Source organism: Nelumbo nucifera, chromosome 2, assembly GCF_055504915.1.
Source record: "Nelumbo nucifera cultivar China Antique chromosome 2, China Antique-T2T, whole genome shotgun sequence".
Lineage (NCBI taxonomy): Eukaryota > Viridiplantae > Streptophyta > Magnoliopsida > Proteales > Nelumbonaceae > Nelumbo > Nelumbo nucifera.
In genome coordinates, this window is record NC_142650.1 from 10,963,611 (window position 1) to 11,096,080 (window position 132,470).

The window sequence follows — 132,470 nt, forward strand, 5'->3', positions numbered from 1 at the left end:
TTCTTGTTTCTCCATGTGCACAAGTAAACTCATCTAATCTACTTGAAAATATGTTGGGGAAAATGGGTGGCCTGGTCTCTTTGATCATCTAAAAAAAGGTGGACTTGTCCGACTTGTAGGGGTTGAAAAATGCACTGCCCGACTTGACTAAATTCAAACTGAGATCAGTTCAGTTGTTGTCATGCATAAAAAGATCAAAAAGACAAAGGAAGGAGGGTGTGATTGAATCATTGAATATTGATGGGTTGGCTGCTGAAATACTCAATTATTGTCATTGACACCCTCGACATTAATATTAGATATTAGATCTGTATTAACGGGACGACGATTGCTTTGGTTGTCCATGTGATAAAATATGAATTATTCCAATTAACAAATTGAACCACTCTTCAGAATATCCATCTACAGGCAAGATCGACATGGTGTCTAAAAAGCTAATATATGATTAATTGCTGTATGTGTAAAAGCTGCATGCATGCCATCTCTCTCCTCTCCTCTAGAACTAGAAAGATCAAGATTCAAGACTTGCCATTAATTGCAAGGTTGTCGAGCCAAGAATTGAAACATAGCATGATATATATATATAAGTAGTTCTTATTCTCTGAATTGGACGGTTCAAGTGATTTCTTTTTTCTTTTTTGTTAATAGTTTATGTAGAGCTAGGCATTCAGCATTCTCCTGGGTGGGTGTCTCATCCCTCATGGGGGGTCCTAACACTAAAAAGTATATAGTGTTTGGGTTGCTGGGTCCTGTGTGGTCCAGACTCCAGAGCCAAGACGCCCTCCCCCTTTCCTTTTTTTTTTTTATTTCTAGTTTTGACCAACCAATAATGTTGTAGCTAGATAGCTAGCTAGCTAGCGTCAATTATATATATCGACTATGGAGCACGCATGCATGCGGTATATATGATGAATGGTATGTAATATGGCATGGCATATGGCATAGGATGATGATGATGATAATGAAACATTTAAAAAGGACAAACATGCTCATTCTCGAATAATGCTTTGATCCGCATTAATAGGTTTCACGTATTCTCATACAATAAATAAAACCAAGGAACTGTTAGCAGTTGACTTATAACAGCTGAGGGCTCTAAACTTTTAAATTAAATATGGAGTGTTGGATATATCTTTCTATCACCCGGCCAATAAAAGAAAATCATTTTCACTTGCTCACATGCACCAGAAGACAATATTATACAATTTTAATTTACAATGTAAAAAAAAAAAATAGACAGAGAGAGAGAGAAGCCCATCTCGCAGAAACTGGACATATTATTAATTATTTATGTTGATTCAAGTACAGTGCTGCTTACGCCTGTCGCCTTATAGCATCGGTTTGATACTGATGCTTTGTTTTCGATTGTTAATTGCTTAACCTTTTTTTTTTCTTCAGTAAAATTTTGTAAAACTTTGGCTTCAGACATTCATATATCTACTTAATTAAAATATGAACATGGGGTAATTAAATCTATTTAGGTATTTCGTCCAAAAACTTTATTAATATATATATATATATATATATATATATATATATGAATCCAGCACTATAAATGTAAAATTATATAACATGTTAATAAGATAAATAAAATAAATTTAAAAAAAATCGAAATGTCTAACTTTTCATTATGGATCAAGTCGTCAAGCGTCTAAAGTGACCAAATTTAAAACCATGTTTAGAGAAGAGAAGATGAGTCAGGAAGAGTTGATATGCATAGATCGATGCCCCTTAGCTCCTTTACCTTAAAACCACTTGCGTATGGCTGCCATTTTCTATTGAAATTTGGTTTTAGAAGTTATATATACAATGCTTTGTTTCTACTTTTTGCTTATATTGGATTGCCTTTTACCAGAAATTATTGTACTGTGTTGCATCCCATGGTTTTGATATAAACTGATCCTGCATCTGTGGTGTGCAAACCACTACTAGTTACATTATCGATTGAGTTCTGACATCACAACCTAATTAACATATAGAACATTATTCAACACTTGCAGCTGAAGTCATTCATCCTTACGGCGCCTGTCGTTAATGCATCAGCACAAGAACTTCGATCGATCGGGTAATTGAAATTCGGTCTTCTCTTTTCTTTTTCTTTCGGTTTGATCTTACTTGGTGACTGGTGAGTTAGAAATTTCAACTTTGTTTGCAGTGTAATGCTTAAATCCAGCAGCGGCCTAATACCTAGAGTAGCATTGTCCATTAATAACTCGTGTTATAGATTCTGATCCATCACCCCTGCCGCAACAGCATGTCAGGAACGTAGGAATTGAAAATTCTCTCCGAAAATGGTTCTCTACAGCTTTTCCGATGGTCCAATAATTTATCAAATTAATAAGTTGAACAGATTGTGCATCCTCCCACTCACTCACTGCTATCTCCAGGTCCTACTCGCAGTCTGTCTGTGTCTCCTTGATCTTATAGACTGACTAGCATAAAATATATATATATATATATATATATATATACATATCTTAAACAAATGACACTGATATATGATACTATACTTCGTGGGAACAACAAGGCTACTGCTCCCTTTTAATTACATCATTTACAGCCCAAATTAGAATAAATTGAAATTTAGTATGCATGGGTAAACCGTAAACCTATAATATATAGCAATATAAAAGCACTTGGCAATCTGGATGCCATCCGGCCCAGAACGATGTTTTGATCCAAACCCAATCTTAACCCGTTTAGCTAGACAAATACCAAATACCAAAGAAGGGTGGGGCCGATTACCAGAGATTAACACGACACACTGGCATCTAAACAACCCTGGGATCTCAACCATTAGATCAAGCATTCGTCAGCAATTAGGTTTATCTAATTCCAATATTGTTACAAACTTACAACAACCCACCACCATTATTCTGACCAACAACAATGGCGGGCTAAGTTCTTGGGAAAATACAAAACAAAAGAGAGTATCGTTGCTGAGCTTGATTTTAAAAGCTAGGTACCTCATGGAAACAACCAGAACATCTGTGTTGTCTCGATGTTCGTCGTTTGTCGCGAGGGCAAACAAAAGCAATGATCAGAGGGACCGTCCTATATTTGTAATTTACAATTCTCTACGTACAGGTTTACCATCCCCATTTATCTTACGTAAGCATCAAATTCAAATGGCAGTGCAAATTAAGGTTTGTATATACTTCTCGGTATTAAATACATCTCGTTATCTAGACGGGCGGTGTAGTAAACTCTAAATGGAAACGTGGCAATCCTCACGTAATTCTAGCAAACTCGAAAAAAAAAAAAGGAAAAGTCCGTACAGAGCTGCAAAGCAGAGGGGAAGCCAATTCAGAGGGAGGGAAGCAAGCGGATCCAAGGCATATGAATAGGCCACATCATCTCTTACGTGTGAGAATAAGGAGAAGCAAAGCAAGAGTCTACACCGTGTAGATCCGTCTAGAAATCAGAAAGTACACATGACCATTGCAACAACCCTATCAGAAAACCGTTAAGCTGAGTCATAAGAATCTTTTAGACACTTGGATGGATTAGAAACGCAAAAGAAAATAGAAGAGTTTTTGTTTTATTTTGGTGCAGTCGTCGTAAACAAATCCGTGATCACCGACAGCAAGCATCAAAGCGTCAGCAAACGTGATTCCCAAGTCCTTCACCCAGTCCAGTCCAGTTCATTGGTTTACCCATGCACGTTTTTACTCTCTACGACCCTACCCATTTATACTTCATCATTCATGCCTATGCACATCCATGCCAACATGCATGCATGCATGCATGCAAACGTTTTACTAATACATATACATACTGACTACTCTGAGAGGGAGAGAGAGAGAGTCTATGTTGAGACTTTTAGGAGTTGGGTCTTCATTCTCATCATCTGCTCTAGTTGATGTTGTAGTCGTAGAGGAAATTCTCTGCAAGATCGACATCTGATCTTTTAGAATTTAGATGGAACCCACCTAGGTTATTTAGGCACCTAACAATAAGAAGGGAAGAATCAAAACAAGTCTACATCTAATTTTCCTTCTTCCTTTTCTTATTTGGTATCAAACCCTAATTAATAATGTCTCTTCCTTTTTCTCATCGTCTGTAATAAGCTACAAAGCTAGAGCCAGAGAGGGAAGTAGGAACGATGCAAGGAGAGGGATGTGAGAATAATGATGGTTTGAAGGAAAACCCCTCCAACAAGAGCGAGGACGAGGAGGGTGATGATGAGGTTATGCCTAAAACCAGTGCGAGCTCAAGCAACAGCACCGTTGAGGAGAGTGAGAAGAAGCCGAGCTCTGGTGAAGGTAAGATGAGACAGTATATAAGGTCCAAGATGCCGAGGCTACGTTGGACGCCGGAGCTCCATCTTTGTTTTGTTCAGGCTGTAGAAAGACTTGGAGGCCAAGATAGTAAGTGCTCATTTATTATTATTATTTTTTCTCTTCACTGTTAGATGATCTCCATAACAATCTTAACGATGATCATCTTCTTATTCCTTGGGTGCAGGAGCAACGCCTAAACTAGTTCTTCAACTGATGAACATAAAAGGCCTTAGTATTTCACATGTCAAGAGCCATTTACAGGTAATTTTGGTAGGCCGTGTCTAAATTCGAGGTTCTTCAACTCATCAATTTTACAGCTCGTTTGATCTGTTTTCTTTTCTCGGCTTTGTTGTGTTGTGTGGCAACAGATGTACAGGAGCAAGAAGACGGATGACCCAGGCCAAGGTACAAACAGATTTGTCCAACTTCGTCCTTGACACAAGAAAGAAAAATGAAATTTAGGGTTTTTTTTTTTTTGTTTTTTTCTAGATCGATTCCCCAGACATCTTTGTAATGTTGTGCCATTGTTGTTGTTCCACCACAGTGCTAAACGACAATGAATACCTTTTGGAGAATTGGAATCACCACATTTATAACAACCCTTGTCGACTTCCCATGCTGCCAAGTCTGAATCCAAGGTTTAGCTCCAATATCAGGTAATGAAGGAATCCATACATTTTTCTGCAAAATCGTCATCAGTCATCATAAAATAGCTATTTGGCAGAGAATAACATGTTAACATATTTTAGATATCCTGATGTTCTTCGGACGACTGGACATGGGAACTGGTTCCCTAGCTCCTACATGGGCGGTGAAGCAATTGCTAGAGGCAGACCAGGATTCTATGGTTCAGTAACTGAAAGGGTATTCGGCGGCAGCGGCTGTAAGACGTCCAACAGTGATTTCTACATGGACAAAGTTAATTTCACTGAACAAAGTAGGAGAAGAGCACATGAGTACCCAGACGATTACAAAATTCCATATGATCGTGAATCATATCAGACCCAGACTAGACCAAGTTTAGTGTTAGAAGAGAGAAGCGCGATAAAAAGGAAGGCTGCAGATTGTGACGTTGATTTGAATCTTTCGCTGGATCTGCCATCAAGACAACGGAAAAAGTGGGTAAAGGGTTGGGACGAAGAGGAAAAAGTAGATGACAACCTATGTCTTTCTTTGCTTTCTCCATCTGCAGAGATGGAAAAAAATTCTAGTAGTGTAGACCAAGAACCGGCCACCAAGGTTTTCTGGTTGAAGGGAGGTGATAGTAACAAGGAATCAGAAAGGCCAAGTACCCTGGATCTGACTTTATGAATAAAATGCATTCTAGTGAGATCCTGAAGGTACTTGTCCGAGAGATCAATTTGAGATATATATATATATATATATATATCATTGCTGTGTACTATCCAGAGACAGATGCAATTAATAACCAAACTTGTTTTTAGTTTTAAATCTTCACTGGAGTGGAGTCTATGTCCTCCCTATTGTCTTATATTCTTCTGGCAAGCAAGAGTGTTGATTAACTGGTAATTAAGGAGCATAGATTTGCTTTAGCTTAGGCATCCGAACAGTGATATATATATATATACAATAGCTAGATCGATCTCCCAGCATGTATTAGGTTTTCAGGGTTCATCGTCCAGAAGCGGGTATATATCGCCTTATTGAATAAACAAAGCTTCAGTGGCCGCGTATGACCTATATATGGAGATACCCCCGTAGGATCGATGCTTCATTTTAGTGTTGGTTAAAATCATTACAACATAACAGGGATTTTAAAAGGTATATATATACACAGTACTAAGCTCTGTTTGATCTACAATGCTACATTCTCGTAGTCATGCACTGTGTAGCATTGCACAACATGAATCTGAATCCCTCGTTACTAAACTCGCCAGAAGCCAATCTATTATTATATAAGTAGATGCCTTGTATTAATTCCAGTAAGGCAACTAATGGAGTATACAAGCATGCATGCACGGCTACAACATGGGCTACTTAATTTGTTTCCCGTAACTGAAGGAGAAAGAGATATAATTAATTTTGCGAAATAAAAAGGGTCATGAGTGGTCTATATAGTTACCTATATTTGATAAAACACACAAGGAAGTTGCTTAATTTCCAAACAAGGGCTTATGCTATAATTTGCTGTTAGTCGTGATTTATTTTAAGTGCAAATTAACAGAGTCTAATTGCCAAACCTTGTTCATGGTGGTAGAGGAAGGATACAGTACGTATATAGATTGCGAAGTATAGAGGATGCTAATTCTGTGAGCATTTTTATCTTCTAAACAAAACTCTCCCGAACATCTACTGTACTGGTAATAGATGAAATTAAGTGTGTAAGTCATAAAAATTATTTAATATTTGTTTGCATATATATATAAAGCCGGGAATTAATATTACTAGGTAAGGCACTCTTCAGAGTTCAGACTGGTTATTTTGTTAAACGTCATTCACATCTATCTTCTTGGGCAGAGCATCCATCACATGATAAGTTAAAAATTGGGTTTTGATGCGGGGATTGTCTGTCATAACTCACAAGCAGGGGGCAACTCTTTCGGGCTGGGAAAGTGCTTTTCTCTGAGCGCTTTAATTTCTATATGCTAGCGGATAACACGTGCATTGCAGTTGGAGAGAGAGAGAGAGAGAGAGAGAGGCTTGAGCATGTCATGTTTAAAGTCTATTTCAAAGCAAACCCCATGCCTTACATTACATACATTTGGATTGGGTAGGATTCGGAGTTAGAATTTGGAAATGCATTAATTGCTATATACATCATCAGATCAGAGTTTTTTTTTTTTTTTTCCTCATTAGATAATTCAGGGATGCATGCATGCAGTGGATTCTGAAGCAATACCTCACTAATTAGCTTGGGAATGATTTAAAAAATGTAAAGAGTTCATTCCCATTTACGAAGCTCGATTATTAAAAGACAACAACCTTCCTAATTCATAATTCATATACATCAAGACTGTAGCTAGCAGGAAAATATGGAAACAAGTTTTTGTTTATGTCCCAGCTAGTCTGCAAATTTCACATGACTTGCAACCCAGGAATTTTCAGATCCCTCAAATTAAAAGATCTCGTTTGGAGTTTGGACTTTGGAGGCCTAAAACCTGTTTGGCCGTGTCTGGATTAAAGAAGTAGCGGAAAGTCGATAAATTAAAAATGCGGCTAATTAAAAAAGAAAAAATCTATTGCTCTCCATATTTCCCTTGCTAGCTAGCTCCTTTTACGGAGTGGAGAATAGCCAAGAGGAACCAACGTACCCTTTATTTATCGACAGCATCCCCCATCCAAATACTGTTTTGCTTTTGTTTTTTAATTCTTGCTGTATCTCCCAAACTGGACAGTAATAGTATTCTTCATTCAACATTGGCAACATATCTCCCAAATCCATTTTCATTTCCGTCTAATCCAAACACTGCCAATGATTAGTAAAAGGGAAGAAGATAGCATAACGAACATTTCGGAAAAGCAGCCTCTGAACCAAATTAAAGCAACGACTTGTAGACATCTACAAAAGCTCATTGAATCAATTTTCACGTTTCACAACATATATTTATCACAAGGCTTTGACAATGACAAAAATGTCAGATGTGCTGTATCATTTTATACGGATTCACGTTTTTCGCTTTATGATGCAGTTATCATGCACCATAGGTTTTGCTTATTATTAAAAATACAAATTTATTTTTACAGTTCGTTACAAATTCGAGTGGATCAACATCATGTAAGTAGACCTGTTCATCCGCTGGGCCACGCCGGGTTTGGGTCGGGATTTATTTTTGGGTAAAATACAAAAATCTTCCCTAAATTTTCTGACAATCTTATAAATCTCCCCTGTGTTTTGATATGAACAGAATCCTCCCTTATACTTTTGAAAAATATACCTCCGTCTTATTAGTTTTCCTGGCCGAAAACCCTAACGTAATATATTAATTTTCTTAAAATACCACATTTACCCTTAAAGTGGTAATTGAAGCAAACCAATCTCCTACTCCTGTTTTTTCCACTTCTCTGTCTCAATTGAGCTAACCAATCGTAACTCATTTTTTTATCATTTTGCTCTATTTTATTTATTTTTCACATTTTCTTAATTTTCCATCTCTTTTATTCTTCTTCTCACTCTTTCTTCTTCATTCTATTTCTTTCATATTTTTTTCTTTTCATTTTCTGTTTTTTTTTTCAAGTGATAGGCAAATAGGAACCACAGTCTAGAGACTTCGTGGAGATGCTTGTTAAATGGTTCTAAGCGATTCTTTTTACTATTTAAGTAATTTAACAGCCATTTTTCAAAACTATTTAATCTACCCAAAAGGCTACAATCGTATTGAACTCATCGAACTCATCTTTATAATGCGTTCATATGATGTGTGTGACAATACTCCAAGTGTTCAAAGAAATTCCTAACATGATCTCAAATCATAAAACAGAAAAAAAAAATCAAAGTTCTATTAAGTATTAAGCGCCAACCTATTTCTCTCAATCTTACCTGGATTATTTTATTAAATTTAACATGAACAAAGCCAAAGAGGAGAATGATACTTGGTAGTATTTAAGGGTATTTTAGTAAATTCTTCTTATAAGTTAACGGAACTTTAATGGAAGGGAGGTATTTATAGCTTTTTTCAAAACTATAGGGGAGGATTCTGTTAAAATCAAAACATATGGGAGGTTTATAAGATTGTCAAAAAACTCAGGGGAGGTTTTTTATATTTTACCCTTTACTTTATTATAAACAGAAAATTATTAGGCCTGAGCCCAAGCCCGACCCAACCATCGGGCCTAGATCTTCAGTCAGAACCCAGCCTTATATAAGGCCCAAAGCCCTATTTTGATAGGCATTTTTAACATATTAATTATATATTATTATAATATATTATATATTATACAATATTTTATACATTTGAAATATGTAATACTTTTTTGCTATTAATTTTATTATTATATTATATTATGTATTATTAACATATATATTATATTTTTGTTATGTATTCAATATTACCGGGCCAAGCTTATTTGGGAAAGCCCGAGCCTGGCCCGACAAATAGTTGGACTCGATTTTTGGAACCCAAACCCGAACCGACAAGCTTAAAATTTTGTCCAAAACAGTTTTAAGACGGGCCAAATCGGGCCAGCCCATTGCACTACCCAACCAATGAACATGTCTAATTGTAAGAGTGTAAACCAGATATATAAGACTTCAAAGAAGAAAATTAAGAATTTAAGATGGCTATCAGAAATAAGCCCACCTACAAGAGGCAATGGTCCACTTGTGTCTCTATAGATGTAATGTAGTGTAGTTGCAACCAGGGGTGGAGCTAAGTATATTAGTGGGGGGTCCTTGGCCCAAACTTTTTGTTAAAACCATTATTCATATAGTTACTAAGTGAAAACAAGGTCATAAAGGTAATAAAGTGGGTCTTTGTCCCCCCCCCCCCTCCAAAAAAAGAAAAGAACTTGAAGTCCTAATAAAATTTTAGGGATCACTGTCTAAGCTCCTTCAACTCCCAAAATTAAAAAAAAAAAATGTGTTCATTTTTTCTTTAAAAAATCAGTAATAGGCCCAAATTAGGGGTGCATGTCAGGCGGGTTGGGTTGGGTTTATGGTCAACTCGGGCCTGACCCTAAAAATTTGTGCTTAAGGCCCAAGCCCGTGGTCAAGCCTAATCATTCCAACCGGAGCCCAGCACACACTATAATTTGATGCATTCGAATTGGGCTTCGACCCGGGCTGGGCTCAGGTTGGTCAATGAACTCACTCTAAAATTATACATATAGTTATGTATATATGTAAATATGTATGCAAAATTTACATATATATATATATATATATATATGAATATGTATTAGTTAGGCCGGGTTTGGGTTACCTATGCGTTAGGACCAATCCTAGTTCGAAAAATAAAAAAAAAACTCGATTTCTTGAGCCTGAGGGCCAAAAATCAAAGCCCAACCTATGTAAAATTTCAAGATGGGACGATTCAAGCTCATGCTAGTTCTACCAAAATTGCACCCCTAACCCAAACCTTCCCACCCCATTTCCCTCCAAACCCTACATTTTCTACTCCCTATCTCATTTAATTTTCTTCTTTAACATGCCCCCCTCAAAAGAAAATACCTGGCTCAACGGTCCAGCCTAAAAGAAGCTTTACATAGGGCCTCCTTGATGAATTTGCTGATGAGATGGCTTGGAAGATGGGTTAGAAATAAGGTGGGTTAAGCAACTTATCAAGGGTGAATACATCAGTGTTTCATATACATGGCCCACATGGGACCCACACCTTATTTATATGAAACAAATAAGTTACCTAACATCTGGAGTTAGGGTTGTAAATAAGTCGGACCTAATCTGATTCAAATATGAATTCGATCCAGTTTTTTCTTTAGTTATGAATTCGAATATGATATTATCAAAGTTTTTTCACTACAATCCAAATCAAATTGGATATTAAATAAGAATATAAGACAATTAAGTTCAAATTTGAATCATAATTTTGAAAAGGGTAAAATATAAAAACTTCCCCTAAGGTTTCTGACAATTATAAAAGGCTCCCATGGTATTTCATTTTAACCTGTAGTTTTGAAAAAACCTGCAATTACCTCCCTTCCTTTATTGCCTCAATTCATTACCAAGGAAAAAAAACATTATTGTCTCCATAGTACAGACTTTAAAGTTACAATATCGCCCTTACTATTTGTTAGTGAATCTTTTAATATAATCAAAATGCCAAATTTTCCCTTTTAGACTTCACTCAATCATAATGAATTTACAAAATGAAATTACTTTACTCCTTTTAATTTGATCTGGGGATTATTTTTAGTTAAAAAAATAGAAGTTTTTTTAAAGTATTTTAGTAAATCTCCACCTGAATTGCTAAATATAAGAATAAAATGGATATTTTCAAAAAAAACTAATGCATTAGACCAATATTTTCTGGATGGGACAATAATGAAAGGGAGGTAATTACAGGATTTTTCAAAACTATAGGAGAGATTTTTGTTAAAATGAAAAAATTTTTATGATTGTCAGAAACGTCAAGAGATACTTTTATATTTTACTCTTTTAAAAATCGAAAAAGTACGAATAAATCCAATGCAGATTTCTGATTTCCACTGCAGAACTATAAACATTCAAAATGTCAAAAAATCCCCATTCTATACACAAATGCCCCCCATAAATTGGCATCAATTCCGAACTGGCACCCACCCCAACTGTACTTTCGGCCTAAAAATTCTGCCCCTGAACAGTAATGCCGACGTGTTATGCACCGCCCAAATAAGAGACCGGATCTGCTCATCACACCGGGCGCCTCACAGACGCCTCATGCGCACATCCTATCATGCACCGGGAACATCTATTGTAATTATTAGTTATTATTCACAGAAAATGTTTCCAATGCATGGTGAATGTGCTGTGAGACGCCCATTTGTGAGGAGCAGATCCCGTCACCCCGAATAGCTAGGCGAGTAGAAAGCTTGAATCTAGTTAGCTGATGATTAGTTATTACTTTGTCGATGTAACAAGGCCTTCGGACACCTTGCATTTTTATACTTTTCTTTCACACTTCGTAGCACAAATTCGACGTCAATTGAAAAGGGCTCCGTCGCACGAAGCTCAATTTCTTGAATACGAACTCAATAGCATTTTTTTTTTGTGTGTGTGTTTTGTTGAACTCAATAGTTTCTTTAACAACCTAAATGGTATGGTTCTGTTTCACGCTACATCTGAAAGGGCCTAAATTAAAAAATAAATAAATAAAAAAAAATTGAATGTAACCAAATCAACCCAATCAAATATTTAGGGCGGTTCATGATTTGGGCCTAAATTAAAACTTGGATCCTGATTTGGTTTGGGCGACGTGTGGATAGTTTACTGGTATAGTAAGTTCCCTGAGGCTGTGGTTTGAAGGAATAAGTAGAGAAAAGAAGGAAAAGGCAAGAAAACCCTTACAAACTTTGTATAGGTTTTCATACCTTTCCTAATTCACCACCCAAGACTCTTCAATGTGTGGATAGTTTATTGGTTCATTGGGTTTAGTTTAATTGGTCTCCATCCTCCACTCAACAGGCTAAACCCAATAAACCAAGCCCGTTCTTGAAGCTGATCATGGATGAAAGTTTTGGGCTGAGTTCAGCACTTCAGCTTATAAGCTCCATATTACTTTGACAAAGAATAATGGTAATCCAACTGTGGCTAATAAAACTGTAGAATTAAAGATGACATTCTTTTATAGAAACATAAATCAAGCTACAGATTGATTGACGCGTGAAGTTTTTATCTCATAGATGGGAAATTCTTCCTCTCAATCCCCTTGTCTTGCTTAGTGATCTTGCTCAATTTTGTTTGTGTAATGTTTGGGGCTGAACTGCCCCTGGTCTTATATAGCCCTTCCTGATTTTTACCCAAAAAAAAAAAAATGAAAAAACTGTAAAATTAACTATCAACATTGTTTTTTACATATGTCAATATAAGATGGTGTAATTACCAAACCACCCTAGAATGTATACCCTTGACATGGACACATTGGTGAGAGTGGATTTTCTAATTTGTATGATTCCTCTTTTGACAAATAAAAAGCTCCCTCATTAGCCCATATATAGTACATATCCTGTTCGGGTAGGGTTTTGTCCTACTACCATAAAACAAGTTGTTGTTTTTAAACTAATTATTAATCTGGTTTTAGGTGTCGTACACCCAATTAAATAAATATGTCTAAAGACCCTTGTAATACAAGTTCCTATTCTCTAATTCTTTTACTAGTGGAATAATTGACCAATTTTGTATATTATAAACAAGCTAGACAGATGCCCTAAAGTTTAGAATATCCCAAAATTACTCAAAGGAGATGGGGACGTATTGGGAGTTGCTAAGAGGTCTCCATATAATACACAAATGAATCAATTTAATATTAACCAATGTGACATCAATACCAAAATACGGAATCTCCATTGCATGCAGATGACCGCTTTGTCAAACCAAGGAAGAAACACTCAAAACATTTTCAGTGATTCATGGCCGGATATATACAAGAATATCTGCCTTGAAACATTAGTCTTAGATCTGGCTTCCTTTGTTCCTTTCGTGTGCATTCATGTAAATCTTAAGGCTAATAAATCTTACTTCATTACCCTTAGAAAAAAAAAATGTCATATATAATTTATTAGTTAGCTGTCTTGAAACATTTGAGAAAATTTCGGGTGATTATTTGCCCTTCTATTTGGGTTGTCTTCCTCAATTAAGGGTGTAACTCGGGTTGGTTCAAGTTAATATTTTACATTATTTTGGGCTCGGGCTTTGGATCGGGTCCATTTAAATTATGACAAAATCTCAATTCTAGCTTGCTCAAGGTGCACCCTTATTCTTATTCGTTTTAATTGTTTTATTAAACCGGTCTAACCCATTCTGATCTGGTCCGACTTGATATATAAGACCACATCAAAGTTTATAATAAAATAGTGTTAATAATGAGAATATATATGCTAGAGAATTTGAGATGTGTAAGCTATCGATGAATATCCATTCTGGGCTGGGTCCACATTCTAAGCAGGGACGGGTGAGATGTAACAGATGTGGGGGCGCATAGAAATCTAAATTCTGGTAGAAGGAGACAGTTGATATCTTTGACGTTAATATAAAATGGTATATGTTGATTCCCTTCTAAGCGTGCATTCGTTTTGATGTGAATGACTACTCAACAAGAAGTTGATACTTAATTTAAATTCTGTACTACTATTCCATCACCACCCAACCCATTTGTTTTTAACTTTTAGTTGGGGAAATGGCCATCTGATCTTCCCACCGGTTTCCCAACCTTTACTTTCTATGGTAATGGTTTTTTAAGCTAGTAGGTCCTTCTCTGCATGCCATGGTCAAGATTTGATGTGTGTTTCATTCGATTTCAAAGATGAAACGTCTCTAATATTTGTATGTTATCATTCATGGGAAGATATTCTCAATGCACAACAATAATATGTTCTGAGGTTAGTGTGAGGAGCATTAAATCTGTAGAAGCAGATCCAGATTCGGTACGGTTGCACAGAAATCGATCCTACTGCCCAGTTCAGTCCGGTTTTTTCAAAGCATAATGATCCATATTATTATTATTATTATTATTATTATTATTATTATTATTATTATTATTATTATTATTATTATTATTATTATTATTATTATTATTATTGTAATTACTTTCTTTTATCAACTTAAAAAAATTAGAAATGCGTTCACCGATGACCTACTTGATGTAGCAGTTGTGATTCTAAGAAACTTCGTCATTAGAAGAAGGGGAGTAAAAATGACAAAGCATGACATGGCATGCATGCATGCACATGGATGGGCATAAGGTCATCAAATTAATGCATACAAAAAGACAGACATGCTTATTATTCTCAAACGATGGTAGATCCGTATTAATAGGTTCACGTACTCTCATGCAACGAATAAGTAACAAGAAAGAAAATTAAGAAGGAAAAAAAAAAGTAGAGAAGTACTGTTGTGGGTTGACTTTACAGGTTGGGGGGTTGGGTTGGAAGTGAATCTTGATCTTGTCACACAACCTGGGCTTTTATATTCTTCACAGGCAAGACCAGCCCACCAATATAAAAAAAGCCCAACTTTATCAACTGGTAGAATTTATTATTATTACTACACTTGGCATTATTATTTTCTTGTTTATTAGTTTTAATCAGAAAACCAGACACAAATTCTCTGCAACTGGTGTTAGATTAAGTTCGTTAAGTCTGGATATAATAAAAAGGTCTCCATTTAATAGACCATTAAATGTGGGTAGGTTCGAAGGTATTAGATTTAGCTGTTCATGTTCTTTTAATTTACTGGGTTTGAGAATAAACCAGAGATGGATCTAAAATATAAAACTTTCCTTTTCTTGTGGACTGCTACTGGCCTCTTTACTCGGGAAATCCGTGAAAGAAAAGAGTGAAACGATGTGAAAGTTAGAAAATCTTTGGGGGAGAGTCTTTAATTAATGGGTTGTTATGGCTCACGAATGCGTTATAGTCCATACGCGTGGAAGGAATGTTGTCCGTCCTCTGGGGATACCTCTTCAATGGGTCATCAAAAGATCCATTCAACTGGATGATAATGACCATGGATGAAGATTTTCTCGAGTCTTTGAGTCTTGACCATCCCAATTTTGGTAAATGTAATCAGATGTAAAGGGCAGCCTTGCAATTTCAGCATATTATATATTATTTGATAATTAATGGCTGAAGGGACTGAAGTAGTGATCTGATTTGTCTTTTAGTGAATAAGCCATTAAGTATGAATTGGCTCGGGTGGCCGAGCCTGACCAGTGACCACCAGTGGGATATTGTCAGTTCGATCAAGAAAGGTGGATGCTTTAAATATTTATTTATTTTTATGATTTGAGCAGGCCAACCATGATCAGCATTTGCTATTTGCTATTGGTGATATGTGTATATATATATATATAATCCGTAGAGAAGTGGGCCCATTGATTCCTATGATCATCATTCATCCAGTAGTTTAGTTGACTTTTAATAAGATGGAAACCATGGCATCCATAGAGCTGAGGGGGGCCGTGGCCAGCTTCTTGTTTGTTGTCTTAAACCCTTATCTCTTTAAAGAGATAAAATGTCAGTATTCATAGGGATTAGATTATTATATACTAAATGTCTGATCAATGTCGGGTTATGAGACCAGTAAGCATGGCTAGAAAAATAGGTGGGCCTTGTTGGACGCCTGAAGCTGTGCCTATTGATGCCCATACCTGCCAAATTTGATTGACAGATTGTTGACATTAACAAATGAGAAAGTGTACGTTAGTATTCACTCTTCACTCTCACCTCTTTGACACCTCAAGCCTAAGCAAGCAAGTGGGGGAGTGACTGTGGATCCTATTAATCAATTTACACCATTATTTAATTTTAAACAGATCTTTATCATCATTCATCGCCTAGGCAATAGGGGTGCCCAATTCAAAAATGGGATGTGCCCCAATCACTGTCTTAAGCAAGACAGCAGAACTTATATATAGTTAAGAGTATTAAGAAACCAAGTTATACTTCCTGTCATGTACTTGTGGACACTATTACTAGTCATCTCCTCCAACTCCAATCAATACTGATTAAAGTATTTTCTTTTTTTTTTTTCAACTTAGACGTGTGTGTATTGAAAATACCAAGAAAAAAGAATAAAGAATAATTGGTGGATTCCTTTCAAGCCTTCAATAATTTTATACCTCGGATTCTCTTAATAATTTTTTTTTAACTTTCAATTTTCGTTTTGATAATTTTGGATCTAAGATACTCTCTGTATAGAGTATAGACTACTAAAGCTCTTTAGTTTCCAACTTTGCAACCCTGAGCCTTGGGTTGATTTCAGAGAGAGAGAGGCTGCTGATGAGTCATAAATGTTGGGTGGGTGTCTGTGATTTTGTGAGAGTAAGAACTCTACCATTAATAATGATTCACTGGAAACTTGGAAAGTCCAACCTTTTCAGGCATAATTCCAAGTAGTTAGGTTAAAGACTGAGAAAATTGACAGTTTGGCATCTACTTAATATAATGACCAGTGACCCATCAAACAGTTGATCAGAACCCTTCATTGAAACGACACTTTATTGCTGATGTGGGGTCCCTTAGCTTAAAAAGCATATGAAAACGGTTTATCTTATGCATGGGGGGCCACCATTTGAACTCTTAGAAGCCGGGATTAATTACGATTGAATTGGGAGCTTAAGCCACATTATAACTTGACATACATTAAGCACAAAAACATCTGAGAGGACGTCCACGGCCCACCATTGATCATGTGGAGATGGAGCTTGGGAATAGTTACTGACTTCTGAGGATCGAGAAGGGACAAATCCGTGATTTTCCCTGGAAAAGGCAGTGGCACTTCTCTGAGTTTTGGGTCCCAGCAGGCATCAATGCGCCAGCAACGTGATCAATCACTCATTCACTCCCCAGCCAACACATGCTCTCTCTCTCTATGCATTTCAACTTTCTCTCCTTCCACGAACCAATCTTTAGTTCCACACCCCCAAGCAGTACGTACATCCATTAATCATGCATACATGTATACAATTAACTATACATATATAATTAAATATTTACTAGAGAGAGAAAGGGAGGGTACTTTTTCGTCTCAAAATCTCAACTTTCAGGGCTAGGGTTTTAATTTCCAAGTCATCATTCAACAATAGCTGGTGGTTCTGAGGCAGCAGGTCCTTTTATGTCCAATTCTTCTCAAGGATTAAGGTTTCAATTCCCATATTCAATAGCTGGTTTTTCTGGGCTATGCCCGTGCTATTCTGTTGGTATCTACTTTTATATGTTAGAAGAAAGAGAATAGCTGGAGAGATCGATCTGGGGACGACTAAATAGGACGATTCCTGGCAAAGAAAAAGAAAGAGAGAGATGAAGGAAACTAGTAATAGCAGTGAAGGTTCCAAGACTAATCATTCTGACAAGCATGAGGACGAGGAGGAAGACGAAGAGGTAGACTGCAATGACAAGCCTAAAAACGGAGGGAGCTCCAGCAACAGTACAGTTGAGGAGAATGAGAAGAAGGCCGGAACTGGGTCCGTCCGACAGTATGTCCGTTCCAAGATGCCAAGACTCCGTTGGACGCCTGATCTCCATCTTTGCTTTGTTCACGCTGTTGAAAGACTTGGTGGACAAGATCGTAAGTGGCCAGCCACCCTCTTAAGTCTTAACTTCGATCTCCTCCAACGATTAATTACTAAATATACATAAGAATTTCCCCGTCTGATATCTCTAATTAATAGCTTTCATTTGGTGCAGGAGCCACGCCTAAGCTAGTACTTAATCTGATGAACATCAAAGGTCTTACCATCGCTCATGTCAAGAGTCATCTACAAGTAATTTTATAATCAAATTTCATAAAACACAAATATATATACTCATTTATTGCCTTAAAATTCATCAATTAAATAACCTTAATTTCCTTTTCTCCTTCGTCAGATGTACCGGAGCAAGAAGATAGATGACGCCGGTCAAGGTAAGAATTTTATACATGTCCAAATGGGTATTCTGGAAAATCTTGAAATTGTAATTTTCGGTTTGGTTCCTGAATTGCATCTTTCCGGTGTTCTACAGCCTTGCTGACTATGGAGAGTAATAAACGTTGTTTTTTTTTTTCTTTCTTTATTTGGATTAATTGGACAGTGATAACCGATCAGCAAAGGCATTATGTGGAAGCTGCAGATCGCCACATATACAACCTAAGCCAACTACCCATGCTGCAAGGGTTTAATCAAAGACCTGCGTCCAGTTTCAGGTATGGAATTTGACACCCTGAACACCCTTTTAGTACTGTTGTGTTAGTAATATGTAATAAGCTTGACCCCATAATAAATATATCCATCTTATATTTATCCAGATATGAAGAGGCTTCATGGAATAACCATGGCAATTGGATGAGTAATCCTTATATAGGAGAAGCTACAAATCGACCATCTGGGTTTTACAGTTCAGTGGCCACGAGGAACTTCAGCCTCAACAGCAGCAAGGCACCAAATCGTGATGATTTTCAAATGGGTAGTTCTCCTTTTGGACATTCTATCAAGATGACCCATGAAACTCGGGGGGATTTCTCATTGTTTAGGCAACATGAATCATGGCAAACTCCAACATTCAGACCAAGTCCAATTACTAAGCCCAACCCCACGACACAGTTCCGAGGAAGCGGGTTGGAGCAAGCGGTTCGTTTGAACAATAGCATTACCCCAGAGACAAACTGGAGGATAGCTGTTGAAGAGAAAAACCCAGGAAAGAGAAAGGCTTCAGATTGTGACCTTGACTTGAATCTCTCTCTAAAGATAGCTTCAAGGCATGATGAGTGCCCCAGAAGTTCAGAAGATGTTGGAGTTGGTAGTAGTTTATCTCTTTCTTTGTTCCCATCACCACCTTCATCCTCAAGGCTTAGCAGGTTGAAAGAAGGAGATGATAGTAGGAATAAGCATGCAAGAACGGCAAGTACTCTGGATCTGACTATATGAATGCTGTGTATTCTTAGTGAGATGTTGAGGTACTTGTCAACGAGAATATATTATATAGAGATCACTGGCCTGGACCATACAAGGTAATAGATACCAATATTGTTCCTTTTTTTTCGTGTAATTTGTTCATCGTTTTTGTATGCATGCATTATCTAGATTTATCAAAATTTAAATGGTGAAAATCTAGCAACAGCCGAAGCTCTAAAAGAGTCCTGATGGAACTTAACTATCTTTGTTAGTTTAGCTCTAGTTATATTATTTATTACTAAATGCATATTGAAGCAGATTGCTAGTTAATAATTAATGTCTAGCTATTTCTAAGAACTAGTTACAGTGTTATATACTTGGGTTGTCTGAGAAATATATATATAAAGAAGAGAAAACGCTTGCATAATTAATTAAGACATCATTTACTTCATTCTAGTGTTTTCTTTGCATACCTATTATAAATTGAATCTAAATGACAATTTATGTTTATCATCAACAAACTTGGTGGATTATTGACAAACATTTAAGCAGCAGAAGATCTAATTAAAGTGGACAAGAAAGATAGATATGATTAGGCCTGCAGTGACTAAGATTTCATGTCTCAACTCCAAGAAACCTCCTATATATCAACTATAAAAGTTTTAAGAAGAACAATACTTATAATTCATATAAAAGGATTAATTAATACCGAGTACTTGTTTTAATTTATCCTTCTTGATTTTATTACCAAGCTTAATTATAGTTGGAATTAATGCTTCTTGATTATTTGGTTCTTTTTTCTAAGCCAGAAAGGCGTATTCATACATTAATGCTAATGCTCAGATTACACACCAAGCAAATACAATCAGTAGAAAAGTGAAACAAAGAGGACTGAAGCACAGGCCAAGCTGCTGAAACAAAAGAAGACCACAGGAAGAGAGACTCATGAAGGTTTTGGACCTTCTGTTTTGGTCTTTAAGCTAGTTTACTACTGATACTTTTGATCATTTTTAATTAATTAGGTTGGTGCAATTAGCAGAACTATTGGAATGGAATCATCATGAGTTATGAGTTATGAGACAACCTTTTCATGAAGTCACGAGTTGAAGGAATAGAGCTACACATTTAAAGTCTTAAACAGTTTATTAATTAGAAAACAGTTCATTAGCACGATCTGTTTTTTTGTTAATAAGAACTGTGTCATATAAGAATGGCAACTGGGTTTGGGATGGAGCATCCACTCTCATCAGGGACGGGGAATCATCTAAAAATACACCTAATTTAGAGGTATTTTAAAAATAGAATTATAAAAATTTGAGATAATTTAGAAATTGGATTATGGAAATTTAGAAGTATTATAAAAATGGAATTATGGGATATTAGGGTTTTAGGAAATTAAGAAAAAATTAGAGGTATTTTAAAAATTAATATTAAACATAGGAATATTTTATTACTTTATCATCGGATTCAGGAAATTATATGCAAACCCTGTCCCGCCCTATCCCCGGTTTGGAAAAAAAATGTTTTCCCCATTCCCCACCCCAATTCAGGGCGGGGCAGGGTGGAACCCTGGATTTATAGTGAAATTTGCCATCCCTAATGTCAAATAAGTTCTAGCGCACAACGTATCGAATCATAGGAAAAACTTATTAATATTGCAGGTTAATTTGCAAGAGAAAATTTTCATCTTGTTTTCTAGCTAATGTTTGGTACCATTCATCAGCAATGTGCTGATACCGCATGAGTTGTCTTCTTAAATTTGTTTTATTCAAAAACCGTAGCCAAACGGCATTAAATATCTTTAATGTAGTTTAAAATTCTTGAGTAAACATAACCACTCTCTCATTAAGGCCGATCTAATTCTCGTAAATTTTGAAACCTCAGAAAAAAATAAGTAAAAATAAATATATATTTGAAAGAGAAAAGCTCAATTATAAACAGTAGTGTCCTACCCATTCTATGCTCCCGGCGAAATACCAACTTGTCACGGCTACTGGAGTTCGCATCAGCTGTTGCAGGACATGCTGGAGACGGCCCAAACCCGATGGAACTGGGACACCACGCTGCCCGTTTGTTTTAAATCCAGATCACTTTGTGATTATCTTTGTTTTATTGGGCTTGGTTAAATGCTGCGTTTGGTAGGAGTGTAAAAGAATCGAAATAAAGTTGTATTCTCTTTCAGTTTTATAGGCATCTGATAAGAATAAATTTTTATATTGAGAAGGATATTAAATATTTACATCAATAAAATCAATGTAGTATTTACATAGATTATCGATGTAAAAGTTTATGCTTGATGAGGTTTTACATCAATTTATGATGTAAAACTCCACTCTATCCAAACACCAATAAATCTAAACCGGAGTGGAGTTTACATCGATCTTCACTTACACTCCTCCCAAATGCCAACAAAACCTATCTTGTATAAACTTTTACATCATTCTTGGTTTACACTGATTCTAAACGCAGCCTAAAGGACCGCATTGTCCATAACTATTGATTAAATTTTCAAAACATGTCATTTTCTCACATCTTTTTCTTCTACCTCTCTATCTTTTTATTCTCCTCTGCCCTGCCAAAGCTCGAATGTCTTCTTCTTCTTTCTTTTTTCCTCTCTTCTCTACCTTGCAAAAGATGGAATGTCTTCTTTTTTCTTCTTCTCTCTTCTCTGCCCCAAAACACCACCACTAGCAAATTTTAAAGGGGTATAAGGTGGAGCAATAGTAATGCCAATGAGTTTGATTTTACTTGAATGGATAGATTCCACAAACACCTGCTCCATGTATTTCTTCTTCCTCCTTGAGCATTCTCCAATGATAAATGTGAGCCAATGACCGACACCGATGGCGGTGATTTGCAATTAGATGGTAAAATCGCTTGTAGATCTGAACAAGCTCCTAGGTTTCACTTCCTTTCCTCTTCTTCCTGGAACTCCATTATGATTAGGTAAAATTACTTAGAATTAAAATTATAAGCAATCCAATGACGTGGGCATTTATTGATGAGGTGTTTATCAGATAAACATTTATTTGAAAAGCGTTGCTTTAAATGTTTATTACTTTTGTTGTTTGGTTGAGTGTTTTATGAGTGTTTCAAGTAACACCCCATAAAGTTACTCTCCACCTCAGCTTAAAATGTGCCACATAAGCAGTGTGTTTCAATTCTTGTTCCCCCCAACTCTTCATGCACATAAATCAAAATATTTCTGTTTTTAAGTATTTATTTGATAAACATTAAAACCAAACAGTGATTTTATACACAATAAAGGCCAACACCTATATGGGGTTGATGTGGATACGTTTTTCCAAAAAACACCTATGGAACTAAACATAGCCTTTTAGCTGATAGAGACGGATTGGATGGGGCAGCAGAAATGCCAAAACCAACCTAGCTACTTGAAGAACTTAATTTGCTGATCATTTCAATAGTTTTTGACTTTTTTCTCGTTCATCTCATATCATCATTTTTTGGGGGGGTTTCTTGTTCATCTGAAATCGAAATTGAACAGTTTTGGTTTACAAACCACTGAGTTTCCCTCTCATGACTTGGCCGTTACAGTAGCTCAGGAAGTCAATTGGTTCTGGGTTTTAGGTTTTGGTTTTTTTGTCAAAGAATCAGGGGTAATAATGGTATTATGAAAGTATTTGGAGTAAGATATTAAAGACTCTAAATGGTGCAGTAACAGTGATATTTTTGTATGTTATGTGGGGCTGGCCAACAAAGCATGTACAAGTTGTTTTTGAAAATTCAGGGCAATATATGTATAGCATAAATACATACGAAATATAAGGTTTTGTACTCTACATGTTTGCATTTGTACTCTTTCCGAACTCAGCCTAATGCAATTACGAAAATGCAAAGCCTTGTATTTTGTATGTATTTGCACTGTACATATTATTACTTATACTCTTTCCAAACTGAGCCTTTGCTTCAAAATAATTGGCTCCCACTTTGTTTTCTCATGCATGGTTGATTTGCCTTGATCCTATATCTTGATATCATCAATACACAGTCTTCATTTTGAATTAATACATACGTTGCAGATTCTTTTTGAACCTTATACATACAAGCTCCATCAAGTGTAAAGTGAAAACTGAATAATGTGACTGATTTGCAACATGTTGTGAGTTGAACCAGGCATAGGCATAGGCATACATGGGAGATTAGATATAGGTGTTAACTGATTTCACTACCCCGGACCCATATAGAAAACTGGTATAATATTATCAAATATATCTTAACTTCGATTTCTATAGTAGAGTTCCATAGGACCCATAGAATCCTAATTAAGAGCAACTTTTCCAAACAAGAGTCACTGCTCACTTTTTGAAAGTCCATTTGACAAGCTACTTAACCAGTTCTGATAAAGCATAGTCATGTTCAAAAAGAGTCTTTAGGAGTCAACCTCCTCATTTTGCATGTGTATTCCTCCTATATAAATAGCGCCTATCATAGACTGGTGTGTAGAAAAAGAAAAAGTGTAGGAGATCCGGAATAATTGACCCCTCCTTTTTGTTTGATTCTATAAGTTGGAATACTAGCAATTGTCAGTTAGTTTGGCTAGCACCAATAAGGACAAAACCTAAATGTCTAACACCTCTAATATTTATTTTAGATAGAAACAGAGACATATTTAATTAGGTGTCATGTTGAATGGAGTTATCTTTCTCCTTCTCTTGCCAAAGTTTTCGCTTTCTGACTTCTGAGGTGCAGCTCCCCTTTGACCCTTCAATTTCTAAACTACCTTTGACCAAAGTTAATTAGGAGCTATTGTAATTCCAAGGGCCACCGGCTGTCGGCCATACTCAGAGTCAGTGGGCTTTCACGCACCGGCTTATGGCTTTGCGGGATGGGGCCCATCCAACAACAGACAGAAACATGATTTCTCTTTCACTGAAGCTTCTTTTACAGATTTGTCTAAAAGCAGCTCAGTGAAAGTAACTGAAGCAATGCTTCAGCCTCCAAACTGCCGGTGCGTGGCTTATGCCTTGTTATGCTATCAGAAGTACGACTGCTCTCACTGCTGTGAAAGACGGTTAGTTGTTGATTTCCTTTCCACATTGTTCTTATATAGGATGGTATACATGGACCGGGACCCTTGAGTCCCTAAGCCTAAACGAGGGCCCATGGGCCATTGCGGATGGTGACACAACCATTTGACCATGTTCTGCTTGCTGTGACGTCCAGTAAAATGATTTTCTTTAGGTTCATGTAAAATTTGAAATTCTACCACTTTGAATGATTGATTTCCTAGGCAAACGCCCATTTAACCAATCGAGATGGGCTGGGCTTGAATATTGGACCTACTATACTGTGCTGCCAAGATCATCTCGCTCCTTTAGGCCTATCAACTTCTTACTAGGTTGGGCCCAATACGTTGTCACTTATGGGAGCAACTGAGTCCAGGTTGGCCCCCCACAGGCCACAGCACATCATGGGGAAAATGTTCACTATTCACAGTTCAGATGTACTGTGGGGTGCATGTGAAGCTTACTTTGTGGGGAGCCATTACCATGCGACTGTAGTGTGATTAGCACTAAAAAGTAAAAATAACCAACATCTTGTGCATAGCAGAAATTAAAAGCTTAATAAGTAAACTAGTTAGTATTAGCATTTGGAAAAGGCAATATATAAGGCTTCAACGCAATCGTATTTGTCTGAATTCGAATTTGATTCCAGTTGGGCAAAGATTGATCTGAATTTGGTCTATTTAAAATTGGATCGAATATGGATCTACCCCTATCTAATCTAATATGATACGATCTAATAATATTTAAATACGTTTATATACGTATAAAGTTTATAATGAATCTACTAAAAAAAGGTAAGTTTGAATATCATGCATGTCTACTGAGGAGTTAAGTTATAAGTTGAAGTCTCAAAAGCTGTTTTACTTTGAATACCATCCCCCGCACTGCTAATACTTTGGGAAGGAGTACAAATACAAATATATAGAGTGCAAAACCTTATATTTTGTATTAGCTTGTATGTATTTATATTTGTATTTATATTTGTATTTGTATTTGTACTCTTTCCAAATACAAAGCTGTTTTGAATGCACACCTCACTTCTCATTTTGCAGTCTGGATTCGACCTTTCTTATATGTAAACTTTGATGTTTTATTCCCGGTGAAATTTTGAGTTGATGGCTCTAATTACAAAAAAAAAGGTTGAAGTCTCATAGATGTTATTTCCAATTCATTTTATTCATGGCATGCATTATTAAAGTCTTATTTTTAGTTCATTACATTAATAATGTATAATATGTTTATCATTTTATTTTAATTAATTAATGGCATTCAATATTCGAGTATAAATGTATAATTCAGCAAAATCATGTTTTTTTTTTCTGATGTGGTAATTGTTTTTTGTTTCAAAAGCAAAACTAATCATATTGCCACCATCCCCCTAATTTTAATTACTAGCAAAAGTCTCTTTTAGGAAGTGTTCGATAACATGATTGATTTTGTTTTCAAAAAGAAAAGAAATTACCATGTCAGCAAAATCATGTTTTTTTTTTTCTGATGTGGTAATTGTTTTTTGTTTCAAAAGCAAAACTAATCATATTGCCACCATCCCCCTAATTTTAATTACTAGCAAAAGTCTCTTTTAGGGAGTGTTCGATAACATGATTGATTTTGTTTTCAAAAAGAAAAGAAATTACCATGTCAGCAAAATCATGTTTTTTTTTTCTGATGTGGTAATTGTTTTTTGTTTCAAAAGCAAAACTAATCATATTGCCACCATCCCCCTAATTTTAATTACTAGCAAAAGTCTCTTTTAGGGAGTGTTCGATAACATGATTGATTTTGTTTTCAAAAAGAAAAGAAATTACCATGTCAGCAAAATCATGTTTTTTTTTTCTGATGTGGTAATTGTTTTTTGTTTCAAAAGCAAAACTAATCATATTGCCACCATCCCCCTAATTTTACAACACAATAACCTCCCTTAAGGTTTCTGATAAATACTAAAACATCTCTTGACTTTCCAAACAGACACTCCTGAATTGACTGGCATGGCAAAACAAAAACTACCCTTCACTCATTAGTTCCACCATTTGTTGCTATCAACATCTGATCACAAGTGATGTCAAAGTTCTGCTAAAATTCCAATAGTGCCCCGTATTTTACTTTAAATCAAATAGATTACAATGCCCAATGTTGCTTTCTTTTAAAACATGCAAATACTAAAGGGGTGTTCTTTTTCTGGATTGTGAGAGAGGAAAAGTTGGTCAATGGATTTTGGTTCTCATTGATCAAAAATCATAGGTTCATTTTTCAGATTTATGTGGGGATCAAGGAAAGTTTATTTTCCTGGGTACTCCTAGGTGGGTAAATAACTTTCCCACATAGGGGGAAAGTTGTTAACACTTGAATGAGACAAAAATGCCCCTTTTAATAATGGATTTTTAAGGATAAAATGATCATTACCTTATTTACCTAGGAAATAAAAGAACATGGATAAATACACTTACCTAGGTGTGTTTCCCAGGAAAAACTTACCCAAGTAATTGCATTTACCCAGGTAAATAACTTACCGAAAAGCAAATGGGGCCTAATTGAAAGATCAACATTCTCAAGTCAAAAGAAAACGAAAATATCTTGCAAGTACATCACCTCTTTTTTTTTTTGTTGATATAAGAAAGGGGGTTGAGATCTTCTTCCACGAAAACGCGTTCCAACCCTCTACCAACTTGATCTAACACTGTACATCTCACTACGAGACTAACACCCATCATAAAAGTGAGACCCATCATGTATGAGATATTGAGATGTGTGGTGTGAGATTATATTGATAGACGGTTGGAACGTTATTTGTTGGTGGGTGATCACTCCTACACAAGAACAAGACGAAGGATAGCGCATCCCTTGGAATTACATCAACAAATACATTTAAAAGACAACATGTTTACATGTAACTCAATAATACCACATAGACCATTTTTAGCCAGCCACTTAGTTTCTTGATTGGCCTCTCTATAAACGTGATTATATGAAACCTCTAACCTTTTCTTGAACAGATCAATCTACACTCTTGGATCAAATCTTTTAAGTCCCCACATCAGCTCTATAGACCCCTCCAAGCAATTGAGTAGGGCTGTTCACGGGTCGGGTTGGGTCGGTTTACTGGCGTTTTTCCAACCGACCCGACCTGGTCGGTTTGAATCAGTTTGGGTCGGTTTTGTGAATGATTCTTTCGGTGCGAATGATAAATAATTCAAGTCTAAGAAAGCAAAGACTAGATGCCTGGAAATTAAAAATGATTTGATGGATTAAAACTGATATTTTATATATCAGAAATTTTATATATAATATGTATATTTTTGAAATATATATATATATATATATATATCCACAAATATATATCTGAAATATATATTAAAACTGAAATATATCAGACATATATATATATATATATATATATATCTGAAATATTATATATATATATAACATATATCTAAGTCAGTTCGGTTTCGGTTTTCATGTGTGAAAACCGAAACCAAACCGAACCATCAATTTATTTTTTTTTTGTAACCTGAAACCGACCGGTGTTGAAGAAGAACCAATCAACTCGGGTTGGATCGCACCGGGTTGGTCGGTTTGGGTCTTATTATGAATGGCCCTACAATTGAGGACAAGTTTAAATCTCCTTCAATTACATATAGAAATAGCAATTTGATGAACTTCCCAAACAGCCCAAGCTTCTGTCGCATTAACGGACACTATACCCATTGGCTTAACAATGCAACTAACACCATTTCCTCTATAATTCATGGCAATGCAACCAATACTTCTCTTAGTCACTAAATTTTTTAACCTAGAAGACCGGTCACCAAATATCCCCTCGAAGAATTAGTATTGTTAGATAGTCACATTTCATCCCATAATGTTTGTCTATTAAAACTTTGTAAAAATAAACAACAAACTTTGGATTATATGCCAACATCTAATTAGACCCAAATTTTACATGTTATTTAGAGAATGAGTTTCATTATAAATGATTTTGATCTATCATAGAGCCATTGACTTTGGGGTTTGGATACGTTACCCACTACTTGTTCCCACATCTCAATTCAGGGGATATAACAGCTGTGCATTGGGAATATTTCACTTTTCATTCATAGGAGAAGTTAATTTTGTAATATGTTATAAACCAACATTTTAAAAAACGACCCAGAAACATAACTTTTCTAGCCACCAGTTTTCGAGTCGACGATCCGACCATCCATTCGAACGGATGGCCCGTTATGACAGTATAATTAAAAAATAAAATAACGATAAAAAATCATTGAACGGGTCGACGAATGGACAATTCGATTGTTCGGGTCGGTTTGTTCACTTTTTCAAAGGTTTTTTACCAGATTCCATGTTGGAGGTAAAACGGAACCGGTTGCCTGGATGGTTCCCAAGCCGAACGATTCGACCATCCGGGTCAACGACGATTCGAAAACATTGCTAAAAATAAGTTGACTTACCCAGAGGTAGGAAACTTTTGGTATTGAATTCAAATATCTAAAACTCTACAAGAATATTCTTCATATTTCTCTCATTATATTCAAGTTAACAGTAGAACTATTCAACCAATAATGTTTAAGGGTTAGAATAAAATCAAGCGTCGATTTTAGTATTTATTAAAAACCTCCGAGATAGGGGTGATCATTTCTAACCTAACCCAGCTTAGCTCAAAAATTTTCAAGCTTAATCCTAGGTTTTGTGTGTAAATCAGCTCAAACTAGGCTTGAAAATTTTTGGGATGAGACATAGATACATACATATACACATAATTCAAATTAAAATATTTTAATAGTATTATATGATGTCAATGTTTATAAATGGTAGCTGTCCAAATATTTTAAATTTGGGTTGGACTATGATATGGAAAAGATATGATATCTGAAAAACTACTGTTGTAATAATAGTAAAGAGAGCAGATGGAACTTATCGGCAACTGCTTTCCAAACTAAAGTTGCAGTGGTGTGAAGTTGTTGTAGGAACTCGAAACTGGGAATTACAAGAAGATGCAGGGTTGAGTCGTGACACTTTGCCACTCTCATTAAAACTATATCTACCCCCTATGGTGCATCCGGGTGATCACAAACCGGTCGCTAAGACAAAACAGCCCACAGGCCACTGGTAGGCATGCACTCGCTTACCAGACCTCTGCAAACCACAAAAGATTGATGCTCAGATTTCTCAGAGAAAACAGGAAAGTCGAAAATGGTGTGTAGACCGGGTCGGCCAGCACTCTTCTTATAGAGTGTTCTTAGACCTAAATGGACACAAATGTGTCCTTTCAGACAGGAGACTCTTCAAAATAGTGCACTTGTTCGAAGAGACACAAGGAGGAAGAAGAGACACAAAATAAAACGTTTTAATTTGAAATTAAATTCAAAATTTAAAAGACTCAATTTAAAAAAGAAAAGGTGCAATTCGATTAGACCAAAAAGATTTGGTGCATCACGCGTACACGTACACGCACCCACACCCACGCCCACGCCCTGACCCGACTCAGCTTGGCTCAGCTCAGCGTACTCGTTTTTACCCATTCAACCTAATTCCAATGATCTCATTTCACATAGGTTGGGTGTCCATCACTAATGACTTTGTAATGGGCATCAGCCCCATTCCTACCGATGCCTCATAAACCACCTTAGAAGTTTGTGGTTTGGTTAACGAATTTGCAAAGTTCTTTTCAAACCTTACAAAATCCAGAGCGATTGTGCCTTCGCTGAGGTATTGTCTTAGCAGGTTATACCTTAAGTGGATGTGCCTTCTTTTACCATTGAACGTCTGATTCTTGGCTCTGGCTATTGCTGCTTGGCTATCACAATGGAGAGATATGGACAGAACCGGCCGCGGCCAAAGTGGCATATCTGCCAACAAGTTCCTTAGCCACTCTACCTCAAACCCCGCCAATTCTAGTGCATTGAACTTGGCCTTCATTGTTGAACTTATAATGCATGACTACTTTTCTAATTTCCACGATACTGCTCCTCCACCCAGAGTAAACGCATATCCACTGGTGGAAGTACTATCCTTTGAATCTGAAATTCAATTCGCATCAGTAAAGCCTTCTAAAACAGGAGGAAAACCTGAGAAATGTAAACCATAGTTTATAGTTCCTTTCAAATATTTTAATAATCTTACTAAAACTTCCCAATGTTCATTTCCGAAACTATGAGTATGCTAGCTTAATTTTTCCATAGCTATAGCTATGTCTAGTCTTGTACAGTTCATTAAGTAAGATATAGATCCAATTATATTTGCATACTCCTTTTGTGAAACAGGTTCCCCTACATATTTCTTTAAGTGAATACTATAGTCAATAAGTGTTTTAACCGGTTTACAATCATAGTGTTCAAATTTCCTAAGAATACTCTCTACATAATGTGATTGGGAGAGAATAAAGCTTTCTTGTTCTTTATGGACTTTAATCCCCAAGATTACATCAGCCCCACCCAAGTCCTTGGTATCAAATTTGGACATTAGAAATTGTTTTATTTCTTTTACTATTTCTAGACTAGTTCTCATTATTAGCATATCATCAACACATAGACAAATCATGACTCCTGTATTATTTTCAAATTTGCTATAAACACATCTATCAAAATTATTTTTGCTATATCCATTAATTACTAACACATTATCAAATTTTTCATGCCATTATTTGGGAGCTTGTTTTAAGTCATACAGAGACTTAATTAATTTACATACTTTACTTCCTTGTCCTGGCATTATGAAGCCTTTAGGTTGCCTAATGTAAATTTCTTCCTCTAACTCCCCATTTAAAAAAGTTGTTTTCACATCCATTTGATGAATTACCAGTTTGTAAATGGATGTTATAACAAACAAAACCTTAGATGTCATTAATCTTGCAACCAGAGAGTAGGTGTCAAAGAAGTCTACATCTTTCTTTTGTCTAAACCCTTTAGCAACTAATCTGGCCTTGAATTTATCTATTGTGCCATCTGGCTTTAGTTTTTCTTAAAAAACCATTTACAATCTAGTGTCTTAGTTCCAGGTGGGAGATCTACAAGTTCCCAAGTGTGATTAGTGACTAGGGAGTCTATTTCACTTTTTATGGCTTCTTTCTAAAATACTGCATCAGGTAAAGTTACAGCTCTCTGATAGGTTACTAGGTCCTTGTCCACCAGAAATGTGAACATTCTGTCACCCAAGTTTGTTTCTCTTCTTTGTCTTTTACTTCTCCTTAAGTTTGGTTCTTGCCTAGGTGAAAAACTAACTCCTTAAACACACAGCATGGTCTGATTTACACTATTACTGAGCGAGATTTATTTTTAAAGATTTTCCCTAATTTTTATTGGGTGATCACCCGGATTTATTTGCATCATCTCCCCTCCATTAAAAATTAAAACAAAAACAAATGCAATAACAAAATAAAAAGGCAATTTTCACGATGCCAGAAAGGTTGAAGTTATGGTATCAGAAATAAAAAAAAAAAAAAAAAAAAAAAACTTTAACCAATAACAAATTTACTAATAAATTACAGCTGGCTTACTACCACTTTTATGATAGGATGATATGAATTGATTGATTATCAGTTTTTTCGGATTTTTTATCTTTTTGAATATAGTGAGAAAGAAACAAATTAACTAATCCGAAAATCAAGGCCAACAAATTGAGAAACTCCTTCATTGATTGCCAGTGAGATTATTTAATAATGGCGTGTAAGGGTTAGTTTCGTGTGACTTAGCGGTTTTATATATTCTTTTCCCTTTTTGTTTTATTGTGTACCCTATATTTTTTTCATGGATAGGGGGGGGGGGGGGGGGGGGAGAACATACAAATTAATAAGAAAAAAGTAGGTTTAGGCCTTTAGGGGATAGTCGGATAGAGGAAGTAATATTCAGAGATAGAGATGATGGGGGTTGGATTGGTGGATCATGACTCCTTTCATTTCCAAAGGAAAAAGGAAAATGGAAAGATGTTGATGTGGTTTGGTCATTGGTGTGTGGTGTGATGTGGTGCAATGTAGTGTAGTGCGTGGAAGGAGGGACCCTATCTACCACAATCAGTCAATCACCGATAGCAACAAGCAAGGTTTGACTTGCTAGCTGCTGGGCGAGAGTGAGAACAGCGAATGCTATAGCCTATGGCCTATATAACCCGCTCAATCCCTTCAGTAATCAGTCTCAGCCTCAGTGCTTTAGAAAAGATGTGTATAGGCTATATATAATATAACCCATCCCATCGCCACCTATTATATGTACAGATGCGTCATTGCGGCTCTGGTTCTCGGTCCGGTGCCGGCCCACTCACCAGTGGAGACAGACGGTGCCGATTATTAAAGAGTCCGGATCACCTATCAACAAAACACCTTTCTTTCTTCCAACCCTCCACCAACATAGTTCCAATCTCGTGAAATATACGGTGTTAGATCAACTTGGTAGAGGGTTGTAAGATGTTTTGTTGTTGGGAATTAGGACTTTGAAAATTTGGAAAAGTTTCCAGGCGTGTCTAAAAATATTATCTTTAAAACATTATTTACCCCAAATCAGATTTATTATTAATTTCATGGTTTTTAAAAGCGAACCGGTGACTAAACCGGTTAGGGGTTCGGTTATCGGTTCAACCGTTCAACCTGAATGGCCAGCCCATTCTAACAAAAAAATAAAAAAAAAATTAAAATTTGCAAAATGGTCAAAACCATTTGAATGGTTAACTGGCCAGTTCATCGGTTTGCTGATCAAAATCAACAGTTAAGAAGGAAAAAAAAAAGCGGTTTTGGAGGAAAACGGAACCGGTCAGGTGACCGATTCCTGGTTTTTCTGGTCCAATCCGGTTTTGAAAACAGTGGTTATTTTTTAAGAAACCGTCCAACAAAATATTATGTGAGAGACAATAAGGTAGTTAATAGTTAATGATTGTTAACTTTAAATAGTGCTTTTTGATCACATCCAATCAATCGTGACCAATTAAAACATCAACGATCAATCTCATACTAAAAGTCAAAATTGCTTTTCATGAACCATATGGGTGCGAGCAAATTATACCTCTAAAGCGTCTCATTGCACTATGCACACACACGCATGCACTCAAGTTGCATAATAACAAACCTTCATATTCTTCTCTCAAACTCATAAATTTTGTTAAATAACACCTAATTGGCTACTAAGTTTATGGTTCCAGTTAACTAGTCAGAAGTTAAACTTCAGATATCATATATTTTCCATATAAAATTTCAAAACAAATTTAATAATTTCTAATGTGAGAGAAATTAAAAATTGATTTTAATAAGTGAAAAAACTATATAAACAGGTATGCAGACATGTAACTATCAATCAAACTTGGTTAAATTTAATATATAATGAGATTAAAATCCAACACGGTTGGCAGAAGATCTTAACTCATTATTAAGCACTATACGACCATTCTCCTCTTTCTTTTCTTTTTTCTACGGCGTATGCAGCATTATGAACTGGACTCTGCCGATATGTGCGGTGGAGATAGACTCACTCAACCATATCAATCTTACCTGCCCGACGACCGAGACCTTTATTTGTCGGTATATACAGTGTATAATATCAAGCCTCTTAACTGGGTGATAGATGCTAGCTACTTGTTTTGTTCCTTTCATTTCAACCTTTATATATTTCATGTCAAGATGGTAATATTTTATTTTTATAATAAATAAAAATGAATTAGGTCGGCCCCGACGCCCCGTCAAATTATTGCAACTACCTTACTCCTCGTGTCGGGCAATTAATTAATTATTGTAAGGAGTTGATGTTTGGTTGGAGATATGGATTTACCATTTTGCCTTTATGAAATAATTGTCACATCAGTTGATTCCTTGAATCGTGAAAATCCCCATTTGGCAAGATCAATTCAATTGTAGAGGAGGAGTAAGCTAATTGATGATTTGTGATGATGCCATTGCATGGGGCTTTGGGAGATGGATTTCTACGCTAATTTGGGGTGGTTTTCAAAGTGACTTTTAATATGGCAGTGACATGGCCATGCCAATAATAATGTGCAAACTTTATGATAAATTGACGGTTTCCTAATTTTTCGTAGAATTTTGTTTTACGGGGGACACTGATTTATTTCTCAACGTTACTGATTCTTGATTCTTGAACAACTGATTTTAAAAAGTTTTTAAGAAATAGACTGCTCTAACTACTAGTGGATCGATTTGAACCTCATCTACTAAATGCTTTTGTTTTCATTTGTCTTTAATATCATTATATCACCAAAAACTGTAGGAGGTGTTCAATAATATGACTGCTTTTGCTTCTAGAACAAAACAACTGTTACATCATTCAAATTATATTATTGCCTTTTGTTTTGTTTTCAAAAATAAAATCAATTAATCATCAAAATCATGGTTTTTAAAATAAAAAATAAAATATGTAGTGTAGAAATTATATAACGTGATATTAAATAACTAGATGAATAACAAAAAATAAAGATTTGTATAATTATAGGAATTATACAAATTTGTTGCTATCAGTTTTGAAAGCACAAAACATAGATATAAGTATATAACCAATAACATGTTTTATATGGTTTTATTTGAATTTTTGAAAAAAAAAATCATAAAAAATGAGTGTTTAGTATCATTCATGCCATGTAAGCTTATTTTTAGAAATTGGCTTTGAATCTATTTAGTACTAATTTTCTAGGGCAAATTATTTTTGTATTAGAGTTATTATTCAAAGCCCTATAATCCTCAAAAAATCAAAATTAGTAAAAAATCAAAAAATCACTAAATAAAAGGGATTCCTGAAAATGACTGATTTCAATAATCGATTTTTGGTTGATTTCCCAAAAATTAGCATAATCGATTAATCAAAAAAAAAAAATACATTGATTCTTGTAATTCTAACATGAATCCTACATGACGCCAATTTCTGAGAAAGCATCATCGATGTCACTTAATTTGTGTTTGAAACTAGCTGGTTTTATTTTGCTTTTGGATCTGCCAATAAGAAATTAAAAAAGAATCGCATTAGAAAGAAAGGCCCCTCTTAATTTGATGGAGCAAGTGGGAAGGCCTAACTGGGGCATCGATATCTCCTGTATAATGCCATGATCAAAACAGATCAACAGACGAACCGTGAAAAGATTAATACCAAGGTTTTTAAAATCGAATCAGACAACGAACTGGCTAGGGGTCTAGTTTTCAGGTCAAATGATCCGATTGTTCGAACCAAATATATGACCTGTTCTGATAAAAAAATAAAAAATGCCAAAATTGTTGAACAGTTTGATCGTCTGGGTCAACGGTTTGTTGACCAAATCAATAGTTTTGACGAAATAACGGTTCTAGGGTAAAATGGAATCGGACCAGTTTTTTGTTTTTCTGGTCCGACCATCCAGTCTGATCCGGTTTTAAAAACCATGATTAATACTTTTGGTGGGTCGGGGCAAAGCTAGACTGGGCTCCCTTGGATGCCGTTATACCTGTTCATGGGCCAAGTAGGCTCGGGCCGGGCTTTCACTTGTCATTAAGGGAAATATGCTAGGCCCGAAGCCCGAGCCCGAGCCCGGCCCTGATAAAAAGCCCGAAGCCCGACCTAATAAAAAAAAAAAAACAATTTCCCTATTCAAATTAGAATTAAAAATTCAAATAGTTTTTTTACCTATTTAAATGAACAGTGAGCCTACAAGATGGTTTTTTCCCCTTTCTTTTATATTTTAAAACACAGTTTTACATTATTAAATCAAAAAAATTATTCAAATGGATATAATCACATTACTCACTTTAAGTCTAATATTAGGTCGGGCCAGGCTTTTTGGCTCGAATTTAAGCCCGCGAGCCTATAACCACGTTCAAGCCCATCCGGGGGCCGGGCCGGGCCGGGCCACCCGGCCCATGAATAGGTCTGGATGCGGTGTCCACCTATCCTCAACTGGCTTTCTCCATAATCACATCTCTCCTGCTTCTCCAATTATGCCCCGTTTGGAAAGAGTGCAATACACGGTTCGGTACATTTATGCACCCCGGTTCAACTTTTCCTATGTTTGGTAAGAAGACAAAAATGACCCGACAATCGAAGGAAATCTGCATTATTATTGTCAAAGTTTCCCTCGATTATGCAAACAAAATTTATTTTGAAAAAAAAATTGAAGTAAATTTTGCTTTCTCATTCTATCGAGAGAAATAGATTGCTTTTGGAAACGATACAAATAAGTGTGAATGCAAATCTATAGAGTGTAAAAAGGTTCATATAAATTGCAAAATTGAATAAGTTTTGCATTAACAAATTTACTATCTTACCAAACAGATTTTTAGCTATAATGAATGCAAACATGAATTTCAATAAAGCATATGCTTTTTTTTTCTATCAAAAGCCAACTTGAATGCAAACACAGACAAAAGTAAACCAGAGTACAAATTAATTTAACTTAAACTGGGATTTACACTCCATTTGCATCGTTTCCAAACGCAGCCCCTATATTGACATATTTGTACTACTATCTACTCTTGATTATTCCACATCCACATCACAACGTAACAAAAATCTCCCCCTACATATGTGTATACGATTTGGGATTTCCCTTTCATGTGCATGCACCCCAATTCCCAACTGTGAACTGTCAACATTGTCCAAAAATAATAGTAAAGCGGGGCATCATCAACTAGGTAGAGAAGATACTCCAGTCCAGACATATAGAGTGCTCACATGGAGTTCTTAAAACAGGATGAAAGCACATGATCAGTAGACTCTTGGCTCTTTCCTCTTCTTTTATCATTTAATAGTTTCTCCCCTTTTGTCCTTTCCTAATTAATTTGAGGTTCCTGCCTGTGTTCTATTTCTATAGCATAGCTAGATACAAGGATTTTTCTTATTCGCTCACATGATCAGAACGTCAGTTTCAGGTCCTTAGGATTCACCCTCGACCCTACCCGACTCATATCCAAAAGCTGGGAATTGGCAATGGGCATCATTCATTTCAATTGGGGATGGAGCTGTCAGATGATCCAAAATAGTGTGGAATCAGAATTTACACTCTTTTCATTCACACTTGCATGCATTTGTATTGGTGCAAAGTTGCAAACAAACAAATGGACTAGCCTTGTGTTTATCCATCTTTATCAACCTTATTGTAGAAAAAGGTTGGGATATATGTCTATGGCTGCCGATTCCATACATTGTATTGTCCCATCCAAGGGTTTGGATTTTTAAGACCCACCTCGTAGTATGGGGTGCCATTTTATATAGAAAATTTCTGCCCAGATCAAATCAAACAAAGTATCACGGATTCATCACAAGATTAACCCAAATGATTTATAACTAAAAAGAAAAATAAATTAAAAAAAAAATCGTTTTATAATTGGTTGTTTGGCTGTAATTTATGTTGACAAATAGATCTGAATGGTTGTAAAATGTGGGATCTATGTTATTATGATATTATCCTAGGGTTTTATATATATAAAAGAAGGAATTCTATAACTACTACACCCATTTTATGAAAATGAAACCTTTTGTTTCCATGGAAATTGGTTGTGTTTTCTCCCATGTTAGGTGCAAATTTTCAATTCCAACGTTCTATGTTTTGATTGCCTTCTCAAGTTTCTATGGACCATTATATCTAGGGTTTATAAGTCCTAAGTTAATTCCCCAAATCAATGTATTTGACTTTGAACCCAAGCGTCTGAGAGCCAATCCGAATAGGGCAGCTCAAAAAGTAATGTTGAGACTGCAAACTTCGCTTGAATATGAATCCCACTCAAACTCTCAAAGTAAGATGAGTTACTTAAAGGTAAAATCCAAATCCCCAGATTAACTAGCGTACGTCCAAGGAAGAGACAGTGTTTCTCGTTGCCATTACGCGACATGTATACTATCATCCCTGCTGCGATTGCCCGACAACAGGAGGGAGAATCTCTTAATCACATGTTAGTCGCTAAAGGTTAAACACTTGCATATAATAATGTATACAAAAATGTTGGTTGCCTTGCTAATCGGAATACCGGATCAGCTAGAGATGATACAATAATTCCTTGACCCACCCAGTTGCCGTTGCCCCAGCGATGCACTAGTCGTAAAAATTGCATGCAATACATGGGATTAAATTAAATAGAAGTTTATTGGTAAATTTGGGTTGCTAATTTTATACTGATGCATCTTCTCTGAATAATAGCATGTGAAACAGGCTATGTCACGATCAATTAAAATGAACTAACGTGTTCACTCTTGATAGGTCACATTGCCCATTTTACACACTTTTGTTCACAGCAAATCTCCATTCATCTAGTTTATATCCTCACTTTATTAAAAATAGTCAAAATCAGGGATCTAATGAGAAAAGGAGATAATTATGTCACAACTATTGACCATTGAGGGAGATTTTTAATTTTCAATTAAGAATGATTTTATTAGAAAGAGTAATGATATGTATTCTTTTAGAGAAAATTAAAACTTAAGATTTTTTTTTTTATTTTTGAATAATTTAATCTAAAAATAAACAACAATATGTGTGAAAAATGAGAGGAGGGTAACGAAAAACCTGTGAGCATTGAAGTGGGAACATTCTTGATCTCCTTCCTCTTTTAGGTTTGTAGCACCCAGATTTAACCACAACTAGAAGAGACCCATGCAATTCACGTGCTGAAGTTAGAAAGGTGACTATGTTACATTTAATTTCTTAATTGTTTTGGTTGTGGGTGAGCTTAAATACCTCCATATTTTAATTTTCTTTTATTTTAAATTTTCAAAGAAACAAAAAAAACTATAAAGTGTCTGATATGGGCAACTGCATTTTATTAGAATATAGTAGAGATAAATAAGCTGAACAAACTGGTGAGGTTATCTCTCAGGAATCAAAAAGTAAAAACCATGTTCACCGGCCGAATTGAATCACTTATAATCAACCCGAATTGGTCTGTCCGTCCGCTTTTGTGGTTTGACGGTCTGATAATTGGTCAAAATTAAGCTAGGACAAAAGTGGGGTGAATGTGAATTGCTCAGACTCTCTCTCTCCCCCTGTAAAGACCAGGAATCGGAGAAGAATGAATTACTACACTCCATCTTTATGGCTGGCTCACAAGGACAGAAAGAGAGAAAGAGAGGGACATTAAGGAGACAATATCCAGTGCCAGGTATTCATTGCACTTAAAATTATTAACATGTAATAATAGAATATAATATCACTTAAGACACATTCATATTCATCGACATCACTCATAGCTGTAAATTTTAAAATAATATCGCAAGTCGCAACCCTATTAATATTAAATAACACCTTTTTTTTTTCATATTTTATTGATTAATCCCAGTTTATAATGGCTATTATTGTAATTATGTTTAATTTGCTAATCCGCCCGATCCCTCCCTAGTCCGGAGACTATTACAACACTGATCTTCTCACCCTCACGTATTGGCGGGAAATTATCGCTAGTTTGCTACTGCACAAGAAATTTCTAAATCCAGACATTGCCCTTCATCTTTAAATCCAGTACAAACATTATACATTGAAACTGGAGCGTGGAATCAATCTGCACCATTCAATGGACGCGTATCTCCCTCGGATGTCGTAAACAATTCTTGATTAAAGTGAGTGGCGACATCAGAGGAGCGTCCTGGAATCATGAAACAAAGCGTGAAATTTAGGCCGTCTTCTGCGGCGCTCATCTCATCCGTTAACCGAAATAACGCAATTATAGATAGTATCATAGTAGATAGAGATGCAGAGAGAGAGAAAGCATTGCCGTTCCAACGGACACCGGCACGGCAACATCTGGTTGGCGGCAAACGAGGGACGAAGAAACATCGCTCAAAAATCTCCAGGTTACTATTTTATTAATTAAAAATAACAAAAAATCAGAGCAAAAATCGAAAATCTCCGTTTCCCCCCCCCCTTTTTTTTTCCCGAAAAACAAGATAGAGAAGCAAAAAAGAAACAAGGAAATAAAGAACGAAAATTCTTTGAAGCCTGCTGCCTGCATCACCATCGTCCCTCCCTTCTCGTGTCTCTGTTTCTCTCGATTCTTCGGCGGTGGTGTTTGCAGGCCAAAGGTACTCAGTCTTCTGTTTTCTTTAATCTCGTGCAAAATTCATTTACGTTGATGTTTATTTCTTGCTGATGAAGCAGTCCTTCGTAGAGAAGGGCAACGAGAAGGAGAAGAATCGAGAAGAAGAGAATGCAGCACAATATAATCACTACGATTCGTGCTTTGAAACTTGCAGATGTTTGCAAGGGCGCCCAAGTTTATGCCCTAAATCCGCCTATGACTACAGCTAGTGGATGTGGAGGTGGAGGTGGAGGTGGCGGTGGCGGTGGGGGAGATAAGCTTCAAAATCATGACCGTTTCAGAGCCAACCCAATTCGGTCTAAATCGGTTAAAACCAACACAGTAAATGAAATTCTCATGCCTTACGGCCTCCCTGTCTCTGATTCTCTTGAACCCGCCATCGATCCTTACCTAAAACCCGTTGATTTCGTCGAAACCCTAGCTGATATCTACCGGCGCCTCGAGGCCTCTTCTCCGCCAGAAAAATCGGCTCTCTATCTCGAGCAGTCCTCGCTTTTTCGAGGTCTCGCCGATCCGAAGCTTCTCCGCCGGAGCCTCCGCTCTGCCCGTCAACATGCCGCTGACGTCCATTCCAAGGTTGTGCTATCTGCATGGCTACGGTTTGAGAGGAGGGAGGATGAGCTTGAAGGATCCTCGTCGCTGGACTGTGGCGGACGCAATCTTGAATGTCCCAAGGCCGCTCTAGTACCTGGGTACGATCCGTACTCGATCTACCACCCTTGTCCGTGTCTCCGCTCCCGTCCGGAGGCGGCTGGTTTGGGGATTTCAACTGGAGAAGAGGAGTGTTCCACCTCTAATGAGGATGGGGATATTTCATTCTTCATTGACGACGAGGAGGTCAGATGTGTTCGGTATAACATTGCCACTCTCTCGAGGTCCTTGAATGCTATGCTATATGGTGGCTTTACAGAGTCACGGAGGGAGAGAATAAATTTTTCCCATAATGGGGTATCGGTGAGAGGGATGAAAGCGGTTGAGGTTTTTAGCAGGACAAGGAAACTAGACTCTTTTCCTCCGGATGTCATATTGGAGCTCCTGTCTTTCGCAGACAAGTTCTGTTGTGAGGAGATGAAGTCTTTATGTGATGCTCATCTAGCATCTCTGGTTTGTAATCTCGATGATGCATTGCTATTTATTGAATATGGGTTGGAGGAGAGTGCTCATCTTCTGGTGGCAGCTTGTCTTCAAGTTTTCCTGAGAGAGCTGCCGAGATCTTTAATCAACCCGAATGTGCTGAGATTTTTATGTAGTCCTGAGTGTAAAGAGAGATTGACCATGGTAGGCCACAATTCCTTCGTGCTATATTACTTCTTGAGCCAGGTGGCAATGGAGGAAGATATGAAATCAAACACCACGGTTATGCTGTTGGAGAGGTTGGGAGATTGTGCGACGGAGGGGTGGCAGAAACAGCTTGCCTTCCACCAGTTGGGTTGTGTGATGCTTGAGAGAAAAGAGTACAAAGATGCTCAGAATTGCTTCGAGGCAGCAGCCATGGCGGGACATGTATATTCGCTCGCTGGCGCTGCAAGGACCAAGTATAAACGTGGACACAAGTACTCGGCGTACAAGCAGATGAACTCCCTTATCTCTGAGCATACACCAGTTGGGTGGATGTACCAAGAGCGATCCCTGTATTGTATTGGGAAAGAGAAGACGATGGATTTAAACACAGCGACCGAGTTGGATCCCACTCTTTCGTATCCGTACAAGTACAGGGCTGTTGTAATGTCAGAGGAGAAGAAGATTGGAGCAGCCATCTCAGAGCTCAATAAGATTATCGGGTTCAAGGTCTCTGCGGACTGCCTTGAACTGCGTGCTTGGTTCTCCATTGCCGTCGAGGATTATGCAGGAGCTCTGAGAGATGTCAGGGCACTGTTGACTTTGGATCCAAATTATATGATTTACCATGGCAAGATGAATGGAGGTCGCTTGATTGAGCTCCTCCGCCAGCGTGTTCACCAGTGGAGTCAGGCTGATTGCTGGATGCAACTTTACGATCGATGGTCATCTGTTGACGATATTGGCTCTCTGGCTGTTGTGCATCAAATGCTGGAAAATGACCCGGGGAAGAGCCTCCTACGATTTCGACAATCTCTTCTCCTTCTTCGGTAAGTTTGATTATTTTGTACAAAGTTATGTTAATTGTCTAATTATTTGTTCAACGGTCATCTCTCCATATTTCTTCAGAATCATCATGAACATTCTCATAAGCTCATACCTTTCTGGAGAAATCTTTGTAGTAGAGATCATGGCATCCCAAGCTCATACCTTGCGTAAATACCATATGGAAGCATTAATTGTTCATCGCAAGGGCAATGAACATTTCTTTTCCATTACCAGTTGATCTCCCACCTTGAATTTTCAAGCTAGCATAGAGGCACAATTCAAAAGAGCATCTTAGTGTCCAAATGAATTCATTTAGGCTCAGCTTAGGAAGAGTACAAATACAATTATGTAAGTGCAAATACAAGGTTTAGAAATATCATTTACAAAGTTTTGCATTGAACATATTTGTATTTGCACTCTTCCCAAACTGAGCCTTATGTTTTCTTTTCTTTTACTTATAAATTGGTGCAATTGACTCATTGTGCTATCTCCAGGCTGAAGCTTTAAAGTGGAAACCAACCAATATGTTAGCTTCTAAAGTGAGGCCCAATAATAACCAATAATCATGTTAGATAAATAGAACATTCTTTTATCATCAAATTCAATAAAGTATCTCATTTCATTATTTTACAAATCTTTGTACAGACAAATAGAAATACTTTACAATTTCCATTTGTAAATATATATCTATTGAACTCCTAAAAGGAGGAAAAAGGGCAGCCCAGTGCACGAGACTCCTGCGAAAAGGAGGGAAAACATAAAGATAAAAAATAAAGAAAGAGAGTAGGTCACTAAACAGGTATAATTCAACTTAGTTACCATGTTAATCTGTTAATGGCAACAATAATGTTACCCTGCCCTACAATAAGTCTTCATGTCAACACAAGTCCTTTTGAGTGAATAGCAATTGATCTGGTCAAGGTTTCACATTTACTTATACAATCGAATCATCACCATCATCATCCATACCTTATCCCAACTATATAGGGTCGGCTACATGAATCCTGATTTGCCAATCCGTTCTATTTAAAGCCATATCCACTGTTAAACTATTAGTGTTTAAATCATTGCTTATTACTTCTACCCGTGTCCTTTTTGGTTTACCCCGAGTTCTTCTAGCCCCTTCAATGTGTAACAAATCACTTCTTCTAACTGGCATAGTTGGTGGTCTTCTATTCTATGCACATGCCCAAACCATCTTAGTCTACTCTCTCATTTTATCACCTATTGGAACTATTCCTAGGTTCCTACAGATAACTTCATTCCTAATACTATCCTTTCTAGTTTTTCTACTCGTCCATTTTGCATAATTTCTAACTTTATTTTTTTAATTCATATTGATTGTTTGGGATGTATCAAATGCATTCTTCTTGTAGCTTCTAATTGTAGATCTTCATCGTTACATTCTCAACTCTCATTTTCATTTCCAATTACCAGTGGATCTTCATCTACATAAATATCTTTTCATATTGTGTGAACAGACATTTTGGCAAACTCCAATACTAATTAAGGAGTGATTTAGACAGATTGACACATTTCTAATCATTAATCAAAAAATACATGTAAAGGATAAACACTTTATTTGCTGTTCTTTATCATTATAAGAGGGAACTGCTTTGTCTTCTTACTAAAAATGTGCCTGGTTTATCAAAAATGGCATATACCCATGGAACACTTAAAACAGTAAGGCTTGCTAATTCTTGTTGGACATATTTGTTCTTCTTGGTCAGTGCGATGAAATTTATTTTGTTTCCTTTGGTTCCTTTTGCATTCAATTATTGAACCATGGATTAGATATTTTTTTATTTTTTTTGCCATATGGAACCATATTTGTCCTTTTTAAAAAGAATAGATAAAAGCACCAGAATTCATATTTGGGGGAAAACTGTTCATCTATTACAACATTATCTCTTTTGGTCATCATTTGCAAGTAAACAATCAGTGTTCTTAGTATAAAATTGTTAGAATTGTTGTTAGGTGTACTTGGTAATAGAAACTGTTATTCGAAGAGGATGTTATCCAGGTAGAAACTGATATTTCTGAATGTTTAGGTTAAATTGTCAAAAGGCTGCAATGCGCAGTTTGCGATTGGCTCGAAATCATTCCAACTCAGAACATGAGAAGCTTGTCTATGAAGGATGGATTTTATATGACACTGGCCATCGTGAGGAAGCATTAGCAAAAGCTGAGGAATCCATTTCTGTTCAGAGGTCATTTGAAGCTTTTTTCCTTAAAGCATATGTTTTAGCAGATACAAGCCTTGATCCTGAATCTTCATCTTATGTTATCCATCTTTTGGAAGAAGCCCTTAAATGCCCTTCCGATGGCCTTCGGAAAGGACAAGTATGTGTTATCTCTGTATTTTAAAAAAATTGATGAAACATCTTGTTATTTTAGTCATACCATAAATTAATTGTTTTGATTTGTCTGATTTTATGTATTGCAGGCATTAAATAATCTAGGCAGTGTGTATGTGGACTGTGATAAACTGGATCTTGCTGCTGACTGCTATGTCAGTGCTATTAATATCAGGCACACACGAGCACATCAGGGTCTGGCACGTGTTTATCATCTCAAGAATCAAAGGAAACCTGCTTATGATGAGATGACAAAGCTGATAGAGAAGGCTCGAAATAATGCGTCAGCTTATGAGAAACGCTCAGAGTATTGTGATCGTGACATGGCAAGGAATGATCTTAGTATGGCAACAGAATTAGATCCACTGAGAACGTATCCATATAGATACAGGGCTGCAGGTAAGCTCCACAACTTTTAATTTTCAGACTAGTTTATGAAATTTGATTCTTTGAGAGGTAAACTAATAATGATCAAAATTTTATGCTACATCATTCACCTATGCCTTTCCCATTGGACATATTCATTAACATTTCCTTGTAGAATCCAGCAGTTTCTACTGTTATAAAACCATTATGCAGGATGAAGTCATTAAATGAATCCTTTTAACTACTTGATGATTTTCTGCTCATATTTCGTATGCAAAAATTTCAGGTATCAATTAAAGTCCATTCTGAGTTCCCTTCTCTGGGAGCTAGAGTGACGCAACACTCAGATACCCAGAGTTGTTAATCTAGTAGCCCATCTTTGAGGAATCTAGGATCTCCAAGCTTACATGATGCTAGGTTACTCTGTATCCTCCATGTCAAATTTCTCTCTCTAGTAAAATTCCTTCTTGCAGTTATAGTTTATTTTCTTGTTAGTTCAAGTGGGGTTCAGAAAAAAAAGTTTTATTACAACTGTCAACCTTCCATCCATGCTCGGTGTAAGCATTGTAGCATAAAAGATCAAAACTGCCAAGTTACTCTTGCTTATATACCTGTAGATTCTGTTCCTATGCAGTCCTTGATCCATATCAAAATCCTTACCAGGGTCCAATTCTAAGTAAACCAAATATTGTTGAGGATTTAGATTGGTGCTAATTCCTTAATTTGATCGTAAATTCCTTTTTTTCTCTTCTTTAAATCGTCCTTGCTCCTATCATCAAGATCTTATTGTCACTTTTGTAATCTTTTTACCTTCTAAAAAAAACATCAAGAACTTATTGTTTTTTTTTAAGGATAAAGTTTAAAAAAAAAATTATTAAAGAGAAAAGAAAAGAAAAGAAATGCATCAGAAAGGTGATAAGGCATCACCAGGAAACTACCTAATTTAGCTCTTCTATTGTGTTTTCTCAATTCCCATATCAATTCATAAGCCTATTGTTTTCCACGTGTTTGTAGTTCTAAGCTTTTATGAGCTATATTTCATGCCTTCCAATGTTTTTGCTAAATTGAGAGGGGATCTATTTGGGATTGGGCCAAACAAGAAGATGAAATCAAAGAAAGTCTTTTAGAAGAGAGAGCTTCCTTTAATTAGGTTCTGGTCTTCCTGTAAGTTCAGTTTTTTCGGGTTTGGTTTTTTCTTTCGAGTTTGGCAAGGTTGGTGGTTTTTTTCACAATTGGAGCACATGTTTGTGGAACAAGGCTAATACATGGCTCCATAGACAAGAAATTTCACTTATCTGATTATTCTAATCCATTTTCCTGTCATGCTATGGGGCTGTCAGATGTAAATAAGTTTAGCTGTTTCAAATTAGGATACTCCAATTGTTGTTATCATTTCAAGGGCTTGTTTATTGTTTTGATGCCTACATTGTTTGTTCAACTAAGGAACTTAGAATTTTTCACATTAGCCATGTTCTCCAGTTTGAACAGTTTAAGATGATTAGTTGTTAACCATTAGGTAAAAGCAATTATCAAAAAAAAGGACAATTAAAAGCTGTTATCTGCTACGTTATAAGGAGATGAAAGCTCCTTTTTCCCTTAGCCCTTGTTAACTCCTTTTTCGAACTGGAGTACTTTGTAACTTAACTTTAATGAAATTCATAAAATACCTATTACACCCTCCAAACACAGTCTAAATTTAACTCTCTACACTGTTAGCCCCTCATAGTTTATCTTAAAACACCTGGACTACACTTAAAACGACCAGAGTATCCATTTTTACCTTTTGAGAACCTGATTTTACTCAGAATTTATCAACTGTCAGTCCATCTTTTATCCATAAGGTTCAAAACCTCCTTACCAATAAGGAGATTATTTATGGATAAGCAATGCCAAATGCAGATTGCAGCCTTGGAGTATTTATAAAAAAAATATGTCAAAAAATTTAGAAGAATTTATAAATTATGAGTTGATTGAGTGAGAATTAGGTAAAAACCATTAGCTAAGTTGATTGAGATGTTACTAAAACGTTTGTGATAGAAATAGGTAATGTGATATGTTCCCATTTTCGGTACATTGAATGCATTTGAAGACAACTAGTGGCTGGACTGAGACAAGATTGAGTGCAGTAGTAACTGATAGTTTAATTTTTTTATGAATATAACTGACAGATTTAATTGATTTACGGGAGGAATCATACACCCTGTGGAGAGGTTAGCCCCGGCTAACACCCACCAGAAACCATAAAAGAAAAACAGAAATAGTACATGTTTGACCCCAGTAGGCCAGTACAGAAACAGAGATAGTAATAACTTCACTTGACCCTGAAACATGCCTTCCCTTGTGGCCCCTTGTTTTGCCAAGTCATCTGCCAACCCATTTGCAGATCTTGGTATCCAGGATATATTTGCTCTCAATTCAGATATGATAATTCTAATATCTTGTACAGCATATTTATTACTTCCATGGAAGTGATGGAACCTCCTAACTTCCATTTATCCAACCAATTACCACTTTAGAATCCCCTTCAACGGTCAGCCTGCTGATGTTCGTGGTTTTTGCCTGTCTGACCCCATAAAGGATGGACCGCATTTCTGCCTTGAGAGTAGTGTTTTAAGACTTGTACCAGACACAAAACCAAAATGCTTACTGGGTCATGGGGCAAACAGTTTGACTGTAAGTCACATAAAAAACAAGTATTTTGAAAATAAAAATACTTGTTGTGGTATACCTCCCAACAAAAAGCCCTGATTTTGGGAGGAATAGGACTTTTTCATATGGCTTCAGGGGAAATTCAGATTTTGGTTTGGATCACTAGAGAGGGCTTTGAGGAATGAAGCACAAGAGAAAGATCCCAAAGAGTTTAGGGTCCAAATTCTAGTATCAGGTAAATGAGGATCAATAGGAACAGACTCAAGTAGTTCAAGCAAGGGCATAGTCTCTGCGACCCTATTGCACATTCAAATACCACAAATCTTTCTTGTTAAATTATAAGATATGATAGGGACAGAGATTCTGACTAGAGTGGATTTTTCTCCATTTTGTAGCTCAGATGTTGAAAACCTTTAACTTGGACAAGATATCCTGACATAGTAAGTAGAAGCTTAGATAGGGTTACTACATTAGAAAAAGTGGAACTCTCACCTACTATTGGTGAGCATGTGCAACTGAAATATGCCCTGCCCCAACTATTTGGGATTTGGCTTCATAAATAATAAATCCTTTCCCACCACTCCATTCTATCTAAGGCTTATATCCCCTGTTAGACTTGTGTTAAGACTAGCTTAATGCTACAGTCAATACTCAATTATTGGCTTCCCATTCCTCTGTTTGATCCTTCAATTTGCACTGATTTACTCACCTGTTTGGCTCCTCTTGAGTTCCCACAAATTCGCTCATAACTAGTTTTATTATCTTTAGACATAAATGGAGCTAAGGAATCTCTTTGCTCTAGGGTTACTGGACCTTCATAACTTGACATGGAATGGATATTTGAATGATTGGGGTCCACTCATTGTCAGTGGGTCCTACATAAAAGATTGGCACCCAGAAAGTTGTCCTGATGTGTATCACCCTTCACTTCACCATTGATAGACTGACCTGTTGTTCTAAATAAGGTAAAAGGCATAAATCTATAAAAAAGATTTAAAAGGCATAAAGTTGCAGAGTTGCAGAGATTTTGTTCATTGGTGATATTAGGTGGTTTTATGTTTCATATAGAGGGTAGTTAATTATAAAGCTTTTTTTTGGTCTGTTGGGCTCTTTTGTATCTTACACACTCTATATTATTAATAGATCTTTTGGTTACTTGTTAATAATGGGGAAAAAAACTCTTGGCAGTTGGCACAATGGGTCCTGCTCTTTGGCGGGGCATCACGTGGACAAAAATCTGTTGACTATGTTGGCCCTTTCTGTGCTTTTACAACTTCTATAAAAATTAATTAAATACATTAGGGTAGCATTTTTGAAACCGATCCTTGGTACAGCTAATCTCTTCATTGATTAGTTGGTAATCCACCATGTTGCAATTCATCAGGTTGCCTTGCAGACCCTTAATATTGGAGTTAACCTTCCCGTTTTTGTAGGTTTGTTCTTGGTCTATTGACTAGAACTCTCGTTTTCTACTATCTTGTTATTATGAAGTTAATCTTGGTTTTCATTTAAAAAATTGTTTATTGTCCATTAGTTGTAATCCTCGATATCTGCCATCCTGTTGCATATATTTTTCTTTCCTCGTGGTTGATTCCGAGAATGAGAGTAATATTCTGATGTGCTTCCTAATCCTACCAGTTCTGATGGATGACCACAAAGAAATTGAAGCAATATTAGAGCTTACAAAGGCCATACTTTTCAAACCGGACCTGCAGTTGCTCCATCTTCGGGCAGCATTCCATGATTCAATGGGTGACATCACTTCCACTCTCCGGGATTGCGAAGCAGCTCTTTGCCTTGACCCCAACCACATCGACACTCTTGAATTGTATAAAAAGGCACGAGTTGCTGGTAAACAGCAGAAGAAATGAGAGACCCATATTTATGCTGCTCAACAAAATCTCTATGGGCATCCAATTACTGCCAATTTTTCGCCTACCATCAAATCCAAAACTCATCTTCTTACACATTTTTTTCCGGTTTTTTTCCGGACTTGGTTTCTGAAAGCAGTTGAGTGCTGATATTGGTCACAGCCATGAGAAGAGGATAAAGAGTGAGGAGCTAATGAGGAGGGGCATGGTAGTATGTATATACTTACACCTTCGTTATGAAATTGATATGATCTTACTGCAGAATATTGCTGCTGCCCACCAGACTACTGTGGTATAGACGGTGCTGTAAACAGGAAAAAAAAAAGATTGATTGTTTACATGATGAAAATGAACAACTCGTGTTGTTGATGCCCAGTTGAATTGTTAGCCTACTGTGACACAAACCAAGACCACCAAAAGGTAGTTTGCAATAACCATCAAAGACAACAATTGCATTTCTTTTCCCTTTTTTCCAGTCCTGTGCTATAATTGTTGTTGTTGGCAAATGGTAAGAAACAGCTAATAGTAGGAAGCGTGGACATCTCAAGACCCTGACCCCATAACTTGCTGCCTATCATGTTTTAAGAATGGACCCCCTAAATAATGGTTATGCCAAAAGAAATAGCCTAATCAGATTATTCTTAACCATCTAACTTGTAATTTTTCTGTGCATAATTTTTTTGGCACAGATGATACAATCGATTTTCCTGATGGTACGAAAAACAAAAAGAAAAAGGGATGCATATACATTGCCAACCAGGGGGCCCAGCCAAGATAACATTAGCAAATTACACATTGTTACAGTACCCAAAGGCCAAAACCGCAGCAAAGCATGCAACTTTGCAGAAACACCGCGCATGCTGCTAGCCAAACGACATGATGGTACTAAACCCAAAAATAAATAAATAAATATAGTAAGCTTGGAAATAGATCTACTGTGACACACTCGATATGCATGGATATTGTTGAAAAATCAAGTAATATAAAAAATATATTAGACTCGTGAGAATGTAAAAGATCTAAGACATACATATGCAGCTATTATATTAACAAAAAAAAATAAGGCCCCATTTGGCACGTCTTTTCCTGCAGTCTTTCGGCTATTTACAAGTCAAGTAGACCGCGCCGTGGTCTTTTTTTGTTAGGTTCGTAACAGATTTAACTATTAAAAGTCAGTGTGTCGAAAAGATGCAAGAAGCCCATTTTGGACTGATTTTGGGAAACTCCAAATGGAGCTTTTTGTGTTTTTCTCACACGAAAAAAAAACATGAAAAGATAAACGGAAAGACGCATAGTAGCCAAACTAGCTTCGGGCTGTTCAGATCATGCAAAAGCTCAATGCATCTTTTGACTGTTAGAGCTACCATAAGATTTTCCCAAAAAGACTTGTCAAATGGCCCCCAAGTTTATTTTAAATTGGGAAAATTCTTGATTAGTACCATGTACTTTGGGTCTAGTGCCACTTTGGTCCCCAAACTTTAAAATGCAACAATTCAGTACATGAACTTTCGAAACATGACAATCCAGTACATGATGTTAATTAGTTGTTAACCATCCGTTAAGTGGCATTTGAAAGAGACACAAATGCCCTTTGAATGTCATCTAATTTTCTTTATCAACCATCCAAACATTGACAAAAAATTAACAGGCTCAAATCCTTGCCTCTTCTATTCAAGAAAGTTGGGGTCATCAGAATGCCCACTCAAACGTGATCCCAACTTTCTTGAATGGAAAAGGCAAGGATTTGAGACCGTTAATTTTTTGTCAATGTTTGGATGGTTGATAAAGAAAATTAGATGACACTCAAAGGGCATTTGTGTTTTTTTCAAATGCCACTTAACGGTTAGTTAACGCTAGGTACTGAATTGTCATGTTTTAAAAATTTGAGTATTGAATTGTCATATTTTAAAGTTCGGGGACCAAAGTGGCACTAGACCCAAAATACAAGATACTAATCGAGATTTTTCGCTTTTAAATTCATTGTTATTTACTGTAAATTAAAGTATTAATTAATAATTTATAGAAATGAACAATCTTAGTTTAAAAAATATCAAAATCACTAGAATTTCAAAGATAGTTATTTTATGCAAATTATTAAATACTAAGGTTATTATTCTGTTTTTAGTATTTTTATTTCTAAGTTACAAATCATTTTTCTATATAACTATGGATTAATGACTTCGGTAGATCATTCAATTAGTTAATATTTATAAAATACTGATTTTAATGGTCATTTTTTAGATTTTTTGTTCAAAAAGTCATATATAACATTATTTATTTAAATTCATATACAACGTTATCCGGCATCACCCTATATGGTACGAGGCATGATTTCTACAAAAACTTATAACCAATCAACGGTTGGGGTCTGATTTGTAGATATAGGCATACAGCACATAACGCACAGAGCCTCAGGCAAAGATGTTGCCCGGTAACAGTCACTTTGAAGTTTGAAGCAAGCCATGTGTGACCCATTACTCTGTGGTGACCACCAAGTAGTGGTGGCAAATGAATGGGTTTGGGTTGGGTGAGGGTTCAGTATCAGCCCACTCATATTGGCCTGCTGACCCATTTGCCACCGGGTGGTAAAGTGGGTCACAACCCACCCATACGACCCACTAAATCAATGCAAATATTATAAAAATATAAATATTTTAATCAAATAAAAACACAAATATTAAGAAAATTACTGAAAAATAGCAGTGCTAACAAAAAACACAATTGAAAAAAATAATAAAAACACATTGATATACGTTTGCAGAAAAAACAAATTAATAAAAATTGCAGAAAAACATAGAAAATGACAAATTCTTTTTAAAAAATATATATTTAAAAAAAAGTAGAAATTGCCTAAAATACATCAATTAACAAAAATTCAAAATAATTATATAATTCAACCCAGAAATTGTAGACATGGGTCGGGTCATCTCATGTGTCAGATTTGGGTCCCGGACAATCCATATACCCAAAAATACATTTTTAAGGGTGAACCCATAGACCCCAAAAGTCCATTTTAAGAGAAAAGTGTAAATAATCCAGAAAATGCAGAGTTTGCACAAAAGTTGCAAATTTTCAAAACGTTGTAATAACTGGACATAAAATTGTAGAAAATTTCAAAAACGTTGTAAAAACTGGTAGACAAAAGCAGAAATTTGTAATATATATTGCCAACGAACACCAGAAATCAATATCAATATAAATAACAAATTTTTAAAATCCAGAACCTATCAATAACTTACTCAAAGATCCAAGTTTCCTTATCAGTGTCTTGCAATGATCGGCTATCAGACCACCATTTTCACTTGTTTTATATTGCCTTTTAAAGCCAATATCATCATCCTTGTCTTCATATTCGTCTTTGTTAACGGATTCTTCTCCGTATAGGCGTATACAACCTAAATCTTTTGCTTCGGAGGGGCTCGGCATTTGAATGTTCTCTGAACATTGGAAATTAAGAAACGAAGACAAAGCGGAAGAAGAAATTATCATCGGAGGTGATTTCCTCTGCTCTCCACCTCTTGGGGTTTCCACTCCAATGCGTCAATGCTATATTCATGGACAACGTTGACAAAGCCAGCGACCTCCTTTAAATCTCATTATCTCAGAACTTGCCTCTGGTTCATCACCATTCACCAGAATGAGTCGCAGCATACTTTGCCGAAGATCTACAAGCTCGAATCATCAGCTCTGGTCTCAGTATCTACTCTCCTCTCAATATCAAAACCCAAACCTTATCTCGAATCATCAGCTCAAATCACCAATATTGTGGGTCATCGATCGAGCTTGAGGCCACCGGACAGCAACTCTCTAACTTCACTCTCTGGGTCTACCATTTGATTTATACGCATTGCTTCAATGCAACTGGCAAGGTGAAGTCAGGATTCAGGAACTATGGATAGAAATTAGAAATGAAGAAAAAAAATTCAAATAGATCATAGCAGCACCCCACACGGTGTGCCCCACATGCACATCTCAGCGTGCATTAGTAACATCTCCTGTACTTGTCTTTGGGAGATGCTTCCAATACATGATTGGACGTGCTGTGGGGCATCAATGTGAACTCATTTTCAAATCCCAAAGGATTCACCCTTGTGATCCAATGGGTACTCTCGACTCAACTCACCTTGACCCTTTTCCTTTGACCTTAATGGGTAAAATAGGTTGGGGTTAAAATTGCCAGCCCATTGCCAAGTGGATCCACTTGTGTCATGCCATAAGGGATTTGATAATCTGGTGAATGATTAGCTATTTTTATAACAAATTAACCATAAATATATAAAAGATGCAGCCATACAGGCTAGCAAAAACTATTTCCATTCAAAACTAGCAACGATTGTGGACATTAGACCCGTGACTCCTCCATCCATCCACTTTTCAAACAGGATACATGCCCTGTATCTTATGTATTTTGTATTATTGCATCTTTGTGTTCGCCTCCTAAAAAAACATCTGAAGAACTTCAAACTTTGTCTCAAGTAGAATTGCCATCAGGGTATTGAAAGCCCCAGTGATGATAGAGCAAAATGCTAGATGGTCTAAAAGTAGGGCAATCGGCAATTAGACAGCAGTCACCAAATTGAGAAAAAGATCTGTTTGCCTAGAATAAGAATCTGTATAGCAAACATAAGAAAGGCTGCTCTGCAAACATGAAACTTTAGAAGTACAGCTTCTACAATGGAGAGGAAAAGCTAAACTGCACTCCTGTCTTCCCATGGTCATGCTCTAGTTGTCTCAGTATGTAGCAGTAGTTTATCTGAAAACAAAATTAAGTACTGTCAGAATATTTCAGGAGTTTAATAAGAAGAAAAGAATAGTTCAAAACTTTATTCTTTCTTATTTTATTCCTTTTTTGGAAAATCGAAAAGAACACAAATTGTTTAGAATGGTTCAAGATATTGCGGGTCAGGTCCATCACAATAAGGGCCCAACCGCCGGAATCCATACTTCAAAAGCAGCAAGGTACTTTGGAGTGCATGAAGATGGCATGTTCATATCATCAGCTTTACTAAATTGAATAGAAAGATCTGAAGGCAAATACATACCTCCATGCGGAACAACTTGGTGGGGACAATAATGCCAACTCCTGCAGAGCTTCGGAAAGACTCTCCAAACTTACGAAATGAAAAAGTTCGGAACTCATTCTCTGTTAATTTAGTGAGATTTCCGGCACATGCAAATAGGTGTCCATGGATGCCAGCTTCTCTGAACACCCTCAATGGAAGATTGAAAGAAAGGTCTGCAAAGGCCGTAATGGCAAGGTCACCTCCTAGGGCGTCCCTTCTAGGGGAGGTAGCCGAACTCTCACTGTCAGACTTGTCAACAACTGACCTTCTTGGTTCAGTTGGACCAAGTCCCCTACACTTGAATCCCAACAATGTTGTTGGCCCTCCCAAGGTGCATATTGGAGAAGAATGACCACCTAAGAAAAATCTCTCAGGTAGAGGAGAAGGCATGTCAAGGAATCCACTTCCCCATGGAAAAATAACACCCGCAGAGATTCCAAAGTTAAGTGCTGCATTGTAAAAGCCCAATGGGAAAGCATAACGAAGGTCAACCTCCTGTTCAGAATATGCAAAGGAAGCAAGATTATTGAATAATATTTTGTTGAACAAAAAAGAAAAATATATGCCCAAGGGACATGGATCAAGCTCACAGAATAACAAAACAGACTAATTCATTATCAAAGAAAAAAAAAAGCTAATGAATTATGTCAAGTTACCCAAAAAACAGAATTACAAGAAGTAATAATATTATAGAACAAAATATATATTTTTAGTAACAACTTTAGCAGATGTCAACAGCCAGAATAGATCTGATAGAAGAAGCATGGAGAAAATGGGACCAAAGTTATGGAAAGCTCTCGCAACAGCAAGGTTGTCACCTCATGATACATTGGAACCAGGAAAATAATTGAGTTTTTAAGACTTCTAACCAATGCTGGAATTATAAATTATTCAGCATCCACAAAAAAAATACATTCATGCAATTTCTGCAATAATGTTGAAATATTGAAATTAATAGGTTTAAAATGCTTGGATAGGATGTATTACCAAAGTTCAATATGAAATTCGTTGTTATTTAATGAAGAAAATTGTTATTTTTCAATTCCTAGGCCTGTTGGCTTTCATTGCCTAGGCAACACCTAGGCAACCACTAGGTGCTCTGTTATCACCTAAAATTACCAATATGCCTTGACAACCTATGAGTTGTGGGTTCTTTGTTCATCTAAAACACTGTTTAATAGCAATTAGGTAAGAAACAGTCAAACCTAGTTAATGAATTGAAGAGATAAGAGATCTTGCATAAATTGTACTCCATCTTCAATTACAGTCTGCAATTGGTTTCTTGGGAAATCTTGTTCTTCTTTAACTTCATTTCTGAAAGATTGCCCCATGTGGACCTTACTGACTGGATGAATCATAGCTTTGTTAGCACAGATATGCTTGGATGTCTGAACTTTAGGTAATCTCCAGCAATGATCATCAACATGGGGAAAGACTTGGCTACCAGAGCTTTGAGCCAGAAATTAAACCAAGTATGCAAGTCTTTCAGTTGTTGTACCTGTAGTTGGACAAGGATAAGACTTAACAGTTGATCAAGTCATCCCTGTTCTAGCCACTCATTGGAAATGATGATTACAATGAATGCTTCAATATCTCTCAACAGCTGATCAATTCGTCCCTGTTATTACATACTGTCAAATCTATTTTCATAAATTGCACTTATGATAAATCATTTGGAAACAGCCTCTCTGTGTAACTGCAGGGATAAGGCAATTATAGATCTAAACAACTCACGAGCCTTGAATTATGTGCAAGTTCATGACCAAGGCAGACCCCAAAATCATCAAAGAATCTCATGATCAATTCCTCCCAGAGTAGGTGCTTTTTGCTGGGAAGCTATTCGAGAAAAGTGTAATACTTGTGACCTACTTCAAAAGAAAAGGCCTAATTGGTGTTTATCCCCGCACTGGTGCATTTTATGTAAGAAGAATGGTGAGAGCTGTTATCACTTATTAGTTTCTTGCCCCTTTATATCAGAAATCTGGTGTTGGCTTTTTCTCTTTTTGGTTGCAGGTGACCCTCCCCTTCAAGTGTGCAGAGTTTGTTTAACTCTACATGAGGGGTTTAAAAAAGAGAGGTAAAATCTTGTGGAGATGTGTTAGAGCAACTGCATGCTGGACAGTGTGGGAGGAAAGAAATCAAAGAACTTTTCATGAAAAAGAAAAAAACAAGGAAACCATCATTGAATTAATATATGTTAGGGTGGTTCACTAGGTCAAGTCTATGAAGCTCTTTGAAGGTTATTCAGCAGGAGATATCATTAGAAAATGGAAAGAAGTGGCTTGGTCTGCTCCCTTGATTACTTCCCCCAGTCCAGCTTGGACTCCTCCAGCTTTGGGGTTCACCAAATTGAACTTTGATGGCAGCAGTGAAGGAAACCCAGGTCCTTCAGGTATAGGTGGAGTGTTCAGGGATGAAGAAGGTCGAATTATTGCCATGTTTTCAGGACCTATAGGTTGGGGGGATTCACTGAGAGCTGAAATTTTGGCAGTTCTGGAAGGGATTAAAAGAGCCCAGCAGCTGAAAATCAGTAAACTGTTGGTGGACGGCAACTCTAGGCTGGCTGTTAACTCACTGCATAAGGAAGATTTTAGCCTGTGGAAGTTCTCAAATGAAAAAAATAAAAAATAAAAAAATAACCAGCTAACTCAAAACTTGCAAATTCAGGTTCAGTGGGCCAAGAGGAGTGCTAATTAGGGGTGGGAAGAGCAAATCTTTTTTGGCCATTGTTGTAATCTGATCTATAATGTTAGGGAGGGTTAAGAGTTTTTACCCCTCCCTTCCTATTGTATATTTCTATCATCTTTTTTCTCAATAAAAGTTGCTGTTATTGATCAAAAATAAATAAATAAAAAGAAGCTCATGATCAACCTATACGAAGAAATGCTCCTAGGGGATTGCATACACCAGAAATGTATGTGGATGAATTTAGTGATGAAGAGTTTGGTGAGTTTATCCTTAGAGGACAAGGTGGTGATAGACAAACTTGAACTCTAAGGATTACATAATCAAAGATTAATCTACTAATTTCTAATGGTATGGTCAGCTTTATATCGAGGATTTCCTTAACTAGCTAGTTGAAAAGTTTTTCAACTATATGGAGATTGCAGAACACAAAAAGGTGAAGTTTGTAGCTTTACAAACTGAAAGGTGGGATTTGACATGGTAAAATCAGTTATAGATCTTAAGAACTCACCTTGGTAAAGAACCCATTAGATTGTGGCAGATAATGAAGTAATTATTACAAGCTAAAATCTACCCCAAACTATAACCAGAAGCTATTCCAACAGTATCAGAATTGCAGACAAGGAAACTGGCATGCAAAGGAGTTTTATTGTCTATCAGCGCACAAAGAAATATATGCTACAAGATATCAATTTATTGTCCAACTACACTAACTATTTCTATGAAATATTTCCACAAATTCAAAGGTTTTTATTGGACAAGTTTGATATAAGGCTAGTCAGACAGCTACCCTGTAAGGTTTCTAAAAGTGAAATCACAATCTCATCCAAAACTCCAGGTAAAATGACTTACCATTGGAAAAGGGGCAAGTCATTTTACTCCATTATCAACTAAGTTTTGGATAATATTTTGCTTCCTTGTTTTTTTATTAATGAGTAAAAATAAATTTGCTTCCCTTAGTATTTTACTCCCAAAAAAATACTAAAATACTAATAATTTCCAACACTAACCATTTTGCAATACATTTTAACAATCCACTCCACCAAACTCATGTGTATCATTTTTTTCTGTTTCTGCATAGAAATTTCACCATCTCTAATAATTCTGGTAAAAAATGTAAACTCTTATATTTGGGGATTGGTTGGAAATTTGGAATGTCCAACAGCTGTACTGAAGTTCAACTTCAAATAGTGATTAATGAATATCCTTGGCTGCTCCCAAAAAAAAAAAAAAAGAACCATCTCTACTATCATCCTCTCTCTTTTTTAACTTATGCCTTATTTTATCGGGGGTGCTTTTTAATATCTGCTTTTATTTTCTTCTACCATGATCCAGCAAATGTCAAAGTTTTTATTAGATAACCACCCTTGTTGAAACAGTTCATTATTGTTTCTAATATAGAGTTTTCCATGACTTGCAGAAGGGTCCAAGCAATGTCTTAAAACACGGAGGCGTGATGCGAGGCATTCCACTACCTCCCGAACACAAAGAGGCATAAGCCTACTTAAGAGGAGGGAATGAGGAGGAAGGAGGGAGAAGAGGAAGGAGGATTTCATTTTTTCTTTATTTTTAATAAAAATCTTTTATATTAAGAAGAATGAAGATGCATATCACTAGTTAAAAGAGGGGGGATCTTGTTGAAGTGGAAGCAAGCGAGCCGGAGTGGAGCAAGACCCCCCCTCCCCCAAACACACAAAAAAAAGACAAATTGGGCTGCATCGAAAAGGGGGGCTGGGGGGTCTAGGTGGCGAAGCCCCCCAGCCGAAGGGGTCCAAGGGCTTAGTCCCTAACCCACTTTCTTCTCCTTATCTTTTCTTTCCTTCCCTTTCCTTTTCTTTCTTTTTCTTTCCCTTCCCTTTCTTTCCTTTCCTTTTTTTTCTTTTTTCTTTGTTTTTTTCTATCTTTTTACATGGGGTGTGCATAAGGTGCATGAGGCGTACGCCTCTAGCATGCCTCATGAAAAAAGCATATAAGGCGTACACCTCAGAGGTGTCAGCGCCTCTGGCAATACACCTCAGGGTGTTTTGGGGGTGCCTCACCTGGAGGCACGCCTCCAGGCGTATGCTTCCCATGCCTTTTAAAACAATGGGTCCAAGTACCTGGTTAACCATCCTAGCCATCCTAATTGATCATGTTTTCCAAATATTGTGTTGGGAAAGCAGCTTCTCTTGGGCCTTTTTCTTAAAAGTATAAAAAATAAAATAAAAAATTCATCCAAGCCTACAAGTCCAACAATTTACACCCACAAATTGGCTTTCCAGGTGAGCCATAGCCATAGGAAGGAATTCATGTTGCTAATTCAACTAGATGACACATGACAGATTGTGTCATTTGTTTTGTTCAGAAAAGGTAATTTTATCTACACCTATTCCTGGCACTATAATATATATTTCCTGCAATGGAGAAGACATAAATCATCATGGGGGGAGGCCCCCTCTGCTCCCCTCCCCCTGGCCAGAATGATTACCTCTTTAATGGAATTTTATAAATTCTAGCTTTTTCAAGAAGTAAAAGTTTGGTGGCCAATAAAGTGGCAACCAGCATTTTTGTTGTTGCCTTTTCATGATCATGCTAGGGCATTCTCCAGAAACGACATGCTGCACCTTAATCCGAGTGTAGTTTAAATGGGCAAGGATTTGCTAGGATGGTCCCCATAAGTGACCCGCTGTGATGTCCAATAAGCATGGGTTCCCACATAATTCTGGACGAGCGTGGGTAAAGAAGCTAACATTAAGGCTTTGTTTGGTTTGTAGGATGGGGATGAGAAAAATGGAATATTCCAAAAATATTCCCTTTTCTCATATTTGTTTTGAGGGAAAGAGGGGGATGGGATGAGAAAAAGGTGGGATGTGAGATCCCAAAATCGTGGATTCGGGGTCGCACCAAAACAGTGCGACCCCGGTGGGAAAACTTGAGTTTCCATCTCCTTCCTCCCACTCGCATGTCTCGTCCATTTGGCTCCCTTTGAGAAAGCCGTTGATTGATGAACGCGATCCTAATCCTCCGTCGCCTTCCTCGTCCGAAGCCGACGAACTTGAAGGGTTACTACCCGGTACTTACTATGTTTGGACACCAAAACCGGTTCAAGCGTCGCCGGAGAGATGTAAGAAGAGCAACTTTGAAAAGCCCGAGGTTTCGAAGGAAAGGAGAAACTCTACTGATGTCAAGGTAGATGGAAAATCGAAAGCCAAGCGAGTCACCGACGCAGTATCGGCTCATGAAATTCACTACGTGAAAAATAGAGCATTTAAGGAGGGAGATCGGCGGAAATCATATCTTCCATACAGGCCCGGTCTCGTTGGGTTCTTTGCTAATGTGAACGGGTTAAGTAGAACTCTTCACCCGTTCTAAATTCTAATCTCTCTCCCCTCTTTTCATTTTTTTCCGACTGCTTTTTCGGTTGTTTTATTTTTTTTATTTATATTTTTCTGTAAGTAATTAGTGGTGGATAGATGGAAGTTTGATCAGGTATCCAACTGTGTTCTCTTTGATTTCCTTTCCTGGAGTCTGTAAATTTCGGCGACTTAAGTCAGATTTTGCCTCTATCTTTTTCTTTCTTAATTTTCCTCTCGCAATCAAGAACGAATTTTTTTGTTTGTGTGAAAACTTCCTTCGTGATAAGCCAAGAGGAAGAAGGAAAATTGTAAATTCTTAGAAACTACTGAAATTGGAATCCTTTTGTTGTAGTCATCGCCTGACTCGCCTCTGTTCGTCTCGAACGAAGGAGGAAGGTGAACAGTGCCATTTCAGAGGTGGGAGATGAAGGGGGTAGTCGTCACCTGACTCACCTCTGTTTGTCTCGAACGAAGGAGGAAGGTGAACAGTGCCATTTCAGTCCCCTTTTACACTTTCCCATCCCATCCCATCCAAACAATGGAAAGTTAAATTTTTACACTTTCTCATCCCATCCCATCTTTTCCCATCCCACCCAAATCTTCCCACAAACCAAACAGAGCCTAATAAGAAAAACTATGAAGTTAGTACACACTATGAAGAGAAGGGTTAATATGGCATGCCAATAATAAACTAAATGGAAGGTAAAAAAGTTACAAATTATGGCATATGGAAGAGGTGAATAATAGAAATGGTGTAGCGATAATAGTAGATAAGGATCTAAAAAATGAAATTCTAAATGTTAAAAGAATTGGGGTAAAATAATTTTAATTACACTTGTTTTATGTGAGGAAATCATTAACATAATTAGTGCTTATGCACCTCAAGTGGGTTTAGAAGAAAACATTAAAAGGCAATTTCAAAAAAACTTAGAAGGATTAATTCAAGAAATTCAAAATGAAGCGAAGATTTTTATAGGAGACTTAAATGGGCATGTAGGAAAAAGAAGTGTATGATATGATATGGTACATGGAAAATTTGGGTTTAGGAGAGGAATGAATTTGGAGGCATAATATTAGATTTTGCAATAGCTAATGATATGGAAATTTTAAACACCTTTTTTCCAAAAGAATGATGAACACTTAATAACATTTAAAAGTGAACCAAACATAAATCAAATAGATTTTTTTCCTTACTAGGAGAATAAAATGAATGATGTGTAAAGATTGCAAAATCATTCCAAGAGAAAGTTTAACAACGCAACATAAATTAATGGTGGGAGATGTGCACACTAGAAAATGGAAGAGAAATAGGGAAGAAAATAGGTGTCCAAGAATTAGGTGGGAATACTTAAAAGGAGAAAAACTAGATCAATTTAGAAACAAGTTGATAATAGAAGGAAACTAGAATTTAGATGGAAAGATTAATGATATTTGGCTTGAAATGGCAAACAACATAAAGAAAGTAGCAAAATAGGTCTTAGACAAATTTAAAGGAAATGGAAAAGTATTAGAGGTTTGAAATATAAGCATATTAAAACAAGCACATTAAAAAGAATGGAAAAGAGCTAAAAATGCAGAAAATTGGGAAAAAATATAAAACCATAAGAAAGGAAGTCAAAAAGAAAGTGAATGAAGCTAAATGAAGGCCCTAGTGGGAAGTTTTATTGGGGGTTTACAGGAGGAATTCAGGTAGAAGTGAGGGCTCTTCAACCCATCATTGTGGTAGTTGTAGCTAGTTTAGCCCGATTACATGAAGATCCATTGAACAGACAAAGAAGGAATTAACAAACATCTAGGCCCGATACTCAAAAGCTATCTTGGGTTAAGATGCAAAACCGCAAAGAACAGAGCCTCTGCTATAATTGTGATGATTGTAAACAATAGCATCTATTCTTTCTGCACGACAAAAGTGATGATGTGGGGGAGGAATGGGTGAACCAGACCGAGACCATGACTATAGAACCCAGTGAAGAGGCCCCTAAAATTTCCCTTCATGCTCTCATGGGGTCCACATCACCCAAGACCATGCGCATACCTAGTGTGATTTAAGGGAGATCAATGGCAATTTTGTTTGATAGCAACTCGACACTTAACTTTATAACCGACTAGTTGGCCAGATAGATTGGCCTCTAGATTCAACCCATTGAACCATTCCGAGTAGTCGAGTATACGTGGCGAATGGAAGCCACCTATGCTGTGAGGGCCTATGTAAGAGGGCCGAGTTGAAGATTCAACAGAACTGGCTGTGGGTTGACCTCCATCCTTTGGACTTTAGGGTGTTGAGAATTCAATGGTTGAGCCAACTTGGCCTAGTTATTTGCAATTGGAAGAATTTAACCATGGATTTTACTCTAGGGAAACAAACATATCAATTGCAAGGGCATCAACCCGACCCACCCAAATAGGAGAGTATCCAAGCAGTTTTGAAGTGCTTCCACCATCATGATCCCCCTATCCTGCTATATATGGGCCCAGATCTCTCTGGCCCAACTTTACAAGATGAGCCCAATGACCCAATGCCTTGTGACTCAGACCTTCAACGGTTGTTGGCAAACTACAAGGAGGTGTTTACAAAGCCCGTGGGCCTTCCCCCACCCTGGGCCCATGACCACATGATTCCCATCGTACCTAACACCAGTCCCAATAACGTACGCCCATACTTGTAATCCCAATTCCAAAAGGTCAAAATTGAGAAGACAATGGCAAAACTGCTGGACAAGGGACTAATCCAACCCAGCTCCAGCTCTTACTCCACCCCCATGCTCCTTGTGAAAAGATGACTCACGGCAATTCTATGTAGACTATCAGGCTCTGAACCACATCACGGTAAAAGATCATTTTCCCAAACCTGTGATTCATGAGCTTTTTGATGAGCTAAAATCTGTTGTGTTTTTCTCCAAATTGGATTTGCATTCAGGTTATCATCAAATCTAGATCCACCCAAATGATGCCTATAAGGTGGCTTCTGTACTCACAACGGTCATTACAAGTTTCTCATTATGTTGTTTAGGCTCACAAATGCCCCGTCCACATTCCAATCTCTGATGAACGACATATTCCGGCCATTCCAATCTACAGTTGTGATTGGTTTTCCCATTTGAAGCACTTATAATTGACTTTGGAGACTCTCAAGAAGCACTAATTATGCAGGAGCTGAAGAGTCAAAATTGGAATTTTATGAAATTTCATGTGTTTATGTTTAAAATTTCAGAGTCATTGCATAAGTAGGATTAGAGTTATTGAGTCTTCTTTGAATTGAAATAGGATATGACAACTTAGATTGAGTCCTACTAGGATTATTGAGTCTAATAAAACTTATAAGACTATTATGAGTTTGACTCCTATGATTATTATGAGTTTAGAGTCTATAAATATGTATGGACGTTTTACACAAAAGGCAATGAAGTTTATTGAGTTTTCTTCAGCTTATGCTAGCTATGGTGAGTGATTCCCATGCCCTAGAGTGATTTTAGGCACCCAATGAGTGATTCCATGTATTTTCTCTCTTCTTTCTCTCCCTATTTTCTCTCTTATTCCTTCAAGAAGCTATTACAGCCATCAACCATAAAATTCTCATCCAAGAAGATCATTCAACATTCTCTAAGGACTAGAACTGAGCTGGTCCTACATCAACCAATTATATGCCAAACCTTCCAAATTCCTCTTCGGCAAGACTCGGGTGAACTACCTCGTTTATATTGTGCAAAAAGGCTGCATCAAAGCTAACCTGGAAATGATAGCAGCTATGAAAAATTGGCCCAAGCGCACAACTGTTAAGAGCCTGAAGAGTTTCTTGGACTCAGAGGCTATTACAAGCGGTTCATCGGTGAGTATGGGTTGTTAGCCAAGCCTCTGACCCAACTATTGAAGAAGAATTCCTTCTCTTGGAACGAGCAGACCTAGTAGGCCTTTAAGGCCCTCAAAGAAGTTGTCTCAAACCCACAAATGCTTGTCTTACTTGACTTTTCACAGGAATTTGTCATAGAGTGTGATGCCTCTAAGACCGGGCTGGGGGTGGTCCTCATGGAGCATGGTCAACCTGTGGCCTTTTTATGCTAAGCCCTATCCTCTCAGGCCCAGCTCAAGTCCACATATGATAAAGAGTTTATGGTTCTGGTGCTCTCAACCCAAAAGTGGCGCTCTTATTTACTAGGTCGACCCTTAACCATTCAGATGGACCACCAAAGCCTTAAACACTTGTTGCAGCAGCCTGTGCATAGCCCCAAGCAACAACGATGGCTTTACAAGTTGTTGGGATTTGACTTTAAGGTGGAATACAAGCTCAGGCCCTCAAACAGAGCATCCAATGCACTATCTAGAGTTCATGAATTGTCTCTCTTGGCCGAGTCCAGGCCCATCTTCCCACTTCTAGCCCAGCTCAAGGAAGAGGCTCAAACAAATCTGTCATTCTCGTGGTGGTAGACCAGCTAACTAAGTAGAGCCATTTTGTTGCCTTGGCCCACCCATTTACAGCAGCCCAAGTTCCTCATTTTCACTCAAGAAGTCACTCGGTTGCATGGTATCCCCCAGTCCATCTTGACAGACAGAGATCCTACTTTTATGAGTCGTTTCTTGGCAAGAGTACTTCAAGATACAAGGGACATCCCAATTGCACTCTACCAGTTGCCACCCCCAAACCAATGGCCAATTGGAGGTGGTCAACCGATGTTTGGAGACTTACCTTAAATGTTTCACTGGTGAGAAGCCCAAGCAGTGGACCAAGTGGCTCCCATGAGCTGAATCTTGGTACAACTCTACCTTCCATGCCTCCACAGGGATGACCCCATTCAAGGCCTTATATGGGCAGGAGCCTCCTCCCATCCTTCCCTATGAGAAGGGAACAAGTACAGTAGCCAAAGTAGAGGACCAACTCAATCTCAGCAATCAAGTGTTGCATTCCCTTAAAGAGCATTTGAGTAGGGCCCAACAATACATGAAGGCCCACTATGACCAGAAGCACAATTTTTTAGAGTTCGCAGTGATTGGGTTTTCCTTAAACTCCAGCTGTATCGACAACAATCAGTAGCCAAATGGCCATGGCCCAAGTTCAGCCCACAATTTTTCGGCCCATTTCGCATCATTGGAGTAGGGGAAGTTGCCTATCGCCTGGATTTCCACCCTTCCTCTAAACTCCACCACATGTTCTGTATCAACACATTACCAGATTCACAGATGATGGAGTCATTTAGATGGAGCCCCAAAAGGTCCTAGACCTACGATGGCTCAAGAAGGGGAAACATATTAAGGAGATTTTGGTCACCTAGAAGAACATGCCGGTTAAAGATGCCACGTGGGAAGACCTGGAGTCCAGCAAAATTCCCCAACCTCAACCTTGAGGACAAGGTTGAAATTGAGGAGGGGCAAGTTGCTAAGGCCCCAGTCCATGCTAATATTGATAACCCAGGCTCAAGCCATCGTGAAGTCCATGATCCATCTGAGCCAACCCATCACCTTTCCCCACCCCAGAGACCACCTGTCAGATATGTATACAACCTTAAGACACGTAAGGAAAATTAGTTACAATGGAGGTAATGGAACACATGCACAAGTATAAAAGGTAAATAATGATTGGGGTAGGGCATCAACCCTTCAGAAAATATCTCATCTTCTTCTTGTGGAGGCTAGGGCTCCCTCAAATCAGCCCCTGCAGTGAGCAGTAACTCACCACACAACCTTCTATTCATGGGTCAACTTCATCTTAAAACCATTTGTCATATGGCAACCAGAAGCCTTCTTTGGAGGAATCTTTTAAATTGAAATATTGAAACTTTGAGAAGCTCCTACCACTAGGAAGAAGCTCCCGTACAAAAACAGTAATAGAGCTAACATGGACTGTAGAAGTGAACATATAATTCAAAGACTCCATTATTAATGCAGGATGTAACAAGTCAGATCTAGGAATTTTTATTTTTTTATATCTTTTTTGCCCTTCCATGTGGTAGAGGGGGTTTTGTCATAGTACTTCAGTAGCTATTTTCTGATTATAGGATGTGTTCCTAGTTAGATTAGGAGTTTGTTTTCCTAATTGTAGGAGAAGTTGGTTTCCCTTTAGACTAGGAGTTTGTTGTACTAATTGGAATAAGAGTTATGCTAGCAAACCAAAATTATGTTAGTCAGGGACATAGTTATAAAGTAGGATTTGTTTTATTCCTAATCCCAAGTCAAAGCCATAGTCCCTAGCCAACTAGTTTCTCACTAGCTTGTTAGCAGCGTTTTTCAGTTGGTTTTTGAATAGAAAAATAATGGAAAAGGGTTGACCAACCTTCCTGTTTTGGCCTATAAATATCTGTAAGGCCATTTTCTATTTTGACATCAAATAATAAAATGTGAGTATATTCTATTTATAATATGAACTCATTCCAAATTTTTTGGTTGTGTTGATTCCTTCAAGAAGATACTAGTGGATAATTTCTAATAATTTATCTAGTAGATTATTCATAGAGAAGCCTAGGTGTTAATTCCTAGTTTTTTATAGATAACGATAATTTCATAGAGTATATAAAATAGAATATTTAGTTATTTACATAGATGTCAAGAATCCCTGTGATTATGTAGCTCAGGACACCTATACATATCTATACACTGAAGTGTTACTGTTGCAACCCTTTTCCACCTGACCCCCAAATAATTGCCCTCGGTCTCGGTTTACCCCTTGGTTTGGTAAGAGTATCAGCCATCCCATTGGCTGACATTTGTACCCATTTTACACTTATAACTGTTTTCCTTTTCAGCATTTTAATCTCGTTCATGATATTCTTGTACAGCCATGGGTTCAGCTCCTAATTTTGAGTCATTTAGTTGCTTGAATCTCCTATATTTCTATAATTATGTTCCTTAGCCCTTGCAATGCTGCTGATAGTTCTTCTTTTATTGAGCTTCCCTGCCCTATCAGTCCTGAATATATGGTCAGTATGAGTACAATCCCTAAAGGGTCCACCAATACCTAATGGACCTAGACTGCCCCCACTTACATCCATTGAAGTTCAGATTTATCACATTTCTCTCAAGTAGTGCTCAAAGTGAGACTGCAGTTCTATTTATTGAGGAATTTGCCACCCAGTGCCAGCATCTTATGATGTCCTCAATGGAGAAAGAGTCAAAGTGCCTAACTGTTTGACCCATTAAACTACCCTTGCTATGATGCTTTTGGTAATAGCATTTTTGGACCTTGCCTTTCCATAAACAATCTTTGGTTCTTTTCTTCCCAAATAGACCATAGTATTGTTTACTCTCTTTCATCTCCAAAGCAACTTATTTCCCTCTTATCTTTGATGGACAGAAGAAAGTAGATTCAAAGAGGTCCACCACATCCAATGGAGAAGTCAACCTGCACCCATAAAGAGCAAACAACCATTCCCAAATTCCAAAAACAAAAAAGCATGATATCAGCAAGTGATAGGTAGCTTCCCCACTTGCATTACAAAGGATACAGATGTGAGGAGATAAACACCAACTCAGTCTTTTCCTCTGAAGATGCTCAAAAGTATTAATTTTCAAATGAAAAGCCTCTCAACAAAAGACCCTCACCTCAGGTAACACTACTCTATACCAAATCTTTTTCACTGAGAAAGTCTTGGGGGTGGAGAGAGAGAGAGAGAGAGAGAGAGAGAGAGAGGAGGGAGGGAGAATCCAACACAGCAAATAAATAGGAACAAGAGAAAGAGACTGAAGGGGTGGGGATCTAAATCATACCATCAGATTTTTACAGATCAAGAAAGATCCCACCTAAATAATTGAACAAATTTAAAACCAAGGATACCTCTAACTCCCTCAAACCCCTTGCAAAACTAAAATTCTAATCAGTACCAAATGACAATAATGAAGCCAGTTGAGAGATAGTTCTAAATTTGAAAGAGGACAAGGAGTACTTACCATTTAGTTCACATAGTGTAAAATAGTAGAATACCTTCTTGCAGCCCAAGTATGCCATTACTTGAAAAGTTTTGAGCATATCACTTGTTATAAAGATAGGTATGTAACCATTTAGTTCACATAGTGTAAAATAGTAGAATACCTTCTTGCAGCGCAAGTATGCCATTACTTGAAAAGTTTTGGGTTGGTTCTCTAGAATTTTCAATTTTAAGGAAGAAAGATTTTTTCTAGGTGTTGCTTATGTTACTTATAGGTTATATTATATATTCTTTTTAAATGCTAAATTTTTATCATATTTTCAAATTTGCAATTTATTTAATGCCAGTGCTTGCTAACCTAGCTTTGTTTTGGTCCATGATACAAAATGTGCCTGAAGGTAGTGAACCTAGTCCTAGTAAAACAATGACACAATGTTGCACAATATACAACACTCAATGCACACATGCGTTTTAATCGAATCTTCTATCAGTTTCTTATAATATAAGGATAGAATACTTTACTAATTTAATATGTATAAGAGGATACTCAAGACATCTCAATTAAATATAAGATAATTAAGTACATGAAAGATCATTGAGCATGTTGTCATGTGCATAGAGTCTAGCCTTGGTTAATTGAGTATGCCAATCATATATATCAAATCAATTAATTAAGAACGGCGTCTTATGCCTTATTTCATTCAAGTATTCTGCCAAATGCACTGGTTATGCAAATTCAATTAATTGTGTGAAATATTTAATGCTTGATGCCATATCATAAATTCATGATTGCCTAGGTATTTTTTATCAGTAAAGTGACACCTAGATTCCCGGGCTGTCACCTAGGTTCACCTAGCAGCCTTGACGGCCACACTATTGTATATTTGGTCATATAAAATATACAACATAGAAAAAGATTTTTACCTAAGACAAGTTGATTCATTCTAAGCTCCATACCAATTACCAAAACAATTTTAGGTAAACAAGCTGTTCTCAAGTTTGGCCTTACCCTTGGCCAGAAACTTGAACTCGACATAATGCCTTGGTGTGACAAGCTCACAAGCAAGCTGAGCTCGCTATGTCTGCAGATAGACCTACCTAAGGTGCTCCCTCATAAATGCCAGTAATATGCCTTCTTCTTGCTTAAAATCAAATAAGTACAAAAGAAAATGCTTCTTTTCCAGAACATTGCTGCAGTGTCTAAACCAGACCTTGTAGGTAGGTTATAGATGAAATAGTAGACTAGTAGAGAACTTATGGTAACAAGAAGACTAAATTGTAATGAAAAAGAAGTCAGGAAAACAAAAATAGTTGCCTAAGCCTTCAATATATTCTAATCATAATTTCTTAATGAACAATTTATTAAAATGAAATTAAGTTGAAATTCTAGCACGCATGCATGGATGATGGATATCACATCAAACATAGCAACAGATATTGAAGTCTTCAGAAATCATCACCTAATCCTCATCCCAACTATATGGTTTTGGCTACAGGATTCCAGTTTCACCATTTTGTTCTCTTCAGTGTCATATCCATCGTTAAATTATGGACACTTAAATCATTCCTTATTACTTCCACCAAATCCCTTTTTTGTCTGCCTTAGCTCTTCTAACCCCCATTAATGAAGTTTTTTTCAGAAATGTGGTGAAGAAATTGTTTTAAACTGATATGATGCTAAAATTCAGTAGAAAAACTAGGATGGATTAAGAAGATTTTACTTATAACCACTAATAGCAGCATAGTTCTATCATATACTATAAAAAGCAAATCACTGAACCACTCTCTAAGAATTAGCTACTTGAGCAATTTAAATGTGTATTTTTAACTAATGTGTTGTGATGAGTAATTGGCGTATGGGCCTGCTGGAGTCATTAAGTGTGTTTTGTTTTATTATCTTTTTTGTTGCTGTTAGTTATGTTATTGGGCCTTGGTTCTTGGGCTCAATACTCCTTTTAAGTTTTTTTATAAGTAAAAAGAATTTTTTATTAAAAGAAGGAACAGAATACAAACATCACAAGGAGTTAAGGTAACACCCAGATTAACTACAGCAAGGCAAGAAGACCATCAACCACAAACAAGGCAAAAATTGATACAAGCTATCCAGATCAAGATAACCTCAGTCATCTCCTTCGAACACTTCTTGCCCATCGCCTTCCTTGTTCCATGCCTCTCCTCCTTCCCCTGCTATGGAGTTCTTCAATCTCTCTTCCCTTTTGCTCCTTTCAAATACTTCAAAGGGCCTTCTAGCAAACTCCTCTCCACCCCAAAAGAATAGAACTAAGCTTTTGCCAACTCTAACACTCCTGTCCACCAAATTCTCAATCCTCACTTTTCCCCCTTTCACCTCCACACTAACTGACTCAAACTCCCCAGAACTCATTTCTAAGTTTCGACCACCCTCCTCCTTATCCTCTGGCCCAGGCCTCATCTCCATACTATCATCAAGAGATTACATCATCTGCACCTTTTCCCCAGCTGAACCTTGAGGCACTACTCCCCACCCCTCTGACACCTTCTTCTTCAAACCTTTGGTTTTTTATCCTTTTTTTTTTCTCATAGACTCTCATACATTTTACAATTACTAATGTTAGAACACCAGTGGGAGAGACTTCAGATTTTACAGCTACTATGGCTCTTCACCATGATTCAGCACTTAGGCTGCATTTGGCATTCCTTATTTTATGGACTTATCTCCTTTTTGCAGTTAAAAACTTGGTGTTCATAGGGGCATTTTAACAGGAAAAAGGAGATAAGTCCTTAAAATAAGGAATGCCAAATGCAGCCTTACCCCTTATCTATTTGCACCAATCATAGATGATTTTTTTTATCAGACCAATCATAGATGAATTGACTAAACATATTCAGGGGGAAGTTCCATGGTGCATGTTGTTTGCAGATGACATTGTTTTAATTGATGAAACTAATGAAGGATCAAATGCAAAATTAAGCTTATGGACAAATGCCTTAGAAACAAAGAGGTTTTAAAATATGTAGGACTAAAATAGAGCATATGACATGTAAATTTAGTAATAATGGGCATCTAAATCAAGATATGCTTAGGATTGGATAACTCAATGTGACCATTTCCAGTACCTTGGTTCAATAATTCATAACAAGGGAGAGATTTAGGAGGATGCACCCAAAGAATTAGAGCAGGATGGGCAAAATGAGGGGTGCATTTGGACTTTTATGCAATAGGCGAATACTTAGATTAAAAGGAAAATTCTATAAAACAGTTGTATGGCCAGCTGTGTTGTATGGAGCGGAGTGTTGGGTAGTCAACAAACAACATGTCCAGAAAATGAATGTGGTAGAAATGCAAATGCTAAGATGGATGAGTGGAAAAACTAGAGAGGATAGGATTAAGAATGAAGTTATGTAGGAACCTAGGAGTAGCTCCAAAAGGTGATAAAATGAGAGAGAGTAGACTAAGATGGTTTGGAAACGTGCATAGAAAACCACCAATTATGCCAGTTAGAAGAAGTAATTTATTACACATTGGTGGGGCTAGAAGATCTTAGGGTAGACCAAAAGGGGGATGGGTAGAAGTAGTAAGAAACGATTTAAGCACTAATAATTTAACAGTGGATATGGATTTAAATAGAACGGATTGGCAAAACAGGATTCATGCAGCCAACCGCATATACTTGGGATAAGGCATGGATGATGATGATGACGACTCTCTTATATTTATTTGTCAAGCAAGCCCCAATTAAACCATCTTTCAACCATGAAAAAACTTTTGAAACATGAAAAATATTGGATTTACTTAAGTGTCTCGCTTTCTTCAACACCTCCAAAGCAACGGCCTCACCTTCCTTGCAACTTTTCTTCTTAGGCCTAAGTCAACTCCAAGCCTTCCAATTGTGACTTCAATTTTTAAGTATTCATCACCTCCTTCGTTTTTTTTTTTATGAGTACTCACCTCCTTCGTATATTCTATCCTCACCTTTTTTGCCCAATACCTCAACAAGGTAGGCAACCTCCAGATTCTTACCTTTGACCCCTTCAATGGTCTCTCCTACTTGCATCCTTTATTTCCTTTCCCTACTCTCCCTCTATCCTTGTGACATCCTCCTCCAACATAATCACCCTCCCCTCCTGTAATGGTCAGGGTACACCTCTACAGCCAAAGAACCAAAATGAATCACCTTAACCACCTATGGGAACAGCTCCGCCCTCTCCCTCTCTAAGCTCCCGTCGCCCTGTAATCCTAGCTCACCCTTGTCTTTTGCAGCAGTCAAGATAACAGATCCCTTCCCGATCACCTTGGGCAGCCTCACCCTTCAGATCTTCAATCTTTTTTTCAAATACTATTGAATATGGTAACCAACCAAAGCCAATTTTCATCCTTTCCCAAACAAAGTGGTGTAAGTACATGTAGAGCATCATCGCAGAACTTGCGATGAGAATCATAATGACAGAAAAGCAACCACCATAGTACATGCGATGAAATCTGTGTCCATTGCCAAAGGAAGAAAAACCACACTGTCAGTGACCGAATTTGCAGGACCTTGTAATCACCTAGACCACATAAGACCTGCGATGATGCTTCCAATGAGCCTATTGATCTCCTTATCAGTAGGGATATCACCCAAAAGAAATAAATGCAAAGATGTGCACTCCGATTACAGAGTTAAACATCACAGTTTGGACAACGATTTATGTGCCATCACATTCACCAAATCCCTCAACTTAACCTGACATGAAGAACAACCACACTATCAAGAAACAAAATCGCAGGACCTCGTAATCACCCAGACCACATAAGACCTGCAATGACGCTTATGATGAGCATGTTGATCTCCTTATAAGCAGGGATATCACCTAGAAGAAATAACTGCAAAGATGTGCACTGTGATGACAGTGATAAACATCACAGCTTGGCCAACGATTTATGTGTCATCGCATTCACCAAATCCCTTAACTTAACCTGGCATCGCAGGATGCCATTAAAATAGTAGCGAAGCCAGCCCACCTGCGATATTGCATATTGACTCTTAGGCGCTTGTAGCCTTGTACACAAGAGCCTCGTCCCACGTGACTACGAGTAAGCTCTCAAAAGGGTTGTAGCTATAAGCGTGCATACGTGAGAACTCTAGAGACAGGGAATCCTAATCCTCAGAGATTCTCATGGGCATGTGGCGAAACCCTGAAGATGCTTACCCGTTATGAATTTAACAAATCATAACTGCCTTTCTGAGACAGGATTTTTTTTTTTTTTTGATAATTGAAGAGGAATTTTATTAAGAAAATATGAGAACTGTAACAAGCATCCCACTGGGAGGCACAAGGTGCGACCTCCCTTAAAAAGTGAAAAATCACATAGCACTATGGATAAAGATTACAAGGTATCCCAATACAAATGGTTCCTTCAAAACCCCTTGTCTGAGACAGGAAAGTTTCCCCCTATCATTTTCATGTCTCCCTTTATAGCCACATCCATTACTCTATAAATAAGAGAGGCCCAAAGCCCTCCACATGAGATCATCTTGAGAGTACAGAGAGAGCCCTAGCTTCCTAGCCTTCTACTTCCCACTACTCTACTACACCTCAGCCATCCTTTGTCTTTCAGGGAGACCCCCTTTGTAGCCTTACCACCCAACTTACACGTGGAATTTACTTTCTCGTCTCCTTCGCTTAAAGAACTTGAGTTTAGAGCACCTTCCCTTGAAAACCTTCAACCTATTAGGTCGGTAACTCCTCTTATCAAACCTAGACTTTAAGTTTAAAATGTGGGCCACATTCCCACACCCATTAACATCATTAACTGACTGCATCCCTTCAGGAGCCACAAATAACCACCCCTTCTCGCTTTCTTGAGCTTCCAAACCTACCACACAATCAGCTCCCATATGGCTCTTCATTAAAACCTATTCGCAACCAAAATTACCTCTTTGTCCCTTAAGCTCTCACCCCCATCAGCCAGATAGGGTTGCCAATAGAGGGCATAATTGTACTTTTATGTACTTTCAATCTTAAACTTTTAAAATCAGTTAGGGTCGGCCAGAGAGAATAATTCTGCCACCTCATTCATTCCATTCTTCTTCTAACGCTTGCAGGTTGGCAAACATGATAGGTATGTGATTTTACATCTTTATAGTCAGAAATCTAGAATACATGCATTAGCCAAATTGTTGTGCATCAGTCTCATCAAAATTATCCCTTTTATGTTTATAAATATAAATATATCATGTTATATTATACAGTATAATGTTCTTATCCACTTTCTAGGCCTAAAAGAAGATAATTGTACAATAATCCAAAAGTCTATAATCTAGGATCCAATATGCAAGTTCAAGCAATAAAAAAACAAAAGCTCACAGTTTGGGCATACTCTGTTTTTGATGAAAAAGGCATATCTAGTAAAAAAATAAAAGATTGCCTATAATAATTCTTTACATGAGGATACCCTTGTCTTTTCACAAGAGTATTCTTCAATATTACACAAGGATGTGCCTCATGTGCTCAAATCACCACCAAATAACAGAAGTTGGAAAATCTTATTATACAATTCTTGCAGTAAGGGAGATACATAAAAAATAAAAGGAAGAGGATGTTAACCTGGCGTAAAAATCGTAAGCTCCGACTATCAGGTGAAAGGCCACCAATCTGAGACGTGGAAACCAAAGCATATCCCTGAGTTGGCCTCAAAGGCGAGTCTCTCCTATCAAGTTTAAATGTGTACTTTAGAGATGAGATCAAACTATGTCCAAGCAGCTTCCTTATTGATTTAGAGGACATTTGCGATGGATCTGTTAAAGTACGCCATGTAAGATTGTAAGCCAGATCATGATGCCTGGTAGAAAGCAAGCCAACAGATAGGCCCAATAAGCGTTCTTTGTAGGAAGAGACCTTCAACCAATCCTGGGAGAGTAGTGAAATGCGAGCTACTACAGGAGTTATTAATCCTTTGAATCTGGGCAAGGACAAACCAGCACTTACTTCTGATGTTTGGTCCCAGCCATATGCCCAGGAACCATCCCAAATATCACCATACCCAAACAAGTTTTTCAATTTGAGTGATCCTTCAAGTGACCAAGACCTAGCCTACAAAAGCATGTTTGCAACTTCAAAAACCATTTGAGGATAACCTGATAACTCAAAAACAAGTACACAATAAAGAGTATCACAAGACAAAGTTCAATGAACTTTCTTGATCAGAATCAGATGTCTCAAATCCCTAATTCTACTCATACAAAATAAATGCATGTTTACATTAATGTGGCTCATGTTTACATCTTAGATGGGTTTATATCCATTCCACAAATTGCACAAATTCAGAAGGAACCAGCACAACACATGTGATCTGCTTTTGCTTTCCTTAACAAGGAAAAAAAATACATATTATCTAAAAGAAAAAGATTTGCAAAAAAAAATGGATCCAACAAGGTCAATGCTCCACTGATTTGGAGATCAAGGGTACAATGCAACCAAAAGGTACAGTTCATTCAGAATTTTGCAAGATTGTTCTCCAGTAATGTCAATTCATATTTATTTATTTTTTATAACAAAAGAAAAGATATTTCAATAAAATGAAAAAATAATCTGATTACATCCCAATAAGGTGTTAAGGCAACACCTTCAAGAAATAGCAATGACTACTCATAGATACAATGAGAAATACAAGTTTGCAACTCAAGTACTTCTAAAATCTCACCCCTAATTCTGTCGTAGCAACTTGTGTGAAGTCCGGAAGGACCAGCACCCAATCAACAATTAAGCTCAATTTATATTTACACAAAGCAAACAATTTCAGCAGGATGTGAAAACCATCCAAAGTCTTGCACTTGATGAATTTCGTGTAGGTTCTGAACCTATGTTACATGGATTTGGAGGTAATGGAATATCAAATTTACAGTAAAAATTCAAGTATCCGACAATCCAAGTGCCATAGTTCTGAACACCTCTCACTATTACGCTAGTTGCAAGCGGATATTTTACCCAATTTTGATTGGACAGCCTTTCACCTTTCTCCTTGGATTCGTTTTATATAGCCACCACCTCTTCTTTCTACAAGATCTTATCCTTAACATGACATAGTTGCCCAATGTCATATTGAATCCCGTGGTAGTTTCCCAGAGTTAATCTGGCGTTTTTTAATTTTCTTAATGGTCTACATAGAGGAATTTGTGTGGCAGCAAGATGAGCTTTTCTTCCTTGTGTTAGATGTAAACTAACTTAAAGAGAAAATAGCATTCCCATCATTCAAGATAAAATTCGTGGGATAAACGACAATTACAACGCCCCAATCAACTTACCAAACACCCAGTAATCTAGTTCGGATTGCTCACTCAACGACTACCACCCATATTTATCGAAAATCAGAAGAATCCCACAATTTAGCCCAAATAAAAATAGAACCCTGAAAACAATGTGGGGGAAGAATACAAGAAGAAATAGCGGTACCTCTGGCTTGGAGAACATTCCGATGCTTCCAGTGAGGGGATTCTCGGCCTCCACGACCTCGACGATGATATTGGCAGTTCCGGGTAGCTCAGGTGGCCCGGAGTCAAGCGTAATGTTAACGGAATCGAATATTTCGAGCCTCTGAAGGCGTGCATTGGCGATGGTAGCGGCTTGCAGGAGCTCTTGCATAGAGGTTGCGTTCTTGAGGACTTCAACTTCAGCTTCGATAAGAGAGTCCTTGGTCTTGGCGTTGCCCTTGATCAAGACGTCATGAACTCGAAGGGTTACTCGTTCCCTTGATAAGCGATGGAGCAGATTGTTCAATTTGTTTCTCTCCGAAAGTAACCTTGATTCATCGCTTACTCGATCTTCCACCACCTCCTCTTCCGCTTCTTCTTCTTCTTCTTCAAACTCTTCATCTTCGTCGTCTTCGCTATTTGGGGCTTCTTCGTCGTCTTCGTTGATTGGGTTGTCTGCGATTGGTTTCGGTTGCTCTTCTACTGCGGTCGCCATGTGCAAGTGAGTGAAGAAACGCGAGGTCGGAACTCGGAAGGTAACCAGGTGAAAGGGCGTCTATGCAAATATTGAATGACGAGTGCGTGTAACCTCTTAGCTCAATTAGAGATTGGCACGTAGGGGATGCAAGTGGCCGGGTTAGGTCGGGTTCCTAACCCAAACCGAGTCGTTGAACCCAGGTTGGGCTTGAATTGGTTTCGATATAAGGGCAACTTTTGGAGTTTAATATCAATGAAATTAATATATTTAAAAAAAATCAAAAATAGGTTAACTTTTTAAAAATAATATCAATAAAGGGCAAAAACACTCTTCATCTTCTTTTTCTTGCCATTTGTTCACCAGAACCGTCGCTGCCTCCACCCACCTTCGCCTCCGGCAACGTTGTCGAAGGTGGCTGGAGGCAAAGGTGGCGGCGGCGGAGCTGGTGGTCATTCCTCTACCCGCCGCTGCCGCTACCTCTGTCTCCACCCATCTTCGGCAACATTGCTAGAGGCGGCATTGGATAGAGGAATGACCACCAACACTATCGCCACCACCTCTGCCTCCGGCTACCTCCAACAATGTTGTCGAAGGCGAAGGTGGGCAGAGGCAGCGGCGGACAACGGTGGCGGGTATTAGCGAGCGGCAGAGGACGACGGCTCTGGTGAACAAATGGCAAGAATAAGAAGATGAACAATGTTTTTGCCCTTTATTGATACTGTTTTTAAAAGGTTAACCTATTTTTTAAATATATTACTTTTATTGATATTAAACCCCAAAAGTTGCCCTTTTATGCTATTACCCCTTTTTTTCTTTGATCCATTTGTGCAGCGTTTTGATCCTCGTAATGAAGTTTCCTATAAATTCACTTGCCTCTTAAGCTTCTTTTTTCTACTAAAATCGGTGTGTACCAGGAATTATTGTTGTGTTGAATCCTCGTTTGCTTGTGAATTAAGGGTGTCAATTGGATTGGATTTGGTCCAAACCGATCCAATACAATGTGAGCCCAATACAAATGGGTTAGGTCCAATCCAATCCAATAAATATTTTGGACCGGTCTAATTTGGTTGAATTCGTTTTAATTTAGATTGATTCAAATCCAAACCTGGTCCATTAACACCTATATTCTTATCTTGTATCAATGGACTATGAATTGGTTCAATCCAACCCAATCCAAAATAAATTCATTACGGATGGACCATTACTGGTCCAATTCAATATGTCTTGTTGGTCCATCCAATCTGTCCAAAATGATTTTGGTTTGGATGGGGTCCAACACAAAACCCGTTCATTGACACTCCTACTTGTAATCATTAGATCCTATATAAAAGCTATTGGGAAACACTAGTAAGTGTGTAATTGTTTTGTATGTGGCAATTTTTGCTATGGTTGTGATGATGTTAAATAATATATTTCTAAAAATTTATATAATTTTTTGTATTCCTATGTCTATAAAAATTAGTCTTGTTCATCACGCTTATTTTTGTTTAACATGATAAATATATCATATTAGGGATGTGTCAAAATGTTTTATACAATTTTTTGTATTTTTTATATTTTTGTGTGTTTTCATCTTTTTAAAATTTTATTATTATTTAATTATGGCATTAAGTGTTGACACATTTTGATCCAAAATGTTGAATTGATGATCCAACACCATATAGGTAAATAATTCCATTTTTTGGATGATTTCAAATTTTATTTTTATCATCAATGAAAAACAAAAAGTATTATTTGTCACATTTATTTATTGTTGGGTTCGTTTTAAATTTGTATTTTATTTTTATTATCAATAAAACACTATTATTCTTTGTCATGTTTGTTTTTTGAATACGGTTAATTAATATAAGATTCAATGAAAAAATGGGAGTGATATAAATACCCTAATTCCCTAAATATTAGACTTGAGGAGAACAAATTGAATGAGGAGTAACATAATAGTTCAGATTACATTTTGTACCCTTGGAATTAGAGAGGGACTAAATCAAAAAAGGGTATTATAGCCTAGTAAAAAAAATGAGTGAATGTTAAAGGGAGTTAATACCTTAAATATAAGACTTACGTATCGTTTGATAACACTTTTCAAACCTCTGAAGTCTAAAAATTGTTGCTTTTCAAAAATTAGTGATGTTTGAATGTGTATATGAATTTGGGTTAGAAATTTGTTTTCAGATATGAAATAATAAGACATGGGCCAAGTGCTGAATGCCTTCAAATGCATTTCAGATATGGACAAAAGTCCATAATACCCTTGAAAATGTTGTTTGTGTTTCTCCTCCTCATCGTTCATCTTCTCCACTTGATGCAGCGGCGAACTAGTGATGACAAGTGACTCCTTTGACAAACTTGCGGCGATGAGTTCTAGCCTTCTCTCTCTCTCTCTCACTCCTTTCTTCTTCTTCTTATTTTCTCGCCACTACAACTCCTCTGGCAAACTAGTGGCGGCTATATATACCTATCTATTTATCTATCTCCCTCCTTCCCTCCTTTCTTCTTCTTCTTCTTCTTCTTCTCTCGTTGTTGCAACTCCTTTGACGAACTAGCAGTGGCGAGTTCTGGCCTTCTCTATATCTCTCTCACTCCTTTATTCTTCTCCTTCCTATTCTCTCACCACTACAACCGAATAATCTAATTTAGGGGTAAAATAGTAAAATTAGTAAATTTCATATGCTGAAGGTTTGATCCAAGACAAACAACCTTTTTTATTCAGAGCCACTAAAAAGTTAAAAAACAACTGTCTCTTTTCAGATTTCAAACACTTTTAATATTTTAAGTTTTTTAAATTTCAAATTTCAGATTTATCAAACGCCACCTTAATGATAGAGATTTAAATGAGAAGAAAAGTTGTTGTTCAAATTGCATTCATGTGATTACAATTAAAGATAGACCAAATTAAAGAAAAAGGATATTTTATTCAACCAAAAGATTCATACTCTCATTCACACTTTTAATAATAGTATAGATAAGTCATAATATGCTCCCACCTCAAATTGTGATGTTTCTAGAGATGTATATGCGTATCTGGTGCAATTCTAATTAAAGCAGTGTTAGCTAAATTTTATGCTTTATCAAGACAATATTTGTGTTATTATGTAATTTAGAGGTTGAATCATTGGAACGCTTCTTTATTAGTTGTGGCTTCACCAATAGGCAAAGGGGTATGGTTTGGTTCTCTTCTCTACATTAGGCGCAATGGTGAATTGGTTTTTGGGTAAAATACAAAAACCTCCCCTGAAATTTCTGACAATAATAAAAATCTCCCCTATAGTTTTATTTTAACAAATACCTCCCCTGAACTTTAGAGAAACTCAACAAAACCTCCCTTCTATCATTGGTCCAGACAGAAAACGTTAGATTGATGCACCAGTTTTTTTCCAAATACCCATTTTACCCTTTTATAAATTATTTTACATACAAAATTACTGAAATAACCCCATTTTAATGCAACAAAATATATTTTAATGATTATTTCAGTAATTTTACATATAAAATTACTGAAATATGTTTTTTTGTTGAGTTAAAATGGGATTATTTCAGTAATTTTGTATGTAAAATAATTTATAAAAGGGTAGAATGGGTATTTAGAAAAAACTGATGCATCAATCTAACGTTTTCCGTCTGGAACTGTGACAGAAGGGAGGTTTTTGTTGAATTTATCAAAAAATCAGGGTTAATATTTGTTAAAATAAAACTATAGAGGAATTTTTTATAATTGTCATAAATTTCATGGGAGATTTTTGTATTTTACCATGGTTCTTTTAATAACAGATGGCTTAGTGAGTATTACCAGCAGGTGCCGAATGTGGTGGCTCTCTTTTGGGAAAGTTAAAAGGAGATTATGTCTGATCACATTATCCCATATCCTATCAATACTATTGCAGGAATATCATGATCCTATCAATACTTGTGAGAGATTGAGACCCAACTTTCTTTATCTTCAATAATTCATAGTATACCCCGCTGTTACATGGTTGTCTTCGCCCTGATTGTATTGCATCTATCATTTTCAAGGAGGATATTGTATCTCACACTCACATCCTTGTTTTGATGATTAATGGAAAGTGAAAGTATGAACATATTACATGTCCGAGTTGGATCATTGGGCAAAAGTTATACTGGTTAGTATTTTTTCAGCATGAGCATGAACTTCAACCTAATTTTTTTTTTTTTTTAATTTTTTCAGATTGGGTTCACGCTAACCTGGCCAAGTTGCACCCCTTTTGGCCCATAATCCAAATTTTTTTTGCGAAAAGTGGTTAAGTGATTTATGAAGGGATATTTGGTGTTTGATTTTCCAAGCTAACAATTTTGATCTGGTACATATTTGCTGGCCACATTGGACAATAGGTGATGCACCCACAAGATACTCTTGTTGTCCTCTGACTTGAGAAAAAGCAAATTTCTTGCTGGAATTTTAGTCCATTTGATTTGAAGTCAAGTCGAATATAGGGCTGTTAATGGGCTTGAAAGTCCAAAAAATTTAGGATCCATTTAGTTTACAGTCAGAATTGGAATCCTTTGAAATTGGAATCAAAATGGTCTATTCTCGTAATCTGTTTGGTTCAGACAGGAATGGAGATAAAAATTAGAATCAGCAGTAATGAGATTTCATTCCCAAGAAAGGTCAAAGTAATGGGGAAATGCCATTTCACCAAAAATAGGAATGAGATTCCGATTCAGCTCGACCATACAGTTGGAATTGGAATAGTGAACTGTTTACATAATCAGATGGGGATTAAGTTTTACAACCTGCATCTGACTGAAGTCAATCGGTCATATATAAAGAGTAACTAATTTTTAGCTATTTATTTATTTTAAATAAATACAAAGCAGAGTAAGATCAAATCCAAGTCCAATGGGATCCAATCATGCATGACCCCAAATCATCCATAGGTCCTCCAATCAGACTTCGGATCAGAGAACAGATTTCAGTGTTCAGTAATGAGGTTGAGGTCCAGGTGTGGAGTAACCAATCCAAGTCCAACCTTCCTGTTTATGACATTGACATGTTATCCTTATTTGTCCTTTTTCAATTAAAAAAATATTGATAGTATTTATTCTTTTACCCTACGTCCATATTCATGTTAACTCTTCATGCACAATAAGCTACCCAAACCTTCCCCTTAACCTATCCTTGAAGAGGAAGTGTATTTGTTCGAAACCCAAGGATCAAGCAAGTTTAAAGTAAGGATCTTTTCCATGAATAAAGTGGGCTAATTTGGTGATGACATTACAACATAACTCATTTTAATATGAAAAACCTTTGGGCTATGTTTGGTTTGAAGGAAAATATAGAGAAAGGAATGGAAGCGTAGAGAAACTTTTACAAATCTTGTATTAATTTTCCTGTATTTCTCTTCCTTTCCATACCTTTTTGCTGGCTTTGATGCTTATCTTAAAAGAAAAAAAAAAGAAAAAGAAACCCTTGATGTGTGCTTTGCCGTTATGTGATTTGCATGCTCTTAATTTGGTAATGATCTTTTCCATGCTAACGTGTCAAGTTCATAATCGCATCATGAACGATAGTATACTACGGCTGGACATTGAGCGAAGTTGGGCCAGATCAAGGCGAGACATATCTTCGGTTCTCTGGCTGTGTTGGGCCCAACTCAATTTAAGGTGCTTAGGCCCAATTCCAAACCTAGCTCACCTCAATTGTGGGTATTTTAAATCCATAAGAAAATCTGAAATAAATATTGAAATTATTAGATATCGAAAAAACCTATACTTTGGAACTTTTGGGAATGTCCTGTGTCCAGCCCAAGTGTCAGATGGATGAGGTAGGTGGGCCGGGCTTTAGGCAAATAGATAACTTTCTCTCTTTTCGAAAAACTGGATCAATTTCCTTTTTCGTGTTAGTTGTTTCTCGATAAATCCCTCAAGAAAGAAAAGATGTTAATTAATCGATCTTCATCTGTCGCTGCGAGCCACAGCTACCGAAATGAATGGTCAGAACAAATTCAGTGGATGGTCTCTTTCCAATGAACCTGGGTGGTGGTGCCATTGACTTGTTTCTGTCGATTCACAGACTCACAGTTTTTGGCTGCGACGAGACGACGATGATACTATTTTGTTTTTGCACCCTTCAATGAGTTCCTCCTCACCGGTGAGCCCTTTTAAAACGAGTTTTAAATGTGTCCACGAGATGCCCACATTTCAACTGTTTTGTAATAATTCTTCCAACCACCTTTTCATACTTCATCTTCAACCCTTTACCCCCCTACCTCACCTCGTCTTCATGCAAATCTCTTCACCTTCTTTTTGTGTCTCACTGTACTATTACTACTTCTACTACTGGTATACCACTGTTAGCAGAGCTCTGAGCTCTATGCTATGGATCAAGAGGGTTCGAACGAGAGATGTTATGGCCGCAGCTTGAACTTCAATGCACCGCTTCTATCAACAAGGCGTCTTGCCGCAGCTGATTCCATCGATGCAGATGCGAATGCAGATCCCCGAGGAGTTGCTCGTGATATAAGTAAAAGGATCCCATTTTCATGGGAGAGATCTCCTGGAATGCCCAAAGATATTGAGAAAAGCGGCCTCCTTGCTGAGAGCCCACCACCTCCCAAGCTCCCACCGGGTCGATGGCGTCCTCCAGCGAAAGTGGCCTGCAACGATGATGATGATAAACATGTCGACGACAGCAACGATGACGAGGATTTTAATTCAACGGACTGTGATGACGATACCGACGCCGACGACGATGAGGTTTTGTCATCAGATGTAATAGACGACAATTTCTCATTATCAGAGTCCATAGATATTGTTGATATCATGAGCCTTGGGGTGCGTGGGTTGGAGCATGAAGGTTTAGAGATGGTGGAGTCTAGAGGATATTACTCACCGAGTTTCATAATACGCCGTTTTCTCCCGGCAGCAAATGCCTTGGCTTCTTCTTACTCAATTTCTTCAAAGAAGAAAATTCATAAGAGGGTTCCTTCTTCTTCTGCTTACCATTTCTCAAGTGATGACGATGATGATGATGAGTTGATCAGTAATATTCAAGTCCGAGAAACAGAAAGGTTTATTCATCCGCGAAGTACACTGGCACGATCGTATACACCTGCTAAGGCGTGTGGACTTGCACCCTTCTTCCCTTGGCGCATGAAGCACACACTCTGCGGATTGAAGAGCCCTATCCGGCATGGCTCGCCCAGTTCCAAATTTGATGGCAGTTCCAGACAAACACGAGATGCTTCGACCCAAAGAATGTGGTGGTACCGTTGATTCATCATTTATGCCAGAATATAATCCATATATTACTTTGTCAAAACTAAAGTAGTTAAAGTATGGTTCTTTAGGCTAAGTTTGGAAGGAATATGTGCAAAATTTTGTATTTTGTATTATTTTATATATATATTTATAATTTGTAGTCTTTTCAAACTGAGTCTTAGATATGAAAATAAAAAATAATGATTGTAAGGCTCAATTTAGAAAGAATATAAATATAAATATGTACAGTATGTATTGGTACTCCTTATTTTCCAAATAAGGGATTAAATCATTAAACCATGGAATCGTGGACAGATTGTGTATTGTCAAACTCAACTGCACTTTGCTTTTGGACAAGGAAAAAAAACAGTTGGCTTACGGCAGTGAAGAAACGGGGTAGTGAATATCTTTGTATTAGTTATGCTATTCTGCTGGAAGGAAATGATACGAGAAGAGCTTTGTCATGTCTTTCCGATACCTTTATAAATCAATGTAATTGATGTATGTTAGTGGACAAGGAAGGAAAAATTAGCTTGATGCAAGAATAAACTCGTTTAGTATCTCATGGCAGTTGAAGAGAATTGAATATGGTGTACTTTTTTTAATCGGTATATGTATTTTTATTTGATGTTCCTCTCTCTATACATACACAGAGATCATATCTTAGTGTGCATTGTGAATATCTCCTGTATTTATTATTGGGAGATGTATTTAATACACGATTGAGATTTATGTGGTGGGGGGCGCCATGTGAACTCATATACACCATATTATACGTAATGGGACACCTGCTGAATGGATATGAATAATAAATTCTATAAGGAAGCACTCAGGATAATCTAGTGCTATTGGACTCGAAGGGATTTCCTCTTCCAGTCTAATCACAGTTGTACAGTTATCATATGGTAAGTTCAATTAAATTTGCAACCATAGTTACCTTTGTGATTGGTTAGAGTTGTAAAGGTGTATTGATACTTTCAACCGGTGTTTGTTGACCCAAATAATTGGACCATTTGGCCTGGAAATCATTCATCCAATTGGTTCTATTTTATCCTAAATCCGGTTTTTGGCTAAAAAATGTTGAATTGGTCAATGACCTGTTGACTCATTCAACCTGTTCAATAGTTTTAGTCATTATTTTATTATAATTACTTTTTATTTTTCAAGTTAGAATGGGCCGTTCATTTAAACCGGATGGTTGAACCATCAACCTAGAAACCGCTGGCCATAACAGTTCTGATTCCGGGTTGATTTTTAAAACCTTACTTTCAACTATACTCTTTTTAATTTTTTAGTTTTTTTAAGTTTGAGTTTTAATATATATCATTTAAAAAATAAGTTCATAAAACACCTTCTCTGCTTATTCCACCCTCTCCAAAACCCTTCTGCCTTCGATGACAGTAAAAACATTTCAAACTTTGGAAATCGGCTTTAATATACTTACAAGACCGTGTTTACACTGTTCTCACATTCTTTTACAGCCTTGGATTGAGATATATCTCTCTATGAAAAAAAAATCCTCAGTACAAAGCTGAAAAGGCTGTGCAAACGGTGTGAGCACTACATTTTGTCTCCACACTCTTCCAAAACCCTTCTGTCTCCACCTCCCAGTCCCATGGCAGCAAACAATCAAGAACCGTTGATCATGTGGACCATTGACCGGCAATGATGAAGAAGCCTGAATTTTATTTGCAAAGAGTAAAGCTTTAGAAAGAATTTATAAGGGTGGATATCACCCAGCAGCCATGATTTTCTGAGTGAATTAATTGTAGTGACTCAGCGGCTATACATGTGTATGTGTGTATTTTTCAACATTCTTGTCGTCTTTCTTTTACAGTAGTATTGGCCAACAGACTGAAAGAATTTGATAAGGATATCTTTGGACCTGATTTCTCATGCAACAATGAAGCTCATATGTTGCTTTTAATTTTCATGGCAGATATATGGGTTCTATTCTTCTCATCTTGTGTGAATTGTCGAAGTCATCTGAAATTTGAGGGCAGTCTGAGTTATATTTTCTTTCTTCTGTTTTGAATATTGTATTATGTATGTTTCTTTGTTTTCCTTTAATTTGTTTCCAAGAAGGGCAAAAAAGGTTTTTAATTCAACCGGTTGCAAGTCTCCTTAAATCGATGACGTGTCACAATGTGATTGGACTCGAAGAGAAAAATCCCTTCGAGTCGAGAGTGATAAAAAAGTGCAACAGATCCGAATTCACATGAATTCATGTTTTTCATGCCCGTTTGGGAGGGCTTTCCGGCAGCGTACTCAAGAAGCTATATTTGGTGAGAATCCTTTGAATGCTGAAAAAAAGTGCTATTGAACTGAAAAATCGACTTTCTCACTTTCCCAGTTTCCCGTAAAGCTAGGGTTGGTAGCTGAAGAATTGATTTTATGGTGAGAAGTGAAGATTAGAGGTTTGGTAGCTTATCTGAAGCCGCTCATTCAATACATCTCAAGTCTCAATCAGATCAGATGCCGTCCGAAATGGGCTCCCCATTTCTTTCCGGACCGGGTCTGAACCTGCAACCGAAAGCGCGATATGGACTTCTTTGCGACTCATCCTATTGCTTTAGCGCCTAAGCGCCTATGTAGCCCAGACATGTATAGTATAACCCAAAGGCAGCTGGATTTTTCTCAGCACTCCCGTATCCCTTAGCACGTTTGTGATTTTTGGGCGATGGTCGAAACAAGGATGGTTGGAACATTGACCTTTAAACTGTGACGACAGAGAAGGTGTTTGACAATGCGAATGATTTTGTTTTTACTTATTTTCAAAGTTATCCATCAACACACAAAAAAAAGCCAAAATAAACACACACACACCAAAAAAACGAAGAAAATACATTCTGTAATTTTGTTTTTGTTTTGAACAATGAACCAAAAACAAATTATGTTGTTAAAAGTTAAAACTATCAAAATTATGTTTTTTACAAAATTTTTATTTTTCAAACATTTGAAAATAAAATTCATATACACATCAAGATGTTTCTATATTTTTTGTTAGGGTAAACTATAGATAAGTACCTGTACTTTGGGGGTAGTAACAGATAGTTACCTTCAACTTTTAATTATAATACTTGAGTACCCTAAACTCTCAAAAATAGACACTTGGGTTCATCTGTTAGTTAAACATTACATAATATCAAAAATACCCTTCTCGTGTAGTTTTGAGATCATTATATGAAGTAAAATCATCACCGGGAAATTTGAATATGTATTTATTGTTCATGTGAGAACATCATCATGGGGAGATGTTTGGTTATCTGAGAATGATTTCAGAAATATACGAAAATGCTATTTTTGGCATTATGTAATGTTTAACTGATAAAATACTAACGGACAATGTTCAAAATTTCATTATGTATCAGCTTGTGTAGATTGACACGTATTGTATTAGTAGATCACCGTCACACGAAATGTAAGGAATTTTGGGATACAACTTGTTTCAGGGGTAACCATGCCTTTAATTGACCCCCTGAACATATTTCGAAAAAAAAATATATAAAAGAGTGTCGATACAAAGTTTGATATACCCAATTTGGCATATTGAACTGTATCAAAACTTCGAACCTTGCTAAATCAATGGACTTAAGTGTCTATTTTTGAAAATTCATGGTACTCAAGTGTTGCAATTAAAAGTTTAAGGTACCCATTTGCTGCTGCCCTCAAACTACAAACGTGTTAGGCTTTGGGCTCTGCCCCATGAATATTTTACATTGATTTGGGCTTGGATTTTAGGGCAGCCTATTCAAATTTTTGCAAAACTAAATACGAGCCCGTGAATATTAAATTTGAAAGGAATGGGTTAGGCTTGTGATTTTGTGAATATTAAATTTGAAACAACTTAGGCACTGTTTGGATAGACTTTTACTTTTTTTACTTTTAAAAATATCAAAGTATAAAGTACATAAAATACTTTTATTTGGGTATTTGTGCTCTGAATTTTGAAAAATAGGCTTTCCAAAACAGAAGTATCATTTTTTGTTTGGCAAAAACACGTTTGTTTGTACTTTTGGTGACGGTTTTCGTTGGTTTTGGGGTTTGAAACCAGTAATGGCAGTTCGACTTTAGCAGCGACAAGTGGAGGTAGGATCAACAGTTTTATTGAAGGGTGGTCACCATTTGCACGAAAAGCAAAAGCACAATTTCGCCAAAAACATGAAGTATAAGCAAAAAGTATAAAATACACAATACAAACACTATGTTGTGCTTTTCGTTTGTTTGTACTTTCAAAAGTATTAAAGTACTTTATATCCAAACAGGGCTACTTAGATGAAGGTAGGACTCCATCCTAGGTCTTTGCTACAATTATAAAACTTTATCAATTGGCTAGGCCAGCACCTTTGATTTAACTACATTTACACAAAAAGTAAAAAAAAAAAAATTATACAAGTACAAACAAGCCCAATGAAGATTTTTGAATTCCACTACAGACCTATAAACATTCAAAATATAAAGTACCCCCACTCTATACACCAATGCCTGTTGGTGAATTGGCATCAATTCCGAGCTGGCACATATCCCAACTGTATTTTGGGCCTAAAAATTCTGACCCTGGGCTGAAAATGACTTTTACAAATAAGAGTTTAGTTTTACAAAACACCATATTGATCCTTAACAATTACCAAAACTTGATCCAAACAAAAAAGTGTGGAGTTAGGATCTTCTATCAACAAAACACGTTCCAACCCTATGCCAACTTCATCTAACACCACACATCTCACCATAAGATTGGGACCCACCATAAAGGTAAGACCTACTATGTATGAGATGTGCAGTGTGAGATCATGTTGGTAGAGGGTTGGAATGTGTTTTGTTGGCAGGTAATCTGGACTAAAAATTGTGTGGGCATGAACACACACAGCTAGGCCTTTGGTTTAAACAATCTAGATTTCCTGCCCACAAGCATCCTATCCACACTTGCTCAATGACAAATCTAGATCTGCTCCTCACAAAGCACTCCTCACACTGACATCACAGTATTTCCCAACTGTACATTACTTATATATTATTATTTAGGGCAAATTTCTTAAATTATCCTTATGTTTTAACTAATTGACCAACTCTACCCTTATTATTTACATATCATCTTAAAGTATTCTTAAGTTTTTTTTGACAATTGTCTAAAATATATTTTTCCATTAACTTTCTGCCACATGTACTTGATACATTTTTCAAAAATTCCTAAAATACCTTTTTTTTTATCAAAATCCACTCTATCTCCGTTCCCCTCACAAGTCACAAGTGAAGATTCCAGACTTCATCTTTGTGGAATAATCCGAATGAAACTTGTCGGCTCTACTCTTCATGGGAACCATGACTATTTATCGGCCAAAAAGATCGTGGGAACCATGACTATTTTTCGGCCAAGAAGACTGCGGGAGATCTCTGGGTTTGAGTTCTCAAATTCTGAACCAATAAAAATTTCTATGATAATCTCACCTTCGTGTGATTATTGCGACACTTTGTTCTCATTGCTATCAAGGGACAAAAAATCCGGCACAAGAATGTCTACCGTTGATATCCTTTAGTCTTGAAGAAGTACAAATGTCTCTTGCATTTTGTCTTACAAAAATGCCCTATTATCGTTCCATCCAAAATACTATCGAGAAAAAGGCGGTGATGGCTTCCTTTGAACTTAGCCACCGAAAATGCCCCTATTGTTTCAACGGTGTCATCTCCTACACAAGGAAGCATCTCAACCACATTATTTATTTAAAAATTGGTGGTTGCTTTTGAACTTAGCCATTGAAAATGGATATTTCTTCCCTAAAATTAGAGAACATGTCCGGAACGTGATGCGATTCAGACGAGAGAGCATGAGACAATGACCAAAGTGTGAACACAATAGATTTAGTGCTGTTTTGAGCATCGTGCAAATGGAGACTGAAATCGGAGATGGAGGCAAAAATGGAGATAGACATGGGGATGGAGACGGAAAACAGAGATCGACTAGCGATCCGCTTCCTATCTTCTTAAAATTTTTCATTAGCTGTGTTTTATTTCAAAAATTTAAGTAATAGTATAGGGTAAATTTAATATTTCATTTTTTCCCTTAATACTTGACAATGTCAATTATCAGAAACAGGGTCGTATAAGACAATAGTTAAACAGTAAGGGGGTGTTTTTTTTTGGATTTTGAGAGGGGGAAAAGTTGGTCAATGAAATTTTGATTTCTATTGATCAAGAATCTCATGTTCATTTTTCAGATTTATTTGGAGAGTGGGGATTAGGGAAACTTTATTTTTTTTGTTTAGATGGGTAAATAAACTTAACACCTAAGAGGAAAGTTGTTAACACTTGAATGAGACAAATATACCCTTTTTAATAATGAATTTTTATGGATAAAATGATATTACTTTATTTACCTAAGAAATAAAGAACATGAATAAATGTACTTACTCGGATAAGTGTTTTCGAGAAAAAACTTATCCAAGTAATTGTATTTACCTGAATAAATAATTTATCAAAAAACAAAAGGGGGCTAGAATAAAGTTAATCAATTAATAAAATCATAATGATAATTTAAGAAATTTGCCGTATTATTTATGAGGAAATGTTCTCAAAACATGGTGGGATAAGATATGAGGTGATTTGTGAATAGGTTTTTATGGATAGGAGATTCAAATACGGTTTAAAGCGATAATGACATGATAATAAGCGAATATGGATTTAATCCACCTAATAATATTAAAATTTGAAAGGAATGGGCTAGGCCCACACGACCCACACCCCCACACGACCACACTTAAACTGGCCATCAGTCCGGTTCTGATGCGGGTTCGGTAGCTCCGGACCAAGATTTCATTTTCTATTTCCTAGTTAGCACGTTCCAGTTCCAACACCTACCAACATTTATCTCATTGGAAGTTGGAACCCGCCGCCATGTGGGAGATGTGCGGTGTCACATTCTGTTGGTAGGACGTTGGAATATTATGTTGGCAGGAGATGCAGAATCGAGAAAATGCGCCTAGAATCGTTACTTCAAATTTGAATTAGGTCTGTGGTTCCTCTTCCAAGTTCCAAGTTCTACCATCACTAGTACTCTTTTCTTCTTGTTTTCCTCCGAACATGGCATATACCCACAACGATTTCTTTTCTTCGTTGATTACCGAGATAAAGACCTACAATGGTAAAGACCCTCTTCTGCCATGGCTCCGGTAAGAAAAAAAGGGCCCATGACTCTTTTTCCTCTCTTCTCAACGTTTTCTATGATTTTATCTGATCTGGTTTTGATTATTCTCTATTTTCCCTTGTACGTGTAATCAAATATTGAGACCAGAGGTATCCGTAAAATGAAGGACTATCTCCCGCCTCTGCTTCTCAAGGAGAAGCTCCCTCGATTCCTTCAGAAATGTGCTCAGACCTTTGAGGACGATCGGCGTTACCGGAACGACATGCGCTACCTTCGCGTTTGGATACAACTGGTAACTACCGTCAGGTTCTCGTTACATCTTTCTAATATTCTTCAGAGTCTTTCATCCTTCTGATTTCTTTCGCCTATTTTTGGTTAGATTTCAACTGGGTTATTTTCTTTGTACTTTCTCTCCCTTCCTTTTGGGTAGTTGGATTTTGTGGACGACCCTCGAGCTCTTCTCAAGACGATGGAGACGAATCGGATTGGAACGAAGTTGGCACTATTTTACCAAGCCTATGCCCTGTACTACGAGAAGCTCAAGAAGTTTGAGGAGGCTGAGAAAATGTTCCATCTGGGCGTGCAGAAGTAAGAGATCCTCATTACTGTAGTTACAATATATTTCTCAGTTTAGCTTGTTCCTCTTATTCTTATTTCCAGCGTTTAACCTGCAAATGTGCTTTGTGTTTCTTTGGATATTATGCAAAGATATATTGATTTATCTTAAGAAACGTTGTGGGCTTTCTGATAGGGAACTTGATATTATGCAATAAGCTGCTACCAACTCTGAAAGTTGAATCTCCACTATTGCGGGTTTGTTTCTTTTAGGTTTTTCTGCATATTTATTTGAAAAATTTTAAAGCCACAGAGACCTGTAGCTTAGTTCATTGACGTAACGTGTCGCAGGCATATGGTTAGTTGTGTGTTAGAATCCAGCATATCCACCCTCCAAAAAAATAAATAAAAGAATGAAAGAAAGTAAAAAATTATCAAGTTGAAAAATGGTTATCCTGAAAAAAATTAAACAAACTGTTTGTAGTTAATCACTTGTGACCAGAGTCCAATTATTTACATCACTCGGTTCTCCCAATGAATAGAATGCTTCACTTTGGAATTCGATTTATGCAATGAAGAAATCCACTTGTAATAGATTAGAAATGCCTGATAATGTTCTGAATCACTGGAAACCATTAACAATGCTTGACTTAGCAGTTAGCAACGTGAACCGCCTTTATATAATAGACGGGAAGGATCTAGATCTGTGTAGTATATATGGTTGCTATTTAACTAAACTGATACCAACGGCTATGAAGTGATAGGTATCGGTTAAATATGAGATACTTAGCTAACTATGTGATACGTATTTCAAATGGTTCTTATTATGAATCAAGTTTTTTTTTTTCACCTAAGAACTGTTGAACAGTCTTGCAGAGCCTGCAGGTGAGTTGCAGAAATCGTATGATAAGTTTCTCCAACGAATGGAGCTATACAAGAAAAGAAAGGCCAGGGTAACATTTCTTTTGTTTGTATTGTGCATTCTTTCTTTGTTATTTCTTTCTGGAATTCTTCTATATCGTAACTATTAAAATGGATGTCCTTCGGCGCCAGGAAGGAAGAATTGCCATGAGGCCCCTGACTGTTAGGGATGCCTCTTCTCAACTGGGAAAAGAAGCTAGAGAAGAAAGTAGCAGAATGGAATGCGGTGCTTCAGCAACAGGGTCTAAGATTTTTCCAACAGAAGCACAAAATAATTGTAAAATTGTTGGGAACAAAATGGAAACAGAAGAAAGCACTACTGCAGTTAGGAATGGAAGATTTGACCCTGATGTTCACCTTCCTCCTAATCATCTCGGGATTTTAGCAAACTCTTCTGATGTTGGAAAAGTTAGTGATCCTTCCATAGAGAAGCAAACCACAGGAATTGTCTGCCCCAAAAGTTCCTTCAAGCAGCAAGAGAACACTGGTGTGGAATCATTTAAGCCAAACACATATTGCAACGATGACACAGTGGTGGTAAAATTTGTAGATACTGCCATTGTTGGAAAGTCTGAAGCAGAAGATGCCTGCCATCATGGGTTGGTGGATCCAACAATCAATATGAAGGAGGCCATGAATGCAATAAACAACATGTTTCGTGAACCTTTGGATATGCAGCCAGTGGGTAAGAGAAGATCACAGAGAAACCATTTTGAAATAAATAATAATGTGAATAATGGGTTTGAAGTATTTGTTGATGAAGGCTTTGAAAATGGGGTTGGCTTGGCTGATCAGAGCAAGGGAAGTGGTGAATTGCGTACTCGGAATCATGTAGATCCAACATTGCTAAAGAAGCATACTAGCATTGAAACACGGAAGCCTCCCCAAGAAACCTTTAAGATATTTGTTGATGATGAATGCGACGACAGTGGTGACAACAATAATGAAAATAATGGATTAGCATGTCATGTGGTCGATCATTCCACTGAAGGATCGTTGCTATCTGATCAAACTATAAATGCATTTGTATTTCCAGGTCCTAAGGATCTCCCATCCAATGGTTATGATGATCTGGATGTACAGAGCTCACCTAATATGAAACTCAGGGAAGATACAGTTGTCTGTAGGTTTGTAGGGTCTACCATTCTGGATGACCCGGAGGTTGAAAATGCTTGCCACCATGGCTTGGTAGACCCCACAATCAACCTGAAGGAGGCTATGGATGACATAAACAGCATGTTTGGAAAGCCTTTAGATTTTGTGAAGACCAACAGATCAAAAAAACAACATAATCCACCAGAAAAGAAGAGGGACTCTGGATTTTCCATACTGCCTGATGAGAACTTGGAAAATCAACTACAGCAACAAGCTTCATTGAGGCCATCTAGCAAATTGGGCAGCGAATTTGATTTATTTGAGCCGACTGTGTGTACCAAGGAGGCCATGGATGAGATAAATGCGATGTTTGGGAAGCCATTGGATTTCTAGGAACATTCTCTCTTTACTCTACAGTACGGATGTCAATCACAGGTTCTGGTTTTCAGTCTACTTTCATGGTGGCATGGAGTTTGAATCCATAAACATCTGGTTATGCTAATTGGCGTGGCTTTTTTTGTGTCATCCATCTGCCAATTCAAAGTATCACATCCCGAGGATCTAATTGGTCGGTTTTCTCTTAGGTTCTCTATTTTCTTTGCCATCCAAAAAACCTTTGGATGATCCAATTGAAGGGTCTGAAAGATGTCCAACCATGTTGTCAATATCATTAGGGTTTGGTTAGCTTTTAGGTCTAATGACTATGAAGCACAAGCCTGCTTATCAAGGTCATGATGAGTTTTTTTTTTTTTTTTTTTTAATTGTAACATGATGAGGCATGTCATACCTTACTGCAGCATAGGCAGCCTAGGTGAATTGATCCATGTTCTGGAATTTTAGTATCATCTGCTTATCATTGATGATAATAATGGAACATTCTGCTGAAAAAAGAAATAGAATGATGCATCAGTACAACCGGAACCTTAGTTTATCAAGTCAACATGCCTTCTCGTTTGCAGATCCCTCGGATAGACCCCTGATGGTGTATATAGCAAAAAATTGTTTTTTTATTCAGAGAATCATTGATTCAATCTTCAGAAAGTACAATGAATAAATGGGACTAAAATCAGTAGTGACCCGTCTAAATGAAAACTAAGAGTGCGTTTGGTTTGTGGGAATAGGTGTCTGGAATCAGAATTGGAATGGGTTGATCGGAATGGGATTCCCCTATACGGGGAATGGCCATTTTGCTTTCAAGAATGTCATTTCCATTCTCCTCTCTTTTTGTTTTTTTGACAAAGAAGTCCCATTTCAATCCTAAAGCCTTATTTGTCCAAAGGCTTGAATGTTTGATAGGCCTTCATCCAACTTAGCCGTTGACAACCACCATCACCGGCAAGGTAAGACTGGTTGCTAGCCGCCTATCCGGTTGTCCTTCCCCTGTATCCCTCTCTTCTTCCTATTTTTCTTTTTCTTTCTCCCCTCTTCTCTCTTCTTCTGTCCTCTTCTTTCTCACCCTCTTCCTCCCTAATATTGTTGCTGCCTCCCTCTTCTTCTTCTTCTTCTTCTAACTGGGGCAAAAATTGAAAATTTTGATTGATTCTGATTCTTGATTGGACCAAACAGGCATCGGGAATAGATGATTCCAATTCCGATTATGGGGGATTCTGATTCCAATTCCGGTCCTAATTTAGAACCAAACTCTAAATTGGTGGAACCCAATCCATACCTGCCCAACCTACTAGACTTTGTTATTCACTAAGTCACAGATCTTGGGCCACACAATTGGCTGAGGATAATGAATGGCAAATAGAATGGAATTTGGGTGATGAGAAGAATCTTGGAAAACTTAGATTGTTAATTTGTTAGTATTATTTTCTTTTTATTTTTATTTTGGTAACAATAATGAGACACAGAAGAGTATGCCCTTGTTATGCCCAAAGCTCCCCCTCCCCCTCCCCCCAGATTATTGAGAAGGCTTGGACCCAATAAATTGAATGCATAAATGCTTCTCATCCCTATGGAATCCAAGATAAAGGGCCGATAGCTAAAGTTATTAAATGGATTAGATGAAAACCCCAGCTAAATTTGTTAAGTAGAGTAAAACCAAATGCTTAGGCGTATATCTTGCCAAGGCCAAGTTGGTTAGAATGACAAACACTAGTGTGAGGTTTGAATTTTGAGATACAAACATTCCGTTCTTGGATCAGTTGGGTGACTTGGATCTGGAAGTACAGAGAGAAGCAGAGGCCAGAGGGAGAGACAGGGTGCTCGGAAGCTCAGGTGAGCACAGAGGTGAAAACAGGGGAAAGGCAGGAGACAGGATGGGAACTGAAAAGTTGGGCAAGGGAGGAGGGAGACGCTGAGAAGGAGCTGAAAAGTCGAGTGGGGGAGGAGGTTGATGCTGAGTCAGATTCAAGCTCAAATGGGAAGACACACGTGGGCAAAGGGGTGGCCAGAAAGGACAAAGAGGGGACAAGTGGACGAGATGGAGGTGGACCCGATTCTTGAATGAGAATCTCGAGTGGGGCCAGGGAAGAAGAGGAGAGAGGAACCAATTATAGCCGGTTGTGTGAATCAAGGAAGGAGGAGAAGGGACAACTGCTTTAGCAGGTTGTTGGTGGAGTGTAAAAGAAGAGGAGGGGGCAAAAAAGACAAGAATTTTAGGGGTCTTACAGGAACTTCCTTTTCGTCTTAGAGGAAGGGTGAACAGGCTTCAACCTAAAAGTTTAAGCTGTTAAGTGAGGTCTTTGAATAGGTTTTATTCTCTAACATACCCCTTCACATGAAAGCCCATTGGGATAAACAATAAAGGCCCACCCCATACCTTGTGCTGAAACTTAATTAATTATAATGGGAGTAATGAGAATCAAACACTAGACTACTTGATCAAAGTGGCTCTCATACCATCTCAAAGAACCATTCAACCTAAAAGCTTAAGCTGTTAAGGGAGGTCCTTGAATAGGTTTTATTCTCTAACAGAGAGTGAAGAGGGAGAGATGTCAGCGGCACCAGGAAGAAAGAAGTCTCTAGTGAATGACAATCACGCTCCAGAGACAATAGTAATAAAGGTTACAATTGTTTCTGGAGTAAGGGAGGAAGAAGTTGGGGTGGAGACGGTAGATGAAGCCAAAGAGGATGAAGTGGAGGTGGCCAACTGGCCATAACTTCAAACGACAAAGCTCCGCCTCTGGTCGGGATTGAGGCAGTCCCAAGCAGATTTGAAGATGTTTTTAGTCGGCAAGAGGTGAGTGAGCTCAACGTGGAAGGCCTATCTCATAGCTCTTTCCCTCGTCATTCTTCGCCCCCTGGAGCATCTTCCGTCTCTGCACCACCTCTATTTTGGAGTAATACTGCGGCTGTTTCCGATGGGGTAATACTGGAACACTGTATCTGTGTCAAGGGGCAGGAAGTCTGGTACAAAAAGAAAAAGGGGGAGGGGGGGGGGGGGGTTGGGGGTGTGGAGGAAACAAGTAGGTTCTATAATCAGGAAGAAAGAGAGAAGGTGGTAGAGAGGAAGGAGACATCAGTGGGTAAGAGGAAGGTGGGTATCGAAGAACTAGCAGAAAGACATATAGAAGTAGGTAAAGCCTTGGGTCTGTTTTTTCTAGGGGGAGAAGAAGTGGTGAGAAAAGCTATTGATCATTACAAGAGGTCTAGAAGGGATAAACAAGAAGGAAGAGATAATGGGGGAACTGCTGAAGGAGGGGAAGAGGGGGAGGGGAGACACACAGGGCTGATGGAAGAGGAATAGAAGGGCAGAGAGAGGGGGAGAAGCGAGCTGTGAAAATGAAGCTTCTATCTTGGAATGTAAAAATCTTCTGAGAAAACATAATCCGGATGTTGTTTTTTTGCAGGAAACAAAATTGGAATCTTTTGATTTAAGGTTAAAAAATGAGATATGGGGGTCAAATAGAGGAGAATGGGCTGAGGTGGATGCAGTAGGTCTGTCAGGGGGTATGGTGGTATTGTGGAACATATGAAAGGAAAGAAATAGGAGGAAAACAGGACTTTCAAAGAGAAGGTTTGTAGCATGGAGAAGATGGTTGCGGCTCTGGGCAGATCAGTGGTTGAATGGGTGTTGATTCTCCCTGAATTCAGTCAATTAAACAAGGAGGATTTTGGGAGTGGGTTAGGAGAGGTCCTGAGATATCAAATATGTAATGCAGAGCTTATTATTTAGTTTGTTAGATGGCTCTTTTGTTTTGTTGGGTTTTCTTTATTCTCGGGTGCTTTCTTATCACCCTCTTTTTGTAACTTCTTTTCTTTTAATAACATTCTTGTTATTTATTTATCAAAAAGAAAATCTGTATTGGTACACAGTTTTATTTATTTATTTATTTTTTCAAATCTGTTCAGGGTGGTTGGTATAAGGCATGTCTACCCCCCTAAAACAGGTCAAATCCCGAAACTGTGTGTATAATGGTGTATCGATGAGGTCTATGTATCAGCCGATACGGGCCAATACATTGTGAAATTTTTATCCTTGTGTCAAAACGATGCTATACTTCATGCTTTGGCTTTAATTACCAACTAAAAGATTGTACAGTCAACAATTGAAAATGGAACTCTTCTTTTTATTTTGATTTCACTATCATTGTGATTTTCACATTCAACTTCTTCACAATATAAAATAGTTAAGGAAAATACAGGCTTACCTCTGTTATATACAAAGATCATTCCATTGCCTAAGATTAGATACAACATACCAATCTACAAACAAACCGATTTTGTGTGCCAACAAAAAAAAGTAAGTACTTTTATACTTCACGATAAATTCATTTTCCATATCTTAGCTTGCTTCTGTTGACGCAATCTCAAGCTCTGCCCACCAAAGAGGAGATAGTTTAGGTGTTGCTCCATCAGGTCCCATTGCTGTAATTTCTCTCAATCGAGCAGTAACCTCTCTCATTGTTGGTCTCTGCTTTGGGTCAGGATGAACACAAGATCTTATAACCTCTAACAGTTTCTTGAGTTCCTCTTCTTGGAAAGCTTTCAGAGTTGGATCTACTATTTCTTTAAGGGACTTCTCCCCTCTAAATGCCCAGTCAATAAGTGGGCCATTGTCCACTGAGTATGGGAGTCTACCTGTTACCATCTCCAATAATATAACACCGAAGCTGTATATGTTACTCTCTGGACCAGATGGCATATCCGGGAGTTCCATGGTCGTGGGTCCCATCTTGGAAGCAGTTGCCTCATTCCAAAAATTGAAATTTGAGATTTTGGCTGCATAGTCTTCAGTCAGATATACAATGGATGAGTGCAGGTTCTTATGGATCACAGGTGGGGTCAGTTGGTGCATGTGCTCAAGGCAGTATGCCATTCCCATAGCAATCCGCAGACGTATTCCCCAGTCCAAGCGCTCTGCCTCTTTAACTGGCATGATCCCACCACAAATCTCGAATCAAATAAAATACAAAAGCATATAGGCTTCACTTACTGCATAACCAAATGATCAATACTTGAAGTACCGGCCAAGTATAAATTCATCAGCAAGATGCATTATTTGAGAGAGAGACAAGAATAAATCTAGTTCATATCATTCTAGTCACACTAAAATACCAAATTTATCATTTTCATATTATCTGGAAACTCAACTAGAGTGGTTACCTTGTACCGGACCTGAACAGGTTAAATATGGATATCTAGATTTTAAATGATGACATTAATGATTTCAGACAAATCATAATCTTACTACTTTATATATTTCATTAATATATTCTGATGTGGAGTAGCCTAGCCCTAGATTACCCCCATCCCCACCATCTCCCCACAAAGAAAAAGGGACATTGTTTAGTCTTCAAATGCAATGTACAAATTTCGCTATGAAAACTTCAAATATCATCCAGATATATGAAAAAAAATGTGAGGGATTGAATGGTTGTGATGATCTGATCAGCTCAACCTGAGGAGCTCTTGTAAGTTGGGGCATTGGATTCATCAACCAAGAATACTTGTGATTCTTAAAAGAGTATATAAGGTTGGCTGGAAATTAAATTGGGATATGTCAACCAAATTACGGTAATGATTCTTCACTAAATTTAAGATGACTATACAGAAACCTTGGGGAATTGAAAGTAAGTTACATACCATGTATATGCTCAAAAAGTGTTCCATTTGGAGCATACTCAAAAACCATCATCCTTGTGAAAGGCTCCTCTTCCTCGCAATATCCAAGAAGGTTAACAAAATTCTTGTGGTTCACTTTTGATAATGTGTCTATCTGAAACCATAACCAAGGAAAATGATAAGGGACTGGTGGACTAAGTATGACTACACAAAGTTCACTTTTGGACTATAAAGTACCTTTTTCCAAAACTGTTCTTCAAAATTCTTGGACCAGTCCCTGGCAGATGTCGCTGCAATAGATGTCACTGCTATTTCAACTCCACTTGAAAGAGTGCCTTTGTACATTGTGCCATCTATTGAAGAATCAATTATGTTACTGAAATCTTCACAAGCTGTTTCAAGCTCTGATCGCTTCAGCTTAGGGACACCTGAATTGCAGACTCAAATCTATAAGATCAAAAAATTTGTATGATATGAGGAGTATTTGCAGTAGGATGAGACAATATGAAGATGTCTCTTCTCTGCTGCAATTTGGCATACACACAGGTAGGCTTGCATGCATTGTTCCATTGTTTTAGCAAGGAAGACAATGTGAGCCAAAAACTGACTCGATCAGGTTACCAAAACTGTCCAATCTTTAGGTTAACATGGGCTATAAAAAATTTAAGCTTATGATCACAATCGATGGAATGGATGTTATGACCATCTAAATAGGCCATGATGGTCCCAGCCATCTGGTTCTTGGGAGGGGTAGACTGACTGGATACGGTCCTAACCTTTGGCATTTTTTTTTCAAAGTGGCCTCTCTCAGACTTGAACCTGCGTTCTCACACTTGACAGCCCATGATTTTACCATCACACCAAATAATGGCCCCTGATTGCTCATCTTCTTTCCAAGGAATACATCCTTGAAGAGGAAGCATTTAGAAGATTGGTTTGATTCCTCTGCTGTGCATCAAAACATGCCTCTGCTAAATTGCCCTTCTGCTTGCCTAATGGTATCTTTGATTTATTTGAAATATACATAAATGCTATAATTCATTAGACAGAAAAAGAAGAATGACCTGTAACAAATGCTTTCTGCAGCTGTCCACTCAGGCCTGTGGACCAAGGTTTGACTGTAACCACCTTACTGCTCCGACAGTAGAAAATGGCAATGACTGAAACAATGAAGAAAATGGATGCTCCGGGGATTGCAGACAAAACTAGAAATTTATGTTTTTCTAATGCCCGGTTTTTTCTATCTGAGTTGGGGGGTAAACTTGCTGAGGAAGAATGTGGAGAACTGGATGTTGGTGATGGAGAACTATGAGCTGGTGTTCCTGGTGGTGCTGGTGAAGAACTACGTGCTGGAGCTGGTGCTGGTGAAGAACTACGAGCTGGAGCTGGTGCTGGTGAAGAACTACGTGCTGGAGCTGGTGCTGGTGAAGAACTACGAGCTGGAGCTGGTGCTGGTGAAGAACTACGAGCTGGAGCTGGTGCTGGTGAAGAACTATGAGGTGAAGCTGGTGCTGGTGAAGAACTATGATCTATTTTTCTGTGTCTTAAAAGACTTCGATGAGCTATGTCTCTGTCTTCAACAATGTTCCTGGAGTAGATAAGAGCAGTTATCATGAATAAGATACTACGTTCCATACAAGATTCAGCAAGCATGACTTCTAAAAAGACTAACAGAAAAAAAAAAAGACTTCTAAAAAGACGAACACATGAAAAGTCTAGGTTAGAATGTGGGACACCTGGTACAAAATGAAGGTTTTGTGGACTTAATCATTCCATCTGAGAACATGGAATAATGAGTCCAAACCTTTGCACACAAGTATCGTTAGAGCAGTCATAGACTGTGTATTCATCCATTTGATGAGTATCAATGGATAAAGCATTGATTGTTGATACTGACTAATCTTACCATGGAATGGATCTTCTGTTGCAGGATATTCCTTGTGAAGCATGTGTTAGCTGGTTTTCATCTATCTGATGTTCAGAAATAAAATTAAGCTCACGGAGTTCAGGGGATATTGTGTCTAGAAAGCTGTTGTTATCGAGTAGACTGCATAAATCGGAAGCTATAGTTAATTTAACATAGAAGAAAGAGGAAGATAACCAAAATTTAGCTGTTCAACAGAACCAACTCACAGGATAGCCAGAGATAGGTTATTGCCAAGTTCAGATGGAAGGGGCCCACTGAAGTTATTATAGCCCAAGTCCAATTCCTCCAACTCTTTCAGTTTTCCAATCTCTTCAGGAATGATTCCGAAGAATGAATTATTGCGCAAAATACTGCAAGGATGATAAAAGTAAAAAAATACATATAAACATAAAATCACTAGAAACATACAAGCTATTTTCAATATTAGATTCTTGATTACTATATGCTTACATAGACTTTATGAGAATGAGATTTCCAATTTCAGGAGCCAATGGCCCTCCAATGCAAAGATCTTTCAGGTTCCTGTCAGTGGAATAAATTTGATTTCAGTAACAGTTAAATATATAAGAAATAAAGGCAGTTACATCATCATTACTGCTGTTATCATTGTAGTCATCACCAACAGTTCAACACCAACTCATTGCTATAATTGTGTAATACATCACCCTCCCAAAACACACAAATAACAAGAGAGAGAGAGAGAGAGAGAGAGAATTGTTCCCTTGATGCTTGGATGGCTTTGAAGTTTGGACAAATTAGTATTGTTATCAATTATATTCCATATGATTGTATACTTAATGCAAAATGCATTTTTGATGTTTGAACCACTTTGCAAAGGCCCTCATAACTAACAATCTAAGGGTTAGGTAGTTCAGTCCTAGTTCCTCCAAAACTATGATATATGAGCTGCCTCTATAATGTTTATAACTACAAACTTTACGACACTTGTCCATTGACAGCTACTTCGTGTTGAGATGATATGGGCTTTCTATTGTCATGGCTAATCAAAAGTTTCTATTCATAAAAAGCCCTAAAAAATCTCTTGCTCCATATTTGATTTATGATATTGTCATTTTTATAATGCATGAGATATGTGAACAAATCGCCATTACATCACAGCAAACATTTAGCTCTTACATATAATTGCAAATTCAGTTTTTATAATATGTGCTGTGGGAACAAGGAAATATTTTCAGTGCATAAGACATTAAGACCTAATCGAAATTATAAACATCACTTTTGCAAGCATGTCAGATCCTATCTTCACTAACGAAGTCATGCCAACTAAAACAGATAGGAGTGGGCTCAACTAAACTGTTGCCATATTGAACATGTCTTCGGTTCATATCTATTGTTGGCGATTTAGAAATGGTGGAACTTAGTTAGAAGCACAAACAGTGGAAAGTCCACCAAATCTGATATAAAGGGAAAGACCGGATAAAGTGCGGGATGGTTATAGGATCAGGTCTCCTTTCTTCAGTAAGGTGGATCACAGTGCCCATAAATATGTCTATCCTTCAGAAAAGTCCTCTTTACAAATTAATTTTTGGTTTTACATATTGCGTACTCATGCACCATAGATGGAAGTCCACCACCTTATGCTCAAACTTTAAGAAAAATTACCAACTTGTACCCAATTAAATGTTCTTATGAAAGGACCGGGAAAGAATCTGAATCCATTAATGTTTTTCGACATAAAACTGGTAAGCAGAACAGCAAGAAAAATGGGTGCGGATTTTTTTTTTCTGTTAATTATGTCAAATGAACAATAGAGGAGAAAAAAATCATTGATGCAGTAAAGCAAATAACTCGAAAGCACAATGAGTAATCTTGTTATAGAGGACCAGAACCACCACTTACAAGGCCACAACTTTTCCCTCCGAGCACTCGACGCCAAACCACAAACACGGATCATTGAATCCATCATCATCATTCCAGTTCGACAGGGCTCCATATGGATCGTCCACCACTCCCTCTCGAAATTTCAAGAGCGCCAACCCTGCATGCAACTTAACCTCTTCAGTAAAGCACGGCCTTCGAACCTGTGAAACTACACATTCAAAGAAATTGCAAAAGCAAATACCTTCTGCGTTAAGAGACCAAGAAACGTCCAAATTCTGACTCAACAGAAACATCACCAGCAACAAAGCCATGCGAAACCTGAACCGACTAAATTTCCATTTTTCGTCCATTCGAAGAAAAGCTTGGAGAAGCAAAGAAGGCTGAATTTCCCACAGATCCACTTACAGTTACAGCTAGATGAAGCTTATTGGAACTACAGCTCGAACGCGAAAAGGCTAAATTTGAGATTTTGGACTAAATAGATAGATGGAGAGCTACTTCGTGTCTCTGCAGAATTTCCTGGACCAGTAGCGTTGAAATATTGAAAACGCGTTTTATCGGCCTTCTGATTTTCTGATTAGAGTATCAAACCGAAAAGTTAAGACAGAAAGACCGAATGGGAGGTGAATGAATATACTAACAATTAACAAACAGAGGCCAAAATTACGGCGCGTGAACAAAACGCCGACAGATTCCCGAGGCGTTTCGGTTCTGGCACATTTGATACGTTGAGTTTCGGGTGCCGGCGACGACTTTTCAACAGGCAAAGCAAAACCTCTCTCTCTTCTGTTCTTGATCTATTCAAAAATAATCTACACAGGCTGCAGCCTGCACAACACACCGAGAGAGATAAGCTTTGAATGTAGACAGTATTTGACCCAGGCAAATTAGAGTTTCCCCCTTTAAATTCACTCTTACAGTACACGTGTCACCACGAAACGAAGGGAAAGACGAAACCTTACCTCCCATGCGATGCGCCTCCCGGCCTACTTCGAAAGCAAAGGTGGCGACGCCCGGTTGGCTGTGTCAAAGCCACGTTTTCTCTCACGGGGTCGGTTGTCCAACTCAGCAAGCCAAATGCTAAGGACCCTCGTTTTGGAGCATGTCGGCTGATATTTAGCGTTTTGCTGACGTGGCAATTATTTTCATTTTGGAAAACAAATCCATGTATATTTTGCTATTTTATTGCTCGAAACCCTCCGTCGTCACACTAAAGAAGTGTTTCCATTAAATTACTACTCAACCTGAACTAAGCAAGAAATTGTAGACTGTAGAGGATTGTATTGGTCTAGCAAAGATCTATTACACCACAAAAACATTAAAAAAAAAAAGACTTGAAAAAACATTATTTGACGTAGTAGCTCGTCTGAATGACTTATGACTTTATCTCTACTCTAATGGCTGAATCAAAAGTCGATTTATTAGTGATTACCATACCCTACAATCATTTGTAAAATAATTATTTTATCAATTACAAAACAAAGAATTAGGTCATTAAAATCAGCCATGCAGTCGAATTTATTTGACGTGATGACGACGCAATTTATTGCTTAAGCCCGAAAGAGCAATAAATTGCAACATGAGTCCGGGAAAGTTAGTTAATTTCCCATGTCATTATACTAGCAAATGTGGGATTCGTGGAATTAGGTAATTTTCTTTTAATAATTTATCTGAGAAAGTCTTATCCTCTTTCCCTCTTTCCATGTGGGTAAAGTATTTATCCATGAAGGGGAATTGGTCAAACTATCTAAAATTAAAATGCTCTTCATAATGCATAAAATATAGGGGTATTTTAGAAAAACTCATTCATTTATTCAATTATCTTCTATTTTTTTGGAAAAATAACACAACTAAATGCATTTATTCAAGTAACATTTTTTTCAAATAATACTTACCGGGATAAATACATTTACTCAAGAAAATAACTTATTATAAAATTATCTCTTTCTCGTTTTTCTTTTCTTTTTTTGATTTTTGGTATTACACACCACTAATACCCTCTCCCTTTTTCCCAAATTGGTAGTTGTAGGAATCAATTATGATGAGGGCGGACTTGGCCTTCCAATAACATTATGACACGTGGCATCTCAGAACAATTAGGTGACATCCAGAACCACTTAGGCAACAACTTGTCTTAGCCAAAATGATGGTGTCCCAGCTGGTGACCTAGCACAGGCGCCGACCTGGTGACGTGCGAGATGTGCTCGCCGACAAATTTGGCATACATATCCCAACACTCCCACGATCCTTGGGAGTTGGCCCACGTACCGAACGATCCGGAGGGTGGTCAACGTGCATGGCGGTTGCCTCCGGGAATCTCAGACCACTTAGGCGACCTCTCGAAAATCTTGGATATGGTGCATGAAGTCCACGCCAAACAATGCCTATAAAAAGGCACCAACCCCAATGACATAAGGGGGGGCAAGTAAGCATATTCTAGCTCTCATATTTTTGTGATTTTTAGCTCGCAGTCTACTATGAGAGTACTGACTTAATCATCGCAGCGACCTCGCCGGGTTAGCCACCCCGGGTCCTTTGACATTGATTCCTTGCAGGTTTCTAAAGAATTACGAAGCTTAACAATCAATTCAGCTCGGCGGTTTGGTCATCTCGCCACATAATCGGCCTCCAGCTCGGCCTGGTCAGCTCAGCACCTGATCTGCCCCCAGGTTAGCTCGACACCTGATTTGCCCCCAGTCAGTTCGGCACCTAACCTGCCCAACTCGGCCCAGTCGGTTCGGCACCTAACTTGCCCAGCTCGGCTCAGTCAGTTCGGCACTTAACCTGCCCAGCTCAGCCCAGTCAGTTTGGCACCTAACCTGCCCAGCTCACCCCAGTCTGTTCGGCACCTAACCTGCCCAACTCAGCTCAGTCAGCTCGGCACCTAATCTGCCCCCAACTCGGCCTGGTGAGCTCGACATCCAGGTCCTCATCAAGCAAAAGTTCTCCACTTCGGCCTCTGAGTCATCGGCCACTTGGAAGCAAACCAAATGACGAGGTACTTGGCAAAAAATTGATTCATCAATTGGCGTCGTCTGTGGGAAACGCTACAAAAAGCTAAGTTCTCATCCTCTGAAAGACTAAGTCCTCTTCTTCTAGAAAGCTAAGTTCTCACCTTTTAGAAACTAAAACTCTCACTTTCTAGTTTCCAATTTTTATGAACTCAAAGATTATGCAGGAAGTTGATGGCCAACAGACTAAGCAGCTTTGCCGACTTTATTTCAACTCGGATAAAGCCTCATCAGTCCTCTTCGCGAGGTACCCTCTACAAGATGAGGTCTTTGTGGCTTCCACGGGAGTTGGCGGCCAACGGACTGCACAGACTCCCCTGCCGGTCGAGCTTTCCAAGGCTCTCGTGCAAGTAGGTACCTAAAGTCAGTAGTGCTGCCCTCGTAGGTCGAGCTCTCAGTAGCTTCTTGTAGGAGTGGGTGACCAGCGTCACTAACGAGGCTGATGTAGCGCAACCGTAGCTCTAAAGTGCCGAACTGATAAAAGACCTCGGCACCACATAAGACCTAGTCGCCTCTTCGGCACGGGCAAAATCAAGGGTAAGGAGAGTGGACTGCGAGTCGCTCCTAGACCCCAAGGCTGCAAACACTTGGACCCCAGGCCAAAAGGAGCAATCTACTCCCTTCACCGAATTACTTTCAGCTTGGGAGTGGGGGGCAATTGATGAGGGTAGATTTGGCCCTCCAATGACATTATGACACGTGGCATCTCGGAACAATTAAGTGACATCCGGAACCACTTAGGCAACAACTTGCCTTAGCCAAGATGATGGTGTCCCAGTTGACGACTTGGCACAGGCGCCGAACTGGCGGCCTGGCACAAGTGCCGACCTGGTGACCTGCGAGACGTGCTCACCAAAAAATTCGGCATGCATATCCCAACACTCCCACGATCCTTGGAAGTTGGCCCATGTACTGAACGATCCAGAGGGTGGTCAACGTGCATGGTGGTTGCCTCCGCGAATCTCGGACCACTTAGGCGACCTCTCGGAAATCTCGGATATGGTGCGTGAAGCCCATGCCAAACAATGCCTATATAAAGGCACCGACCCCAATGACATGAGGGGGGGGGGGCAAGTAAGCATATTCTAGCTCTTATACTTTTGTGATTTTTAGCTCGCAGTCTAGTATGAGTACTGACTTAATCATCGCAACGACCTTGTCGGGTTAGCCACCCCGGGTCCTCTAACATTGATTCCTTGCAGGTCTCTAAAGAATTACGAAGCTCAACAATTAGTCCAGCTCGGCACCTAGCCTGCCCTCAGCTCCGCCTGGTCAACTCGCCACATAATTGGCCTCCAGTTCGGCCTGGTCAACTCGGCACCTGATCTGCCCCCAATCAGTTCGGCACCTAACCTGCCCAGCTCGGCCCAGTCAGTTCGGCACCTAACTTGCCTAGCTCGAAAAAGTCAGTTCGGCACCTAACTTGCCCAACTCGGCCCAGTCAGTTAGGCACCTAACCTGCCTAGCTCGGCCCAGTCAATTCAGCACCTAACCTGCCCAGCTCGGCCCAGTCAGTTTGACACCTAACCTGCCCAGCTTGGCACCTAACCTGCCCAGCTCGGCCCAGTTAGTTCGGCACCTAACCTGCCCAGCTCGGCCCAATCAGTTCGGCACCTAACCTGCCCAGCTCGGCCCAATCAGTTCAGCACCTAACCTGCCCAGCTCGGCCCAGTCAGTTCGGCACCTAACCTGCCCAGGTTGGCTTAGTCAACTCGACATCTAATCTACCTCCAGCTCGGCTTGGTGAGCTCGACATCCAGATCCTCATCCAACAAAAGTTCTCCACTTTAGTCTCTGAATCATCGGCTACTTGGAAGCAATCCAAATGACGAGGTACTTGACCAAAAATTGATTTATCAAATTTCACATCAATACTAGAACGAACCATATAATATACCAACGAACTATACCATGTTGTAGGGCTCATATATATGAAATATTGGCATATTCATTCAGGATTAGTTATTTAATCTGATTCACACATTTATATTTGCAGTGGCCCTCACATTAACTATGGCTTAGCAAAATATATAGTACATCCATCGTCCACCAATGCTTTTAATATGCAAACTCCGTGCAATTGACCATAAGGCTTTGTGTTGAAAGATGATGAGTTGGATTAAAGTGGTATCCATGTGCATACATGCTTTCATGCACATGTGCCGGTTGGTAGGATTCATTCAATATAGCATTCACATTCATAAGGACATTGGGCGCTGGAAGCCTGGAACCGAAAACTTTATTGCCCCCTCCTGTAAGCAAAGCAAGAAAGCAAATACGGAATATGGGATGGGGAAGAGGGGACAGACATGGATGGACAGAGGGTGTAAAGTGAAATATGTAGGTTCTTCCCGGAAGCATCTCAGGCTGTCAATGGGGCAGCTCTTGTCCGGGTCCTGGTGAATCCAGTCTTCAACCCACAGTTAACAGGCCCAACACACCTTCTCCCACATGTGACAGTTAATTCACCCAGTCAATCAATCATGCGTTCAAATCAAATACTATTAAACAAGTGAGTGGTGGCAAATTAAGTAATCCTAGAATAGATACAGTTTCCAACCCCACTATTGGAGAAGAGTTATTAAATAGTTGTTTAAAAAAATGTTGTACTATGCTAGAAAAAAAATGATTTACGACCCTATGGGGCCCAGAAGGCGTGCGTTTAGCAAAAAAAAATACCAATACTGTTACATAGACATCTTCATGGTCTGCCCATGGGGCTTGGCTTTACATTGGTTGCGGCTTGGGTTTCGGACCAGGTCTATTCAAAATTTTATTTCTATATCGTTATTTTGTTTAGACCAACACTATTTTTTAATTGTTTGGCTCGATTGTCCACTTTTCTTGAGTCTCGATTAACTCGAGCATTGAGCATTGGAGTACCTACAAGAGGATAATTCTTCGAATTTCTGACTACTTTCTTGATTTCATATTTTGGAGTGTACTTTCGTTCTTCCACCTCAGTTTCGTCCAATTGATAGGATTATTTGACTGCGACCTTAATTTAAGAACTACTTCGAATCGAGCAACATCAAAAACGTTTTAGGTTGGTCAAGATTCAATACAAATTTTATGAGATTTTTTTTCTACTACATATGCTTTGAGTTATCAACATATCAATTGGTATTCCCGATTCTTCATGAAATGTCAAATATGATATTTTTATTATAAATGCCAACATTCAATCTAATACACATTTTATAACTGATTCAGGGTCTTATTTGAATGGGAGCACAAACCTAAACTCTAATTTGGGTAGCTAGTTTTGATTGGTTATTTGTTTCTCCTTATTCTCCAGGTTTGGTAGCATATATAAAAGATCAGTCATCAGCGTGAGGACTAAGGAGTTATTAGTAGTGTTTAAAAGAGGCGACAAGTTGGGGATGACGATGATGAATGTTGAAAACTACCAACAAATCAGATCAGCATTAGCAAACTTCTACTATTCTTGTTTTCTTTTAGGTAGGCGGATCAAATTTCTTCTTGGTTGTGGTTGTTGAAACTTGAAAGATGAATAGGTCCATTATTTTGCCTGATGGGACACTGCTGCTTCTTGATAGCTGCGACTCTGACTTTGACGATTGAGACGAGGTGAGAACTGAGAAGCAGCAATGTATTAAAGTATTAGGAGTTGGGATTGCCACCTGATAACATTAGAGTTGGGCATCCCACCAGACCAAACACGGGGTCTTTGTCTATGGGTTGCAGTTTGATGCCTTCTTTCTTTCACTTTTTTTTTTTATGTAAATAATTCCCACTTGTTAGTCTGAGTGACTGAGTCATACATATTCTTTCTTTTTTATTTTTTTTTCAGAATTTCGGAATATGAATGAGGGGGTAGCGTTGGACTGAGATTAGCATATACTGATAATCTATAAATATATGAAAAACAGCATTAATTAATGACAAACTTACCTTATAATTAACAGGGCTGTTGGGTGAGGTCTATTCTTTCTTTTTTTCTTTTTATTTTTATTTTTTCAGAATTTCGGAATATGAATGACGGGTAGCGTCGGACCAAAAAATGGGTGAATTTCGGCTGAGATTAATATGTACTGATAATCTATAAATATATAAATTAACAGCACTAATTAATGACAAACCTACTCTCAATGTATGTCTTTAGAACCGTGAGCGTTTATACATGTTTGTATTTGATTTGTTTGCAAAACTGAAAAAAGTAATAATAAATTTATTTATTGACACTTAGACATCATTAGACACTACGTCAATAAAATAGTAAATAAATGTCTATTCGTTGGGGGAAGTGCTAAAATGAAACTTCCTCAAACGGTAGACATGCATATAAATCAATGTTTGCTTTTGCAAATCTTTATACATATGAATCCGCATAATAAGGGAAATGCTGAAATAACACCTATATGACATCGTTAATAAACACCATACTTCCAAACCGCACCAATGGGTGAGATCTATTCTTTCCTTTTTATTTTTTTTTTCAGAATTTCGGAACATGAATTGAAGGGTAGCGTTGGACCAAAAATGGGTGAATTTCAATTGAGATTAATATATACTGATAATCTATAAATATATAAATTAACAACATTAATTAATGACAAACCTACCTTATAAATAATAACTATCAATGAGTGAGGTTTGAGGTCCGGCTCAGAACAGAATGTACCAGTGCCGTTTAAGTTATTAAATATAACAAAGAATGAAAACAAAATGGATTATTAATAGGTCTAACTCGATTTAGATTTGGTATCTATCATTATCATTACCATAGGGGTGGATTCGAGCCAATTGCCAAGGTAGTAGGGGGCTCGAGCTCGAGTTAAAAGCTCGTAAGCTTGAGTTTGGCTCGAATTAAAAGCTCGTAAGTTCGAGCTTGGTTTGAGTTCGACTTGAGAATTTTTTTTAAATAAAAAAATTATATATAAAAATATTTTTTATTTGATATTTAAAAAACTATGAATTATAATAATTAGTTATTATTATATATTATTTTCTATAATTTTGTTATTATTATTATTATTATTATTATTATTATTATTATTATTATTATTATTATTGTTGTTGTTGTTGTTGTTGTTATTATTATGCTATTCGAGCTTAGCTTGTGAGCCTCACAAGCCGAGCTTTATTAGGCTTAAACTCGATTTGATTAATAAACAAGCGCCTCTGTGTAAATTGGGCTCGAGCTCGGTTTGAGTTCGACTTGAGAAAAATGTTTTATAAAAATAAAAAATTATATATATAATATTTTTATTATATATATTATTTTCTAAAATTTATTATTATTATTATTGTTGTTGTTGTTGTTGTTATGCTATTTGAGCTCAGCTCGCGAACCTCACAAGCAGAGCTTTATTAAGATTGAGCTCGGCTTGATTAATAAACAAGCACCTTTGTGTAAATTGGGCTCGATTAGCTCATGAAGAACTTAGCTTGTGGCCACCCCTAATTACCAATAATAATTTACAACTTCAATTTGATGATATAACTTTGGTAAAATTGACACTAAAATATGAAATCGGATTACCTGAATGCAATGGTTTTTCATGGGCTGTGGAACTAATGATAATGCCTCACATTGGTGATAAATACACAGAGCTAGCCCACAGTGAAAAGTTAAATGGTTGTGAATCCTATGTAATTTATAACTACTGGCATAGAGCATTGCTCACAGCTGGCTGAATAGCTATTAAATTGTTTTTATGTTAAAAATTATCTTATATCTTATATCTTGTTTATATAATTTAGGAAGAATGATGGTTCAGCCTAGGGTTAGAATTCATAGCCTAAAGTACAGTTGGGATAGGTGTTAGGTCGAAATTGATGCCAATTTATGGACAGGCATTGATGCATAGAATGGGAGTAATTTATCTTTTGAAATATTGTAGATTTGCAGTGGAAATCAGAATTTCTGCAATGGATCTGTCTATACCTCTCCGTATAATTTATCCTTTTGTATATAAAATACAACAAAATTTACAGAAACAATTAAGAGATTTTTGGTGGTGTTTGATTTCAATGCCGTTTTTCATTTTCGAGGCAACAGCATCACTTTGGATACACATCAGGTTTTCAATTTCAACAGTCAAATTTGCTGTTTGGTTAAAAAAAACCAATAAAAAAATAATTCTCAATTGGAAGGAATAATTGATGAATTAGTTTCGACATAGTGCCGTTTTCTGAAAAAATGGCAATGGAAACTAATACCTCCAAACATTTGTCGTGTTCCAACCATTGCATTAACGGCAATAACCAAACACATCCTTTATAATTGAAACAGCAAGAAGCGGTCCCAACCCTATTATTAATAGGGACAAAATCACAGAACCAAATGTCGGTTCGGTTGAACCGACCTATTGACAGCTTAGCTTTACAAGTCGTAAAGCCACGGTATTTCCCTCCTCACAGTACGTCCCCACACCTAATGGCAGGGTTTGGTTTTGTTTCATGACGCCAAAGGTGAAGAAGCTTCGCAATCTCTTGATGGGCCGGACCAACAATTCACGTACTTGCAATAAAGGTTCCAAAACCACATAAACGAGACCAAGAGTTGTCCATGCAGCATCATCCTACCTGGGATGTGCCAACTACTACGTGCTCCGGAATTTAATTGAACAAAAGTCAATCAAGGAGTGAGACGGAGTCAAGTGATTTCGGATCTAGTATCAACACAGGATCCCTACAAGTGGTCCCATCCGCCATTGCAGCTTTAATTCAGGAACATCTCTAACCAGCTGTATACAGGGTTCCAACAACAGTTCCTTCCGGTAACAGAGAAGTACGGACAGCCCTAATGTAGATTTCTGATTTCTACTACAGAGTTATACATATTCAAAATCTCAAAAACCCCATTTTTCACATCAATGCCCACTCGTGATTCCAGACTAGCACCCACCCCAACTGTACTTTATACCTAAAAATTCTGACCCTGGGCTAAATGGTCATTCTCCTTTCTAATAACTATACCGGTGTGCATTAGAAAATGGGAACATTCCTGTAATTGTCATTGGGAGATGTTCCCAATCAGTGTTGGGATAAACTGTTGGATGCATTGTGAGTGGTACAAATGTGAATTCTAAATGTTTCTAATGTATAGCTGCAATGGCTGTTTGGACCCTATCTTAATTAGATTTGGGCTCATATCGATCGTCCAAACATGTTTACAAAATTTATGGGAGATGTTTCTAATGTAGGACTGAATTCTCATACTTATAAAATGTGTAGAGTTTTTACTTGCAGAGTTGCTGGGAATCCCAATATATGAGAATGACAATGGAATCTCCTAAAAGCAAAACCTATTTAGCACGGCGGGGATGTGCTGTGGGGCGGCAGCTTGTGGGGTGAAGATCTCCTGCCCAGTGGCCATTATTTAATCCAATAAATTAATAAATGGAAAAGGTTTAGAATTTGATCTGTTCAGAACACTCCTCACACCAATCTTACAGTTACATTCGGCCTTATAATGGGAACATCTCACATGAATAATAACATACAAATTATAAAATATGGAAAATTTTCCTGATGCACAGATGGTACATGCTGTGAGGAGAAATCCGGACTCAAAGGTTCAAAACAGGTTTCTTTCGTCGGTTGCCCATTTGTCCCAAATCAAATCCGACCTCTGCTAAGAGTTAGCGTGATTCCTATCTCATCTGTTTATAATGCGATAAACACGGATCCGTCCCTACTTGTTAAATAAATATTTAAATACATCATAAATACATATTATTTATACGTACACAAAATCCCGTTAATAAAGTTGGTTTGAATTAATGCGGGCTGTCTAATAAAAAGTCGTAGGTTCGTCTCATTTTCGATGTATTGGTGGAATTTGATAATCAGCTCCAATTTGATCTGGACCTAATGGACAAGATTTGATTTAAATCTGAATAATAATAACAAATCAAATTTGGATTTAGGCTGTTAGACATCCAATTCAGTCCAATCTGTTTGCATAAGTCAGGATAGGACATGTCAGGTTGAGGTAGCCCAACAATAAGTTGGGTTTAGGCTGGATTCAGATTCACCCAATTTAGCTTTTTTGTCTACTAAAAAATTCTTGACTTAGAGGTCATTTGATAATAACTGAAGTTGCTGAACAAAAGACATTGCTTTGCTTTACTTTCAAGTGTATAGTGATTTACCCACATTGTGCTTTAACAGTGTCATATTTTATTTTGTACTGAAAAATCTCAGCATTTAAACTTAGAATTATATATATGTATATATATATATATATATACATGCATATATCTTTGTTACATAATATTGATATTTGCTTTGGCCTAAGTCCATAATGCATCAGATTTAATATTTACATTTCTATATACAAAATAAATATGTAAATTAAAAGTCTCCATGGGCGAAATTGGTAAAGTCCTTGGCTAGTTGCAGCAGGAATTGTGATTGGTTCCAAACTTCATTTGGGGTGGGGAGTTACAAGTAATGATTAGGAATGACAATAAGGTGGGGATCATATTTTCCCATCTCCAATCCCTATTTTAAAATAAACCCCCCTCTTTGACCCTGATCCCCACTAGGAATAAAAGTCATCCTCCATCTCTGGCCCCCAACGGAAACGGGTTCCCTGTGGGGACTTGAATCCCCAAAAATTTATAATTAATAGTATTTTTTCTAAAAATAAAAAAATTTAAAATATAAATGATATCATATATAAAATAAATATATTTAAAATAATTAATATTTACCATATATAATCGGGGTCAGAACAGGGCAAGGACTTTACTCCCCATCAGGGAGGCAAAGTACTAAAAAAGGATGGGAAAAATTGCCATTATAGTAAAGATGAATAACCCCTCATTGTATAACCTATGAAGTTAAAAAAAAATAGAATGAACGAATGAAAAAAAGAAAAAAACATGTGAGATTTCTAAGTTGCCTGAGATCTCAACCCTAACTAACCCAACCTAAAATTATTACAGTGGTCTGACCTTCAACTCAAGTACTGAACCCAACTCTTTTTTATTGGTTTTGTGCTGTTGCCGCTATTAACATTCTACTAATTTGAGTAATTCTTTGTTTCTTTTGCTAAGGTAGTGGGGCACTATTTGGATCTAGCACTTGTTCCATCCGGGTCTAAAACAACCATATACGTCACTTACCATTGGCTTCATCTCTGAAAGATAATAACCATTCATTATTTTATAATAAAATAACCATCCATTTAAAGAGACTTATTTTATATACGTGGCAAGGGCTTCAAAGCTAAAATTTCTATCATAAACACTATATACATATCAAGAAAGATACTTTACTCTGACAAGAATGTTTTTTAGGTGAACAATTTCTATGTACATAAAGCGTATTTGGATCACCACTCAATTAAATTTGCATCAGATAATATTGAAAGCCCACGTCTATATATTTATAGATATTCTACTTTCTACATTGAACAAGTGAGCAAACGTAACTTAGGCGCTAAGGAATTAGTTTCAAATGGATCATTTTCAGTCTTTTGTATTAAAAAAAATAAATAAATAAATTGAAAGAAAAAGCAAAAGCAAAGAAATCATCTTAACAATGAAGAAAAGCAGCTCAGATGAATGGAAAATGAAACTCCAACTTTGAGACGTTGACTTGGCATCCACACTCCCACCTTAAGCTACCATAGTTTAACACCTTGATTAATTTAATTAATAACATTACCGCTGGGATTTGGGTTTTGATTCAATGACTCATCTGCTCTGAGAGAGCAACCGTAGACTTGTGTGTGCTGTGAGCAGGAAATTAAAGGAACCCACAAATCCATAGCCTTGTTTCACTCAAAGTATAGTCATCATTCTTATTAATAATTCCTGCAAAAAGTCGACCAATACGTGTGGTAATAGGTGATATCAAACCAACTACTTTAGTCTTTGTTCTTGAAAAGAAACAGTACAGTAGTTCTATTATAATATAATGATAACACAAAAAAAAAAAAAAACAATAGAGCATTTTTGTCTCCTCCAATATGTGCTATTTTCTCATTACCAAGGGAGTGTGTTCTTTGTGCTCAGTTTGGAAGGAGTATAAATACAAATTTGTAGAGTATAAAATCTTATATTTTATATTATTTTGTATGTATTTGTATTGTACATATTTGTATTTATACTTTTTTTAAATTGAGCCTTTATCAAAATATGGAATGTGACCAAATCAAATTCCTTGTTGATAATGATTTGATACAGGACTTCTATTTGATCAGTTTCATCTATGTTGTAAGAGGTTACACCTTCCTTTTGGTGTTTCCTAACTTTCTGTGTCATTTGTGGAGGTCTCATGAGGACCCTCTCTCAGCTTAGGTGTTGGTATTACTTCTACATTGATCAGAAAATTGTTCTTTTTTTTTTTTGGATTTTGGGTGTATTCCCTTATTTTTTGTTTGGCCCAATCACTAGCGTTTTTATCTCTCTTGCTTTGATTTGCAAGAATAAGGGTTTGAGATCAGAATCTTCAATGTTTAATTGGTTGGGTGGAATCGGAATTCTGTTCTTATTCTTGCTGAAATGACATTTCCCCATTTGAGAGAATGGTCAATCCCTTACCCTCCATTGAAAATGAAATCCCATTCCAATTTATTTCAATTCCAATTCTAATTCATATTTAAACCAAACAGATTATAAGAATAGAGCATTCCAATTTCAAGTTCAAAAAGTTTTGATTCCAATTTCAATTGCAAACCAAACATACCCTTGTAAAATTACATGTATTCAACTCTTAAATAATTACTTAGAGATGGATCGACCTCCCTCTATATTCCCTCTCTACCATGATTATTAGAGAGTGGGAGAAACAAAGGGTGCCCCATTCATTACGTAGAGGTTTTGGCTGGATCTATTTGGGTGTCATATAATGGTGCGTGATGCCACAACACAAGCCCAACCTTATTTGTACTACCCCATTTAATTGTCCTTGAATTGGGACGGAGACCCACGGTCGGGCCACTGTAACCATTGTGTCCTAACCATTAGTGCGCGAGGTTGGACCCTCACCAATTAGTTGCACTGTCTTTTCCAAATGTTTCTCTTCAGTCCGGATCAGATTCGTGACATGATGGATAGCTTGGTAGGGTCTAATTAAAGTAAAATAATAAGAACCGAAAAAAAAAAAAAAAAACAAAGTACCGAATCGACATTGGAACAATAGAAAATGTTGTGCGACCTATTCAACCTGTGAACTTGTGAGAATGAGAAACGAATTCGAATAAAGCATTACATCGTGTCATCTTCAAACAACTTGCCAGCACTAGTGGTAGTGGGCACTGATGGATGAGCTTCCCATAAGTTCACTTACTTGAACAAGTGGGTCTCACTGGTGGATCTAACAAGTAACAAATCTTGTTGGATAGTGGTTTATTTTTCTTTTTTCTTCTTCTTTTCTTGGTCCGATCATCATGACGATTGTCGATTGGCCCATTCATGGTGTGAACCGGTTTTTAGGTGAATTGTCTCCGCAACTGCAGCTGCAAAACTGGAAATTAGATGGATGGGTGTTTTGCTACCATCGTCTTTCAAAGAAAAAAGGTTATGTATAAATACCAAAATGGTTAATGATGTTATGCTGCACTAATTTTCTATCTGGTTCAGTTTTGCATTTGTTTTATTACAATATTAAATATGTTATTAATACTTAATGATTATTTTACCAAAAAAATAATGATTATAATTAATTACTAGTTATTATTGTTATTTAATAGATATTATAATTAATAGTTACTGTTATAAATACTGTTAATAAATATATATTTACTTTAAAATAAATTTATAAATACTGTTATTAAGTTTTTGTTATTTATTAGAGATTAGAGTCATTAGGCTATTAATTTAGGTACAAGTAATTATTATTATTATTTTCATATCGTAAAAAAATATTATACAAAACATAAATAAGGAAAAATTCCCGATTAGTACCATGTATTTTGTGCCTAGTGCCACTTTAATCCCTGAATTTTAAAAAGCGACAATTCAGTACCCGAATTTTCAAAACGTGACAATCCAGTACCTATCATTAATTAGCAATTAACCTGCTGTTAAGTGACACTTGAAAATGACACAAATGCCCTTTGAGTGTCATTTAATTTTCTTTATCAACCATTTGAACATTGACAAAAAATTAACAGTCCCAAATCCTTGCTTCTTCCATTCAAGAAAATTGGGGTTACATTTGAGTGGGCATTCTGGTGACCCCAACTTTCTTGAATAGAAGAGGCAAGGATTTGGGATTATTAAATTTTTTTTTGTCAATGTTTGGATAGTTGATAAAGAAAATTAGATGACACTCGAAGGGCATTTTTGTCTTTTTAAAATGTCACTTAACGGCTGATTAACAACTATTTAACAATAGGTACTGGATTGTCACGTTTTGAAAGTTCAGATACTGAATTGTCGCATTTTAATATTTGGAGACCAAAGTGACACTAGACCCAAAGTACAAAGTACTAATCGAGAATTTTCCCCATAAATAATTATTATTTATTTAAAAGATTAAAATATAAAAAAATGTCTATTCTTATATATTTTTATCTTAGCTTTCACTTAACAAAGCCCGTGTATCACTATATCACATGGGTTCATATAGGGACTATGGTGGGACTTAGGAGATCATAGTAGCATGTGTGCTTATTTTAAGAAAAATTCAGTAAATATTCATGTTTCTGTCTTTCAGATTTGAAGGTGACTTTTTTCTTTATCAAAGTTTTATTTGGACAATGCTAGAAATGTTCATTTCTTGTACAATTAAGGCTCACTTTTGCTTCAGGTTTGATTTTGTCTTATTTATTAGTGAGAAGTAAAATTGAAAGCAAGCTGATGTGGTTTCTTATATGTGACAGAATTGGCTAGGAAGAAGGTGGTGCAAATTCTGTATCAATTTTTGAGATATAAAATTGTCACTGCAACTTGCTAGTGAGTGCAAATGAGGAAAGAGGTGCAAATTTTGTATCAGATAATAGTGTTAATTGTAATTATAAGCAAATTAATGCAAAATTGAATCAGGTAGAAAATTCTTATAAGCTCAAATTTGCACCGCAAACCAACAGAACTTAAACTTTAAACATGTTGGGTGGGCTCGTGTTACCAAAGGCCTCAATACCTGAATTCGGTAAAACTCAGTCCCAACCCGGAGCCCGAAGTTTCGTATATTCTTTGCAAAGATGAATCGTTCTTGTCTTTTCTTGCTCATGGTTTCATGCCTAGCTTTTAGAATCTTCATTGCAATATAATTCCCCGGGTAAAGAATCTTAATCCCATCGTTTTTTTTAACTTCTATTATTCCTGATTGGGCTGGGTAATTTTGACAACTAAATTTCCAAAATGGGCTAAGTGTTAGAGTCATGTTGAAGAACTTTCGGCCCAATTGGGGTATTCTGGGTTGACTTCTGCTAGGCCCAAATATCATTCAATAAATAGATGGGTCTGGTAGGTCAGCCAAATCCCAAAGTTGAGGGATATTAGACTTCTGCTAGGCCCAAATATCATTCAATAAATAGATGGGTCTGGTAGGTCAGCCAAATCCCAAAGTTGAGGGATATTAGACTTCTGCTAGGCCCAAAAAAGATCTGTGATTTGGAATAATAGAAATTTGGCATTAAGCAGGATTATCTCTAAGGTTTTTTTTGTTTTTTGGATTTTGAGAGGAAGGAAAGTTGGTCAATGGGACATTGGTTTTCATTAATGTAGAAATTCGTAATCTTTTTTCATATTTATATGGGGTCAATGAAAAATTTATTTATTATGGATATCACTTAATCTCTTAGGTGGATAAATAACTTTTTCACTTGAGGGAAAGTTCCAATAGAATTACCCTTTTAATAATAGTTTTTTTATGACTAAAACTGTTATTATCTTATTTACTTGAAAAATAAAAGAACCCTGATAAAATAACTTACTGAAAACTGAACAGTGATTTATAACCAGAACAAAAATAATTGAATTATAAGAAGAAATTAGCAGGCGATGAAGGATTTTGCATTTCTAAATTGGCACACATCAATTAAAAAGCAAAAATTATATAAGATGCAGGCCCTAGAATAAAAGGCAAAGGATGTTGCAGCTGACATCAATGAAGTAGGAGAATGCAATTCTGATCCTCCATGCTGGAGATTCGAGCACAGAGTTTAGACTTAGTTTGGGAAGAGTATAAATACAAATATGTACGGTACAAATACATACAAAGTAATTCAAAATATAAGGTTTTGCACTCTACAAATTTGTATTTGTATTCCTTCCAAACTGATGAAAGAACATGAAAGTGAAAATGATTTGAGTGTAAATTCTCACCTATTTTAATTTTAAGTTTTAGTTTATTTTGTTTTATTGCAGTATAAACGAAGTAAATTAAAACATGAAACAGAATAAAATAAAATCCAAAACAAAACTAAACAAAAATTTGCATTTTTTACATTTACTTTTCAGCAAATAAATTTGCAATGCAACCAAACACAGCCTTATGAACAACCGTTCGGGTATTATCACTAGTAACAGCCTCACAGGGGGGCGGTGTTAAGGGGCATTCTTTAATAATCGGTATTTGTTATGTGCCCATGCCTTGTTTGAACCGATAGATTGGTATTTTCCTACCCAGCTTACAAAAAAAGCAAGGATAACATGGAAACCATGGCCTTGACTTTTTCTTGCGCTTCCATTCAAAATGTGACAAGTGTCTAGGAGATCTGGGTCCTTTTCAAATGTCTATTAGTAGACTTGGCAATTGGGGCGCGTTCGAGACGGGTCATTTAGGGTTGTGCCCACTTTCAGGTTGGGTCGGCAAAGGTTAGATCAGTAGACCTAATTTTAAATATTCAGGTTAAGATTAACTTAAGGGTAAGATGGTCAATGGTTCAACTGTCCGAAATACGGTTTAACCATCCAGTTCAAAAGGTTTGAATGGTTCAACCATGTAGATCAAGACAAATTAAGCAACCCGGCAGTGACCCATGACCCAACCCCAACCCAGATTCTTTTCAAGTCAGATTCGGTCACATCTTGGCTTAAACCACCAGATAGGGGAGCCTAACACATTTTTTCTGAGTCAAGCTCGCGGGTTAGGCTGGCATTTTGCAAGGTCTAGCTATTAAGACTGATGCGGGTTAGCTTGGCCCAACCCACATAGGGCTAGAGGGCCCAGCCCACTAACGCCTGCTAACGTCAGCCACAGTAGGCGAGAGCCTTGTTGCCCTTCGTACGGAGCCAATCACTTAATTATCCGGCGTACCACCAAGGCCTACAGTTTGACCTCACACGACTTTCATCCGAGGCGCTCATCTCTACCTATCACCAGCACGCTCAAGTATAAATAAGAGGTAATTGCCCCTGAAAAGGGGATAGAACAGAGTAACTCCCACATTTACTTCCTGCGCACATATTACTTGCCAAGTATTAATTCTGGGAGATCTGGTGCATCCGAGGACTTACTCCATGAGCACTCTCGCATTCTCCCCAACTTCACACCTTGTACTACTTAAGTGTTGAAGCCTCTGCCTTGGGTATCTACCCTGAGGCCTCTGCCCAGCCAGTAGCCCTCGGCTACCATAGTCCTTGCCTCGGTTTATTGTCCTCGGCTTCGATCAACCTCTTCCGAAGCCTCGGGGTCCTCGTACAACGCTTGAAACTCAAAGAGTAAATTTATCTCGTTGCCCTCAGCCAAACCGTGCGGCAACAAAGACATACATGTGTAATTGGTAGTAACCACTAACCTGCTAAAGGTATAATTATAAGGCCATGTTTGGGAGTGCTTAAAAGTAAGTACTTATTTGGCTGGGGACTACACCATTAAATACTTATTGGTGTTTGGGTAATAAGCCTGAAATAAGTGTTTATTTTAAAAATAAGAACTTATTTTTTAAACCCAAATTTCTAGTTTTTTTTTAAATGTCCATACAATAAGCACCGATTCAAAATTTTCTCCCAAAATTGTCCTTGGTAAACTTTAAAATATCAATTATATCCTTTTACAAAAGCAACTTTACAAAGGCACTTTTATAAAAGTAATTTTATAAAAAGTACCTTTACAAATGCACTTTTAGGAAAGTACTTTTATGAAAGCACTTTTATAAAGTGCTTTTATGAAAGTACTTTTAGAAAGACACTTTTATAAAAGTAATTTTAGAAAAGTACTTTTACGAAATCACTTTTAGGAAAGTACTTTTACATGAAAGCGATTTTACAAAAAGTACTATTATGAAAGTACTTTACTTTACGAAAGTACTTTTATAAAAGCACTTTTGTGAAAGTACTTTTATAAAATCACTTTTACAGAAACACTTAGAGAAGCACTTTTATGAAAGTACTTTTGTAAAAAGTATTTTATGGAAATACTTTTATGAAAGCACTTTTATAAAAGTACTTTATAAAATCACTTCTATCAAAGTACTTTTATTCATTCACTTTGGATTGGATATTTTGAAAATTTAATAGAAAATGAATGACAAAAGAGTCACAATTGCTTGTTTAAGTGCTTAGTAGAGAAAAAGACCACCAAATGCCCAATATAAAATAAGTGCTTATTTAAAATAACCACTTGAAAAAGCTGGGTGCTAAATGCAAATAATTGCTTATTCGACTATATATATATATATGTGTGTGTGTGTGTGTGGATCAATCTGCATCAATCCCTGCTAGAGTGATGAATTGGACGAGGAGTAAGTTGGACATGCAAAGAAGGCAAACATCAGAATGCCCGAGTGGTGGACTCAAGTGAGGGAGCTCCGATGGACAAGTTACAAGTTAGTATCGAGCTAAGAGAGGTGATAGCAGAGAAAAGTAGAATTAGAGCTAGAGAGAGATAAGAGCATAGAGGAGTAAAATGAGAGCTAGAGAGCTTATGAGAGCATACCGTTAGAGGGCAAGAGGCTGCCCTTATATTAGACCTGTTCATGGGCTGGGCTGGGCTTTCACTCTATATTAACAAATTTTTCTAAGGCCCGAGCCCGGCCCGACCATCGGGCCTACAACTTGGGCCCGAGCCCGGCCCTCATAAAAAGCCCGAAGCCCAGGCTTGGGCCTGAGCCCGAAATTTAGCCCATGCTGTTACTATTGTTGAAGCGACTGAATAGAGATAGATAGATAGATAGATAGAGAGAGAGAGAGAGAGAGAGAGAGAGAGAGAGAAATTATAAAGAAAAAAATAAAAATGTATATATTAAATTATAAATATATATTTTATTAAATATTATATTATTTATATATTTTATATAATATATAAAATACATATTATGTATTCTATAAAATATGTAATGCTGAGTCGGGCCGAGCCAGGCTCGGGCTAGGCTTTTTTGACAAATCCCGAGCCCGGCCCGAAACATAGTCGGGCTTACTGTGTTAGGCCCGAGGTCAGGCCCGTGGGCCTAATTACATGACTAAGCCCAACTGCTATGCGGGCCGGGCCAAGCTGGGCCATCGGGCTACTCGGCCCATGAATAGGTCTACCTTATATAGGACTTTGGGATCAGCCAAAACGTATGACATACTCAAAGGTAACATGCCTTAATTGCTAGAATTTAAGGAACATTCAGGAATGGTTACTAAGTATGTATTTGATTCCATTTACATTTATTAATTAAACGCTGCCACATAGACATCTCATAAGCAAAAGCCTCATTAATTATATCCGTACATATTTTTGTGTCTCTCTCCCATTTCACAAAGTTCTATTTTAGAACTTTCTTGCACGAATAAACGCTTATTGGCACTTTATTGATGTAGTGCCTATGTATCATAAGTGATTATTGGCACTTTGCAGTGCCTAATGGCACTGTATAAAACGTTTACTTAATAAACATAAATGGGGGAGGAGACTCACGTAATCGTCGCATGTGGGCGACGTGTCCACCGAATATCCGGAGGTCATTTATTGGACCAATGGATCAAGATAGATAGATCACGTAGGTTGGCCTTCACGAGGTCGGGGTAACTCGCCAAATGTCTGGGTTGCATAAACGTTCCGAGGTGATGACCAACGTCTTAGGTCGGTCTTGCCGAGCTGTCTTCAACTGAGTTCATGCGCATATGGCTGACATGAACCACATCGCTAACAGACTTTTCCAAGGTCATGCCACGTACGTACCAAGGTGACTTTGGATGTCCACATGTCAGCAAGTGACCGATGTACCACTTTTACCCATCATTAAATAGGTTGCTAATTTGCTATTTAATGGGGTCTCCTTAGATTTTTATTTTTTATTATTTATTAGCCCCTCGTGAATGTTCTCTTTCTCCTTGATACCATTCAAAAGGACCGGGCTTGTGCAAACTTTGTTGATGAATAAATTTGCCTTGGTTTGGCTTATAAAAACAATGAAAAGCAAAATTCAAAAATTAAATTAAGAAAAAACAATGAAAAGCTAAAAATGTTATCTACATTAAGCATAGTAAGGTTTGTTATCGGTAATTGCCTGAGTTAGCATTTTAGACTGTTTCATGCTGAATCATTTAAATTTTGACAGAATCCCGATCCAAACCCACACGATTGGTATATTAGCTGGTTCGTTCTAGTATTGACATAGAATCGATTCCTGCGACCACCAATTTTTTTTAAAAAAGGGGTTATTAGTGGTGCATGGCACTAAATAGTAAATACCAAAAAAAAAAAAAAAACCACTCAAGTTGCGCACATGACCCGCATTATCTAACTAGCAAGTAGCAACTTCAGCTTCTCTAAGAAAATTAATAAAATCCAATATTTGAGGAATAAAATACCTAATATTGAGAAAATTTAGTTTGTAGAAAAAAAGGAAGAATGAATATTTGGAAAGCAAAAGAAATTAATAATACTTGCATATAGGGGTGTTAATTGGACCGGATTTGATCCAATCTAACCTAGTCCAATATGAATCCATTATAGATGGACCAGGTCCAATACAATCTGATGAATACTATGGATCATTTTGGACTGGTTCAATTCAATGTTTAGACTGTCCAATCTGTTTAAATTTGTTATAATTTAGATTGATTCTAATCCAAACCTGGTCCATTGACACTTGTATTCTTATCTATCAATAGACCAAATATTAGTTCAATCTTATCCAATCCTATATAAATCCATTTGAATGGACCAGGTCCAATCCAATCTAATAAATACTTTGAACCATTGAATCTGGGTTGGTCCAATTCAGTAGGTCTTATTGGTCCATCCAATATGTTTAAATTGATTTTGATTTGAACGGTCCACCCCAAAACCAGTCCATTGACACCCCTACTTGCATAGCTACGTTAGAATGGCAGGATCTTACATTCCACTTTGGATCTGTTGGTTATGTACAACCGCAGGATGTACATTCCACTTTGGATCTGTTGGTTATGTACAACCGCAGGATGTATTACTAGATCCTAATGGGAACTGGGAAGATGCCTCCAAAGTCCAAACATTCAAGTACAGACTGTCTTGTGAAGAATAAGACTTCTGTATTTACATGCTATGCTTGAAGGTGCATTCTTATTGAGGATTCAGCGGGCTATGAATGGGTTGGGTCTACTCAATGAACCCAAACTAACTAAACCAATTATAATGGTTCTGATACCGTGATTTTGTCCTAATTAATAATTGGGTCGGTTTCGACTTCAAACATATAACCAATTATTTTATTAAATATATATGTTATTTTCTTATATTTTTTATCATATTTGATGTTTGAAATGGTAAATTTGATAGATACCAAAGTAACAAAATACGGTTATATTAGTTAAAAATATTTAATTTATTAACACACAAATAATTTAGTATTTTTTCTATCATTTTTATTAAGGTTATATTATCAAAATTTAAATTTTAAGTTATTATTTAAATACACAAATATAGCTTTCAATTTAATTGAGTCTATCGGGTAGATGGTTTTGGGTTTGTAATTTTGTTTTGATTAATAATTGGTTCAAGACTAGTTCTACCTAGACCCAACTCAGGCTCAACTCGTTGATAGCCCTTCCTAGCACCTTATCCCAACGATATGGGATTGGCTACATAAATCTTGTTTTGTCAATCAGATCTATCTAAAGCCATATCCGTTGTTAAATTAATAGTGCTTAAATCATTTGTTATTACTTCCACCCATGTCTTTTTTGTTTTTGGTCTACCTCAAACTCTTCTAGCCCCTACAATGTATAACAAATTAGTTTTTCTACATCATGCAATTGGTGGTTTTCTCTGCATGTGCCCAAACCATCTTAATCTATTCTCTCTCAGTTTATCACCTATTAGAGTTACCTAAGTTCCATGAATGACTTCGTTCGTAATCATGTCCTTTTTAATTTTTTCGTTCATCCATCTTAACATTTGCATTTATGCCACATTCAGTTTACGGACATATTGTTTCTTGACTACCAGCACTCCATTCCATACAACATATCTAGCTCTAAAGATGTTTTGTAGAATTTTCTTTTTAATCTAAGTGGTATCTATTTTGCCCATCTGCTAATTCTTTGGGTGACTTCCTCCTCAATTTCAATCTGAAGAGCTATCTCTTGATTTCCAATCTATCTTGATTTACCTTCCTATTATTACTAAGTTTATATATCACTAGTAGGGCGCCATGCGATGCACGGGATGTGGCACCCCTTGCTCATGTAGTTAAGACACTCTACCCCATCCCCACCCCGTCCCTAGTGGTGGGGCGGGTAGGAGGTAAGGCACCCATTCCCCATCATGGATGAGGAATCCCCAAATTTTTCCCACCCCGAGGCAACCACCTAAAAATAATCTAATTGGTGGATATTTTACAAATAGAATTATGGAAATTTGGAGTATTTTAGGAATTTGATTATGACAATTTCGATGTATTTTATAAATGGAATTGTGGGATCCTAGGATTATAAGAGTATGAGGAAAAACTTGGAAATGTTTTAAGATTCAATATTAAATCTACTGATATTTTACTAATTTACCATCGGGTTTGGGGAATTATATGCTAACACCGCCCCTTCCCTCTCTCTTCCTCACCAATATTTAAGATTCAAGAAAACATGCCCTGTTCGGGATGGAGCAAGGTATTATTTATGTTTTATATACTAATTTTAAATAAACTTTAAATATTTTCAATATAAAAAATGAATTCTAAATCATATTTTAAACATTATTTAACAAACAATTTCTACATTTCTATTTCTATTAGTGAGTGGTTAGTGGGGTTTTGTGTTAGTCATTAATGCTCTTTATATTTTATCCTAATTTTTATCCAATTTCTATTATTAATGAAAATAATTCTCATTAATCACATTTTTTATATGACGAATAAATAATATTATAGAATGTACCCAAAATTATCTACAAATTTCTACATTTTCTAGAATTTTATGTATTTTATTATGTAATAATAACATCATGTGTTGATTCATTTGACATGAATAGTTGAACCACTAATCCACCACTTGGATGGAAAAACCATTTTTCCCCTTTTTTAGTTGATTTTAAATCATGTATTCCATTTTCATCATCAATAAAAGTAATTCTTATTTTTGCACGTGACAATATCAAATGATGATGATGATAATCAGTAACCAAATAACCTTACTGGTTGAACTGTTAGCCTACTTAAACCAGGAAAATGGACTATGATTAAGACAATTAATTTTTTCTTTGCATTTTCGCCAATTCTATCTTTACTAACAATAATCCTCATTTTTTCAAACATATTTTTGTTTAATATGAAGAATATATAATATTAATGTATGTTTAATTTTTTATAAAATTTATAAAAAAATCTATATTTTTTTATTATTTAATTTATGAGATAATAAAAATTACTTATTTACCAAAAGAAATGTAATTCCAATATATTGTTTGAACACTGATTTTTAATATTGTGGTCAAATCAATTATATATATATATATATATAACTTTTTAATGATGGAAATAGTTGAAAAAATACTTATAAAAAGAATTTGTTATTTTTTAAATTAAATCGGATCGTATCATATTCAAATATCTGACATCTTGATCGGATTCGAATTCGAATTCGAATTCAAATCAATATTTATGAGATACGGTCGAATCTTTTGGATCATATCAGATTTTGAATATACCCTGATTCAAATTTGATCTGATCTGTTTGCATCTCTACCAAACCACTTGTCTATGATGACCTAACTAATTAAATTATTGAACCATTTGGCATGATTAGTCGGGTCATGTGCTGGATTAATTCTCTTTATTTTTTTATACTAATTTTTATCCCATTTTTATCGTTTTTTTGATGAATAATCCCATTTCTATCGTTGATGAAAATAATTCTCATTAGTCACACTTTTTTATTTCATGAATATATAATATTATTATAGAATGTACCCAAAATTATCAACAAATTTCTACATTTTCTAGAATTTTATGTATTTTATTATTTAATAATAACATCACGTGTTGATCCATTTAACATGGATAATTGAACCACTAACCCACCACTTGGATGGAAAACACATTTTGCTTTTTTGGTTGATTTTAAATAATGTATTCCATTTTCTAGAATTTTATGTATTTTATTTGCACATTTATTTTTGTTTAATATGGTGAATATATAATAATAGAATTGTATCAAAATGCTTTATTTGCACATTTATTTTTGCACATACATACATATATTTAATATTCATTACTTAGTTATGACATTATAAATTGACCCATTTGACCCTGAATGTTAGATTATTGACCTACCTACCATGTAGATATGGAATCTGTTTCATTTCTGAATTGGTTTTAAATTTTGCATTTCATTTATATCATTGATAAAATAATTATTGTTTATACTTCTATTTTTTAAAATTTATTTTTAATTATACATCATGGGTTAACCTATTTGACCTGAAAGGTTGAACCACTAAAACCCACCCCTAGATAGGAAGGTGGTTTAATTTTCCATTGGTTTTAAGTTGTATATTTGATGTCCATCATTAATAAAATTATGTCTATTTTATCATACTTATTTTTAATATAATAAATATATAATAATAGAAATGTGTCCATTTTTTTAAATTTCTTTTTTTTTCTATACTTTTGTATTTTTTATATTTCTAAATTTGTATTATTTATTTATGACATCATGAAATTATCCATTTGACCCAAATGGTTAAAGTACTTACCCACCACCTATATAGAAAATATGATTTTAGTTCTAGGCTTATTTTAAAAATATAGAATTTGATTCTATTAATAATTATTGTGTATGGATTTATTAGTGGAATTTAATGATGATAAACAAAAGTATTTTTTATATTTCTAAATTTGTATTTATTTATGACATCATAAAATTATCCATTTGACCCAAATGGTTGAACTAATTACCCACCACTTAGATGAAAAATATGATTTTATTTCTATGTTTATTTTAAAAATATAAAATTTTATTATATTAATAATTATTGTATATGGATTTATTAGTAGAATTTAATGATGATAAACAAAAGTATAAATGTTGGATTCAATGAGAGAGAATGTAATTTATCTAATAAGATAGTTGAATGTACTTAATAATATTCTTTTACTTACATTTTCTACCCTTGAGATGAAATAAATTCAAGAAAAAGGATATTTTAATAATAAAAAATTCCATAAACCAATACCTCCTCATTCGCCATATATTCTTTTTTAGTTCTACTTATTTTAAAACCTAACCCTACGCAGCATAGGTTATAACAAGAAGAGTGGAATCGCCCCATCCAACGTGGAATAAAAACTATCAGCACTTACAGATGGGCTGCGTTGGACCCAGGCCAATCTTTTCGTTCCACCGGTTACAGGCCCAGGGCACTCCCAAAGCCCAAGCTTGATCCATACCCATAGCGAATCAATTATCAACGTGATCAAATGAACAGATGCGAAATCCACATAAACCCTCTAAAGTCCAAAACACGAACCCAGAGCCCTCATTCTATCGCTACATTTCTTGTAAGTATAGACAAATCTATGTAAAACAAAAAAAAGGAAAGTTCCACGTAAGAAAACACGAGACATCCAAATAGAGTCGTATTTATGCAGGTTTCCTAGTTTTTCCATTCAATCGTTTAACAGTACGTACAAAAAAAAAAAAGTTAGCTTGAACCTGTGATATGCGTTTCCATCTAAACAAAAACAGAACGCATGGGGATAGAAAGCTAAGAAAATTACCTTGCTTAATACCAAAAAGAATTAAGATTACAAAAAAAAAGTTAAGAAAATTTCCTTCTCTTCTCCCTCCAGAATACAAATTTTACTAAAAAGAAACTAAAAAAAAAGTCATCTGATTTTTTCCTTTTTTTTCTTCTTAATTCGATTGATCAAAAATCTAAAGAAGAGCAAGTAGAGCACCTGATCAGGCCATTTTCGTTGCAAGCCAAGCAACTCACGAACCCTCCGTCGTCCGTGTAGAATTTGCGGCTTCCATGACACTGATCGCAGAGCACAAATCGATATCCATTGCATTCTTCGCAAACTCCAGGCTTGGCCATCGGGAATCCTTCGAGGTATTTCTTCAATTCACCGGCTTCGTGAAGCTCCCGGATCTCATCGGCCCCACCAAAATACCTACCTCCAATGAAAACCCTAGGCAACGTGAGCTTCCTGCAGCCCAAGATCTGCTGCAACTCTTCCAGGAACCTGGAGTCCATGGACAGATCCCTCTCGTCGATGGAGAGGCGAAAGCCTCTTAAGATGGATCTCACGTCTCGGCAGTCTTCGAAGGTCCTCCGGATGACGCGGAGGCTTGTGAAATAGACGACGATGCGCTTATCAGCACCGGGGAGATGGATGGATGACTGCCGTGGAAGGTGTTGTACGTTGGCTTCGGGAGGAGAAGAAGGCGGAAGAGAAGAAGAAGAAGGAGGAGGAGGATGGACGGACCGAGAGGGACGGGAAGCCCAGGCAAGAATGACAGAGGTAGAGACGTAGACGCGGTGGAAGATGGAGTTCTTCTTTCGACGGTTGTGCTCAGCTTCTTCTTTGCAGAGGGTTTGGATATCTTTGAAGCTTGAGCAGGAGAAATTGGATTTGGATGCCGTATGAATTCGAGATGGTGATCTTTTCCATGGAGGCCACATAAGGGGTAGAGAATCAGAAAAGAGAGAGAGAGAAAAAAAAAAAAAAGAAGAGGAATCAAAAGGGGAGGGGGGAGGAAGAGAATGAGGTAAAAGAGAGGTGAAAATGGCGAAGGATTGTTGTTTTGTATGTTTTCCTTGTTTTGTGGGATTGCTTAAGGCGAATGGCGAATGTTTTGGGGGGCTGGGGAGGAACTACAAAAGCGGGAGTTGCAGGCTTTTCATTTTTTGAGAAGAGGGTTGCCCTTTTTTTAGCAAGGTCTTCAGAGAGAGAGAGAGAGAGAGAGAGGGGAATTACAGACATGACTTAGGTCAGAGAGAGAGAAAGAGAG

The 132,470-nt window shown here is 37.1% G+C and overlaps 9 protein-coding genes across 15 annotated transcripts; 6 read left to right on the forward strand and 3 right to left on the reverse strand.

Annotated features, from left to right (window-relative positions):
• The first annotated feature begins 3,794 nt into the window (after positions 1 to 3,794).
• Positions 3,795 to 5,817, forward strand: LOC104597310 (uncharacterized). The gene is made up of 5 exons (XM_010258780.2): positions 3,795 to 4,370; positions 4,468 to 4,544; positions 4,652 to 4,688; positions 4,828 to 4,939; positions 5,033 to 5,817. The coding sequence occupies exons 1-5, from the start codon at positions 4,106 to 4,108 to the stop codon at positions 5,592 to 5,594; spliced, it is 1,053 nt and encodes a 350-aa protein (XP_010257082.1). The 5' UTR covers positions 3,795 to 4,105; the 3' UTR covers positions 5,595 to 5,817.
• An 11,631-nt stretch (positions 5,818 to 17,448) lies between these two features.
• On the forward strand, positions 17,449 to 20,443 carry LOC104597309 (uncharacterized). Of its 2 annotated transcripts, none has more exons than XM_010258778.2 (6): positions 17,449 to 17,961; positions 18,081 to 18,157; positions 18,261 to 18,297; positions 18,465 to 18,576; positions 18,679 to 19,380; positions 20,074 to 20,443. In XM_010258778.2, the coding sequence occupies exons 1-5, from the start codon at positions 17,694 to 17,696 to the stop codon at positions 19,295 to 19,297; spliced, it is 1,113 nt and encodes a 370-aa protein (XP_010257080.1). In that variant the 5' UTR covers positions 17,449 to 17,693; the 3' UTR covers positions 19,298 to 19,380; positions 20,074 to 20,443. The 2 variants fall into 2 exon arrangements, with proteins under 2 accessions (XP_010257080.1, XP_010257081.1); XM_010258779.2 differs by having other exon boundaries at positions 17,450 to 17,961; positions 20,108 to 20,439.
• Positions 20,444 to 39,811: 19,368 nt separating this feature from the next.
• Positions 39,812 to 49,991, forward strand: ETO1 (tetratricopeptide repeat (TPR)-containing protein). Of its 3 annotated transcripts, none has more exons than XM_010258777.3 (5): positions 39,812 to 40,022; positions 40,327 to 42,375; positions 44,425 to 44,716; positions 44,820 to 45,129; positions 49,384 to 49,991. In XM_010258777.3, the coding sequence occupies exons 2-5, from the start codon at positions 40,376 to 40,378 to the stop codon at positions 49,614 to 49,616; spliced, it is 2,835 nt and encodes a 944-aa protein (XP_010257079.1). In that variant the 5' UTR covers positions 39,812 to 40,022; positions 40,327 to 40,375; the 3' UTR covers positions 49,617 to 49,991. The 3 variants fall into 3 exon arrangements, with proteins under 3 accessions (XP_010257079.1, XP_088753415.1, XP_010257078.1); XM_010258776.3 differs by lacking the exon at positions 39,812 to 40,022 and adding an exon at positions 40,110 to 40,250; XM_088897289.1 differs by lacking the exon at positions 39,812 to 40,022 and having other exon boundaries at positions 40,061 to 42,375.
• A 3,873-nt stretch (positions 49,992 to 53,864) lies between these two features.
• LOC104597307 (Outer membrane OMP85 family protein) lies at positions 53,865 to 77,546 on the reverse strand. Its single transcript, XM_010258773.2, has 4 exons — positions 76,962 to 77,546; positions 75,117 to 75,602; positions 54,659 to 55,174; positions 53,865 to 54,369 (listed from the first exon to the last, which is right to left on the reverse strand). Exons 1-4 carry the CDS (start codon positions 77,472 to 77,474, stop codon positions 54,286 to 54,288), a joined length of 1,599 nt encoding a protein of 532 aa, XP_010257075.1. The 5' UTR covers positions 77,475 to 77,546; the 3' UTR covers positions 53,865 to 54,285.
• Positions 56,903 to 61,257, forward strand: LOC148801922 (uncharacterized). Its single transcript, XM_088897082.1, has 2 exons — positions 56,903 to 57,209; positions 60,219 to 61,257. The coding sequence occupies exons 1-2, from the start codon at positions 56,903 to 56,905 to the stop codon at positions 60,713 to 60,715; spliced, it is 804 nt and encodes a 267-aa protein (XP_088753208.1). The 3' UTR covers positions 60,716 to 61,257.
• Positions 77,547 to 83,589: 6,043 nt separating the features above from the next.
• LOC104597363 (uncharacterized) lies at positions 83,590 to 84,920 on the forward strand. Its single transcript, XM_010258833.2, has one exon. The coding sequence runs from the start codon at positions 83,790 to 83,792 to the stop codon at positions 84,684 to 84,686; it is 897 nt and encodes a 298-aa protein (XP_010257135.1). The 5' UTR covers positions 83,590 to 83,789; the 3' UTR covers positions 84,687 to 84,920.
• Positions 84,921 to 91,662: 6,742 nt separating this feature from the next.
• Positions 91,663 to 95,244, forward strand: LOC104597306 (Mad3/BUB1 homology region 1). Of its 4 annotated transcripts, none has more exons than XM_010258770.3 (5): positions 91,663 to 91,834; positions 91,957 to 92,101; positions 92,240 to 92,397; positions 93,233 to 93,317; positions 93,418 to 95,244. In XM_010258770.3, the coding sequence occupies exons 1-5, from the start codon at positions 91,746 to 91,748 to the stop codon at positions 94,771 to 94,773; spliced, it is 1,833 nt and encodes a 610-aa protein (XP_010257072.1). In that variant the 5' UTR covers positions 91,663 to 91,745; the 3' UTR covers positions 94,774 to 95,244. The 4 variants fall into 4 exon arrangements, with proteins under 4 accessions (XP_010257072.1, XP_010257073.1, XP_088753416.1 ...); XM_010258771.3 differs by having other exon boundaries at positions 91,683 to 91,834; positions 91,952 to 92,101; XM_088897290.1 differs by lacking the exon at positions 91,663 to 91,834 and having other exon boundaries at positions 91,963 to 92,101; positions 93,241 to 93,317.
• A 3,632-nt stretch (positions 95,245 to 98,876) lies between these two features.
• LOC104597304 (putative inactive receptor-like protein kinase At3g56050) lies at positions 98,877 to 105,037 on the reverse strand. The gene is made up of 10 exons (XM_010258769.3): positions 104,803 to 105,037; positions 104,403 to 104,680; positions 104,180 to 104,318; positions 102,770 to 102,841; positions 102,526 to 102,669; positions 102,299 to 102,439; positions 101,457 to 101,980; positions 100,630 to 100,820; positions 100,414 to 100,546; positions 98,877 to 99,699 (listed from the first exon to the last, which is right to left on the reverse strand). Exons 2-10 carry the CDS (start codon positions 104,509 to 104,511, stop codon positions 99,113 to 99,115), a joined length of 2,040 nt encoding a protein of 679 aa, XP_010257071.2. The 5' UTR covers positions 104,512 to 104,680; positions 104,803 to 105,037; the 3' UTR covers positions 98,877 to 99,112.
• Positions 105,038 to 131,382: 26,345 nt separating this feature from the next.
• LOC104597303 (uncharacterized protein At5g39865-like) lies at positions 131,383 to 132,141 on the reverse strand. The gene has a single exon (XM_010258767.3). The coding sequence runs from the start codon at positions 132,139 to 132,141 to the stop codon at positions 131,383 to 131,385; it is 759 nt and encodes a 252-aa protein (XP_010257069.1).
• Positions 132,142 to 132,470: the final 329 nt, after the last annotated feature.

Bases quoted from the DNA above. Each gene is read 5' to 3' on its own strand.
- LOC104597310 (XM_010258780.2), top strand. From the start codon at position 4,106: ATGCAAGGAGAGGGATGTGAGAATAATGATGGTTTGAAGGAAAACCCC. The intron at 4,689-4,827 runs GTACAAACAGAT...GTTCCACCACAG, and splicing joins GACGGATGACCCAGGCCAAG to TGCTAAACGACAATGAATAC. The intron at 4,940-5,032 runs GTAATGAAGGAA...AACATATTTTAG, and splicing joins AGGTTTAGCTCCAATATCAG to ATATCCTGATGTTCTTCGGA.
- LOC104597309 (XM_010258778.2), top strand. From the start codon at position 17,694: ATGAAGGAAACTAGTAATAGCAGTGAAGGTTCCAAGACTAATCATTCT. The intron at 18,298-18,464 runs GTAAGAATTTTA...TTAATTGGACAG, and splicing joins GATAGATGACGCCGGTCAAG to TGATAACCGATCAGCAAAGG. The intron at 18,577-18,678 runs GTATGGAATTTG...ATATTTATCCAG, and splicing joins AGACCTGCGTCCAGTTTCAG to ATATGAAGAGGCTTCATGGA.
- ETO1 (XM_010258777.3), top strand. From the start codon at position 40,376: ATGCAGCACAATATAATCACTACGATTCGTGCTTTGAAACTTGCAGAT. The intron at 42,376-44,424 runs GTAAGTTTGATT...CTGAATGTTTAG, and splicing joins CAATCTCTTCTCCTTCTTCG to GTTAAATTGTCAAAAGGCTG. The intron at 44,717-44,819 runs GTATGTGTTATC...TATGTATTGCAG, and splicing joins ATGGCCTTCGGAAAGGACAA to GCATTAAATAATCTAGGCAG.
- LOC148801922 (XM_088897082.1), top strand. From the start codon at position 56,903: ATGAAGCTCTTTGAAGGTTATTCAGCAGGAGATATCATTAGAAAATGG. The intron at 57,210-60,218 runs GTAAACTGTTGG...GTGGGATGTGAG, and splicing joins AGCCCAGCAGCTGAAAATCA to ATCCCAAAATCGTGGATTCG.
- LOC104597307 (XM_010258773.2), bottom strand. From the start codon at position 77,474: ATGGCGACCGCAGTAGAAGAGCAACCGAAACCAATCGCAGACAACCCA. The intron at 75,603-76,961 runs GTACCGCTATTT...ATGCTTTTGTAG, and splicing joins GAATGTTCTCCAAGCCAGAG to GCTAGGTCTTGGTCACTTGA. The intron at 55,175-75,116 runs GTTAACATCCTC...TATTCTGAACAG, and splicing joins GCTTACGATTTTTACGCCAG to GAGGTTGACCTTCGTTATGC.
- LOC104597363 (XM_010258833.2), top strand. From the start codon at position 83,790: ATGGATCAAGAGGGTTCGAACGAGAGATGTTATGGCCGCAGCTTGAAC.
- LOC104597306 (XM_010258770.3), top strand. From the start codon at position 91,746: ATGGCATATACCCACAACGATTTCTTTTCTTCGTTGATTACCGAGATA. The intron at 91,835-91,956 runs GTAAGAAAAAAA...TATTGAGACCAG, and splicing joins CCTCTTCTGCCATGGCTCCG to AGGTATCCGTAAAATGAAGG. The intron at 92,102-92,239 runs GTAACTACCGTC...CCTTTTGGGTAG, and splicing joins TTCGCGTTTGGATACAACTG to TTGGATTTTGTGGACGACCC.
- LOC104597304 (XM_010258769.3), bottom strand. From the start codon at position 104,511: ATGGACGAAAAATGGAAATTTAGTCGGTTCAGGTTTCGCATGGCTTTG. The intron at 102,842-104,179 runs GTAAGTGGTGGT...TTCCACTGACAG, and splicing joins GAGGGAAAAGTTGTGGCCTT to GAACCTGAAAGATCTTTGCA. The intron at 100,547-100,629 runs GTACTTTATAGT...TTATGGTTTCAG, and splicing joins AAGAACAGTTTTGGAAAAAG to ATAGACACATTATCAAAAGT.
- LOC104597303 (XM_010258767.3), bottom strand. From the start codon at position 132,141: ATGTGGCCTCCATGGAAAAGATCACCATCTCGAATTCATACGGCATCC.